General features: G+C 36.1%; 2 protein-coding genes across 3 annotated transcripts; one reads left to right on the forward strand and one right to left on the reverse strand.

Moving 5' to 3' along the window:
* Positions 1-22,674: 22,674 nt before the first annotated feature.
* On the forward strand, positions 22,675-103,779 carry XRN2 (5'-3' exoribonuclease 2). Of its 2 annotated transcripts, none has more exons than XM_081290443.1 (30): positions 22,675-25,554; positions 42,971-43,098; positions 43,179-43,290; positions 45,320-45,431; positions 46,344-46,402; positions 46,479-46,568; positions 47,405-47,477; positions 47,708-47,758; positions 48,390-48,547; positions 49,574-49,648; positions 49,730-49,863; positions 49,969-50,026; positions 50,111-50,218; positions 55,106-55,150; positions 56,522-56,653; positions 60,502-60,620; positions 62,837-62,972; positions 64,416-64,523; positions 64,619-64,708; positions 65,447-65,519; positions 70,365-70,448; positions 71,357-71,454; positions 72,018-72,097; positions 73,403-73,459; positions 86,314-86,382; positions 86,470-86,601; positions 88,561-88,688; positions 95,818-95,881; positions 100,678-100,816; positions 103,211-103,779. In XM_081290443.1, exons 1-30 carry the CDS (start codon positions 25,480-25,482, stop codon positions 103,274-103,276), a joined length of 2,853 nt encoding a protein of 950 aa, XP_081146569.1. In that variant the 5' UTR covers positions 22,675-25,479; the 3' UTR covers positions 103,277-103,779. The 2 variants fall into 2 exon arrangements, with proteins under 2 accessions (XP_081146569.1, XP_081146570.1); XM_081290444.1 differs by lacking the exon at positions 22,675-25,554 and adding an exon at positions 25,788-25,923.
* Positions 103,780-109,954: 6,175 nt separating this feature from the next.
* On the reverse strand, positions 109,955-111,381 carry NKX2-4 (NK2 homeobox 4; the record flags this gene model as incomplete). Its single annotated transcript, XM_081293247.1, has 2 exons — positions 110,925-111,381; positions 109,955-110,574 (listed from the first exon to the last, which is right to left on the reverse strand). The coding sequence occupies exons 1-2, from the start codon at positions 111,376-111,378 to the stop codon at positions 109,955-109,957; spliced, it is 1,074 nt and encodes a 357-aa protein (XP_081149373.1). The 5' UTR covers positions 111,379-111,381.
* Between the last annotated feature and the right edge of the window lie 32,798 nt (positions 111,382-144,179).

Here is a 144,179-nt window from a genome sequence, read left to right on the forward strand (position 1 = left end):
GAGGGGAAGAGAGGGACAGACAGAGGAGGTGAGGAGTGGGACCACTATACCATTCAGTTAATGACCCATCATTTTAGTGAAGGTCTTGTCTCTCTCTTACATTAAGTCCTGTTTCAAGCCATTGGTTCCTTCACAAATGTTTGCTTGACTCCCCACCCACATTAAACTTTTCTTTACTTCCTTTGAACTCTTATAGTAAATTCAGTTTATTTATAAATGGTTATGGCCTCTGCTGCCTGAACTGCTATTCAAATTAATAAATTTAGATGTGTTTATCTTTTATCAATCAAGACTAAGTTCCTCAAGAAAGTATTGGACCCTGGGTTCCCATAGTTTCCTTTACAGCTAGGCAGTCTTGTAGATAGTCTTGATGCATCTTTTCAGTTCCTGAAGTTGGACTGGGTTATGAATTTTGGGTAAGGATGATGCATTTATAATTCTATTAGGATTCTATTTAGAGACTCGGTAGGGAGATATTGAATCTTATGAACCCCTCAGTAATTCATTCCACTCCTACTTTAATTGACAGACCATAATTTCTATCATAAAGTCAAGACCCACTTTAGGGATTGTCCTCTCTGAGACAAATTGAAATGGAGTTATATATTTAGTTACCTGGTGATTTCATATCTCAATGATTTTTTTTTTCCAATCAGGAATTTTAGCCAGGGCGGTCACATTTGTATTCAAAGCCTGCCAATTCTGACCAGAAATCAGGTCTCCGATTAAGACACACCTTGACAGGTGGATTAGATGTTCTAGTGAAGGCAGATAAATGTCATTCATGTCACTATAAATAAAAGTCTGGGCCTGCTTATCAGCTTGTAAGGTTGAGGTCTTACCTTCAACACTTCTCAGAATGCTTTATACTTTATGATCCTTTAAACAAGGTCTTTTCCATCCAGCTTGTTCCATTTATACTCCCAGAGGGAATTATTACTCTTCAACTCTTTGAAACATATGGCTTCTGTCAAATTTCTGTCTTTTCTTTTAAGAGACAATACAACCTGTGGCCTTAAATGGAACTCTGCCAGAATTTCCTCAAATGTCATAGTAAGTTATGAAACGTAGTGGGATCCTTTCACAGTCCTGAAATAGGATGTCTTGTACCTGTTTTACCAGTGAAAAATATTCTAGAGGCTTTGATTGTTTGAGGTTATGTTTAGAGCATAGGATTTGTGGTCTAAGTCCATGTCATAACAAATATAGATTTAGTTCTGTGTTTTTCATCACATCCTGTTCTCTGAAACTTAGGTACATACATACAGCAGTATGTCAGTAGCAGCATGTAGACATTCTACATGTGCAGCATCATTTCTTAATACATCTGTAGTGCCATTTCTTAAAGTATCTGAGGTATACGAGGCTTACAACTTTGTAAAAAAAAAAGGATTCTCATGGTTAAGAAATTTAGAGATGAGATAACTAAAAAGGATCTAAGATGTCACAGAAATGCAGTCTGCTTAGCTCAATTCAATGCAAAATTCCTAAAGTTACTTGACCACAAAAGCTCATTCTCAAACATTTTGGGGTACACTACTCATGTTTTGGGGGCAAAGAATGTTATGTTTTTGATAGATTTAAGATGTGACCACAGACTGAGAAAGTTTGGAATTAAATAATATTTCTGACATTATCAGTTTACACTTATTAATGCCTTAAAATGCATTTTTAAAGGCTGGGGATGTGTGAGGCTCTGGGTTGGATCCCAGGATCGTATAACAAAGTCTTTTAGTTATCTGCATTTCTGTATCTACATTTTTGAGCTAAATATAAAGCTTCTTTGCTTACCAATGCTATGTTCATTTGTATTTGTGAATTACATTTCCTGATAATTATTGCAGAAGGTTTCAGGTAGTAAGGAGCATTTGCGGTCTCAATGTATCAAATCCTAGAAATTTGAAAATTAGCTCTGGATGGGTTCTAGGAACAAAAACTTATAGATTCTATTTCTAGCTTAATGTTCTAAAATAGGATCTTGAATTTTTTGATCTCAAAATTCCTTTATACTCTTAAAAATTATTGAAGATCACAAGGAGCTGTTATTTAGTGGATTAGAACTATTAATATTTACCATTCTAGAAATCAAACCTGAGAAAATTTAAAAATACTAATTTAAGGGCTGGGAGTATAGCTCAGTGATAAAGCATGTGCTTAGCATGCATGAATGGATTCAACACCCAGTGCTACCACCACAAAACAAATCACAAATAAAAAACTCCACTAATTTGTTGGTCCCTTTAATAATAGCACAGACAAATAACAATAAGAGATTCATAACATATTATTATAAGTGATATTTCTATGCAAATAACTGCACTTTCTGAAACAAAAAAAAAATATTAGCGAAAAGATTGAAGTTGTTTTACATTTTTGGAAAGCTTGTCCATATCTGGCTTGATAGAACACAACTAGATTGTCACATCTGCTTCCAATTCAACTTGTTGCAATATTAAATGTCACAGAGCCTCTGAAAAATTTTAACATACTCTCTCGAAGAATGAGTGAAAAGGGAAAGTAACAACCTAAAAGTATTATGAAAATAGTTTTGACCTCATGGGCCCCCCAAAAGAATGTCTGGAACATACTTTGAATACCACTTCTCTAAGAATTCAATTCAGTAAAAATACTGAGAATACACCAAAAGCCCACGATAAGATAAATAAAAAGATATATCCCTGACTCAAAAGTCTTTACAGTTTCTTTCCACACAAATTTCACAGACTGGCCTCAAACTTGCAATCTTCTTGCTTCATCCTCCTGAGGAGCTGGGATTATAAATATATGCCACTATGCCCACCTTCAACAAGATATTTTCATTGGAGCATTATATATACAATTCTGGGATTCATTATGCCACATTCATGCATACATTCATTCATGCACATAATTTGATCAATCTCATTTCCCAGTTCCTTCCCTTTCCCTGTTCGCCCCACTCCTCAACCCCCTTGCTCTACTCTGTCAATTAAATCTTTGTGTGCCAAAAATTGAACGCAGGGGCACTTACTACTTAGTCACATCCCCAGCCCATTTTATTTTTTATTTTGAGACATGGTCTTGCTAAGTAGCTCAGAGCCTGGCGAAGTTGATGAGGCTGGCTTTGAACTTTTTTTGTCTCTTTTTTTTATTATTAGTTTTTCAAAACATTACAAAGTTCTTGACATATCATATTTCATACATTTGATTCAAGCGGATTATGAACTCCCCTTTTTACCCTATATACATATTGCAGATTCACATCGGTTACACATCCACTTTTTTACCTACTGCCATACTAGTGTATGTTGTATTCTGCTGCCTTTCCTATCCTCTACTATCCCCCCTCCCCTCCCCTCCCTTCCCCTCCCCTCCCATCTTCTCTCCCTACTCCATCTACTGTAATTCATTTCTCTCTTGTTTTTTCCCCCTTTCCCCTCACTTCCTCTTATAGGTAATTTTGTATAACAATGAGGGTCTCCTTCCTTTACTATGCAATTTCCCTTCTCTCTCTCTTTCCCTCCCCCCTCTCATCCCTGTTTAGTGGTGATCTTCTTCTCATGTTCTTCCTGTCTATTCTGTTCTTAGTTGCTCTCCTTATATCAAAGATGACATTTGGCATTTGTTTTTTAGGGATTGGCTAGCTTCACTTAGCATAATCTGCTCTAGTGCCATCCATTTCCCTGCAAATTCCATGATTTTGTCATTTTTTAGTGCAGAGTAATACTCCATTGTGTATAAATGCCACATTTTTTTAATCCATTCATCTATTGAAGGGCATCTAGGTTGGTTCCACAGTCTAGCTATTGTGAATTGTGCTGCTATGAACATTGTTGTAGTAGTGTCCCTATAGCACGCTCTTTTAAGGTCTTTAGGGAATAGTCCAAGAAGGGGAATAGCTGGGTCAAATGGTGGTTCCATTCCCAGCTTTCCAAGGAATCTCCATACTGCTTTCCAAATTGGCCGCACCAACTTCCAGTCCCACCAGCAATGTACAAGAGTACCCTTTTCCCCACATCCTCGCCAGCACTTGTTGTTGTTTGACTTCATAATGGCTGCCAATCTTACTGGAGTGAGATGGTATCTTAGGGTGGTTTTGATTTGCATTTCTCTGGCTGCTAGAGATGGTGAGCATTTTTTCGTGTACTTGTTGATTGATGGTATGTCCTCCTCTGAGAAGTGTCTGTTCGGGTCCTTGGCCCATTTGTTGATTGGGTTATTTGTTATCTTATTGTCTAATTTTTTGAGTTCTTTGTATACTCTGGATATTAGGGCTCTATCTGAAGTGTGAGGAGTGAAAATTTGTTCCCAGGATTTAGGCTCCCTATTTACCTCTCATATTGTTTCTCTTGCTGATAAAAAACATTTTAGTTTGAGTAAGTCCCATTTGTTGATTCTAGTTATTAACTCTTGTGCTATGGGTGTCCTATTAAGAAATTTGGAGCCCGACCCCACAATATGTAGATCGGAGCCAACTTTTTCTTCTATCAGACGCAGAGTCTCTGATTTGATATCAAGCTCCTTGATCCATTTTGAGTTAACTTTTCTGCATGGCGAGAGAAAGGGATTCAGTTTCATTTTGTTGCATATGGATCTCCAGTTTTCCCAGCACCATTTGTTGAAGATGCTATCCTTCCTCCATTGCATGCTTTTAGCCCCTTTATCAAATATAAGATAGTTGTAATTTTGTGGATTAGTCTCTGTGTCCTCTATTCTATACCATTGGTCCACCCGCCTGTTTTGGTACCAGTACCATGCTGTTTTTGTCACTATTGCTCTGTAGTATAGTTTGAAATTTGGTATCGCTATACTGCCTGATTCACACTTCCTGCTTATAGTTGCTTTTGCTATTCTGGGTCTTTTATTTTTCCATATGAATTTCATGATTGCTTTATCTATTTCTACAGGAAATGTCATTGGGATTTTGATTGGCATTGCATTGAACCTATAGAGAACTTTTGGTAATATCGCTATTTTGATGATGTTAGTTCTGCCTATCCATCAACAGGGTATATTTTTCCATCTTCTAAGATTTTCTTCTATTTCTCTCTTTAGGGTTCTGTAGTTTTCATTGTATAAATCTTTCACCTCTTTTCTTAGGTTGATTCCCAAGTATTTTATTTTTTTTTTTGAGGATATTGTGAATGGGGTGTTTTTCCTCATTTCCATTTCAGAAGTTTTGTCACTGATATACAGGAATGCCTTTGATTTATGTGTGTTAATTTTATATCCTGCCACTTTGCTGAATTCATTTATTAGTTCTAGTAGTTTCTTTGTAGACCCTTTTGGGTCTTCTAGTTATAGAATCATGTCTTCCGCAAAGAGTGATAATTTAAGTTCTTCTTTTCCAATTTTTATGCCTTTAATTTCTTTTGTCTGTCTAATTGTTCTGGCCAGTGTTTCGAGGACTATATCGAATAGAAGTGGTGATAGAGGGCATCCCTGTCTTGTTCCAGATTTTAGAGGGAATGCCTTCAATTTTTCTCCATTCAGAATGATGCTAGCCTGAGGCTTAGCATAGATAGCTTTTACACTGTTGAGATAAGTTCCTGTTATCCCTAGTTTTTCTAGTGTTTTGAACATAAAGGGATGCTGTACTTTGTCGAATGCTTTTTCTGCATCTATCAAGATGATCATATGGTTCTTATTTTAAGTCTGTTGATGTGGTGAATAACATCTATTGATTTCCGTATATTGAACCATCCTTGCATCCCAGGGATGAATCCTACTTGATCATGGTGCACAATTTTTTTGATGTGTTTTTGTATCCGATTTGCCAGAATTTTATTGAGGATTTTTGCATCTAGGTTCATTAGAGATATTGGTCTGTAGTTTTATTTCTTTGAGGTGTCTTTGTCTGGTTTCGGAATCAGGGTGATGTTGGCCACATAGAATGAATTTGGAGGGGCTCCCTCTTTTTCTATTTCCTGAAAAAACTTGAAAAGTATTGGTTTTAATTCTTTAAAGGTTTTGTAAAAGTCCGCTGTATACCCATCCGGTCCTGGGCTTTTCTTGGTTGGTAGTCCTTTGATTCCTTCTTCTATTTCATCCATTGATATTGGTCTGTTCAAATTGTGTGTATCCTCCTGACTCATTCTGGGCAAATCATATGACTTAAGAAATTTATTGATGTCTTCACTATCTTCTATTTTATTGGAATATAGGTTTTCAAAATAATTTCTAATTGTCTTCTGTATTTCTGTAGCATCTGTTGTGATATTGCCTTTTTCATCCCGTATGTTAGTAATTTGAGTTCTCTCTCTTCTTCTCTTTATTAGCATGGCTAAGGGTCTGTTGATCTTATTCATTTTTTCAAAGAACCAACTTTTAGTTTTGTCAATTTTTTCAATAGTTTCTTTTGTTTCAATTTCATTGATTTCCACTCTGATTTTAAATATTTCTTGCCTTCTGCTATATTTGCTGTTGTTTTGTTCTTCCTTTTCTAGGACTTTGAGATGAAGTGTGAGCTCATTTATTTGTTGTTTTTTTCTTTTTTTGAGGAATGACCTCCAGGCAATGAATTTCACTCTTAAAACCGCTTTCATTGTGTCCCATAGATTCCGATATGTTGTGTCTGTATTTTCAATTGTCTCTAAGAATTTTTTGATTTCTGCCACAGTCTGGCTGGGCACAATTCAGGAGCCACTTGTCAAAAGAAACTAACTTTATTTTTAGAACTACACACGCCAAACAAAACAGCTCCTCAGGAAAAAACCCTCAGAGCCCAACTGCCACCACCGGCTTCCCACAAGCCTCTCTCCCCAACACCAGCCTCTCCACCTCCCACAATCCTCCTGCTCTTGAGGCCGATTGGCTGGGTCGTGTGGGCGGAGCCAAAGAAGTCCCCCAATGAGCAGCTCCGTGGTCTGAAAGGGCAGGGAAACAGCCCAATGAGCATCACCGCAGAGGAGCCAATCAGCTAGATGTTGCTGGGGCCGCTGTGAGCCAATCATCAGCTGGCAGTCTGAAGGGTGGGGAAACAGCCCAATGAACATCACCGCAGAGGAGCCAATCAGCTAGATGTTGCTGGGGCCGCTGTGAGCCAATCATCAGCCGGCAGCTGGAAGTTTGCTGGCAGCTGGAAGTTTGCTGGGGCCCCTTTGGCTGTGGCTCTCAACATCTCCCCCTCTCTGTTTAAAAAACAAGCATGTGGCTTAGGGACCGTGCCTGCCTTAGGTTGTCCAATACTACATATGGTCCTTACCCGTCACTGGATGAGCTGACCTCAGGGCATCAGCCTCCTGTCTTAGGTTGGTACCATTGCAACTGGATCTTACCCATCACTGACTACCGGTCCAGTATACAGCCATACCTGTGGAGAGGTCTTTGTACCAGTGGGGGGTGAGGTTCTTTGCCTCACTTCTGTTGGCCCCCAAATTTTAGCTAAACGATCATGACAAGCAGAAGGGAGGAAGATGCACCAAGCCAATTGATGGCTCCTTTTGGAAAATTTGTATCACCGATGACATCATCAGCAAAAATACCCCAACACTACCACAAGTTGCTGCACCAACAGATAGTTCACAATGCATACAAGTGAGTTCACAATGCATACAAGTGACACATAGTCTAGGCAAGTTCTGCAAGCAGTTCAGTGATGGCTATTGCAGAAGCTATAGATTGGTTTTATCTTTGTCTTCATCGGCACTGGGATGAAGATAGGAATTCTGGTAATAATGGCTAAAGAAAAAATTATGTAACATTCCAGAAGGCACTAAAAGAAAACAATTTTCTTAACAATTTACATTGTCTTCACTGGCACTGGGATGAAGATAGGAATTCTGGCAATAATGGCTAAAGAAAAAATTATGTAACATTCCAGATGGTACTAAAAGAAAACAATTTTCTTAACAATTTACATTATCTTGAAGAGAATTATTAAATATAATGAAAAGGAAAGGTGAAAGTAAACAAACAGATCTGTTAACCTCCTTTTTTGTTCACATATTAAAACAATCCTCAACAGTTGTTTACCCAATTTAAATTAAACCATTTAAATCATGTGAATAAAAAAAATTTGGATGTATTTTTTCATGAGTGCTCATCATATATGATATATGGACATACGTACATTCAAACATATAACACAAAACACAAGTGTGCACACATAATATAATACATACAACACATAACATAATAGTAAAGGCCTTATAACTTTTTACAGGTGAAATCTCCATTGCAATATTTAAAAACTCTATAGTCAAAAAAATTAGAACTGATCAGCAAAATATTAACCTAGGTCTGTATGAGCTCAAAACAAAATAGAACTTCATGATATGGGAAAGGGTAATAATAAAATAGATATTGAAAAAAGCATCCTGGTTCTGTCGCAGATGTAAGGATAGCCAAATTGGAGTTTTGGATATCAGCTGTTATGGATTTGAGCCAAATCATCTTCTTTTTGGTCTGTAGAAATCGCTTTAGTTAATCTCTCTGGAATCCAAATCGGCTACTGTTCTCCCTGTAGAAACACACAAACAGGCCCCTGACTCAAGACAATCACAGGGTCAGAACTTTAGTTAATCTCTCCGGAATCCAAATCGGTTACTGTTCTTCCTGTGGAAACACACAAACAGACCCCCGACTCCAGACAATTACTGGGTCAGGACCTTTCCATTGTCCTGTTAGAATATCCTTCCAAAGTACCTTGGGCTTATGCACATTTTTTGGACACATATGCCTTTCCGCAGCACTAAGTCCTGATGAATCCAAATTTAAAAAGTTTAGAGTAAAAAGGGTTATTTTAAGTTTATCTTTGGGGAATATATACCCCTTCCCAATTCCGTCTTTTTGCTTTAATAAGTACATTTTAATAGTTTGATGAGCTCTTTCAACTATGCCTTGTCCCTGTGGATTGTATGGGATTCCTGTTATATGAGTAATGGCAAATGATGAGCAAAACTGTTTTAAAAATGTAGAAGTATAACCAGGGGCATTATCTGTTTTTAACTGTTTTGGAACACCCACAGTGGCAAAGTTTTGTAAGCAATGAGCTATAACATCTTTAGTTTTTTCTCCGGCATGAAGGGAGCCCATCAAAAATCCAGAAGAAGTATCAACTGTAACATGCAAATATTTTAATTTTCCAAATTCTGGGAAGTGTGTTACGTCCATCTGCCAAATATGGTTAGGTATCAATCCTCTAGGATTGACTCCAAGATCAACTTGTGGTAAAAAGGTCACACAATTTTGACATTGTTTTATTATTTGTCTAGCTTGTTCCTTAGTTATTTTAAAACGCTTTTGTAAAGTATTAGCATTGACATGGAACCTTTTATGAAAATTTATAGCTTCTTCTAGTGTAGAGAAAATATGTATGTCATGTGTAGTTTTATCTGCTAAATCATTGCCCAAACTAAGGGCTCCAGGCAATCCTGTATGTGCCCTGATATGTCCTATAAAGAATGGATCTTTTCTGTCCCAGACTAGACTTTGTATAGTGGAAAACAAAGAGAAAACAGTAGAAGAAGGGGAAATCCTACCAGCATCTTCAAGGGATACTATAGCATTAACTATATACTGACTATCAGAAAATAAATTAAATACAGAATCTTTAAACATCACAAAAGCTTGTAATACTGCATTAAACTCTACCTTTTGAGCTGATTGTTTGGGTACTAAAAATGTAAAAGTTTGATCAGGTGTAACTATTGGTGCTGTACCATTATTTGACCCATCAGTGAATATATTTGGAGCATTCATGATAGGTGTTTTTCTTGTCATTTTTGGAAAAATTACAGGATGCAATGACCAAAAAGACAATAAAGGATTAGATGGTAAGTGGTTATCAAATGAAACATTAGATTTGCACATGATTATTGCCCAAGTATTTAACTCATTAGCTAACTCATCAATTTGATTCATAGTATATGGAGTAATAATTTTATTGGGAGAAATTCCAAACACTCCCTTTGCTGCTTTTATTCCTTTGAGTATTAATTGTCCTACAGCCTCAGGATACCTAGTAAGAATAGTGTTAGGAGAATAAGATAAATGTATCCATAATAATGGACCTTCTTGCCAAAATACTCCTGTAGGAATATTTTTTGTTGGTAGTACAATAAATAATAAAGGCAAACTTATATCAATTCTATCCAAATGCATATTTTCCCTATATGTTTCAATGACTTTTAATGCCTTTCTTGCTTTAGGCGTTAACATTCGGGGTGAATTTGGATCTGATGGACCTTTTAGGATATCAAATAAAGGTCCCAACTCTCCTGTTGGTATACCTAGATAAGGCCTTATCCAATTTATGTCTCCTAATAACTTTTGAAAGTCGTTAAGTGATTTGAGTTGATCTACTCGTATTTGAATTTTTGGTGGACGGACCATGGTTGAGGATAATAAAACTCCTAAATAATTAATTGGAAAATTTAATTGTACTTTATCTATTGCTATCTCTAGATTATAATTTTTTAATAAGTTTGTAAGTGTGGCATAACATTCTAGCAATGTGTTTTTAGCTTTTTGTGCTAATAATACATCATCCATATAGTGAAATATTTGTAGTTCAGGATTTTGATTTCTAAGTGGCTGGATTACTTTGTTAACATAAATTTGACACATAGTTGGGCTGTTAGCCATCCCTTGAGGGAGTACTTTCCATTCATATCTCTGATCAGAACCTTCATGATTCAGTGCAGGGATAGTAAATGCAAAACGTGGACTATCCTCAGGATGAATTGGAATTGAAAAAAAAATCTTTAATGTCTATAACTAAAACATACCAAGTTTTTGGCAAAGCAGACAATTGAGGAATCCCCGATTGAGCAGGTCCCATAATAACCATCTCATTATTAATAGCTCTTAAATCTTGCAATAATCTCCATTTACCAAATTTCTTTTTGATGACAAAAATGGGAGTATTATGGGGAGATACAGAAGGTTGTATATGTCCTTCCACTAATTGTTGTTTGACCAGATCATGGGCTGCTTGTATCTTTTCTTTAGTCAGGGGCCACTGAGGAACCCATACTGGTCTTTCTGATTTCCATGTAATTTTTATTGTCTCAGTGGCCCTTTGTGAAAATATAACCCATGTCTGTCTGTTCCTTGATCTATTTGTATTGGTGCTGCTATACCTTGTTCTTGTTTTTCTAATCTTTTTCCTTTCCTAAAACCTTGTCTAGCCATAATAGTGGGTGCATTTTGATTGATGTTATTTGTTAATGTTAAACCTAATTGATCTAGGACATCTCGTCCCCATAAATTTATGGGAAGATGATCCAATACATATGGTTGTATAGTTCCTTCACATCCTTCAGGATCCTTCCAATCTACTACCATTGTACTTCTATGGGGATTAGTCACCACTCCTAGGCCTCAAAGCGTTTGAGTGGCTTGTTGTAATGGCCAATGTTTTGGCCATTCTTGACGAGAGATGATGCTAAGATCTGCACCTGTATCCAGTAGCCCATTAAATTCATATCCTTGAATATTTAGTTTTAGCATGGGGCGAGAATCTAAATTTAAAGAAAGCATAGCCCAATCTACACCTGTGGAGCCTAATCCCTTGGAACCTCTTTCTACAGCACGACTGGAAAATTTATCATGTAGGCTTGGTATTATTAGTAACTGTGCTATTCTATCTCCTGGTGAAATTACTGATATACCCTTTGGAGAACTGGCTATAATTTTTATTTCACCTTCATAATCGGGATCAATTACCCCAGGACTTATCATAAGTCCTTTTAGAGTAGAAGAGCTGCGTCCCAATAATAAGCCCACTATTCCTTTGGGAAGAGGTCCTTTCACCCCTGTGGGAATGATTTGAACTCCCATCATTGGAGTTAGTACTGATCTGGCGGAGGCACAGATGTCCAACCCTGCGCTCCCTCTGGTTTGTCTGATGAGGGATCTGATGGACAATGTGCCCTGGGCACTACCCTGATGGGGTTGCTGGGTTCCTCCAGTGCTCCGTATATTTGTGGTTTTGGGCCCCGGAGCATTGGGCCCCCCTGTCCATTTTTTGGCAATGGAGCCCGATGCCTTTCTCCACGATATCGTGGATAAACACTTGGTCCTTGTTCGGTTTTTGATAATGGAGTACCCTCTATGGTGGTTTGAGAACGGCATTCATTAGTCCAATGTAATGGAGTACCCTCTATGGTGGTTTGAGAACGGCATTCATTAGCCCAATGTCTCCCTCTACGGCACCGTGGGCAAATACCCGGTATTCTACTCCTTTGATACCTAGTTTTGTTAAACCCTCCTCCTATGGGGCAATTCCTTTTAAAATGTCCTGTTTGTTCACAATTGTAGCATGTTCTTGGCCTGGCATCTAAAGCCTGTTTTACTGCAGCTGCCACAATTTGCCCTTGTTCATTAATGTCTCTGGCATCTAAAGCCTGTTTTACTGCAGCTGCCATGACTTGCTCTTGTTCATTAATGTCTCTACATAATTTAATATATGTTTTTAAATCTTCATGTTTCCATGGTCTAATGATATCTCTGCACCAAGGATTTGCTTGGTCATAAGCCAGTTGTTTTATTAATGGCATTGCTTGTTCTGTATTCCCCAAAACTCTGGTAGCTGTTTGAATAAGCCTATCTACAAATTCAGCGTAAGGTTCATTAGCTCCTTGTATTACCTTAGATAATTGACCTTGTAAACCTCCATGTCCTTGTAAAGTCTTCCATGCCCTAATCGCCTCTACAGCAATTTGTGAGTATACGCCAGGATCATATGCAATTTGTTGCTGCTGATCCTCATAAGGTCCCTTTCCTAACAACATATCTAGATTTCTCTGAGGATAACCAGCTGCTGCATTTTGCCTAGCTGTCTCCTTGCAAAATTCCTTATTGGCAACCTTCCATAACAGGTATTGACCTCCATTTAGCACAGCTTTACACATATTAGCCCAATCTGCTGGCGTCATGTTCAAGTTGTTAATGGATTCGACCAAGCTTACAGTGAAGGGTGCTTGAGGACCATAGGTTGTTACAGCCTCTTTTAGCTGCTTCACTGTTTTGAAATTTAAACCATGGTAGATTCGCTGCCCTCCTACCTCAAATACAGGGCATGTTAATACTTGAGATCCTGTCTCAGGATCCCAACTATCAACTGCGGGGGTTGGGAGCCTCCTAGCATATGGAGATGGTGCTGTTGATTGGACACTTATGCCCTCTGGTGATAGAATGGTGTTAGTAGCAGTCTCCTGTAGTGTTGGTGCTGTTGGTTGGACACTTACACCCTCTGATAGAAAGGCGTTAGTAGCAGTCTCCTGTTGTAACTTTTCCCCTTATGGCTTTTTCTGCTTTCCACTTTCTTCCTTTGTCTGACTAGTTCGAGAGACCTTCTCTTTTACTTGAATCTTTTCCTCTGTCTGACTAGCTCGAGAGACCTTCTCTTTTACTTGAATCTTTTCCTCTGTCTGACTAGCTCGAGAGACCTTCTCTTTTACTTGAATCTTTTCCTCTGACTAACTTGAGAGACCTTCTCTTTTACTTGAATCTTTTCCTCTGTCTGACTAGCTCGAGAGACCTTCTCTTTTACTTGAATCAACATGTCTTCTCCTTCCTCTACCATTGTCTGAACTGAAGGCTTTGGACTAAGCAAACCAGATACCAACGCCCACAATGTCAATGTGCCAAGTGGCAGAGTTCCTGGGCTTTTCTTTTCTATTCTTTTTAAATCTTCACCATGATGGTCCCACTGTGATATAGTTAACAACTCCTCCTTAAAAAGCCATGGGCTACATTTGTGTATCGTATCAATGTATGCCCTGACTGTTCTTGATTTTACTGAGATGCCTCCTTCCTCTAACTATTTACTTAACAGTCTTTCAGTTTGTTTTCTACTAATTTCTGATCCCGTATTTCTACTATAATACAACCCAACAAGATGACGCCAAACAAAACCGAGACAGAATGAAATAAAAATGGAAACATACAAAATCATTATATCAAGCTTTCTATCCTCCTGAAATGTCCATCTGTCCTTTCTCCCTATCTGTTCCTCAGATGCAAATAGTTTTTCCTCAGATGTGAGCGGTTTTTCTTCCGTCTCACTCATCTCCAGGGACAGGCAACTTAAAACAAAAATGAAGCAAAACAAAAGAGGAATCTTAAAATGGCTACCCATCCTCTCGCCCTGCTCTCAGGGGTGAGCAGTTTACTTACCCTCAGTCGCTACCCGTGCGAGCCACCAAATGCCGCAGTCTGGCTGGGCACAATTCAGGAACCACTTGTCAAAAGAAACTAACTTTATTTTTAGAACTACACATGCCAAACAAAACAGCTCCTCAGGAAAAATCCTTCAGAGCCCAACTGCCACCACTGGCTTCCCACAAGCCTCTCTCACCAACGCTAGCCTCTCCACCTCCCACAATCCTCCTGCTCTTAAGGCCGATTGGCTGGGTTGCGTGGGCGGAGCCAAAGAAGACCCCAATGAGCAGCTCCATGGTCTGAAAGGGCAGGGGAACAGCCCAATGAGCATCATCGCAGAGGAGCCAATCAGCTAGATGTTGCTGGGGCCGCTGTGAGCCAATCATCAGCTGGCAGCTGGAAGTTTGCTGGCAGCTGGAAGTTTGCTGGGGCCCCTTTGGCTGTGGCTCTCAACAGATTTCCTCTTTTATGTCTTCTGTAACCCATTGATCATTCAGTAACATATCGTTCATTTTCCATGAGATGTATGATTTTTCCTTCCTTCCTTTATCATTGATTTCCAGTTTCATTCCATTATGATCAGATAAAATGCATAGTATTATCTCCACCCCTTTATATTTACTGAGGGTTACCCTATGGCATAATATATGGTCTATTTTTGAGAAGGATCCATGTGCTACTGAGAAAAAAGTATATCCACTTGATGATGGTTGATATATATTCTATATATGTCAGTTAAGTCTAGGTTATTGATTTTGATATTGAGTTCTATAGTTTCTTTATTCAACTTTTGTTTGGAGGATCTGTCCAATGGTGAGAGAGGTGTGTTGAAGTCACCCATAATTATTGTGTTGTGGTCTATTTGATTTTTGAACTTGAGGAGAGTTTGTTTTATGAACGTCGCAGCACCATTATTTGGTGCATAAATATTGATAATTGTTATGTCTTGTTGGTGAATGGTTCCTTTTAACAGTATATAATGCCCTTCCTTATCCTTTTGATTAACTTAGTCTTGAAGTCAATTTTATTCGATATGAGGATGGCCACCCCTGCTTGCTTACGAAGACCGTGTGTGTGGTATGTTTTTTCCCAGCCTTTCACCTTCAGCCTGTGTGTGTCTTTTCCAATCAAATGTGTCTCCTGGAGGCAGCATATTGTTGGATTTGTTTTTTTAATCCATGTTACCAGCCTATGTCGCTTTATTGGTGAGTTTAAGCCATTTACGTTTAGAGTTACTATTGATATATGGTTTGTACTTCCAGCCATGTTTGATTATTTATCTTTTTTTAAAATTTGGTTTGTTTCTCCATGATTAGCTTTCCCCCTGCTCTCTGGCTTTACTGAGGTACTTCCCACTGTTGGTTTTGGTTATTGTTTTTCATTTCTTCCTCGTGTAGTGTTTTGCTCAAGATGCTTTGCAATGCTGGTTTTCTGGCTGCAAATTCTTTTAACTTTTGTTTATCGTGAAAGATTTTTATTTCATTGTCGTACCTGAAGCTTAATTTTGCTGGATAAAAAATTCTTGGTTGGCATCCATTGTCTTTCAGAGTTTGAAATACGTTGTTCCAGGATCTTCTCGCTTTCAGCGTCTGTGATGAAAAATCTGTGGTTAACCTTATTGGTTTATCCCTGAAAGTAATCTGCCTCCTTTCTCTTGTAGCTTTTAATATTTTCTCTTTGTTATGCATATTGGATATCTTCATAACAATGTGTCTTGTCGTTGGTCTACTGTGATTGCTCAGTGTCCTGTGTGCATCTACAATTTGTACATCCATTTCCTTTTTTATATCTGGAAAGTTTTCTATAATTATTTCATCCAACAGGTTGTTCATTCCCTTGGTTTGAACCTCTATACCTTCCTCTATCCCGATGACTCTTAAGTTTGTTTTTTTTATGTTATCCCATATCTCTTGGATATTTTTTTCATGATTTTTTACCAGCCTTCCTGAGTTGGCTAGACTCTTTTCAAGATGATATATTTTGTCATTATCTGACGTTCTGGCTTTTACTTGCTCCACTCTGTTAGTGATACTCTCATTTGAGTTTTTAATTTGGTTTATAGTTTCCTTCATTTCTAGAATTATTGCTTGATTTTTTATAATCTCTATCTCCTGATAAATATGCTTATTTGCTTCTTTTATTTGCTTGTGTAATTCATTTTCAATGTGTTCTTTCATTGTTTGAATTTGCTGTCTCATATCCTCTTTAAGATTCCATTCCATCTAAGGTATTCCTTGAGTTCTTTATTTGACCATTTTTCTGATGCCTCTAGGTCCTCCTGTATATTTAGGCTGTCCTGCATTGTTTGTACTCCTTTTCTTCCTTGCTTTTTCATGCTGCTCATGTTACTTCTTGCTCTGTTTGACTGCTGAGCTACTGTTTACTCCTATAAATTTATTTGGTTTTATGTGTCTCTGGGGTCTCTCTTTTGTGATGGGAGACTATGACTAGAGATGATGAGTTTTGTTGCACTTTAGTGCAGATTCATTCATTTCCAAAACTGTGTACAGATTCTGATGGCATATAGCAGTCTGTGGTTTGGTGTTGGAACTTATATTTAGGTCGAATTATGTGATGGTATTGAGGTTGGTATCTCTTGGCAACCTTGGAAGTTTGCTCTACTGATGAGGGATATTAACAAGAGAATGGTCTGGAATATTTGGGGGAAGCTAGGGTCTTGGTAGCACTATATAACATCTCGGAACATTGACCTATACATATTTAGTAAATTACACATAAACAGCGTCATGTTGCTTGGGAGGAAAGGTATTAGAAGGGAAGGGAAGAAGTCACTAAAGAGAATGAGAGTAAACAGATAGAATTCAAGGAAAGGAGAATAAGGAAATGGAAAAGAAATGAAAAGACAAAAGAAAAAAGTAGAAAATAAAAAAGAAAAAAATTTTAAAAATAATCAAAATAAATAAAAAAATAATACAAAAAATATTTTTAAAAATTAAAAAAAATAAAAATTAAAAAAAAATTAAAAATGCAGTCTTAGAGTTTGATTAACTTCTCTTCCAGTAGGTGGAGCTGTGTCCACCAGGCCAAGCTTCTCCTCTCAATGCGCGGGAACCAATCACTGTGTGGCAGCTCCTCCTCCCCGACTGGGCGGGTCTCCAATCCTGAGTGCCTTGGGCTGTTTCTTGTGTCTAGTCGCCTCGCCACTGGCCCCGTTCACAGGTGACGCTCACCACAATACTGGTTATGCGCCAGGTCTGCTGCTCACAGGAGCCCTATTTTCTTGAACAACTGGGCACACTCTCCCTGCCTGCCAATCCCTCAGCCCCTAAGGTTGTGGAGCTTGGGGCTGAGCACCCTCAGCATATTTTGCTTGCCCTCCGGTAGCCACGCCCCCGGGAGCTGGTGCAAGAGACCTCAGTTGTCTGCACTGGCGGGAATGGTAGCCGGGGGTCCCGCGCCACTCCTGAATCCCTCGGTCTGACTATCGAGCTCACGGGAGAGCTGGGAGGGGCCCTTGAGGTTTTCCCGCTGTGTGGAGAGGGAGGGCTAGGGGGTTATACACCTCCCGCGACCAGTTTCAATGAAGTTATCTCCTCTGCTGCATTCTGGTGACGTCAGTTCTCTGCCATGTTGGTATCCCATGCGAATGGCAGCAGTTCATTCCCTTTGCTGGGTGACCAAAGCAACAGGTGGGTCCTGACCGGCCCTTCCAAGCCACGTCTCAATTCTGTGGCCACGGCCTATGAAGGCTCAGTTGGTATTAACCTCCGCAGGATCTGGCGGGACCGGGACCAACAAGCTGTTTCAGCGGGATCATTTAGCACTGAGCCAGAGCGGTTTGTCTGCCAGACACAGGCAAATGGGAGCCTGAATTCGGCCACTCTGGACTCAGTGTGTGTTCTGAGAGGAGCAGGCTATTCGCCCCAGATCCATGTTAGCTTAGCAATGCCTAGTGATCCTGAGCAAACAGCATTTAGATGGTTTAAGACTCCCTATGCCTGCACAGCTGAAGAGGTCAGAGACTTTATACCTCCGTGCCTGCCGCCATGTTCCCCCTGGCTTTGAACTTTTGATCCTACTGCCTCAGCCTCCCAAGCCACTGGGTTTATAGGCATGTGCCAGTGTGCCTGGCCCTCGACTAAATCTTTAAAAAAAAAAAAAAATATATATATATATATATATATATATATATATATATATATATATATGGACACAACATCTTTATTTTATTTTTATGTGGTGCTAAGGATCGAACCCAGTGCCCCACACATGCCAGGCGAGTGCGCTACTGTTTGAGCCACATCCCCAGCCCAACTTATTTTTTTATATGGTGCTGAGGATCAAACCCAGTGCTTCACATCTGCTAGGCAAGTGCTCTAACACTGAGCCATAACTGTAGCCCATCTAAATCTTAATACTATTCTAAGACTTGGTGATCTTTCCTCCTATCATTTTTTATGATCCCTTTGAATGATAAAGTCTCTACTTTTCCTAAATGTCTGTTATTTGTGTGGTTCATTTGAAATTTTAATCAGATACTGTGGTAGAAGACTTTTTTTTTTTTTTTTTTACTGTTGGTCAAACTGATATGTAACTATTGGTATTTCATTCTGTGGTTATGTCTTGTTCTTGCTTCTGATGACGGCAATAATCTATTTTTTCCTTATGGTGCCCAAGATATGCAGCAAAGACTATGGATCTCAAATTGATATTTAGTAATTTGCTTTGCAACTAATTGAATGTGACACAGAGAGTGTAATTCTATTTTCTTTTCCTACTCTTGAGCAGTTAGGAAAAATATATTTCCCCATCTCTTCTGCGGTTGGCCTGGGGCCATGTGACAGGGATTGAGCTGCCACCAAGCCTTCCCCTTGAAAAGAAGCAGTGTAGCTCTCATTCCCTGTTTCCCTTTGGGTAGTGACTGTGATGGTCATGTGTTAAGCTGGAAGAATCAAAGATGAAAGTAACAAGATCCCCGAGTCACCATGTGAAGGACACCTTAGAGCCTGACATCACACAGAAGATTTCAACCATTATTTGTTAGTGCAACAAATTGTACCTTTTCCTAACATATTTTAGGGAAGAGAAGAGAATGTACATAAATGAAATAGAAAATAACATAATACACAATATAATGTGTAGAAGAGTTAAAGTGATATGCAAGATGAAGGTAGGTAGGAACCCATTTGGTTCATATGCTAGAAGGGAAGAGAGAATGAATAGTATTAAAATTGGCAAAAAGGTGGTAGGAATACTAGCAGGGCACATTCAGTAAGGTGGGAATGAGCAGGAAATAGAGGAGAGGATAAAGTCAGGCTTGACATTAGAACATTTCCAGCCACATATGATAGCTGGAAAAATGAGGTTCTGCTAGATTATTAAATTGTTCAGAATCTTTAAAAGTGGAACATACTAATTAAATTATGAAATTTCTTCAAGGCAGATAATGCAGAACAGGTAAGCACGAAAATGGCTAACACTTTGGTCTTAACATGTTTGGGACTATTCCCCAAGCACTGTATCACTGAATTGTCACAGAAATTTTATGGTGTCTCTAATCCTCATTTTACAGTTGAAGAAACTGAGACTTAGAATGGTTAAACATCTTGCCAATGAATTAGGGTTCTGAAGAGAAATAGAACCAACGTCATGTAAGAAAGATTTATTTTAAGAAATTGGCTCACATGGTTGTGTAGGGTTGGTAAGTCCCAAGTCTAATGTCTCCCTTCCCTGGGGACCAAGGGAATAGATGCTGTCAGAGTTCAAGGGCAATCTGCTGTCAGTATTTGTCCACTAAGGTCTGTGACTTGATAAGACCTGCCCACATTATGGAGGGTAATTTATTTAAATGTTAATTTCATTTTAAAAGAAACCACTTTCACAGAAATATATGGAATAATATATAACATCTGGGCACTGCGACCCAGTCAAGTTGACATATAAAATTAAGTATCACATTCAAGAACCCAGGACTAGACCCTGCATTTCTCTAATTCTAAAGCTGAGAGAAACTCCCTAACAGACAAACCTCATTATATATTTAAATCGAGATAATGTTGGCAAATTCCTCAACTTCATAAAAAGGCAATGCCATAGAGAATAGAGTTCTGCTCCCCACTCTAGGACTAAGTGTGAAAAATGTTTTTTTTAAATATATTCATCATGAAGACAAAATACTATCACTAAGAAGTTGAAAGTGAGAAAATGATGTGACTATGGTCACTTCAGCAGTATACCAAAGAGGTATAAACTGGTAAATTGGAAACAGAACTTTTTTCTTTATTAAAACATTTAAATCTGGATTGTTCTAGGAGATGAAAATTTTACTAACACATTGTAAGAGAATGACATTGGGCTTTTCATAGTATGACTCAAAAAGGGCAACTTTTAAAATTGATAGGTCTTTATTCAAAAGAATGAAAAGTCATCAATACATTGTAGAACAAAGAGGTAAGGCCAAATAATCTATAAATATTAGTCAATAATCTCTTTAGAAGTAGGGTGGAGAGATGGAAAAGCTAAGAATGATGCCAGGCATGGGGCAGAGCGTGGTGGTGAAGGTATGGAAAGGCATTATGGGAGGTGGAACCCCTTCCCCTCCTTATTAAAAAAAAATTACTTTTGCCTTTCCAGTGGCACACCCATGGTGGATACTCAACAAACGTCCATCAAGTAATGATTGAGTAGCAGCAGTTTATGTGCTGAGAAAAATTCAAAAGACAACATGTAGATCCTGCCCTGTCTGCCTGAACCTGTGTGGAGAATTGGAATCCACATTTTGTGTGTACTTCAGTTCATTGTGGTATTTTCATTTAGAATTTTGGTTCATTTATCTGTTCTACTGTTAAATAGTAGGGTGATTTTGTTTTAGCTTAGCCAGAACAAAAGTGCTATGAATAGTTTTTTTATGCTTCTTTGGCAGTAAATTGCTGGGTGCCACAGTCTGTCTGGGCACAAAATAACCGAGCCACCAGAAAAGCCTTGTAGATTCAAACAGCAACTCTTTATTCCCGAACTCTCACCAGCACTCTACATGCACGTTCTGGGGAAAATACACCCTCCACCGGGCTCTGCGTACCAAATACTCTCAGAATCCCACAGGAACTCAACGGGAACTCAAGGAGTGGGCGCCTGAGGCAGCAGGATATGCCCTATTCCCAGCAGGATCCACCTTAAACCTGGAACCACCCTATTCCCAGCAGGATCCACCCTAAACCCGGATCCACCCTAATCCCTGAGCAAGGTCACCTTTCTAATCAAAACTCTCAAACATTCATGCAATGTCACTGCAAATGACCTGGGTCCAAGGCAAGCCCATTTCCACAATGGAGAGTCCTCCCTCTAAGCAACACTGGGTAGGCTGACAAGGAAATTGCCATGTGTCATTCTTACTTGGCTATGGCTCTCAGCAGCTGGGCACTAAAGTAAGTTTATCTTTAACTTTAACAGATCACATTTAACTTTTTCAGAGTCCAATTCACATTCCCGCCAGCAGTAAATGAAAATTCCTGTTGCTTCGTATCTTTGCCTTCATTTGGTATAGGTAGACTTTCTAGATTCGCAAATCTACTGGAGTATACATTGTGGCTTTCCTTTGAAATTTTTATTACTTGAGAATTTTTGCACATGTATTGGCCATTTTTATTTCCTTTTTGGTGAAGCTTTTGTTGATATTTTTAGCCTATTCTTCATTTGGGTTTTCTATCAAATTAATTTCTAAGAGTTCTTAAATATTTTGGATATTAGTCCTTTGTCAGTTGAGTGTATTCAAACAGTTTTTATAACTCAGTGGCTGGTCTTTTTATTGTCTTTACCATGCTTTTGTGGAACAGAATTCTTATTACAGTATATCCACTTTACCAGTGTTTCCCTGAATGGTTAGTAGTTTTTATACCTCCCCCATCTAGACAGTCAATATTGTCTTTTAAATGCTTTATAATTTTGCCTTTTATTTAGTACTGTAATCCCATTGGAGGTTGTTTTAAAAAAACTTTTAGAGGGGCTGGGGATGTGGCTCAAGCGGTAGCGCGCTCACCTGGCATGCATGCGGCCTGGGTTCGATCTTCAGCACCACATACAAAACAAAGATGTTGTGTCCGCCGATAACTAAAAAATAAATATTAAAATTCTCTCTCTTGCTCTCCCTCTCTCTTTAAAAAAAAAAAAAACTTTTAGGTAGGACAACCAATTTCATTTTTTTCCATTTAGATAAGAAATTATTAAAAAGTATCCCTTCCCAGTGCTACATCTGTCATTTTTCAAGTGCTCACATACACATGTGGATCTATTTTGGGGCTTGTTTCCCATTGACTCTTTTGTCTATTCCTGCACCAATACTCTGTCTTGATTATTATAACTTAATAAATCTTGTTTCCTAATTTAGATAGCACCTTTGCACAAATAAACTATATTAATTTCTAGGTCCTAAGCTTGTTTAATTTGGATTAAAAATAAAACTTCAAGAGAAAAGGAAAACCTCTTTTTTCAGTTAAAAAAAAAATCTGATCTAGAATGGGAAGAAAGTTAACTGGAGGCTTATCTCACATGAAATAATAAAACATACATGACAACTTTCAAATGAATAAAACTATTTTATCAGAGTTCTGGCAGGGAGAAAGTTACCTAGATATTAATTATAAGGACTCGGCACACATGATATAAAAGACTGGAAAATCCAGTTCTTCATTGTTAGCTAACAAGATTTGAGACTCAGGAAAGCCAATGGATAGATGAAATCTGGGAGCAACTGTTTGGACAAATCTTTTTTGCTTGGGAGCTATTACTTTTGTCTATTCGGATCTTTCACTTATTTCAAGAGCCATCCATATATGGAGATCATCTACTTTACTGATTAAAAATTTTAATCTTATTTTTAAAAATGCCTTTCCAGAAATACCCAGAATATTTGACCCAATATCTGAGCACTCCATGATCAATCAAGTTGACCCATGAAATACATCAGGTTATATGAATTTTGTGAGGATCAGGAGGGAAAAGAGGCATTTGATAATCCAGAGGACAACAATAAGCAAGAAAATTTCAAAAATTCCCTTCTATTATAGTGGCATTACATGTTAATAGTGCTTAAATGTTAATTTATGGATGTTTATGAACATTGTTTTCTATATATGTTATACATTTTTCATATTATTCTTCACATTAATATAAATCTGATGTCAGCTGGGGCCTTCTTCTGCCTCCTTTAAGTCTAGGCAAAAACATTTCAAAACCTCTGAGTTCTTAAGCTGCAGAAGCTCAAGGTCTAGTTCAATATTACTACTAATTCTCAACACACATTCTCTTCTCTTCTGCTTCTTGAATTGTTTGTTGGCTAGCCCTGTGATTCTAGACCACAGTGACCTCAACATTAGACAGTCTCTTCTTCAATTTCTTCCTTTTTGAGTGTAAGAGTAGGATTTATTGAAGAATAAAAACAAGAAAAGAACTCTTACAGTGCAAGAGGGGACCTGATAGCAGGTTTTCTCCCTTCTTTTAATTTCTATAATAAGAAAAAAACCTATACCAAGCCTGAATCTGACAGACTTTTTACAGGAAACACGGGCTGAGGAAGATGTCACAATACTTGGTCCATATACTCCTGCCACCTTTTAGGTTTCTTCTCCTCTCCAACTTTTACCCTCCCTTTTTCTAAGTGCTAAGCATTCCAATTTTTGGACCTATTCAATCTTACCACCTGGTTAAATTGGCTGTGCACACCCCAAATACGATTAATGGTTTGTTAAGACTCTTTCCTTTGCAAGAGATTGGAATTTAGTTCAAACCAGCTTAGAGCAAAAGGAGATTTTTTTTTTTAAATTTTTTGCTCATGGAATTAAAGGAAACTTACCAGTCATACTGCTAAAAGACAGGGATTTAGCAAGTCCTCAAAAACCACTGGCACCTGGGACTTAAACCTACTGGTAACAAGTCCAATTCTTATTTTACAGCTTTTGACCAGCTGGAAGGGGCTGTCTTACATTCTTTATAACTCAAAATTCAAAAATGCTGGGCAAGAATTTCAAATGGCTCGACTTGGTCAGCTGCCTGACCAAGTACCAACTGCCTATGATGTGTGTGTTCTATAAGAACAAAGCAATTCTCAGGGAAACCAAATACTTGAGGAGGGATCTTTTCCAAGTAAAATGAAAAATTTTACCATAGCCATAATACTCTGGAGTAGTTTTCACTACCCTTGAGTAAAACACAAGATAACCACTTCTCCAAGTTCCATACCAGCAGTTTAAACAAAGTGTCAACAGACCACAGAGGAGGGGACAATGATTGCTTGCTAGATAGCACAGAGAAATACTTCCATTGAGGCCTCTTGAGGTGAGCCTTTAGGATTGAGTGTGATTTGTCAAGCCAAGGGAGGATTCAGGGGAGAGAGACTTCCAGGCTTGAGCAAATGGACATAAATACCTCCTCTTCCAGAACCTCTCCTTTCACATGTTGGGGAAAAAAATATACATGAAGTGATCAGAAAACAAGGGATAAAAGTATCATAGGACAAGGACAGGAGATTAAGCGATCATTCACAAACTGTGTGAACAAACAAGTGATTTAACCCCCTACAACTTGACTTTCTAATACATGTTACACAGGATGCTAATGGTATCCTGAGAAGGCTCAAATGATGATTAAATGGGACAATTCCTTAGTCAACGCCTTAGTACGTTCTAAGGGCTCAATAAACACTAGAGAGTGATATTAGCAATTTTTTATATACGTAAGTGTAGCTGGAAGGCTGTATTGGATACTGTATCCTGGCTAGATTCTATACCTATTTAAAGTGAGTTATTTATGAAGACCAGTCATAATTATTGTGAAGTTCTTTAAAATGCTCCTTTCTATAGTCCGGAGATGTACTGTGGGCACAAGCTAAAGAAACCACGAAATGGAAATGAGAGTTTAAATGCTTTGATTCAACTCTAGATTGAGACGAATTAAAAAGGAGGATAAAAATAAGGCACGCTTTTACAAAGAAGACCAAAAGTGCAAGGAAGAGGTCCTCCGGAGGCCTGCAGAGCGGGGGATGCCGTCCCACTGGAACCCAGGTCAGGGGAAGTGAGATCCCCGCGGAGCCATGGCAAAGGCATTACCAAGAAACCCCGCGATTCAGAGGAGCTAGACCTCGCGTTCCCGGGCAGCGAACACCAAGAACAAGCTCGAGAAGCGAAGCTAGCCGCAATCTTCACACTATCGCGTCCGCCACCGAATCCAGCCTTCCAAAACCGCCATTACCAAGAGAGCCCGTCAGCTCCTTCACCTAGCTGAGTCCCCTTCCCGGCTTCCTCGGCGCGGCGCAGTGACGTCACTTCCGGTCCCCGGCGCGCACGTGGGAGGAAGTGTCGGTGCCCGCGGCTGCCGCTCCTGTCTCTCTGGTTACGCTGGTCCGCTGGCCCAGCCGCTGACTCCAGGTGCGCTGCTGCTATGGGAGTCCCAGCGTTCTTCCGCTGGCTCAGCCGCAAGTACCCTTCCATCATTGTCAACTGCGTGGAAGAGAAGGTGAGCAGGCGCCAAGCGGCCCCCGCGGTGGAACCCGAAGACTTGGTTTCTCTAGGCCGCGGCCCGCGGGTCCAGCCGCCTGGCCGGGAGCAGCCCTCCGGAGCTCGTGCCACCCTGCCAGCTCCGCGGGCAGCCGCTGTCTGAAGCGCGGTTGGTCGCGGGCTCAGGGATTCGGGATCCCTGGGAACAGCCCGAGAGGGGCGGGGGCGGAGCTGGGTCAGAACTCGCGGGAGGGCCGCTCCTCCCCCGTCCGCTTTTCCCGGCACCGGAAGGCTCCGCCCACGGCTTTGTTTCCTCCCGGGACCGCGCATTTTGGGTCTCTGTGGAGGCTCTACAGGCTCAAAAGCTGTTGAGCCACGCTTGCCATTGGTAAGGGTTGCGCGGATGCCGATTCTTGCTTTTAACAACCTTTAAAGTGATTCTGTCAGTGATCTTCTTGTTATTTACTATCCGATAGAGGCCATTTGTTTCTGTTGTTAAATCTTAGGCGAAAAGAAGCATGTGAGAAAGGTCTAGGAGGAGACAGAGGTCTTATAAGTGCCGCTTTCTCGGTGTGTGTCTGCTACTGGACAGCTTGCTTGTTGACATTTTCAAGATTCTTAGATGCACTCGAACAACACTTTTTTTGTTGTTGTTGTTAGTTTGTTAATATGTCGGTAGATTCTGGGCCTTTCTTGAGTTCAGTGTTTAGCAATTCTGTGCGAGTTCGATTTTGTACTCTCATTTAGAATTTATGGACTGGGAAGGTTCAGGGTCACGGTTGTCTCCTCCCGTTCCTGTTTTTTGAAGTCAGCACCTGCCTGTTGTTGTGAATTTCTTTTCCTTATATTGCTGAGATCTTGATTTTTACTTTCTTAGCTTCTAACCCGGTAGAAACTAAAAGCCTTGTTTTGGTGACATTCCCAGTATTTCTTGTGTTTGTTTTCCCTCCACCCCCAAAAGAGAAACTGCTAAACTAAATGGTTGTTCCCTTTGTAAAACTTTTATCAGACTTTACATTCCGGTGGGCTAAAACAACAAAAACAAAACAGTTCCTTGTTCTATGTTTCCCATCCTGTCCTCTCCCGAGGCAGACATGTAACTATCTCAGTTTGTTTATACTTAATTTTTCAGTTTTAGCTATTTCTAATTAGTTCTGGCCAAGGGTAGGAGGGGATTTAGTTACTTATTCAGCCCCCCTTCCCATCCTCCTAATGTAGTAAAGCACTATCTTTATTTCTTTTGTTGGCAAACTTTGTAACTTCAGGTAATACATCTTAAAAACAAAAAGTCCATCGTCTGTGTAAAGTATCCCTTGAGTTATTGGTTTCTAAGATTAGTATTTCAAGTTTGTCAGCAGCACTTTTTCATTTTTGACTTTAGCTATAAAAGTTTGTTTCTAAAAACTGAGAGATCTGATTGTATCATTGATTGTTGTCACTGCAGATTCACGTAGTGTACCGTGATTCTGTTTTTATGCTCCTTTTGTCTTTTTCATAGTGCTGCCTTTCTTTTTTTCCACTTTACATCTTTTTCACCCAAAAGTTCTTTTGTTTTTTGCTTTCACTCAAATCCTTTTTTTTTTTTTGGAAAAGAAGTTTGGAGTTTTATTTCTGTTGCTTTCACATTAGTTTTTCTATAGGCTTGCTGGAAAGCTGCTTCCTGAAATTTTCAGTGGAAGGTACTGTTTTCTAGATTATCTCTTTTTGTTGGATTAAATCCTTCCTTGGTTTTTATTCTCAATTGATTCTTAGGAAAAGCTGTTTAGGATGTGGTTTTTCTGTCAATGTAGTGCCCCACTTATCTCCATTCTATCCCATACATGTGAATGATCATAAGCTGGGTATAGAGTTCAAGTTTGGAAACTAGTTTTCCTCAAAACTTTAAAAGCATTATTCTTTTGTCACTCAGTATCGCTGATAACAAATTCAGTGTTAAAGTGATTTTTATTTATTTAACCAACGCTTATGTAGCATTTACCATATACCAGGTACTGTTCTGAGCACTTTCTAGATATTAACTTGTTAGATCCTTGTAACAACTACATGACTACTGCTACTACCTATAACAAGGGTAAGAAAATGGAAATAGAAGGGATGAGTAACATATTTAAGATCACTCAACTAATAGATGTCAGAGCCAGTGTGTGAAAACCAGGAAGGCCATGTTCTTAATTTTTGTGCACTTCAGCTTTCATTCTCTTTTGATCAATTTTTCTTTCTGAATTTTATATGATTTGAGTTTTTTGGCGGGGGGGTGGGGTGGGGGGTGAGGGGGCGGGGGTACTGGGGATTGAAACCAGGGATGCTCTATTATTAAGCTACATCCCCAGCTCTTTTTTTTTTTTTTTTTTTTTTTGAGACAGGGTCCAAGTCACCTAGGATCTTGCTAAATTGCTGAAGTTGGCCTTGAACTTTCGATGTCTTGCCTCAGCTCCCAAATTGCTGGGATTACAGACCTGCTGCACTGCACCCTGCTACTTTATTTATTTATTTATTTTAGTTGGCATCTCTCTGTTGTCCAGGTTGGCCTCGAACTCGAGGGTTCATGTAATTCTCCTGCCTCAGCCTCCCAAGTAGTTGGGACTGTAGGCGTGCACTACCGCACCTGCCATTTTCTGAATTTTAAACTTTCATGATTATGTACCTAGGTACAGATTTCATTTAAAATTTTGATTCATTTTGATCAGTACTTGGAAAAATCTTTGAGTCTGGAGTCTTGTGTTCTTCAGTTTTAGGGAATGTTCTTTGATTATTTCTAGACCTTTAATGTCCCTTACCAAACTCTGGATATTGGTCCTCCTAATCAGATTTTCCTCTTCTGTCTCTCCTTCTATAGCTCTCCCCTTTCCTCCTTTTGCAGCTTTATTGAAGTATAATTGACATAAAATAAATACATATTAAAGTGTACATACAATTTAGTATAATCTATGTATACATGAAATCATAACCACAATCAAGACAGCACATCATCTCTAAAACATTCCTTCTGTTCCTCTGTGATTCCTCTCTACCCTCCTTGTGGCCCATTTTTTGTCAATCATTGATTTGTTTTTTGACCTTACACAGATAAGTTTTTATTTTCTAAAATTTTGTATAAGTGGTATATAGCATATACTCTTTTTTTACCTGGTTTACTTACTTTCATGTAGCATTAAGTATTTTGAGATTTGCTCATGTTGTTACATGTATCAGTAGTTCATTTCTTTTTATTTTTGGGTAGTATTCTAGGCTGTGATTATACCACATTTTGATTATTTATTTTTCGATTGATGAGCATTTATTGTTTCCAGTTTGTCTATTTTTATAGGCAAATATCTATTTGTGAATATCTGCATACAAGTCTTTGTGTAGACATGTGCTTTTGTTTCCTTAGGGGAGGAAAAACTAAGAGTGAAATAATTGAGTTGTATGGTAGATATATGATTATTTAAAAACCTACCAGACTCTTTTTCCAGATTGGTTATGCCATTTTACTTTGACATGAACAGCACATGGAAGTTCCAGTTGCTTTACTTCCTTGCCAACACTGGGTGTAACAGTTGCTGTTTCTAGTTTTAGATATTCCAGTATGGTGTTAGCTTGTTGTGGTTTTATTTTATTTATTTATTTTTATGTGGTGCTGAGGATTGAACCCAGGTCCTCGAATGTGCTAGGTGAGTATTCTGTTAAGCCACAATCCCAGCCCTTATTGTGGTTTTAAACTTGCATTTCCCCAATGACAGGGGATACTGAGCATCATTTCAGGTAATTTTGTCTTCTCTCTTTTTTGTCCCATTTTCAGTTTGACTAGACTGTTTCTCAAGTAACTAGTTTTTGTTTTGTCAATTTTTCTTTATTTATTTTTTCCTGTTTTTTTATTTCTTTGACTTCTGGTGTTATTTTTATTTCCTTGTTATATTCACTTTGGATTTAGTTTGGTTTTCAAGCTGAGGTCATTGATTTCAGACTTTACTTCTCTTTCTGTGGAGTGTTATAAGTTACCTTCTAGGTTGTTTAAATTATGTGCCACAATTATGGGCATGGTTCCATTTCATTGTGTATATATACCTAAGAGTAGATTTCCTGGGTCATGTGGAAAGTCTGTGTTCAATCATCTGAAGAACTTTCAGACTATTTTTCAAAGTGGTTGCACCATTTTACATTCCTTCCTTCCAACAGTATATAAGGGTTCCAATTTTTCCACATTCTTGGTGTGCAGCAGTTATACTATGTAGTGGTTACCAGCTTACTTGAGTCTGGTGAAATAGAACATCCTATATAATAAGTCACATGAAGCAGATTTATTATTTACAGACAGGCATTAAGGTACAAGAGAGGCTTAAATTTTGATGTTGATTCATTGTGGGATGATTCCCCAAGACTCAAGAAAACTGCCTAGGGCAAATGAAATCTCAGCTGCCCTACATTCAATGCAGCTGAGGGACCACCTAAAGGCAGACAACCTGGATTATATACCTCTGGGGTGATGTGACTCACTGTGCAAAAAAAACTTTGGCATCTGGCTTCTGGGGGAAAAGAGGAACAAAGCCCGGACTGTCCCTGTCAGTTCTCACTATCTCAAGATGTTCCATTCCCTGGGAGGGACAGGAAAAGCCTTGGCAGTTTCAGCCAGTTCTTTCCTGTTTTAGGATATTGCATTCCCAGTACATACATTCTGCAGTTACTTTGAGACCTCATAAGCAAGAAAAAGTGGGGGCAGAGCAGGTGGTTTGGGAGTGGAATATTTGGTCTAAGGCCACCAGAGAACTGTCATGCTCTTGCAGACACTTGTTAACTGACATTTTGATTCTAGCCTTCCTAGTGGGTGTGTGAAATAATATGTTGTAGTTTGACTTACAATTCCCTGATGACTAATGATATGGAACATCTTTTTATATGCTTATTCCATTTGTTTCTTTTTCTTTTCTTTCTTTTGAGGAATGGACTGGGTGAGAGAGAATATTTGTTTCCTTCTGTATGTAAAACCCTTTCTGGATATATGATTTGCAGTGTTTTCTCCCCTTCTGTGAGTTGGCTTTCCACCTTTTAAATTTTGGTGATGAAGTCAGTTAATATATTTTTTCTTTTACTGTTTAGGCTTTTGGTGATATATCTAAAAATCCATTACCAAATCTAAGGTAACAAAGTTTTCATCTAAGAGTTTTATAGTAGTATAACTCTTAAATTTAGGTTCATGGGATAAGGGTTCAACTTTATTCTTTTGCATGTGGCTTATTGTCCCACACCATTTCTTGAAAAGACTGTTTTTTCCCCTATTCAATGGTCTTGATACCTTTATAAGAAGTCATTTGACCAAAGGGATATTGGTTTATTTCTGGACCCTAAATTGTACTGCAATGATCTATATGTTTAACCTTGTGCCACACTGTTTTGATTTATGGTCACTTTGTAGTAAGTTTTGAAGTCAGGAGATAGAAATCTTTTTATTTTTTTTTCTTCTTTTTTAGGATTATATTAACTATTCTCTTTCCCTTGCAATTCTATTTGAATTTTAAAAGAGAGAGTTCAGAAGTGTTGAAAGAGTTTGTGAAGAATTGGTATGAATTTATTCCTTTGCATGTTTGTTAAAATTCAGAACCATCTGGGCCTGGATTTTATCTAATTTTTTGATGTATGATTATTTATAATAATTTTTTAAATAATTCTTTTTGCTTCTGGAAGGTTGGCAGTAATGTACTCAGTTCTGTTTCTGATTCTGGTAATGTGAATTTTTGCTTTCTTGGTCAGACTCACTAAAGATTTGTTAGTTTTATTCTTTTTATTAATTTTTTAAAAATTTATTTATTCTAATTTGTTATGCATGGCAGTAGAATGTATTTCAATTCATAGTATACATATAGAGCACAATTTTTCATTTCTCTGGTTATACACAAAGTAGAGTCACACCATTCCGTATCTTCATACATGTACTTAGGGTAATGATGTTCATCTAATTTTACCATCTTTTCTACCCCCATCCCCTCCCTCCCCTTTGCCCTAAAAAGTTCCTCCATTTCTCAAATGCTTCCCCTGCCACCCCATTATGGATCAGCATCCACATATCAGAGAAAACATTAGACCTTTGGGTTTTTTTAGGGATTGGCTTACTTCACTTAGCATTATATGCTCCAACTTAATGATGTCCATCTCATTCCACCATCTTTCCTCCATCCATGTCCCCTCCTGACCCTCCCCTTTGCCCAATCCAAGTTCCTCCAACCCCCCACCCCCATTATGGATCAGCATCCATTTATAAGAGAAACATCTGGCCTTTGGTTTTTGTGGATTGTTTACTTTGCTTAGCATGATATTCTCCAACTCCATCCATTTACCTGCAAATGCCATGTTTTATTCTCTTTTAATGCTGAGTAATATTCCATTGTGTATTTATATCACAGTTTCTTTATCCGTTCATCCGTTGGAGGGCATCTAGGTTAGTTCCACAATTTATCAATTGTGAATTGTGCTACCATAAACATTGATGTGGCTGTGTCACTATAGTATACTGTTTTTAAGTCCTTTGGGTATAAATTGAGGAGTGGGATAGCTGGATCAAATGGTGGTTCCATTCCAAGTTTTCCAAGAAATCTCCATATTGCTTTCCATAGTGGTTGTACCAATTTGCAGTCCCACCAGCAATGTATGAGTGCCTTTTCCCCACATCCTCACCAACACTTATTGTTGTTTGTATTCTTAATAGCTGCCATTCTGACTGGAGTAAGATAAAATCATAGAGTAGTTTTGATTTGCATTTCTCTAATTGCTAGAGATATTTAACATTTTTTCATATATTTGTTGATTGATTATATAACCTTCTGAGAAGTGTCTGTTCCTCTAATTGCTAGAGATATTTAACATTTTTTCATATATTTGTTGATTGATTATATAATCTTCTGAGAAGTGTCTGTTTAGTTCCTTAGCCCATTTATTGATTGGGTTATTTGTTTTTTTGGTGGTAAGTTTTTTGAGCTGGAAGGTTGGTAATTTTGTCAAGGATTTTTGTATTCGTATCCATAGAAGATATGGTCTCTAATATGTAGAATCTATATATTATATCCTAAAGATTAGTGCTCTATCTGATGTGAGTATGGTAAAAATTTGCTCCCATTCTGTATGCTCTCTCTTCACTTCACTGATTGTTTCTTTTTCTGAGAAGAAGCTTTTCAGTTTGAATCCATCCATTTATTGATTCTTGATTTTATTTTTTTCACTTTAGGAGTCTTGTTAAGGAAGTTGAGATCTAATCCGACATGATGAAGATTTGGGCCTACTTTTTCTTCTATTAGGCTCAGGGTCTCTGGTCTTAATTCCTAGGTCCTTGATCCACTTTAAGTTGAGTTTTGTGCATGGTGAGATGGGGGTTTAATTTCATTTTGTTGCATGTGGATTTTCAGTTTTCCCAGCACCATTTGTTGAAGAGGCTATCTTTTCTCCAAAGTATGTTTTTGGTGCCTTTGTCTAATATAAGATAATTGTAATTTTGTGGATTAGTTTGTGTGTCCTCTATTCTGTACTATTGGTCTACCAGTCTGTTTTGGTGCCAATACCATGCTGTTTTTGTTACTATTGCTCTGTAGTATAGTTTAAGGTCTGGTATAGTGATGCTACCTGCTTCACTCTTCTTGCCGAGGATTGCTTTGGGTATTCTGGGTTTCTTTATTTTTCCAGATGAATATCATGGATGCTTTTTCTGTGAGGAATGCCATTGGAATTTTGATTGGAATTGTATTAAATCTGAATATTGCTTTTGATTTTGAGAATATTAGTTCTGCCTATCTAGGAACAAGGGAGATCTTTCCATCTTTTAAGGTCTTTTTAAATTTTTTTCTTTAGCATTCTGTATTTCTCATTGTAGAGGTCTTTAACCTCCTTCATGGATTCCCAAGTATTTTATTTATTTATTTATTTTTGAGGCTATTGTAAATGGGGTAGTTTTCCTAGTTTCTCTTTCAGAGGATTTGTCACTGATATACAGAAATGCCTTTGATTTGTGGATGTTGATTTTATATCCTGCTACTTTGCTGAATTCATTTATTAGTTATAGAAGTTTTCTGGTGGAATTTTTTGGATCCTCTAGAATCATGTCATCTGCAAATAGTGATGGTTTGAGTTCTTTTTTTTCCTATGTGTATCCCTTTAATTTCTTTCATCTGTCTGATTGTTCTGACTAGAGTTTGAAGAACTATGTTAAACAGAGTGGTGAAAGAGGGCATCTCTGTCTTGAAGTTTTATTCTTTTTAAAGAACTAATGTTTGGTTCATTGATATTCTCTTTTTAAAAATTGTTTTATTAATTACTGCTCTAATCTTGATTTTATTTGTTCTGTTTCATTTAGGTTTAGTTTATTCCTTTTATTCCTTATTTGATATCTTAAAATAGAAGGGTTAGGACATTGATTTGAGGGTTTTGTTTTGTTTTGGTGGTACTGAGAATTGAAGCTGGGGGTACTCTATCACTGAGCCTTCAGCCCTTTTTTTACCTCTTTCTTTTTATTTTAAGACAGGGTCTTTCTAATTTACACAGGCTGGACTCAAAGTTCAGATCTTTTTGCCTCAGTTTCCTGAGTTGTTGCAATTACAGGCATACGCCATTGCTCCTGGCTGAGATAGTTCTTAATTTAGGCCTTTGCAGCTATAAATTTCCCTTTGGAATTTAGATTTATCCCATAAGTGTTGGTATATGTTTCTTCATTTTCACTGATCTCAAAGTAATTTTTTATTTCCCTTTTGATTTCTTTTTTGACCTGTTGGCTATTTAGGAGTATGTTATTTAACTTCCACATATTTGTGAATTTATCAGATTTCCTTCTGTTGATTTTCTTAATTTAATTTCATTGTGGTTGGAGAATATAATTTCATATTTTTACGCTTTTAAATTGAGAGACTCTCTTGTGCACTTGAATGTACATTGTTCTGTAGATAGATGTCTGTTAGGTCTAGTTTTTGATGTTGTTCAAGTCATTTGTTTCCATATTGATTTTCTGTATCATTGTGTTACCCATATCCATAGTGGGTTATTGTCTTCAGCTGTTATTTATTGAATTGTCACATTCATTTATTTTTTTATTTCATGTTTTGGTTCACTGTTATCGTTTTCATGATGGGTTGTCTTTTTATCATTATAATATTTCCTTCATGATCTCTAGTAACAGTTTTGTTTTAAAGTTTATTTTATCTGATCTCAGTATAGCCATTTCAGAGTTCTCTTGGTTGCTCTTTGCATAATTAACTTTTCCCATCCATTTACTTCTTTCTTACTTTCTTTGTGTGTGTGTGTGTGTGTGTGTGTGTGTGTGTGTGTGAGTGTGTGGTGCTGGGGATTAAACCCAGGCTATTGTGCATGAAAAGCAAGCACTCTACCAACTGAGCTATATCCCCATCCTCCATTCATTTACTTTTACTTTCAGTTTTTGAATTTCAAGAGTATGGTCTGTAGAAAATATGTAGTTGGGTCATTTTTTAAAATCCATTTTGATTTTATGCCATTTTGTTGGATTATTTAATTCATTCACACAGTGTAATTACTGATGTAGTTGGTTTTACATCTGCCACATTGCTTTTTGTTTTCTCTATCTCAGTCATTTTTCTTTTATTCTTCCTACTTACTTTTGCATTGAGGGAATGAATATTTTCTGATGTAGCTTTCTCATTTCAGTAGTGATTTTCTTCATGATTTTTTGAGTGTTTTTTAGTCATTGCTCTAGAATTACCATATATACTTACAAGAATCAGCTTCAGATTTATATTTGCTTAAATCCAGCAATTTATAGAACTTTTACTGCTTCATAGCTTGATTCCACTCCCTCTTTTGGTATTGTTGTTATATGTTATATATAATAAGATTACAAGCCAGCAAATACATTGTTGAGAGTTTACCCTCTATCCACTTCCTTTTGTACTGTTATTGGTGAACACATTACACATAGATTATGTTTTATTAGTAAACCTAACAATATATTGTATAGTATTTTATATAGTTTCTTTTTAGTTCAGAGAAGTAAAGAGGAAAAAATGTGTAAAATTACTAGAGTTCTTTGAATTTGAATTATAATATGGGTCACTTCCTTTCAGCCTGAAGAATTTCCTTTAAGATTTCTTGGAAGTTGAGTCTGTTTGCAACATATTTTCTCTCTCTTATCTGAAAAGTATTTTTATTTCACTTTCAGTTTTGAATAATAGCTTTCCTAAGTTTCTTTTTTTTTTTAATTTATTTTTTAGTTGCATCTGGACACAATACCTTGATTTTTATTTACTTATTTTTATGTGGTGCTGAGGATCAAACCCAGGGCCTTGCGCATTCTAGGCAAGTGCTCTACCACTGAGCCACAACCCCAGCCCCTAAATTTCTAGATTAACAGTTTTTGTTTCTTTTTTCTTGCTTCATTCGTTCCACTACTTTCTGGCCTCCCCACCCCCACCCCCATCCTTGCTCCAAGCCAGTTATTTATTTATTTATTTATTATTTTGGTGCCAGGGATTGAACCCAGGAGCACTTAACCACTGAGCCACATCCCCAGCCCTTTTTTGTATTTTATTTAGAGATAGGGTCTCCCTGAGTTGTTTAAGGCCTTGCTAAGTTGCTGAGGCTGGCTTTGAACTCACAATCCTCCTGCCTCGGCCTCCTGAGTTGCTGGGAAGCTATTAATCTTTTGGGGATTCTCTTCTAAGTGACTCTTCATTTGCTCCTTTGCTCTCTCAGTACTTTCTCCTTATATTTTAGTTTCAGCATTTTTACTGTTCTGTGTCTGTGGGTCTCATTCTGTTTATCTTACTTGGAGTTCATAGAGCTTCCTGGATTATAGTGAGTTTCTTTTAATAAATTTGGGGGGTTTTTCAGCTGTTATTTCTTGGAGTGTTTTCCCCCTTACTCCTTTCTCTTTCTCCTTTCCTGGTGCACTGAATTGTGTTCTGTATTTCTTTTCGGCTCTGTATTTTTCTTCATTCTTTTTCCTCTGTTTTTTTGGCTTGCATAATTCTTTTGTCGGAGGGTACTAGGGATTGAACTTGGGACGTGGGCACTTAACCATTGAGCTACATCCCCATCCCTATTTTGTATTTCATTTAGAGACAGTTCTCATTTAGTTGATAAGTACCTCACTAATCTGCTGAGGCTGGCTTTGAACTCATCCTCTTGCCTCAGCCTCCCGAGTTCCTGGGATCACAGGGTTGTGCCACCGCACCCAGCTTCAGTTACTTTTTAACTCTTTCCATTTGGTTCTTTTTGTATATAATTTTAAAATCTGTTGACATTCTCTATTAAATATGAATTTTTGTCATACCTTTGTTTGTGTCTTCAGTCATCTTTAGTACTGTTTCTAACTAAATGGCTTACAGGTAATACTGGCCAATTTAAAATATCAATTAAGATCTGCTCATGCTCACAGGCAGCTGCTCTTGCTTTTTTTCCCAGTATACTTTCTTGGTTTTAGCATGCCTGATTATTTTTGGTTGCGAACTGAACATTTCAGTTGGGTATTGGGCTCTCTTCAAATCCTTCTAGGGCTTTTATTTGTTTATTGACTGGCTGGATTATTTTAGTGAACTTGTTTCTCCCTATTATGCCTTTGGTTTTGCTTCTTATGACGGTGTGATTTTTGGTATGCCTACAGTCACCCTTGGATAACAGTGGCACAGGTAGTGCTTCCTTTTGTTCTGGTCATACCCTATTATTGCTCTGATATTTTCAACAGAAATTTCTCTACAAACTAGTGAAGTTGGATTATGGCTTGGGATTAGTTTCTGAGGTCAGTGTTTAGTGTTTTTGCTAAATCCTGGAGGGCTCCTTCCAGTTCTCTTATTCTCCAATTTTCTTCTGTAAACTAGCTGTCCTGTGATCTTGGTTATTTTTCCAGTAGACTCATAGATCTCCTCCCAATTACTTTTTACAGCTTTCACCATTCTTGAGAGTTCCTTTAAGTTTAACTTTGCTGTGCTTTTCTGCAATTGAGATAATTTCCAGTATTTTCATAGGTTCTCTTGATTAGATCACTGTTTTCCCTTAGGAACATTTCCCAAAGTTTTTTTTTTTTAATTTTTTTAATATTTATTTTTTAGTTCTCGGCGGACACAACATCTTTGTTGGTATGTGGTGCTGAGGATCGAACCCGGGCCGCACGCATGCCAGGCGAGCGCGCTACCGCTTGAGCCACATCCCCAGCCCAATTCCCAAAGTTTTGAATGTTTTTGTTTTTAAAATAATTTTCACCAGTTTCACTGGGAGCAGGTAAGTGGACCTGCTCCCTCTCATGTTGCAAGTTGATCCCTCCCATATGTTTCAATATCTGGAGAGAAAGGATCATTTTTACACATTTTACATATTTTGTGTTCTCCATAGTACTGGTATTAGTCCTTGGCACACATAATATTGAATCTAGTGAAATTATGTTAATCAGTTTAGCATAGTGGTCAAGATAACAGATTCTAAGGTCAAACTACTGAATTAAAATCCTTAGTTCCTCAATCCAATAGCAATGTTAACTTAGGAAAAGCCACTTAACTGTAAGCATAAGCATTTGCAAGTGGAATACTTCAGATCTCACAGGATTATTGTGAGCATAAAATAGAATAATCTATGAGTAAAGGCCTTTAGAACAGGGCTTGTCAAATTTTAAGTGCTCTATAAATGTTAGTGATAATTATTAGTCTTTCTTCACTAACACTGTATAATAATGAAGCTCTAACAGAAAACTTGAAAAAATAGTAATCACAGGTATTCAAATGCCCTATTTGGCAATTAAATTAAAATGTATAGTGTAGGACTGAAGATAAAGTTTAGTGGGGAGAGTGCTTGCCTAGCATGTGTGAGGCTATATTCCTAGTTCAGCAAATCAAAATTAAACACACACATGCACACACACACATAAATTCTTAGTCTTGTTTTCTAAGACAAAATAATAAAATTTGAAACTTTCATTAGCTGTTTGTATATTTCTCCCCAAATACAACCCACATCTTATTTCTTTCCTATAGTTTCTAGCTGCTTTAAAGGAAATCTAAAATGAGTCATAGAGTTTGGCATGTGACTCTCATCAGTGGGACACACTCATTACTCTGGAACCTTAAACATGATTCATGATTTTTCTGATGTTGTTAAATCCCATGTAGGCCTAAACAAAAATGCATCTATTCAGCTGTTACTGGCAGTAGTTTCTGTTTATAAAGTTGATTGTAACAATGAGTTTATGAAATTGATTTTAGTGGTTTACTTCAAAAACTGTGAAATGTATTTTTATATAGTAGTCCTCCTTATTTGCAATTTTCCTTTCCAAGATTTCAGTTACCTGCTGTCAGCTCTGGTTCTAAAATGTTAATGAAAATTTCTGGAAATAAACTTCATAATTTGTATATTGTGTGGTATTCTTAGTAGTGTGATGAAATCTTGCACAGTCCTGCACCATCCAGTCTGGAATGTGAGTCATCCTTTGTCTAGTGTGTTTACTCTGTACATGCTACCTGCCTGTTGGTTACTCAGTAGTTATATCAGTTATCTCATTGATATGTTACTGCAGCATTATTGCAGTTTTTTTTTAAATTGCTTGTTTCTTGAATTGTCTATTAAACATTTTGGAACCAAAATTGACCACAGGTAACTGAAACTTAGAAAAGTGAAACTGAATGGTGGGGGGCTGCTGTGTAAGAATACATCCCACATTGCACTGCCACTGTTCAGGTAACCCTTAGTTTACTTAATAATGGCCCCAGAGTACAAGAATGGTGATGCAAGCAATTTTGACATGCCAGAGAATAACTAACTATAAAATGCTGTTTTTAACCCAAGGTGAAAGTTCTCAATAAGGAAAGAAAAAAAATGTGTTCTGAAGTTATTTGGATCTATAATAATGAAACACAGTATAGTGTTCAGTACTATCCACACTTTCAGGCATCCATTGGAGAGCTTAGAACATAACTCCCTGTGCATAAGGGGGGAAATTACTGTACAGACACCATTATTTATGTATATGTATTGTCTTTCTGTAAATACCTTCTTTATTTTAATTTCTTGGAATGTTTGTGCATAGATACATTGATATTTGAACTTTTGGTTTAGGACACATGTGTCTTTTCCTTTTTCCATGAAGTAGAGGAGGAGTCAGCTTCTTCCTAAGGCAGAGCTAGCTACCTTGACTCCCAGCCATTCTGGATAGGGTTGCTCCCTGTTTCTTCATGGAATTGTTTGTCAGTCAGGCATTGCCCTTCCTTCTGACCCAAGTTCCATATCCTCTGGGAATGCATGTCTCAAGTTGTCTTAGACAGTGGGACATGATGGGAAGGAGAGGAGAGGGCAGGGGTTGACCCTCCCAACTGGTTCTATTCTGATGGGTCTTCCAGAAGCTGTCCCTTGAGCTCCCTCTCTGGGTGTGGATCCCTCTTGTTTTCTCCCACCATCAGCAGCATCTCTCCTCTACCATGTTGTAGGTATTGTACTCTGTCTTCAGTCAGGCTGCTAATTTCCCATATTTCAGGCATCTCTTGTGCTTTCTTGTCCACAGAAGGTTCTGCCTCAGGTTTTCCACCATAGGTATGCAATTACTTTGTTCAACTTTTCATATGGTCTTGGGTAAAATGCAGTGTGTTCTCGGTGTGTCATCTGAAGGCCCCAAAAGATAATGAAAAGTTATTATATGAAATTAATTGGTTTTAAGATTCAGAGTGACTCTTATTTTAGATGCCCTTTGATTAAGGATCTCTTTTTAACCCAACAGGAAACATGCTGATACTGTATTTGACAAAGTTTTTGAGGAGTCTGTTCCTTTGTTGACATCAAAATCTCTTGAAAAAAGGAGTTCCAAATTTATGTAGTATGTGTTGAATGTGTTTGCAGTTCTCTTGAGGGGAAAATATATTCAGTTTTCTTATTGGACTTCTTTTCTCAAGATTGGCATCCTTACATGCCACTTTCCCAATACTGTGGTTTTTTCCTGGGTAGTGGAGATAGAAATTCTTGTGCAGCTACATTCAGTATTCATTGAAGAGCTATAATACCTAGTGCTGTGTAAGCTCTAGGGTAGGAATTAGCCTGCCAGTGACCTGTTTTGTGACTAAAGTTTTATTGGAACACAGCCACACATTCATATATATCTTGTTTTGGCTACTTTCACAATACAAAATTAGAGATTAGAGTTTGCATCTGAGATCATATGGCCCAGAATAAAATGCTTACTTTGTGAGGCTCAAAAGATGAGTATTGGTTTTCCTGAGTGTGGTAGCTGCTTGTTACAGGAGAAAGGAAGATGTGAACTCGGAAGTGTAGGGGTTAGATAGAAAGGTAGATAGCCTCTTGACTGAACCAGAACTTGGTTGTTTGGTGTTTTATTTGTTTATTTATTTATTTTTGCATAGACTGCCAAGAATTGTCTTCCTGCTTTCCTTGCCACTTACTACCTCCCATGTGCGTGTGTACACACACACAGTTTCTCGTCAAGCCCTTTATGTACCAAATGCTAACAGCTTCTTCTCTGATCTGTCCTTAAATTCCTGTCCATATCCTTTCTTCTGATTATAACACAAATTGAGGTTCCATCTCATGTCCTTCTTCCTTCTCAAAGAGATATCACTCTCCTGAAATTCATTTTTTAAACTTCATTTGCTTTTCTCTGTATTCATCCCTGAATAGTATCTAATATTATTTCATAACTTTGTGTAAATGGTATACAGTATGTAGTCTCTTGTGACTTGCTTTTTTGGCTAAACAGTATATTTATGACCATTCACACTTTTTTTAGAATATCACTTTTGTCTGGCAATCCAGTATATGAACATATTAGCTTATTATTTTTGATGTCTTTATTTATTTGTTTATGTTTGATATCAAGGATTGAACCCAGGGGTGCATAACTACTTCTTTATTTTTTATTTTGAGACAGGGTCTTGCTAAATTCCTAAGGGCCTTAATAAATTGCTGAGGCTGGCTTTTAAGTTATGCTCTTCCTGCCTCAGCCTCCTGAATTGCTGGAATTAGGCGTGCACCACCATACCCAGCCCTATTATTCTCTTTTGATAGGCTTTTCCTCCCCTAATTAAGCTGACTTTTGTTTTTTTATTCTTCTAAAAATAGCTTTATTAAGATTTAATTTATGTATCATGAAATGCACTTGATAGAGTAGTACAGTTATCTAATTATAAACACTTTGATCACAACTAAAGCAGTGTTGTGTTTGTTAGAAGTAACTTCCCATCTCCCTCACGTTTCTTTCACCCTAACCTTGAAACAGCATGAATCTACATTCTGTCTATAGATTTGTCTATACTGTCATATAATTGGGATCAATACAATATGTAGTCTTTTGTGATTGGTTTCTTTGATTTCACATAATGTTTTGAGGTTTATCTATAATGTAACATGTACATGAAGGGCTTTTAAATTGTCTACAGTATATTTTTGCTAGATTGCTTTGTATGTGTTTAAAGAACTGTTATTTTTTGAACGACTTTCTATTAATAACAGTAAAAACTGGATCTCATGTTGTTAATCTTTTGTTGGAACTCTGGTAGGAAAATACAAAGATAATACCATTTATAAAAATACAGTTGAACAGTGGGTAGGCCTTACCTTTTGAAGAAATCACAGTGTAGTTAGGTTAGAATAAAAGGTTAATTGTACAACTATTGTGCTTACAGAGAGTAAGCACAATTCTAAGGAAATCTTGGAGAAGAAATGAAGTTAATTTCTTCACAGATAGTGTACAGGTGTTATAAAGTAAGTGACATTTGATCTGAGTCTAGACCTTGGAAAATTAATAAGATTTCAGGAAGTGAGTGCTGGTAGAGAGGAAGAAGCCTTTCAGAAAGGAGATGTATTAGGAAAGGGCATTGAGAGATGGAAGAGCATTTCCTAGGAACTTTTTGAGAGATCAAGTGTACCTCAACATTTTGGCAGTAGGACAGGAGACTAGATCAGGCTCATTGGTTAGCTCCTGCTTTGGGAATCACTGGAAAATTAGACAAGATTAAGACAGGCAAATTTATGTTTTAAAAGGAGGACTCTGATAGTATAGCAGGTGGGCTGGAAATGAGAGTCTCCTGGGGAGGCAATCCATAGGAAGGTTGTTGTGACCTTTTAGGTAGGATATGATAATCTAATGTTCCTGGTAGTAGGAATAAAAGAAGATGAAATGGAAAGGCATTTTTTAGGTAAAATTGACAGGACTTATTTATGTGGGTGAAATTAATTCTAAGATGAATCCCTTGATCTCTCACTTAGAACAATTTGAGTGATTTGAGAATTTTGATTAAAATCTCCCACATTTGTCAAAATTAACTTGTGTTATAAGCCCTGTACTTTGAATGGACGAGTTTTCTGCTTCAGTTTGTCTTAAGGAATAAAATAAGACAATATCTTATAATTTATTACTTGAAGTGTTTTATTTCCAGTTCAGAAATGAAACAGGTTCATATTGAGCCTAGGATCTGTCATTTTTAGACCTGAAAAAACTACTATTAATTATCACTTCCTCATAGCCAAAAGAATGCAATGGTGTCAAGATTCCAGTTGATGCCAGTAAACCTAATCCAAATGATGTGGAGTTTGATAATCTGTATTTGGATATGAATGGAATCATCCATCCCTGTACTCATCCTGAAGACAAGTACGTAATTCATTTTTGTCACTGGTATCACAAGTCACAAAGGAAGTACATTATATTACATTGTTTGCTTATCATTATAGACCAGCACCAAAAAATGAAGATGAGATGATGGTTGCAATTTTTGAGTACATTGACAGACTTTTCAATATTGTAAGACCAAGACGACTTCTCTACATGGCAATAGATGGAGTGGTGAGTGCTAAAATAATTAGTTTAGAAGCCTCCTTTTATTTTTGTTGTGTTTCCAGTGCGTAAAATGAAAGTCAGCTAAACAGTGAAACATGTTGATAGAGCCTGTTGCTTTAGTCATTCATTCAGGCATTTTTTAGTACTTATTTTGTGCCAGGTACTGTGGGGGATATTGGTGAATGCCCTTCTTTTTGAAGGACTTTCCATTAAAAGGAAGGAGACATAGATCCATGAGTGAGTTTAGTTACAGGTACTCAATAATACATGTAAGGTGTTGAGGAAGCCAGGGCTGCTATAGAAATTAGGAGATAAAGAAGACGACTTTTATCCCATTTCTTTAAGGATGAAGAATATTGGAGATTGGTAGCCATTGTGTTGAGGAATGAGTGGGAGTTGTGGAAAGGAGGGATGACCTTCCAGATTCTTAAATGTGCTGCTGGGTTAACACACTTTCCATGCCTTTGACTACACTGATACATTTGGATAACTACAAGTAATTTGGATTGAAAAGGGAAGTAGAGCAATAATTAAAGACAGCCTCACATGCCACTCTCAGAAGTTTGGACAGTGAGCAGTAATCTCAGTAATTTAAGAGCAGAGTATCTTACTGACTTATGGTAATTATACCAAGTAGGTTAGGTTATAAATGACCACTAAATTATACATTAAGATATAAGAAAATTAGGGTAAATCATAACCCTAAATTTATTAGCTATAGGCAACTAAATTTTCTTTTAGATTTAGTACATCCTGGTGATTAATAGAATGATTTTGAAAATCCAGAGAACTTGACTCCAAGAAAATTAACATTACTATGGATCTTTTTACTCAGTGAAAACTCTTAGCTTCTTCTTTTTTTTTTTTTTTTTAAGAGAGAGTGAGAGAGGAGAGAGTTAGAGAGAGAGAATTTTTTTTAATATTTATTTTGTAGTTCTCGGGGGACACAACATCTTTGTATGTGGTGCTGAGGATCGAACCCGGGCCGCACGCATGCCAGGCGAGCGCGCTACCACCCGAGCCACATCCCCAGCCCCTCTTAGCTTCTTTTTATCTTGCAGTTACAATGGAGTAAGGAGAAAAAAGAACAGGAATACATCTTGTTAAGAGCATATTCCAATTCACATTCAGCTAGACTTCTTGAAGAAAGTCTTTAATTTTACTCCAGTATGCTCTTGCTAAGTCAAGTATAAAATATGTGCATATTTATGTGTATGTATATATGTGCATGTATACATGCATTTTTTTGTAGAAGTGTACATTTAGGTCATAGAATTTATTATATGAGAGGACTATATTAGGTAGTCTCATTTTACAGAAAGAACTTTTTAAAGGAATATTATAAAACTTAGATGTTGTCAAAATATTGCAGAGTTCTTCCAACTTCAAAACTCATCTCAGTAACTGCAGAAAACTTAACAGTCCATTTCACTTCACTTAGGCTTTTTCTGTGATTTAAGTTACATTTGGTTAGAATGATTTAAAAGTACTTTGGGTTAAAACATTGCTCCCTTTCTAATTGTCTTGCTGTATTGAAAAGGAATTATGAACCTTAATGTGGGAAATACAAAATAGAAGTACATTGAGGTCCTGCAGGTCAGAAAAAAGTTCTCTATTGCTTCATGGGACATTGTGAATCTGATTTGGAGATTGCCTTTCCTTTTAAGTCTTGGACATAGGAAAGGTCTCCCTGACCCTGTAGTAAGTACTCTCTTAATTCTGGCTAGGTCTTGTCTACCTTGAAGCACCCTAACCCAGGAGAATTAGCATTAGGCTGTGACCCTTTGTAATATGAACTATGTGGTTTTATAGAATGTTTGTTCATTTGTCGATCACTCATCTGATAAAGCTCTGCTTTGAGATTCTTGGTCCAAATTTAAGTTTTCAGGATCTGCTCTCTTATCATGAAAAGATTATTAGACTTGGTACTTACCTTCCATTTTAGTGTGCTCTTTTTATAAGAATGATTGATTGCAAATAATATACAGATCTACTTGTGAACAGTATTATGTGAATATGAAATGAATGTTTTCAGGCACCACGTGCTAAAATGAACCAGCAGCGTTCAAGGAGGTTCAGAGCATCAAAAGAAGGAATGGAAGCAGCAGTTGAGAAGCAGCGAGTCAGGGAAGAAATATTGGCCAAAGGTAGAAAATTTATATTTTGATGTTGGACTTTTTATTGGTGTTCCACAAAGCCTTGAAATTCCTGGTGGGTACAGAGATAGATGCTGACTAAGTGTCAATGAGGAAGACGGTCAGAAGCAGTTGATGCTAATTGGGTCTCTCCTAACCTGCCGGCCTGTGGGTGAGGTGAGGAATGGTTAGTGATTTTAGCAGGGTGATTTGTTTGGTGTCTGCTATATAAGACAATGATAACAGATCAGGAAAGCCACAATTTATTTACTCAAGACAATTATACTTTACAGTTGGAAAAATGATGTCATAGGCCTGCAGTTATAATACATTTTACGTTAATTTGTTGGAAGTGTGCAAATATAGTTACCTTAACCACAGCTTGTAATTAAGACTTAAAAACCTGTTTATATTCATGATAGAATGTTTTTCATTTTAAAGATGTTTTCTTTCTTGAAGATGCTATAGGATATATTATTTCTTAAGAAGCAGCTAATCAGAGATACAGAGGAAAAAATTGGATTTTCATATCCTGTTAGCTCATAATTTTATTTCTTACATAAAGCTCTGATAAACTCAAAGTTTTAGTTTTATTTTTCTATATCATCTTAAGAACTGTTATCAAAATTAAAACCCTAATCAGGGGTGTGTGTGTGTGTGTATAAGAGCTTCATAATTTTTATGTTTTAAGTAACAATATAGTATATCTTGTATAGCATATGTTGTTCTACAGTTTGTTGAAAAGCTTAATTTAAATTTCAGAGGAGGAATCTTATTTTCTTCCCCCTAAGAGGAAAATTTTCCTTAGATAACAATGGTTCTTTTTCTTTTGTATTTGAACTTTTTCTTGTTGTTCTGCCTTAATATTGATTAATTTATTTCACTTTTTTATGGGGAAAACAAAACATTGCCTCTTTTCTCTAGGTGGCTTTCTTCCTCCAGAAGAAGTAAAAGAAAGATTTGACAGCAACTGTATTACACCAGTAAGTAGTATTATATTTTGCTAGCTATTGCTAACTCTTAAATGATAGGTTAATTCATTTCCTTCTATCATTTTAGGGAACTGAGTTCATGGACAATCTTGCTAAATGCCTTCGCTATTACATAGCTGATCGTTTAAATAATGACCCAGGGTGGAAAAATTTGACAGTAAGTTTCACATTTTGGTACTTCAAAAAGATGAGAGTGATCATTGAGATTGCACTTTGATATGACTGATATTATTTATACTTTTTCCCTCCATAAAATGCCCATTGACTATCAGGGAAAAGAAGCATCCAAGGTTATTGGAAATGGGGTGCCTTGCATGGTCAGGTTTTAGATAGCTGAATTTTCTCTCAGTGCCAATTTTGTTCCCTTACTATCACTGTGGAGCCATAAAAAGGGTTTCATAATTTTTTTTAAAAAAAGTATGTGTGTGTGTGTGTGTGTGTGTGTGTGTGTGTATAACATGTATGTGTATAAAAATATAGTTTTTAAGTAGAAAATTCAGTAGTTAGATACTAAAATATAGCCAAAATAAGTTGTGGAGTTGCCTTTTAAAAATGACTGTTCTCATAAGTAAAATGTAAATGAACTTTTTTGCTCTGTAAATGAACTTTTATGTAATTTTAGGTTCATAAATGTGTTTTCCTTGAATTAGAAATGGTGAGCTGTATTTAATTGGTATCTTTTATTGATCGTTCTTGGGGTTTGTAAGATTTGGTGCTTTATCCTCTAATAGTAGTGAAAATAATAAAAACTTGTAAACTTATCAGTTTTCCTAAGGCTGTGTTTTAGCTAGACATTTCAGTCTTTTCCATTCCATGTAGTAAGTTAATTAAGTAATATATGCACATGATATATGGTGTTTAATATATGCACCTTATTCAGAAAATTTTCCAACTAGAATTACTGTCTTAATGTAATCATCTCAGTTTTTCTTAGTTCTGATTTTGTTGTTGGTAGAAAACAGAATGACCTATTAAAAACTTCCTTTTTTATAGGTTATTTTATCTGATGCTAGTGCTCCTGGTGAAGGAGAACATAAAATCATGGATTACATTAGACGACAAAGAGGTAAAACTCACTTATAAATATTTGTATATTCTATGAAGAAAAGATGGGCCAGGCTGCGGTGGGAGAGCATTTGCATATTGGGTGCAAGATGCTGGGTTCAATCCCTAACATAGCCAAAAAAAAGGAACAGAAAAAGAAAAAAAGCTATTGACTATAAAATATTTGGCAAGATGTTAATATTTTGTGGTTTGTAATATGTTTATATAAATATGTGTTTCTCTTCTCTTTAGCCCAGCCTAACCATGACCCAAACACACATCATTGTTTATGTGGAGCTGATGGTAAGTTTCTTCTTTAGGGTTTGCTTTTCTTGGATTAAGTCATAGCAATTGATAAGTTGGTGTGTAGTAATGGCTTATTTAAGATTGTCGAAAATGCTTGCTTGTTTTAAAATTCAGAAGAACAATTGAGTTGCTGTTTAGTCTGTGATCAGCGATCACCTGCCATTCTTTTCCTTTGGTACTAGTGATTAAACCCAGTGTTTCACAAATGCTAGGCAAACTCTGTGCCACAGAGTTATATCCTCAGTCATTTCTAAAATTTTATTTTAGGACAGGGTCTCACTAAGTTGCCCAGTTAAACTTGCCATCATTCTGTCCATCCTCCTGAGTAGCTAGGATTATAGGTGTATACCAACATGTGCAGCTTCAACCTTTTGGTATTGTTAGCTACACATACCTCTATAATGAAAAATTCTCCAAGAATTTAATTCATAGTGGTAGTCTGTGTTGTAAGTCCACATGTCTGGAGGCCCTGTTGACTGGTAACTGCTAGAAAGTTGTAGACTTTTGGCTTTGTTGACTGTCTGTACTGATTAGAGATTTTCCTTATGTTGGTGTCTTGTAATATTTCAATTATAAGAATGTTCTCAGTGTTCACTGTTCAATACTTTTTTTTCTCATTAATTGAAAGCTGATCTCATTATGCTTGGCCTTGCTACACATGAACCCAACTTTACCATCATTAGAGAAGAATTCAAACCAAACAAACCCAAACCATGTGGTCTTTGTAATCAGTTTGGACATGAGGTCAAGGATTGTGAAGGTTTGCCAAGAGAAAAGAAGGGAAAGGTAAGAACTTTAATATGGTAGTTTCCTCATTTAAATTTTTTTTTTTTTTTTTTTGGTAAAAATACATAATACAGAATAGACCATTTTAAGCCTATTTAAGTGTAATATTAAATAGCATTAAATGCATGCAAGCTGCCTCATTTTTAAAATGCTATTCCTCGCTGAAATGTATCTTTTAAAGCCTTTTATTTTATTTATTTTTGGTACTAGGGATTGAACCCAGGGGTGCTTAACTACTGAGCCAAATCCCCAGGTTCCTTTTTATTTCTTATTTTAAGAAGGGTCTTGCTAAATTGCTGAGGCTGACCTTGAACTTGAAATCCTCCTGCCTTAGCCTTTTGAACCACAAGTTTCTTGTTTCAAATGATTTCACCTTTTAAAAGTAGCTATAAATTAAATATATTAAACTTATTGATATTTCTAAATTATTCACAGTTTCTGTGTATTTTAGGTGCACTTGCTTATAGCCAGTTCTCTTTAATTGGATTTCTGTTTTAAGAGTATGGTATGGGGGAAAAAGTGAATAGAGGCAGATAAGAAATATATACAGTATGATTTCAGAGATGCAGTAGAATAAAGGTGGCATATGTGTATCTAGGCACACATTTCACAGAGAAAAGAGTAGAGGTGTTTATATCAGAGTATTAATATTGTTTGGATGTAGATTAGGGATTGGTAAACTACAGTTATCCAGATTTGGTCCAGGAGCTAAGAATGGTTTTTACAGTTTTAAAGGGTTGTAAAACTATAATAAAACATGAAAGAGTACATAGCAGAGATTGTACAAGTCCCTCACCCCCAAGCTAGAATATTTACGCTCTGGTTCTTTACAGAAAATAGTTGCTGACCTCTGGTGTAGGTGAGATTGTTTATGGGTAATTTTTATTTTTAAATAATTGGTGAAAAAAATTTGTACCTGTCATATTAAAATGATCTTGCTTTCAAAAAGCCTTAAAATTTCCTTGGCTGGGAAAAAAATGCAGAATTTGGATTAAACTTTTTTACTCTCTACTCCCATTCTTATAGCACGATGAGCTTGCAGATAGTCTCCCATGTGCTGAAGGAGAGTTCATCTTCCTGCGGCTGAATGTTCTTCGGGAGGTTTGTATCAGTAGTCATTGAAACTGGAGTTCCTAAAACCTTTTGATAGCTTTAATGGCAGCCGTTGCTTTTTGGTTATAGTATTTGGAAAGGGAACTTACCATGGCCAGCCTACCATTCACATTTGATGTGGAGAGGAGCATTGATGATTGGGTCTTTATGTGCTTCTTTGTGGGAAACGACTTCCTTCCTCATTTGCCATCCTTAGAGATTAGGTAAGTGTTTTTTGTGTGTTTTTAAATCCCAAACCACTGTTTTAGTCCTCTTAACTTTACATAGCCTGCTGGTCCTAATGCATAATGTTTGTCTCCTGGTGGCAGGGAAGGTGCAATTGACCGTTTGGTTAACATATACAAAAACGTGGTACACAAAACTGGGGTAAGTTTCACTCTTGAATAATTTCAAATAGAAGTATTTGCTTTTTTAAGAAGATCATTTTTACATGTATTTTATCACTTACAGGGTTACCTTACAGAAAGTGGTTATGTCAATCTGCAGAGAGTACAGATGATCATGTTAGCAGTTGGTGAAGTTGAGGATAGCATTTTTAAAAAGAGAAAGGATGATGAGGTAAAGTGTTTCTATTGTGGTAGCTAAAATTGCTCCTGTATCTAATAGGCTGTGATAATCCTGTTATTGTACTTTTAACATTTTTTAGCACGTTGTTATATTATTATAGTGCAACAACCCTAATGTAATCATAAGCTATCAGTGCTTTGATTATGTAATAAAGGCTGTAATGCTTGCTATGTGGAACTATGTATCACACATCATTTGAGTAAAATATTGATTTTCTCTCCTCATAATCTTAATTAGGATATGAATCCAAATGCCTCTCTAAACAGTAAAACATGGAATTAGGAGTCCAAGCCTTAAATAATGCTGGTGTTGAGCTAGTGACTGCCATGTTTTATAGGGTAGGGAATACTTATGCTCTCTAAGACACGTCAAGACCTAATAACTTGTATTCTAGGAATAGAATGTAGGGATCTGTCTGGGTTAGATTGTATCAGCTAGGGCAGAGGGCTAGAAGAATTTTAGAATCTGTGGAGGGATACAGCTCTTAAGTAAAAAATTTAAACATAAAGGAAGGAAATAAAATAACAAAGCAGTTGAAATTGTATATAGGATGGGTAAATGCTTAGAGAGTTAGGGGTTTGCTTGTGCCACTCATTGAGATAGTGAGCACTAGGGGTCCAGGGACAAAGCGGGGATTGAATTTCATTTTTGAGATATTTGCTTTTGAGGGGCTACAGATTTCTGAGAGGAAAAATGTATTGAAAAGAGATTTGAGAACTCTTAGTTCATGGGAGGAACTTGAGTCTTTAGTAGGAAATTTCTTGGGAACTTAAAGTGCCTCCAACAAAAGTCTCAAGAAGCATGGACATTTAAGGAGAAAGGAATCAGTTCTTGAGAGATGGTAGGAAATCCAGAGGAGAAGCCATTGGTGTTGCCTAAGGGTCAGAGTGAAATGGTCAGGCAACAAGCCCATGGCCAGGGATTGGGAGGCCCTGGAGAGCTGGTAAAGTAGAAGGACATCATCTTGGAGGCAGAGTGAGTCAGAGTGTTACTGGGATAATAAAGAAAGTCAATAGTGGGCAAAATGAGCACAGTGAAGGAAATTTTTTCACTGACCGATTTTATAAGAAGTCATATGGCTATTTTTAGCAAATAACAACATAATAATGTTCCATTGCTTCATGATCTAACAGATTAAAACATGTCATTAGCTCTGACAAGATTTTTTGTTTTCTTCAACTTTGCATATTATAGTTTAGTGGCCTCTTATTTTTAGAACTTTGAACGTCATTCTATGTAACACTGTGTTGACTGTAAGCATTCTTGTCAAAAGCTGTGAATACTTTGGGAATATTTTTTCTGTGATGGCAAGAATTTTCACATATAAAATTCAAAGTATAGAAGTAGCTTTAGGAGTATCAAATATCACTGAAGCCACTGTTTAAAATTAAGTTTCAAAAAATTACAGTGTTTTCATTTGACCTGTTGCCATTTATGCTTATCAGAAACTATACATACTGTGTTCTACTTGTATAAAAACTGCATGTTAGAGGAGCAGTGGCTCACACAGCTGGCTTTATGTGGCTTTAGCAGTCTCTGTACCATTAAATATTGATGATAGCTTGGCATTAGAAAGGGAAGTATGGGATTTCAGTACTGTTTCAGATTTAGTTAGTATGGTTTCCAACTGACTTAGAGGACAGGAAGTTTTAAAACTTCTTTTTTGGTGTCCCTTAAGTCATATGATGTTCCTCAGCATGGTTCTAACACCCTCAGAAATTCAGTATGAGAGCTTGTGAGTGTGTGCGCTTTTCTGGGAAGTGGTCTGTGGCTTTTGACTTGGTTTCTGAAGGAGCTCTTTTTTTTTTTTTTTTTTTTTTTTTTTTTTTTTTTTTTTTAAAGAGAGTGAGAGAGGGGGAGAGAGAGAGAGAATTTTTAATATTTATTTTTTAGTTCTCGGCGGACACAACATCTTTGTTGGTATGTGGTGCTGAGGATCGAACCTGGGCCGCAGGCATGCCAGGCGAGCGCGCTACCGCTTGAGCCACATCCCCAGCCCTGAAGGAGCTCTTAATACAAAAAAAACCAATTAAAGATCAATAAGGTCCACACTGGTAGTCTGCTGTTCTGTTTGTGTGTAACTGACACTCTTAGAAATAAATATTTAACAAACCAGCAGAACAGATGGTAGAAAAGGAATGTGTCAATATTTGTTACTAAAACTGAGCAGTTAGGCCAAGCCTGGTGGCACACTCCCATAATCCCAGCTGTTTGAGAGACTGAGGCAGATGGATCACAAGTTCGAGGCCAGTCTGGACAATTTAGCAAAACCCTGTCTTAATTTAAAATAAAGGTGCTGAAGATATAGCTCAGTAGTATAGCATTTCTTTGGCATGCATAAGTACTGTCCCCAGTCCCAACAAAAAAGACCAGTTAGGTCAGAGATATAGTGCTTTTTATATTATGAGTTTTTTAAAAAATATTTATTTATTTTTAGTGTAGATGGACACAACACAATGCCTTTATTTTTATGTGGTGCTGAGAATCAAACCTGGGTCCTGCCTGTGCTAGGCGAGCACTCTACCGCTGAGCCACAATCCCAGCCCCGATATTATGAGTTTTAATGGTTGCCTTTTATCTTAAAAATGTTGGTTATTTATTTATTCAGAAACATTTGTTAAGTGTTAGCCATCTGCTAGTGTTCTGAGTGGTGATGATATAGCAACAAACAAACAAAAATTCCTGCCCTTGTGAAGCTTACATTATTCTTTGGCAAATGGACAGTTAACACAGGAACCAAATAAACCTTGTAATATGTTAGTGATAAATGCTTTGAAGGTAAAGCAGGTGAGGAAGAATCTGGGAAGGTGGCAATGGGGAGATTGCAATTCTAGAAAAGCTGCCCAGGGAAAGCCTCACTGGCAGATGACTTTGAATAAAAACCTGGAGGATATTCAAGAGGGAGTATGACACACAGATGTTTGAAGGAATGGCACTTCAAACAGAATAGCTAGTGCCAAGGCTCTGCAGTAAGTGCACACCCAGAACATTAACAGAATAGCAAGAAGCAGAGGAAGCAAATGGAGGGTAATACCGATGAGATTAGAAAGATGATGGAGGGCCAGATCTGGTAGGACCTTAGAGGTCATTATAAGGATTTGAAATTTTATTGTATATTACTGGATAGTTTTGAGTAGCAAAGTGAGAAGATCTGACACATTATAAAAGGATCACTCCTAACTGTGTGGAGACAAAGGTAGAAAGAGTGCAGCATTGGCTTTTCCCCCCACATCCAGTTATCCAGGAGAACCCAGATGATGATAGTAGAGATAAAGGGTTGTTGGATTCTGAACATTTTTTGAAAATAGAACCAGAGGGGTTTGCTAATGGACTAAATGCAGGATGTGAGAGAAGTTGTGGTATTAAGAATGACTCTAGGGCACTTTGCCCAAGCAGCTAAAAAATGTACTGAGCAATCCTCATGAGAAAGTCTGTGGGAGGTGCAGAGGTGGGACTAGGGATTCTGTGTTCAGATATCCCGATGAGATGTTGCATGGGGAGAGGTCCTTTGATTGGAGAATTATCAGGAGATAGATGGTATTTAAAGCCAGGAGACAGGTGATTACCCTCTTGGGAGGAGAGCCATGGAGACGTCCAAGTACTGGGCTCAGAGCAACACCAGCATCAATAGGTTGGGGCATTGAGTACAGGCAGAAAGCAAGAGAGGAGAAGGAAAACCAAGTGAGTATAGTGTGCAGGAAGCCAAGGGAAGAGTATGATTCAAAGAGGAAAGAGTCATGGTAAGTTAAGGACTGAAAACTTACTCATGGGTTTCCCAATCTGCAAATGAATCCTTGGTTACCTAGATAAGAGTTAAGTTTCATTGAAGATGGGGGCAGAAGCTTGATTAAAGATATTGGTGGTTTCCACATCATAGGAGGTTTTAAGGTAGTCAGTCACCTACCTAGGCTCCATTTCAGAGAAGCAGACTTTTTAAAGTCCACTGTTTACTCCTATCCTGACAGCACCGATTTCACATCTCATTGAAGTATTATATTGCAGTTGACAGGACTGACTTGGAAGTTTCAACAAGTTAGGGTAGCCATTAGTACAGTACCTGCAGGTCCCTGTTTTAGGCCACAACAGCAGCCATGCCCACTTTAGCTGTAATTTCAGTCCTTTGGTACTCAGGGAACCTTTAGTATCGGCATGTATGACCTTTCTACTGGCTTTCCCAGAGTTAGTGGGAAGCAAGATTAACCCCAAATCTTGTCCAGTTGAAATCATGGCTGCACTTTAAAAATGAGTGGAGGGAAAGAATCATTGTGAACTGGACCTCTCTGTGGATTCAATTGCCCCAGAGTAAAAGTGTATACATCTGAATTTCCCTCTTTCTTACATTGTATTGATTTTTTGGAAGCTAGGTGTTAGTGTTTGCATTGAGTCCCATTTCTCTCTTTTCTGTATTGTGCCATTCATGCTACGGATTTAGAAACTGCCAAGCCTTTAATAATGTAACTGTCTCTTTATTGTCTTGTAGGGTTTTTTTTTTTTTTTAAAACAATTATTTATTAACTACACTCAGCTAAAACTTAAGAATTTTTGTTTTCTTGCTATATGGGTTTCCTCCTTATTGACAACCTGTTACATCTAAGGTAAAACCAAGGGTCTTTGTCATGGCTTTTACAGTTTCCTGAAATGTCAAAAGTATTTAAAGAAAACTAAGAAAAACAATTACCTAAATTCAGTCTTTCTGCTCATCTAAAGTTCTGATAAACAACACTTTGAACATATAGTCCATTGCCTAGTTTAATCTTATACCTAGATTGTTGGGTCTTCCTTTAAAATTTAAATGGTCTACCGAATCATTCCTGGTAATGTTTAACTCTGACATTTTGTGTAATTATTTGACAGAATATGTGGATTTTATACTTTTAGGACAGTTTTAGAAGACGACAGAAGGAAAAAAGAAAGAGAATGAAGGTGAGTTTTAATTTTATGAGGTTGGCAATAGCATAAGTTTATACTCTGTGAGAAAAATGTTCATTACAGTAACTTTTTTCCATATCTACTAGGAATTGGTCAGAAACATAAATGTCCAACCAGCTGCCTTTTTACCTGGAAAAAGAATACCCATGTCAATTTTTCTAAGTTCTGGAGTCAGAGGATACAATAAGTCAGGGGATATATGTGACAGGCAGGAGGGAGGCAAGTGATATTTGGCTATTGGAATTGTTTACAATAATCAGATATTGTTTTTGTAATAAAAACAGTCAATTCTCTGTATATCCTTTTGAAAGTCACTACACACTCTTTTTATTCCTACCTCTTTGTCAGGCAAATTTTCCAAGAACATGCTGCTCTAAGCTTTGTTGTTTCCCTATTTGGAAATCACCACTGACTCCCAATCCCTAAGAATCAGCTCTTAGTTGGGCATTCAGAGAACACTATAATCTGATCCAGTTGTAGGCATTCCATTTACTTCCTATTGTCTTCTAAATACACCATGCATCTGCTGACTAAAGAGTGTTATCATCATTTGGTACCTCCAAATGGATCCCTTTAACCACATCTTATGTTTTCCTCAAGGCCTTACTTGTTAGTTTTGCTCCTAGTACTACAGTCCTTTCTTTTATCTGTGCTGCTTTCTCCCGGTGATACTTGTTTTCTTACTTAATTGCATAATGTTTTTTAGTCATTTAACTTCTTTAGTTCTTCTTTTTCTTGTCTTTTCAACTGGATTTTCAAAATTGTAGTGTTTCAGAACTGCCTTTTATTATTATGTTGTATTAAAATTGAACAATTTCAGGAAACTCGAAGGGAGAAAAGTTGAGTTGTTTATTATTATATTTAGTTTCAAAATCATTAATATTGGGAGGGACATTTGATTTCTACTTGATGTTATTTTCTTTCAGTATTTTTTATCATTACAGCTGTAATAGCTCTAATTAGTTGAAAATAGAGTTAAGTTATAGCAAGGTGAATTAATATTTCTTAAGTATAACTCAAACTTTACTTTTTGAACTTTGTTGTTATATTATTTTCTTTGCCTGAAATCATGTCTTGAATGTTTTCTAACATTGTAAACAAAACAGTAGATTGGCGTAATGAGACTAGTCAATTCTGTGTGTCAGAACAGTGACAGATGTGTTAAGTATTACAAATTGTTGTTTAAAGTATAAGTAACCCATCTAGTCAAAGTATAGGCAATGTATGTTAATGGAAATCTATTTAGTCTTTTAGTGCATTTTAATTGTTAAATGGTTACCATGAGAATTGCTTCTGTTGTCCTTTTCTTCCTGTCACCTGTGATTTTGTAATTTCATTTCTACATTTATTTCCGTTTATGTTAAGAGAGATCAACCAGCTTTCACTCCTAGTGGAATTCTAACCCCTCATGCCTTGGGTTCAAGAAATTCACCAGGTTCTCAAGTAGCCAGTAATCCAAGACAAGCAGCTTATGAAATGAGGATGCAGAATAATTCTGTAAGTGGCTTACTTTTATGTGGCATTAAAGTGATGAACATGAGATTCCTCTTACAGCTAGTTGTGTGTGTGTGAATTCTATTACATGGCCTAGAATTGTTTTGTTTTATAGTTTTATTTTTCCTCCCAATTTCTTTTGCCTTGAGGAAGTTTTAACTATTAAATTCATTTTTATCAATATGAGAATATCTAAATGATATGAAAGAGAAGTATGTGGGATAGTCAATACATGTGAATTTAGATAGCTAAGTGTCCACAGTTGCTTTTCTCTACCCAAGAACTGTGGAGTGGGTGGTGCTAGAAGCATGACTGTGACATCCAGATGCCTCACACATGGATCAAGAAAGGAGGGCAAGTTTTGCTCCAATATTTCCTTTCCTATTTTCTCCTAGGGATCAATTATGGGCATTTGGCAATGTAGTATTTCTTAGGCTATTAAAAACAGATACTTCAACTGCCTAAACCTTTGCTCTCTAATTCAGGGATGGAATTGTTCTGAATAAATACTTTAAGGTAGCACTCACTATCCAAACTCCGGTTACTCCTTGTATGTAAACTTTAAGAACTGCATGAATTTGCCTCGTGGCATCCCTCCTTGCTTCAACTTTGTAATCCAAACAACAGAAATAAATCAACATACCCCCAAAAGCTGTTTTCTCCTGTCAGCTTCCTATTGTAGTGCCAGTAACCAAAGCTTAGAGCACTGCGTGTGGCAGCAGTAGGGATAGGGAACAGACTGAACTAAGAACCAACAATAGGGGAAGAAAGAATATGGAAGGTTCCGTATTGTATGCATGATTTTGTTATGGTACAAGTGCTGATTCTCAGGTATCTTTACAGGGCAACTTTTATGTGGAATTTTTTTTAAAAATTTTATTTTGTTATATAAGACAGCAGAATGCATTACAATTCATATTGCACAAATAGAGCACAATTTTTCATGTCTCTGGTTGTACACAAAGTAGAGTCACTTTATGTGGAACTTTGCTATATCGGGGACTTATTCAAATTGTATTCATGTGAATTCAGACTTAGAAGAGCTTAGATTTGGAATTTGAGAAGTAAGATTTTTGCCTGTTCTGAGAGAAGCAGCCTGAGTTTCTGTTGTACTTGTTGTTCTATTTGATTTTTATTCTTTTGTTCCATTAACAGTGGGATGTGGAGGGTCAGGAAGAGTGGTTATGAAGAGATAGCTCAGTTGAACATAAAAAAGCTAATGTCTGTCATTCAATATAAGATTACAGTCCCCACAGAGTAAAACTGAGAGTGACTGGTATTCTCACATGCCTATTAGAAAGGATGCTTTTTTCTTAATATTTCTTAAGGGAGGCAGGTAACTTTAGATTTTGCCAGCTGATTGCTTTGAGAAAGATTCCTTCCTATATTCGGGCTCCATAGGACTAATTACCGTTTTCCCTGGAATCCTGTCTTAACCCCCCTTGACATAGTTATTCCTATATAGAGGAGATATGGAATTTTTGGAGTCTTTTCATAACCTTAGGTTATGGTCTTAACTTAAGGAAATCATGAGCCAAATTATCAGTTCATTTAAAAGGAGCCTTTAAGTTTTGGAGTTTTTGCTGCTTTATTTATCCTTAGCTGTAGGAGTTGGTCTGTTGGTGGTAAATATTTGGTCTGTTGATGGTCAACATTGTTAATTTATTAAATAGCTTCTGTTTTCTCATATTTGTGGTTTTAAATTTTGCATTCTGAATTCTGGTTTTATTATATCTGAGGCTATCTTAATAGAATTTGTCTGATTGCAAAAACTATTTTAAAAAGAAAGTTTTTAGAATGAATTTGTATTTGGTATGTTTAGAAAAGAATACATTTATTGGTAGAGGGACAGCAACAGAGATTCAGCATTAAATAGTAGACAACTTTTTATTTTCTTTTCTTGAAAATATGCTATTTTTTGTTATATAAAGATGGAGTTTATATCCAGTTAAGTATCAGTTTGAACTAGGATCGTGGATTTCAAGTTCTGCTGTCAGTAGAAATAGTACCTGGGGTCCATTGTACCATAGCTGCAGAGTCATGTGAATGTTCAGCTGAACATGGTGAAAGGAATTCTGGAGCAACACCTTCCAAGGTGGCCCTGGGCAAGCAGCATGTCCTTGCACTGTCTTCTCAAAGCAAAGTCTTTTAAATGAACTTTTACTTTTACACGCTTGAGCCTAAGATGAATGAGTTCTGGCCAATTCTTAACATGAACTCAACATATCTTTCCTGTTGTCACTGTACAAAGTATTTGGCTTCTTTTTAGTGGTGCTCATCTCTTCAGCAACCATATCTTCCTTGGCTCCAACTTTCATGAGCTTTTCTGTAATTGTAAGTTTTCAAATCTTTTTGCTAAGCTTTTGTTCATAATTATTGCAATAAAACTGGCTAAAAGCACCCCCCCCCAAAAAAAAAAAGAATCCTTTTGGGGAAGTTTGCTTCTTGTTCAACCTTGTATTTAGACAGTTAATAGCAATGTCATTCTTATGATTTAATCCAAATGTATTAGTGTAGGGTTTAAAAAATAATAATGTAGTAATGATTTGCCAAATGGTTAAAGACATGTACCAGGCAAGCAGCATGCTAGTTAATAATCTTCCACATATATTGTTTTATTTAATCCTTGCAATAACCTGTAATGAGAGCATTATCATCCCCTTTTAAAATGAGGTTTACAAATGTTAAATTGCCTAAGGCCATGCATTCAATAAAGGGTGAACTTGGTATTTCAGACTCAAATCTGTCTGACTCAATACACATCTCATTTTCCAAGTACAACAGTGCCTTCCTGGATTAACTTTAATTGTGTGTGCCTTTTATCTTTTGACAATATTGTCTATACATTTTCATGAATAAAACTGACATTATACATTTTTACAAGAAAAGTTTTTTTTTAAGCTCTGTGTGAAATATAACTGCTTTTTTTTTTTTTTTTTTAACCTTTGCCTATGGTGTGAACTGCCTTCATGTTTATGTTTTAGTTCTGGTATCTTTAAAATATCCTAATGGACTCTTAATTTTAAGATATTTGAGTTTACTAAAGATATCTAATATGCTGTGAATAATAGAAAGAAAGCTTTATTGTGAAAATGTTTTCTGCTACTTAGGTTTTTGGTCATTTAATCATTTAACTTAAATAAGTTATGGGTTTTTTCCTAATTTTTAAATTAAATATCAAAATGTTTTAGGGCCCTGTTGTCTTAATTTTATTTAGTACAAAGGGGAGCTGATATTAAATTTAAAGTGGCTTTCAGTTCATTGCAATACTAATGTGCATTTTTTTTCTAAGATGATTAATAGATTTTTATTATCACTGAATTCAAAAACAGTACATAGGAAACAATCTAATCATTATTGGAACAGAGTCTCATTAAACTGTTGCCTTACATTTAACTACACTCTTGCCAGCATTGACTACTTTATATGGTGTTATATTCTATTGTTAAATATTGTTATATATGTTATAGATGTAACATACTTTTTTTCCCCTCAAACTTCTGTTATTCAATAAGTTGAAAGTGACTGAATTTATAACATGAGGAAACCACCAAAGGAAAACAAAATTCAAGTCCTATTTTTTAAAAAAATCTATAAAATTGTTTTTCTTTTTTCTTCTGAAACAATTTTTATTCTAATGTTAATTCTTTTGAGTTTAAGCATAGGAAGCTTAGTGTACTCTATTATTATTTTTTTTGAGGAGGAGTGGAATGGGTCAGATAAGTCTCTGTACTTTCTGAATATATTTTCCCGATCTATTTAATCACTTAAAGGTAGTGGTAGTTAGATGTACCTTCTTATGTAAAATGAATAATGAAATCCTTGTTCTGTAATGTCACAATTGTCTGCAGAGTCCTTCAGTATCTCCTAATACAAGTTTCACATCTGATGGCTCCCCATCTCCGATAGGAGGAATTAAGCGAAAAGCAGAAGACAGTGACAGTGAACCTGAGCCAGAGGATAACGTCAGGTGAAGCCATCTTTTGGTAGCACTTTGTTAGCAAATTGCGGAAATAAATGTGGTCTAATTAACTTTATTTAGCTTAGAGCAGTAGTGCCTTCAGATGCTTGTCTGTGATCTTTTTATCCACCAGTAATTAATGTGGAGAGTTAGAATAGTCAGTAAATTCCAGTGAGATGTGTAAGCTATAGCTGTTAAACCCAAGTATCTAGATTAGTATGCGTGCAGGTTTTCATCTTCCAAGCCACTTTCCCCTCTGAGACCAGGCACTAGATCTGCTAGACATGAGGTGTTTAGCTCTGATGGTGTGATCTGAATGTTACTATTTGTAGATTAAATTTTCAAGCTGCTTAACCTAGAAAGTTTAGTTACATTTGGGCAGCAGTATAATTTGTATTAATCTTTCAGTTGAAGAGGTTCTTTCTTAAAGTGAAATGTGCAAAATCTGTTCTAAGACATAAATATTTTTAAAAAAAAACAACAAACTTGGTCATGTCAGGAGTTTTTGTGTTAGTTGTATACTTAAAATTTATCGTAGAAAAATGATTCTTTAATTGATCCAAAAGTTTGGGACTAATATGTAATAATATTAACAGCCTTTAATATAATTAAGTCCAATTTGGTCCCTGGGCCCTAGTGCAAAAGGCCAATATTTTAGGCCCTGATGATGTAGCTTAATGGCAGAGTACTTCATAAACCCTGATTTTGGTCCCCAGAACCACAAAAAACAATAACAAAAGGCCAACAATCTAAAAAATTGTAGCTCATTTAGAATTTAGGAGAATATTTTTCAAAAGTAAATAGGACAGTAGTGGCCCACAAATCTTGCTTTTATGGGATGTGAAAGTTTATGGTTCATGTTAATGTTTATATCTTAACAAGGATCATGTATAATTCTGCATTTTTCTCATATCCTTTGATGTCAGATCCATGGAGGCAGGTAATCTAACATTTACCTGCTCTTTATTGCTTTTCTCTTCTTTAACTCTGCATTTCCCTCTTAGAGCATTTTTGTGTTTGTTTTGCTCTTTTAAATTTACTTGTAGCCATCATGATCAATGCTAGTTTAATAGGTATCTTGATTTGCTTAACATTTTATTGTTTAATCCTAGTTCTAAGGATAATCAGGGTAAAGATGTTTCTACCAAGAAGTGCTTTGAGCTCTTAGAATTTATTTCATGAACATTTTCTTATAAAACAGTGATAAATCTACATTATGGATAGAGGCTATTACTCATAACTATTTTCTATGACTCCTTTGTGTGGAAGGGGGATTAAAATTATTATGGTATTCTGAAACATGACTGCGATTAACATGTGCAATCTGGCACATGTGGAAAACAGTCCTTAATAGAGAATCATCTTGTTGTTCTTGATCTGTCCTGGCTTTTTAAAGTGTTCTTTTGCTTCTTCATGTTCCTTAAATAAAATGTTAAAATCTTTTAGAGAATGAAAAATGGGTACTTAAAAATGTGTTTTGGGTGAAAATGTGGTTCTTCACATTGTCTTTTCAGTGAAAAATGATAATTAATGGATAAATAAACCTGCTTCTAGGTTTTACCAGATCATACATTGTGTGTGTATAGATAATATGGAGATGTAGAATATGTATCTCTCTATATATATCTATCTCCTTCCTTTAAGCCATCAACAACTCTTAGCTGAAAGAGGGATGAGTCTCAAGCAAGGATAGAGAGAACAGGTATACACATAATTTCTGCCTGGTACCTAGGATATTTCATAAACTATTATTTACATTAAAGAATACTTTCTTAAAAGTAGTTTTACTTGCATAGCTTAAATATGTTTTAACAAACTGAAGAACTTGAACTACATGAAATATATTTAAGTATTTGAATCTTAAGATGTAGTTTTAGAGTTTTTCCACAAAAAAACATGTAAAGCATTATTAAAATTGAGCAAACAGATGTTCTGAGTGTACTTAACACATGGTTTCACTCTCTCTCTCTTTTTTTAAATGTAGTGTTATAATGGTTTTTACCAAATTAGTGTTTTGGATTTTATTGTTTGACTGTCTTTAAGTTGATAAATTCTGTGCAAATGGACTTTCTTAGAAATTGAATCTGTATTCACATTACTGTTTAACTCATCCACGTTTTCCCTGGGTATGAAATATAAGTTGATTTGGGATATAAATCAGTAGACACAATCTATTATCAAAAAGTGTATTAATTCAATATAAACAGGCTTTCCTTGGTTTTTAGGTTATGGGAAGCTGGTTGGAAGCAGCGGTACTACAAGAACAAGTTTGATGTTGATGCAGCTGATGAGAAATTCCGTCGTAAAGTTGTACAGTCTTACGTTGAGGGACTTTGCTGGGTTCTTCGATATTATTACCAGGTACCAAAAGAAAATTTTTTTCGTATGTATGTCTAGTTAATCATTTTAGAAAGGTAGTGATTTCTATAATAATGTATAATACTGAATATCCTGAAATAATACCCAGACTAATTTTTCTAAGCTTTCTATTCAGAAATTTATTACCATAAATAATATTTGTTTGTAAAGACTTCAAAACTACTTGGGTTTATATAAACAATTAGGTTTTGTTGTGGTAAAAGATATTTATCATCAAGTAATGTGGTTAACATACTTTGTCTTTAAGGTGATTAAATAGAGTTTTTAACTGACAATTTAAAAGTAACTGAGTTATTAGTTGACAGTTACTAAATGACTGAACAAAGGATAAAGCCTGGAAAATACCCGTTAGAGTTTGAAAGGAATTTGAATGGTACTATTTCTTCCATAATATGATAATGATATTATATGAAGTGAATTCTAATTGAACTGATCTGTATCTTACTTAAACCTTTAATAATTGAGATATCAGATTGGTAAGAGAGTAGATTGACATACTGATGTACACTGGTAATTATCTGGTTTCACGCTCAGAGAGTCAATCAAGTAAAGTTTGGTGTGACCTGGGAATAGATGAAGTTGGTTTTGTTTTGTTTTGTTTTAAAGAGAGAGAGAAGAGAAAGAATTTTTTTTAATATTTATTTTTCAGTTTTTGGTGGACACAACATCTTTATTTTATGTGGTGCTGAGGATCGAACCCAGTGCCCTGCGCATGCCAGGCGAGCGCGTTACCGCTTGAGCCACATCCCCAGCCCTAAATGAAGTTTGTTTATAAGTAGAAAGTAACAAGAGTGGACCAAGCATCACATGTAAAATATTCTCTTTGAATGTTTGTTACTCTAAGGATGAGTCAAAAGACATGTCAAAAGGCATCTCTTTCCTATGTATATAACTTGCTTTTGTTTTCCTTTTGGTGTGTTTACTGATTTTTGTAGTTACAAGAAAATTATCACATTACAACATAATAGTGAGTTGTAAAATGAAATTTGGCTGTTTTACTCTGAACTAGTGTTCCAATGATTTCCTTAGCTACCTACAACTCAGTAAATGTCAGCTACAACTGCTCTTGCTTTTAGTTTGTGTTGACAGCTCTAAAATTGGAAAGAAATGTCACCAAATATATATTCAGGATGAAAATCTTCACCAAATTGTATTTGTGAATATAAAGTTTGGTGTTAGGTGCTGATAACTGGAGATGCTTTGCAGTATTTTTTAAGTCGGAGAGCCACTGGTATGAAGCAGAAAGTTCAGATTTAATCAAAACAAATTTTGGGATTAATGAGAAAAAATTAATATGTGGAATGTATACCCCAGAAGTCAAGTGTTTTATAAATAGAATATTATAGGTGAAGAGTCTTAATTTTTTTTAACTATATCTATCATTAACATGGGTTTTTAATTTTTATTTGTTTTTAATGATTATAGGGCTGTGCTTCCTGGAAGTGGTATTATCCATTCCATTATGCCCCATTTGCTTCAGACTTTGAAGGTATTGCAGACATGCCTTCTGATTTTGAGAAGGGCACTAAACCGGTAAGCCTGACTAATTAGAATCAATAAAATAAATTTTGGATTAGGTAATAATTTGAGGTTTCAACTTTTTCCCCCTTATTTTCTCTCTCTCACAGTTTAAACCCTTGGAACAACTTATGGGAGTTTTTCCTGCTGCAAGTGGTAATTTTCTACCTCCATCTTGGCGGAAACTCATGAGTGATCCTGTGAGTCTTGGTATTTTCAGTGTGTTGGTTTTTTCCTTCCCCTGCTCCCCCACACCCACAATACTGGGAATTGAACCCACGGTCTCATTCATACTAGGTAGATGCTTTACCACTGAGCGCATTTCCATCCCTATAACTGGGTTTTTATCATGTATTTAATTAACATTAGTTGTAGTTACTTTTGCATCTTGTAGTTAAAAAAAACTTTGCAGAAACTCAAGTATTGAGTTTTTCTGTGTATTTTTCACTACATATATTTCCCCCCAACATATTATTTCCCTGTTTTCCTTATAAATAAGTATCCTATCTAGTAAATAAGATTGGGTGATCCTCAGCCTACCTGTAAGATTTTTATTGTTGTTGTTTCAGCCCTGTATGATGGCTTCTGGAAGCTTAAAATCTGGCTTACCTGAAATCACCTCTGAACTTGTTTTGTGTATTAGCTAGAAAAAGTGAGAACCAGCTAGGAAGTAGGAATTGTTAAAGTAAATAAACCCTTCACTGCCTGCCTGCCTGCCTGTCAGTTCTAAAATTCCTTTCTCTTCATCTTTTTAGTAAAATTGTTAATTTTGTTTTACTGCACTTGGGATTGATGACCTCATATTTTTACATTTTTAAAAGGGGGTGTATCTCATTTCCTTATCAGGCCTGAAAAATTGAACAAAAGTCATATCAAATTCTTTGTAATAGAGGTGTGAGGCTTTTGTTTTGATTCTTTATTTTTTCTCCCTGATGTAGGATTCTAGTATAATTGACTTCTATCCTGAAGATTTTGCTATTGATTTGAATGGGAAGAAATATGCATGGCAAGGTAACATTTAGATGTTATTTCTTTTTGTTAAAGCTTTTTGGTAAAACAGAGCAATCATGACTTATGGGATGAAAGAATTCTTGAAAAGATGTTTTCAGAATTACATATGAAAAAAATGATATTTGTCCATCATTTATAATTAGCAAATGATTAATAGTACTTTATTTTTGGTATTGGGGTTTGAAACCAGGGGTGCTTTACCATTGATATATATATATATACATTTACCATATATATACACACACACACACACACACCCATCCCTTTTTATTTTTATTTTTGAGACAGGGTCTCACTAATTTGCTGAGGCTTCCTTTGAACTTGGCAATCCTCCTTCCTCAGCCTGTTGAGTCGCTGGGGTTACAATGCCCAGGTGTTAATAGTAATTTTAATAATAAATTCCAATAAACAAATTGAATTGGAATAGGTTAGTAGTTACATCTGTTGTCTCCTTTATAATTAATCAATAACATTTGTTACATTTTATGAGTAGTTCATTATTATCTTTTGAGATTAACAGAGAAAGAAACATGGTAGTGTCCTTTCAGAGTTTCCTTACACTACATGGAAATTTTTTAAAAATATACTAGAAATTTTTATTTAATTTAAATACTTGACATTAGTTATTACTTTACCTATTTTTTTTTTTTTTGTTGTTGTTCTTTTTATTAACAGATTTTGTAGGAATGGCCAGTTTCACTAACTTGGTGAGACCCTGTCTCAAAAGGGGCTTGGGGTGGAGCTTAGTGGTAAAGCATCTCTGGGTTCAATCCCCAGTACTGAAAAATACCAAAATAAATAAATAAGATAAAATATATCTTTGTACTTTTTCAAATTTTAGACTGTGTATACTTATCAGTGTTGTAATTTAATAGCAATATTGTTATATGTAAAGTTTATTTAGTTTGATATAGGTGTTTTGATTGTTATATATTTGATTGCTAGATATAGGAACAGAAAAGAAAACTTAAGTAATTTGATCAGAGGGTATGACTCTTAGATCTCACTTTTGAAGTGACTGTGTTTATCTGAGCATACCTACTATCTGGGCTGTCTCTGGGTGATTGGGAGGATTAGGTGAGGTAATGCTTGTAACATAGAACTCAGAGAACAGTAGCTGCTGTTCTCATTTTACTCTCAGCATGCTCTCAAGCACTGTTGATATCACACCTGGAAGTAAGATATTCCTTTCTACCTGGCCATTAGGGTTGATGTGTTGCTTTTAAACTTTATTGCTTGAAATGGCCCTATAGGTTGCTTTCTGAATAGCTTCTGAAGTAAATACTGTAAGGAAGCCTTGTTGTAGTAAAATCCTGCAGGTAATTTTTTGTTTTTTAAGATTCTAAGTCCAATGGATAGAAAATAAAAGTTCTGTAATGTTGTTTCTCATTCATGCATTTATCTTAAGTGTTACCAAATAAAGCTTGAACAATTCCTTAACGGTTTTTCTGTAGCAGTAATTGAAGTAGCCTTACTCAGATTATTATTACTGTTACTGTTATTGTTGTTATTGCAGTGTTAGAGATTGAACCCAGGGCCTCATGCATGCTAGGCAAGCTTTTTATCACTGAGACACATCCCCAGCCCTCTGATATTAATATTTTTTTAATTATTTTTTTTTAGTTGTAGATAAACACAATATCTTTATTTTATTTACTTATTTATTTTTGTGTGGTGTTGAGAATTGAATCCAGGGCCTCACACATGCCAGATGAGTGTACTACCAATGTTTTCTTTGAAAATATGGTAGCTAATGGGCTAGGATGTAGCTCAGTGGTAGAGCACTTGTGAGGCCCTGGGTTCAAATCTTTCATACTGCCCCCCAAAACTAACCACCATGTATGTGTGTGTGTGTGTGTGTGTGTGTGTGTGTGTGTATGTGTATATATGTATGTACATATGTGTATATGTATGTATATAAGGAGAGTAACTTAATAATGACAATTTACGGAAACATTTTTCTTCATAATTTTCAAATGCAGCAGTTTTTTTTTTATTGGTTGTTCAAAACATTACATAGTTCTTGATATATCATATTTCACACTTTGATTCAAGTGGGTTATGAACTCCCATTTTTACCCTGTATACAGATTGCAGAGTTACATCAGTTACACTTCCACTAATTTACATATTGACATACTCATGTCTGTTGTATTTTGCTGCCTTTCCTATCCTCTACTATCCCCCCCTCCCCTCCCCTCCCCTCCCCTCTCCTCTTCTCTCTCTACCCCCTCTACTGTAATTCATTTCTCCCCCTTGTATTATTTTTCCCTTTCCCCTCACTTCCTCTTGTATGTAATTTTGTATAACCCTAAGGGTCTCCTTCCATTTCCAAGCAATTTCCCTTCTCTCTCCCTGTCCCTCCCACCTCTCATCCCTGTTTAATGTTAGTCATCTTCTCATGCTCTTCTTCCCTACTCTGTTCTTAGTTATTCTCCTTATATCAAAGAAGACATTTGGCATTTGTTTTTTAGGGATTGGCTAGCTTCACTTAGCATAATCTGCTCTAATGCCATCCATTTCCCTCCAAATTCTATAATTTTGTCATTTTTTAATGCAGCGTAATACTCCATTGTGTATAAATGCCACTTTTTTTTTATTCATTCGTCTATTGAAGGGCATCTAGGTTGCTTCCACAGTCTTGCTATTGTGACTTGTACTGCTATGAACATCGATGTAGTAGTGTCCCTGTAGCATGCTGTTTTTAGGTCTTTAGGGAATAGACCCAGAAGGGGAATAGCTGGATCAAATGGTGGTTCCATTCCCAGCTTTCCAAGAAATCTCCATACTGCTTTCCAAATTGGTTGCACCAATTTGCAGTCCCACCAACAATGTACAAGTGTACCCTTTTCCCCACATCCTCGCCAGCACTTGTTGTTTGACTTCATAATGGCTGCCAGTCTTACTGGAGTGAGATGATATCTTAGGGTGGTTTTGATTTGCATTTCTCTGACTGCTAGCGATGGTGAGCATTTTTTCATGTACTTATTGATTGATTGTATGTCCTCCTCTGAGAAGTGTCTGTTTAGGTCCTTGGCCCATTTGTTGATTGGGTTATTTGTTATCTTATTGTCTAATTTTTTTAGTTCTTTATATACTCTGGATATTAGGGCTCTATCTGAAGTGTGAGGAGTAAAGATTTGTTCCCATGATGTAGGCTCCCTATTTACCTCTCTTATTGTTTCTTTTGCTGAGAAAAAACTTTTTAGTTTGAGCAAGTCCCATTTGTTGATTCTAGTTATTAACTCTTGTGCTATGGGTGTCCTATTGAGGAATTTGGAGCCCGACCCCACAGTGTGTAGGTCGTAACCAACTTTTTCTTCTATCAGATGCCTTGTCTCTGGTTTGATATCAAGCTCCTTGATCCATTTTGAGTTAACTTTTGTGCATGGCGAGAGAAAGGGATTCAGTTTCATTTTGTTGCATATGGATTTCCAGTTTTCCCAGCACCATTTGTTGAAGATGCTATCCTTCCTCCGTTGCATGCTTTTAGCCCCTTTATCAAATATAAGAAAGTTGTAGTTTTGTGGGTTGGTTTCTGTGTCCTCTATTCTGTACCATTGGTCCACCCGCCTGTTTTGGTACCAATACCGTGCTGTTTTTGTTACTATTGCTCTGTAGTATAGTTTGAAGTCTGGTATCGCTATACCACCTGATTCACACTTCCTGCTTAGCATTGTTTTTGCTATTCTGGGTCTTTTATTTTTCCATATGAATTTCATGATTGCTTTCTCTATTTCTACAAGAAATGCCATTGGGATTTTGATTGGCAAAATGCAGCAGTTTTGAATGGCAATAGTTTCAAAATTGTTTGGTTCTGTTTAATATTTGTTTTGCTCTTTACCTTAAACTTTTATTTTTATTTTTTAAACTTTTATTTTTATTTAGCCAAAATACTATTTTTTGATCCATAATAGGAGAACATACATATGTTTCAATGACTTTTTAAAATTTTACTGGTAATAGATAATTTATTAGTGGTATGTTTTTCTGAAAATTATGCATATAGATTCAAATAAAGCATTGCCCTTAATTCTGTCATACTCTAGGGAACTATTTTCAGCCCCTAACTGAACAGCCTCTGTTCTGTTTGGATGTGTCTAAAGAATTTTTGTACATGAATTAATTAATAGGCTTTAAAAAGCATAAACTTAATACTATAGAAGCTTGGACTGGAAGATACCTTTCTTATGGTGTAGTTGAATAGAACTTTTGAATATTTTAGTTGAATGATCTCATTTTATAGACCGAGGGTGTAGTAAAGATTAAAAAAAATAAATAAAAACTCAAGCCCTACAATGATTAGGTGGATTGTCTGAGGGCATCTTAGAGAGCAAGGCAAGAGTTTAGTGTCTAGGTGACCATTTCTTCATGAAAAATTCCTTAAGGTTTTTTCTGTGGGTATCATATGCCAGTAAATCCAGGGGTGGCTGATGCCAAAGGATTGCAAGTTTGAGGTCAGCCTGACCAACTGTCTCAAAAAAAAAAAAAAAACAGGTTTGGGGTGTAGCTTGGTGGTAGAGTGCCCCAGCGTTCAATCCTCAGTCCCTACCCCCAAATAAATAAATAAAAAATAAAAATCATATCACCACAAATATTCAAAAACCATAATTTTCTATATGAGCCATTTTAAGTATGAGAAATATGGAAAATGTTTTTTTCTTCTGCTACATATAAAATTGTTGCATCTGAGTTTGGCAAAATGACAAAATAGAGTTCAGTTCCAGAATGTCTTTATATCAAGAAGGTATACCACTGGTATGTACTAGATAAAATCATTTATTTGGATCAATAAGTTGGAATTAGGTTATCCTAATAGCTAGGATGGTTTGTTCATTTCCTCAGGTGTTGCTCTGTTGCCATTCGTGGATGAGCGAAGGCTGCGAGCTGCCCTAGAAGAGGTATACCCAGACCTCACTCCGGAAGAAAGTAAGATTTTTACTGCCATTTGGTCAACTTTGAGCCTGTGAAATAGACTTCACATTTTCTTATAACATTAAACCCCCCATTTGTCATATTTCTTATAAGTGAGCATAAATCACTGATTTTACTTTATATAACAGATATTTACTTTCTTAATCTATCATCTCTAAATGAAGTAGTACTTAAGTAGTATTTATTAACTTGGAAGTCTTTGTTAAATTTATTAAAAAGTGATACTTCAAGAATATCCTTTGACATTTTGGTTGTTATATGACATGCACTCAAAATAATACTTTTGTCTGGTGGGAATGTATTACTCATTTCCTCCGTCTTCTCCATCCATGGCCTCCGAAATAATAACCTTGCTTGAAAGATTAGGGGGAAACAGGCATTTGCCCTTAGAGTGCTAACTTGAAATATTATTTTGCATAAAAGTGGCATTTTTTTTGTAATTAATACAGTAGAAAGTATTTAAATGGAGAAATTGTAAAGCTGAGCTCTATTGAAAAATGTATGTTTAATACCAGTACAATAAAAGTCTGTTAGAAACAATTTCTCCATCAGGTATCTTTAGAATAATCTTTATCCTCAGATGATACAGTTTGTATTTCCTTATATTAAGAAATTGAGTTCTTTATGAATAAGAAAACCTTACCAATTATCTTACAATGTATTCAGTTACCTTTCAGTGATATCGTTTTGTTACTGATCTTTGAAAACATTGTCAAACTATTTTTTTCTTCCATAGAGACACATCACGCATTTAAGTTTGTCACTTTAAAATTATTTGTCATAAACTTCATACTAGAATTGTTTTTCAAATTTAGATGCTACTGTTGTGTGCTCACAAAAATGGGTCTAGTAAATATAATTGCTTAATACGTCATCTTACTCTTTTCTAACTTTCCCCTTAGATAAAAGGAACAGCCTTGGAGGTGATGTTTTGTTTGTGGGGAAACATCACCCACTCCATGACTTCATTTCAGAGCTGTATCAGACAGGTTCCACTGAGGTATGGTATACCACTGGTATGTACTAAAATGTACATACCTTGAAATTTACCATTTTAACCATATTTTAGTTTAAAATTATGTGACATTAACTATATTTTATGGTATTGTGTCATCAACATCACTTCATCTCCAGAAACTCACACACCCATACGGCAGTTCTGCAGGAATTAAACTCTGTCTCCTTTCCCCCATCTCCTATAACTTCTTTCTGTCCCTCAATTTGCCTATTCTTGGTATCTCATATAAGTGGAATTATACAATATTTGTCCTTTGTGTCTGGCTTATTTCACCGAGTATATTTTTAAGGTTCATCCATGTTGTAGTACATTGCAAAATTCCATTCTTTTGTATAGCTGAGTTATTTTCCATTTCCATTTATATGTATATGCCCGTTTGTCTGTTGATGGATCCTTGGGTTATTTCTACCTTTTTTGACTCTTATAAATAATACTCCAGTGAGCTTTTATGAATAATAGTCCTAAGAACTTAAACATACAAGTATCTGCTTATTTCCTAATTTTTTATTCATCTGGGTATATAATTAGGAATGCTTTTTCCACAGCCAGTGGATGTGCCACCTGAACTTTGTCATGGGATTCAAGGAAAATTTTCTTTGGATGAAGAAGCCATTCTTCCAGATCAGTAAGCATTCATTTGTATATAACTAAGGTGAATGGAAGGAGGTTTAGTTAGCATTTTTCTTGTGTCCTAACATTTTATTCTCTTGTAATAGTGAGAAAATAATACTTAACACAAAGTAAAACCTGCTGGATTAGAAAAGGCTTGGATTCAAAGCCCAGCTCTTTAACATATGGTAGACTGCACATTGTTCGGGGAATTCTGGGGTACCTGAAACCTATTAGGGCACTACAAGATTATAATTATTTTCATAGTGACACTAAGATTGTATGGTATTACTTGTTTTTCTCACTTATTTTCTTCTTTGAGTGCACAATGGAGTTTTTCAGAAAATAAATGTAGTGTGATATTTTAAGAGGTAGAACCAAAAGCAAAGAGAGTCGTGACTTACAGGTACTAAGCCAGATACTGAGATTTTCAAAACTGTAAAACAATGATACTCTTCTCATTTATTTTTATTCTGCTCTGTAAAAGGTAGCTGTTTTTCATTAAAATGTTATTTATGTTAACGTGTAATAGATTTTTTCATTGTCTTTAAAATGTCTTAATTTTTAAAAACTAGTTTTAATTTTTTAATTAATAGTTTTAATTTTCAGTAGGTAAATATTGATAATATAGTGAACATAAGCAAAAGCTCTTGGAGATTCTCAGTAATTTTTAAAATTTTAAACAACAATAATAAAAACTGAGATCAGAGTTTGAGAATAGGAATATATAGGTTTGTATTCAGGAATGGAATTGCTGAGCACAGAATATGTGTGTCTTCATCTTTATTGGATAACTATGTAGTGTTTTTCAGAGTGGTTATATCATATTATAATCCCAGTGGCCATTTGTGAGAAATCGGATTGCTCTGCAGATCCTGGCAAATTCTTGGGACATTGTAACATTTTAATTTTTGTTAGTCTGGTGGGTGCTTATTGACAGTGATTTATAATCACATTTCTCTGATTACTAATGAGTTTAAATATCAAATGGCTAATCATTTGATTTTTCTCATTTATGAGGTACGTGTTTCTTTTTTTTTTTTAAAGTTAATCTGTTCTCTTTACTGATTTGTAGGGTTTTTTGTTTTGTTTTTGTTTTAGAAACTGATAAACTTTTGCTCATAATCATTTTTTGTTTAGGAGATGATAAACAAGGAAGTCAGGGTCATTTTCTAAAGATACAAATAGTCATAGTGTTTTTGTTTGTTCATTTTAATTAATTTGCTCTTCTATAGCCTAATAAACATATTAACATTTTACTTCCTATTATCTAAAAGGTTATAGTTTACAAATGGGTGGTTCTCTTCTTGTTATTTTTTAGAGTAGTATGTTCTCCTGTTCCCATGTTACGAGATCTGACACAGAACTCTGCAATCAGGTAAGTTTTCCTAAATTCATAGCATTCACCCTGAACACATCTCTGAACTTGCAAATGAATAAAATTTTAAAAGAACTCTGATTTCACAAGGAATTGGCAACTGTTAATCCACCAATGCTTTGAGATTGGTAGAGAGTCCCTGTGTTGCAGACCTCAGAGCAGGACCTCTTGACTTTAAATTATGTATATTGTTAAGGTTACTGATTTAACAAGCATGCTTATCTGTTTTCTGGTTTCCCCTGACAACCTCTAATTCTTCCTGGATTAGGAAAGTGGGAGGTGGAGAGTAGGAGTTTTTAGTAGTTTGCCATATAGAAGCAAACAGGCTTCTACATCCCAGCAGCTCACACAACTTTACTATATTAATTATTTTTATAGTTGTGGTCCTGTACAGTTTAAAAACAAAAACGTTATATGATATGTTTTAGTTAAGATGAGACAGAATGTGTTTGTGAAAATTTTTATTACACTGGTGGGCTTGGGGTATAGCTCAGCCATATAACTATTGTCTAGTATACATGAGTCCCTGGATTCAATCCCGAACACTGCAAAATAAATAAGTAAGTAAGGTTATCACAAACTTGAGAGCTGATTTTTCCTCTCTGGAAAACTTATTTATCCCTCAGTTCTTCAGCAGTGATAGTACTTTCTACTGAGTAAAAAATAATGTAAAATATGATTGTTTAGAATAAAAATTAATACTTACTACTCATTTGTGTAATGTAATTAGTAATCTTGACTGACAGCAGAGTTTATTTTCATTTTCTCCATTATTTAGGCAAAACTAAAACAAATACATCTCAGATATTTAAGAATTTAGTAAAGGCCTCTAATCTTGATTCTTCCTTTCTTACCCATTTTTTAATCTCTCTCAGAAAATATTTTAGATTATGTGCAGATTTTTCAAGTATATGCATGTTTATTTCCTATCTTTAATGGATTTAGGTAGTAAATGTCATTCTAGAAAGCCTTTTCTTTATAGAAAGTTAGGAAAAATCTTCCTGAATTGGTTGATTTTGTTTTGTTTTGTTTTGTTTATTTTTACACATAATTTGTCCTGCTCTTTGTCTTTGTACTCCTTTGTTAAGGGTGAAGTACAGACTTTAAAGCCATGCTCCTAAGCCCATCACAAACAATCTGGCTCTGATAGATTCATGTAGACTCTGTGTATTCACCCTTGGGGTCTCTGACTTGCATTGTCACTTCAGGCTGGTTAATTCCACCAGTTCTCTCTTTGGATTGTCACGTTTTTGCTTGTGCTCCTCAGTTTTTCTGCATCTTTTCAAGGGGCTTCCTGCCCAGCCCTGTAGAAATAGTTAATTCTACTTAACTTTCTAATAAGGATAGAGAGGCTTGTCCAAAGGAGAGTTAAAGAATTAATGGATAGACCCTGGAGTTTTTTTTTTTTTTTTGGTTGATGATGATGTTAGTTGGTTGTTTCCATGCTTGAAGGTGATTTTGGTATTTGGTACTCACTATATTTTCACTGTTAATTAAATTTATAAAACAAATCCCAGGTCTGTGTGCATATTCAGATGTATGCTTAGAATAATTTCAAAGTACAACTGATTTTGAGTTAATTTCATAAAGATTTGTGAAAGAGTAAAGTTAATTTTTACCTTATGAGGTAATTTCATTGTTTTCTCTGAGGGATAATCTTGAGGCCAAGAAGCATTTTATTGCAGTTTTTTTATTTTTTGGGGTGTGTGTGTGTGTGTGTGTGTCCATCTGTGTGTGTCCCCAGGCTTGTTGTGCATCCTGGCATTATATTTGCTTTATAAATGAAAATCTAAAAATGCAGCTTCCATTGTTACTTGTTTTGACTCCTGCCATTCCCCTGCCCCTTTCTCTGTCTGAATGCATCCATTCTGTATTTTGAGAATTTGTTTCCTTATGCTGGGTTGGTTATTCCCATCATATTTAGTCTAATTTGTAGTATATTATACAAGTTATTAAGCTTTTGTGTCTGTGTGTGGGTGGGGCTGCTGGGGACTGAATCCAGGGCCTTGTGCATGCCAGGCCAAGTACTCTATCATTGAGCTACATTCCCAGCCCCTTTGAACCATTCCATCTGTCTTAAGTTCATAGAAGAACCCTTAGGGAATACAATCAGCTATGACCTAAGAGATCTTTTTCAATTCTGATCTTATGTCATTCACCATATTAATAGTATAACTTGGAATAGAACTAAGCTATCTCCTTTAATTTTCCTCATCCTGGTCTTCTTAGACATAATATTTTTTGACTAGTTCTTTGTTAGCTTTAAATATATAAATCCTTCTGTGTATGACTTTAAAGTTACAGAAAAGTTGTCTTTCGAGTAAAGCAGCACAGTTTTTGTTCCTTTGGAGGGGTAGGTGTATACATGTATTGACATGTATGTACCCTTTTATGTTTTTAAGACCTGTCATAATTTGGCAGAGCCATAGCTCTGTGCCTGCATCTAGTTCTTCAAAGACACCTCCTTTCCACCCAGACTGGTCCCTTCAGCATTTCTTTGGCCTCCGTGTCTTCCTCCCTTTATTTAAAATAATCTTCCCTTTTTTCTCTGCCTGTCCCTTTGTTGCTCCCCACTCACAAAACACAGTATATAATTTACATAATTTTGTACATGTTATTTTTAGCATTATTAGGTTTTTCTTTTTTCTAAACCCTTACAAAGGTTCAATTGTTTATAGTGTTGGAAGCAGTGTTTGCCAGATTCTTCCAAGAGTTACAACCTTTTTTCCTCTAGATGAGTGTTTCTCAAACTTTGTTTTCATCTTTGGGTAAATCAGGGAAGGAACAGAACATTCTTTCTTTAAGGAAATTCTTTTTGAAAACTGTGAATATGTGCGGAGATGGAGTTTTAATGTAACCATTACTGCAGCATTTGTAAGGTTCATTATTGGCAAGCAGCTAATATGAAATAAGAAATGCCTGACAGAAGTGGAATACATGAAATCAGCAATAAACTTCATGGTGGAAAACACTTTGGAGGGTTTAACCTCCACTGCCTGTAATACTTTGTAGGACACTGAACTGGTTAACCTCTTCTGATAGAATGTCACAATTCTATAAACTCTTTAAGTGTTTTAAAATGTCAAGTATATGAATTATGAAATTTTCCCTGCTAGAACAGTTTGCATTGGTATGCTGATTTAGCATTAATTACAGAATGTATGAGGGAAAGATAGAGTGAAAATGAAGCCTGGTATTTGGAATTTTCTGCTTTCTTTGTAAAGTGGTGCCACTATTCTTAAATGTTACTAGAACTTGATGTAGCATTCCTAAGGATAATACTTAGAGTGAATTAAATCAGGAAAAGATATTGTACATTCCCTTACTTTTCTATTGAGACTTTGCTGTGTTTTCTTTTTATGGTAGTACAGATAAAAGCATAGTTCAGTTTCCTTATTTTCGACCATGTTTAGGTTTTAAATTTCTGTTTTGTACTTGGTGAAGTACAACCAGGTAAATGAAAATGTAAGAGAGTATACTTACTAAGGAAGAGATTCATTATATTGCTCTTGGGGCTAACCTGGTGGGTAGACGCTAATGCTGGGTAAATCAGCAATGTTGTTCCCATATTTAGAAAAAGTAAAGTGAAAATACTTCTGCAGAATTAGGTAAAATAATATAAATTCAAACACAATTTAGCTGGTCAGCCTGTTGAGTCCTTTAGCTGTTCCAGGGCTTTTTAGTTTTTGTTTTTGTTTGGGGTGGGTGGGATTTGTTTGTTTGTTTGGCTCTGCTGCAGGCCAGGATCAATCTTGGGACCTCATGCTTTAGGCAAGTGCTTTATCACTGAGCTACATCTCGAGACCCCAAAGACAGTTGTGTTAACTATTTGTTTCTTTCCTTGACTTCTGTGAGACTTTGGGTGCTCCTGGGTGTCTCAGGGTTACTTAATGTTTTCCCTCCACAGGAAAACTCTCCACAATTGATGCTTTAGTCCCCGATGGTGAAAATTGTCAAAGGGTAATCTCTGCTTTTTTTCCCCATCAATGCTCTACTTTTAAGAATTTAAATTATAAACCAGAAAAATATGAAGTAATTTTGAGAGTTTGAATTCATATAAAAAGTTACCCTTTGGCTCTTCCTTTGTCTGTTTCATTTTTAGGAATTTTGTTTGAGCTATCACATTGGAAAAGTGCATTCCTAAAAACATAATAGATCCTAGTATACATTCTTAGGAACCAAATAAAATACTAAAAATCTCTTTACCAGGAGAAGTTTAACTAATTTTAGGAGAGGATGATTTCAAATTGTTCTCAAAGACCCAAGGAACAAAAATGCTTTAATCTTCGAGAGCATAAATAGTGTCTTTATTCCTTCAGTGGAGACTTCCAAACTAGGTACCCCATTTGTCTCTTAGTGGTTTGTACTATGTTAAGTATATAGACTGCTTTGTTGCATGTGGTTCTCTGGGGGGACAATGTGGGAACTCTTGGAAATTATTTTCTCTTTTCTTTTTTGGACCCTTGAACTTAGGACCATTCGACCCCTGAGCTACATCTCCAGCCCTATTTTGTATTTTATTTAGAGACAGTGTCTCACTGAGTTGCTTAGTGCCTTGCCATTGCTGAGGCAGGCTTTGAACTCTGGATCCTCCTGACTCATTCTCCCAAACCACTGGGATTACAGGAGTGTGCCACTATGCCTAGAAAAATTATTTTCTTAATGGCTTGGAAATTTTTTACCTTTTAGAGCATGAACATAAAAAATGGGATTTTAAAAAAATTTTTATTAAATAGTACATACAGTGAATTGCACATATTAAGTGACTAGATGATTTATTTTCCTGTTGTTAATAACTCCTGTCTTTTGGAAGAGATTATTCTCCCAATCCTGGAATTATCTATCTTCTCTCCAAGAGCATGTTACCTTGGCTATTTCCTTCATTTTCTTAGTGTCAAGTCTTTCTGTGTATGACTAGCAGATAAAATCTTTATCTTGAACCTTCATCTGAATCTGATCTTCATTCTAGTTCCAATCCTGCCATTCTGTGTGGTTTCCCAATATCCCTTTTTCAAATGTATATTGAAGGCTCTTACCTAGATCACATCTATGACTCCTTTATGGGTGTCTTGTTCCGCCCTCTTTCAAAGTGCTGCTTGCTTGTTCTTTCTGAAATATATCTTTGATCACTTTTATTTCCTTACTGATGACTTGAAATGGCATTAAGTTGTAGTCAAACCCTTTATGACCATAATCCATAGCCTTTCTTCCTGCCTGTTTCTGTTTCTGCACTTTGCACTCCAGTCTAGCCCATTGCATTTGGGGTTCCACATGAGAATTAAGCCTCAGAGATTAAAGCTTCTGTTGTATGTAACAAGTAAGTTGTGTGTTCTGTGCCTCTAGAATGGTACTTGCTATTTATATTCCTTGGGAGAATTGAGAATATAGTCGCTTGAATCGTTTTTATGTTGGGCTTCTCTCTCAGATCTCCACTGAGAAGGACTTCTCTAATTGTGCTTTTCCTTGGTCCTGCAAACAGGACCGTATCTTTATTCCTCCCTCTCCCTTCTTCCATTGTCAGGAATCAAAGCCAGAGTCTCACCTATACTAGGCAAGCACTTTACCTCTGACTTACACACACAACCTCAAATTTAATATTTTTCAGTTGACATGAAATGTTTTTACTTATGGAATATGGTGTTGTAATTCAATAAATGTAAACAATAAGTAATGATCAAGTGAGCATAATTAGCATTTTTATCTACTTAGATATTATCATTTCTCTGTGTTGAGAATATTCAAACTCTTCTAGTTATTTTGAAATATATAAATGTTGTAAGCTGTAGTTGCCTAATTGTGCTGTATAACATCCAAACTGCTTCCCACTATCTGTGTTTTGATTCCCATTGTCTACCCTCTTGGTATCCATCCTCCTTTCCTCCTCTCCTAGTGCTATTTATCTCTTTGAGGGATTGTTCTCTAATGCTCTCCATGTTGTCACAAATGACAGGATTTTGTCCCTTTTAATGACTGAATAATATTTCATTGTGTATATATACCACAATTTTCTAATTCACCTGTCAATGAACATCTGTGTTCATTTTGTATCTTGGCTATTATGAATAGTGCTACAGTAAACATGGCATACAGTTATCATTTATCACTTTGATGTAATGATTTTGTTTCCTCTGGCCACATATCCAGTACTAGGGCTGGGGTGTAGCTGAGTGTTAGAATGCATGCTGAGGTCCTGGGTTCAATTCCCTACACCACAAAAAATGAACAAACAAAAAATGGATCTATACCCAGTAAGCAGTAAGATTGCTGGATTATACAGTAATTCTATTTTCAGGTTTTTTTTTTAAAGAGAGAGAGAGAGAGGAGAGAGAGTGAGAGAGAGAGAGAGAGAATTTTTTAATAGTTATTTTTTAGTTCTCAGCAGACACAACATCTTTGTTTGTATGTGGTGCTGAGGATTGAACCCGGGCCACACGCATGCGAGGCGAGCGCGCTACCGCTTGAGCCACATCCCCAGCCCCTCTATTTTCAGTTTTTTTAGGAACTTCCTGTTTTTCATAATGACTGTATAATTCTTATAAAACAATAGTGTATAAGTTTCCTTTCATGCATCCTTTCCAGCATTTTTATTATTATTATTATTATTATTATTATTATTATTATTATTATATGCTGGGATTGAACCCAGGGGCACTTAACCACTGAGCCATATCCCTATCCCTTTTTTATTTTTCATCTTGAGATAGGGTCTCACTAAGTTGCTGAGAGTTTTGATAAATTACTGAGACTGCCTTGAACTCACAATCCTCTCTCTCAGCCTTCCAAGTCTGGGATTGCAGGCATGTGCCTCCATTCCTGGCTTGTCTTTTTAATTATAGCCATTCTAATGAAGGTTTTGATTTGAATATGTTGAAGACTTTTTACATATTTGTGTGTCTGTTAAGAAATGTCTGTTCAGATAATATGCCCATTTTTTACTTGGATTATTTGTGGTGTGTGTTTTTTGCTGTTGAGTTGTTTGAGTTATAATATATTCAGGATATGAATCCCTTATCTGATGAATAATTTACAGAAATTTTCTCCCATTCTGTAGGTCACCTCTTGAGTCTGTTGTTTCCTTTGCTGTGCAGAAACTTCTTACTTTGATATAATCTTATTTGTCTAGCTTTGCTTTTGTTATCTGTGGGTATGGATCTTATATATATAAAAAAAAAAAAAAACCTTTGCCTATTCTAATATCTTGAAGTGTTTTCCCCTAGTAGTTTCATAGTTTGGGGTCTTAAATTTAGGTTCTTAGTCCATTTGAGTTGTTTTTTGTAGAAGTAGGGGTCTAGTTTTATTTTTGTGCATATATCTGTTCAGTTTTTTCAGTATCATTTGTTGAAGGGACTGTCCTTCTCTAGTGTGTGTTTTTGGCCCCTTTATCAAAAGTCAGTTGGCTGTAAACACATGGATTAATTTCTTTTATTCTGTTCTGTGAGTCTCTGCCTTTAAAAAAAAAATGTCAGTGTTATGGTGTTTTGATTATCATAGTTTTGTAAATGTTTTGAATCAAGCATTGTGATGCCTCCTTTTTTTTTTTTTTTTTTTTGGTGTGTGTTTTGGTTTGGGTTTTTTTGTTATTGTTTTGTTTTTTTCTAATTCTGTGCTGAATGCCATTGGTATTTTGATGGGGAATCCATTTAATCTGTAGATCACTTTGAGTAATATGGTCTTTTAACAATATTAATAATTCCCAGTCCATTAGCATGAAATGTCTTTCCATTTTTTTGTGACCTCTGATTTCTTTCATGAATGTTTTATAAGAGATTTTTTGCTTCCTTGGTTAAATTTACTGCTGGGTATTTTATTGTTTAAAAACATTGGATATTGTGAATGGGACTACTTTTTAAAATTTCTTTTTCAGACAGTTTGTTTTTGGTGTATAAAATGCTATCTTATTTTGATTTTTTTGTTGTTAATTTTGTGTCTTGCAACTTGACTAAATTTGTTTATCATTTCTACCAGTTTATGTTGCTTGATTGCTCTGGCTAAGTTTTCTAGTACTGTGTTGAATAAGAGTGATGAAAATGGATATCTTTGCCTTGTTCTAGATCTTTAGAGGAAACACTTTCAGATTTTCCCCATTTAGTGTGACATTGATTGTGGGTTTTTCATATGTAACCTTTATTGTGTTGAGGTATATTCCTTCTGTATCTATTTATTGAACCATTTTTGCATCTCTGGGTTAAATTACAGTTGGTCATGGTTTATGATCTTTTCAATGTGCTGCTGGGTTTGGTTGATTCATATTTGTTGGTTTGTATTTTGTTGAGAAATTTTGCTTATGTGCTCATTAAGGTTCATCAGGGATATCAGTCTTTTTTTTTTTTTTCTTTTTTTCTTTCTTTTAATTTTGGTTTTGGTATCAGGGTAATGCTGGCCTTATAGAAAGAGTTTGGCAGATTTCTCCCCTTTTCTTTTTTTTTTTTTTAGAATAATTTTTTTTTTTTATTGGTTGTTCACAACATTACAAAGCTCTTGACATATCATATTTCATACATTAGACTGAAGTGGGTTATGAACTCCCAATTTTACCCCAAATGCAGATTGCAGAATCACGTCGGTTATGCATCCACAATTTTACATATTGACATATTAGTAATTGTTGTATTCTGCTACCTTTCCTATCCCCCTCCCTTTCCCTCACATCTTCTCTCTCTACCCCATCTACTGTAATTCATTTCTCTCCTTGTTTATTTTCCCATTCCCCTCACAACCTCTTATATGTAATTTTGTATAGCAATGAGGGTCTCCCTTCATTTCCATGCAATTTCCCTTTTCTCTCCCTTTCCCTCCCATCTCATGTCTCTGTTTAAAGTTAATCTTTTCTTCCTGCTCTTCCTCCCTACTCTGTTCATAGTTGCTCTCATTATATCAAAGAAGACATTTGGTATTTGTTTCTTAGGGATTGGCTAGCTCCACTAGGCATAATCTGCTCTAGTGCCATCCATTTCCCTGCAAATTCTATGATTTTGACATTTTTTATTGCTGCATAGTACTCCATTGTGTATAGATGCCACGTTTTTTTTATCCATTCATCTATTGCAGGGCATCTGGGTTGGTTCCACAGTCTACCTATTGTGAATTGTGCTGCTATGAACATCGATGTGGCAGTATCCCTGTAGCATGCTCTTTTAAGGTCTTCAGGGAATAGTCCGAGAAGGGCAGTAGCAGGGTCAAATGGTGGTTCCATTCCCAGCTTTCCCAGGAATCTCCAAACTGCTTTCCAAATTGGCCGCACCAATTTGCAGTCCCACCAGCAATGTACAAGTGTACCCTTTCCTCCACATCCTCGCCAGCACTTGTTGTTGCTTGACTTCATAGTGGCTGCCAATCTTACTGGAGTGAGATGGTATCTTAGGGTGGTTTTGATTTGCATTTCTCTGACTGCTAGAGATGGTGAGCATTCTATACCTAGAAGACCCAAAAGGGTCTACAAAGAAACTACTAGAACTAATAAATGAATTCAGCAAAGTGGCAGGATATAAAATCAACACGCATAAATCAAAGGCATTTCTGTATATCAGCGACAAAACTTCTGAAACGAAAATGAGGAAAAACACTCCATTCACAATATCCTCAAAAAAAATAAAATACTTGGGAATCAACCTAACAAAAGAGGTGAAAGATTTATACAATGAAAACTAAAGAACCCTAAAGAGAGAAGTAGAAGAAGATCTTAGAAGATGGAAAAATATACCTTGTTCATGGATAGGCAGAACTAACATTATCAAAATGGCGATATTACCAAAAGTTCTCTATAGGTTTAATGCAATGCCAATCAAAATCCCAATGGCATTTCTTGTAGAAATAGATAAAGCAATCATGAAATTCATATGGAAAAATAAAAGACCCAGAATAGCAAAAGCAATTCTAAGCAGGAAGTGTGAATCAGGCGGTATAGCGATACCAGATTTCAAACTATATTATAGAGCAATAGTGACAAAAACAGCATGGTACTGGTACCAAAACAGGCAGGTGGACCAATGGTATAGAATAGAGGACACAGAGACTAATCCACAAAGCTACAACTATCTTATATTTGATAAAGGGGCTAAAAGCATGCAATGGAGGAAGGATAGCATCTTCAACAAATGGTGTTGGGAAAACTGGAAATCCATATGCAACAAAATGAAACTGAATCCCTTTCTCTCGCCATGCACAAAAGTTAACTCAAAATGGATCAAGGAGCTTGATATCAAATCAGAGACTCTGCGTCTGAAAGAAGAAAAAGTTGGCTCCAATCTACATATTGTGGGGTCGGGCTCCAAATTCCTTAATAGGACACCCACAGCACAAGAGTTAATAACAAGAATCAACAAATGGGACTTACTTAAACTAAAAAGTTTTTTTTCTCAGCAAGAGAATAAGAGAGGTAAATAGGGAGCCTACATCCTGGGAACAAATTTTTACTCCTCACACTTCAGATAGAGCCCTAATATCCAGAGTATACAAAGAACTCAAAAAATTAGACAATAAGATAACAAATAACCCAATCAACAAATGGGCCAAGGACCTGAACAGACACTTCTCAGAGGAGGATATACAATCAAATCAACAAGTACATGAAAAAATGCTCACCATCTCTAGCAGTCAGAGAAATGCAAATCAAAACCACTCTAAGATACCATCTCACTCCAGTAAGATTGGCAGCCACTATGAAGTCAAACAACAAGTGCTGGCGAGGATGTGGAGGAAAGGGTACACTTGTACATTGTTGGTGGGACTGCAAATTGGTGTGGCCAATTTGGAAAGCAGTTTGGAGATTCCTGGGAAAGCTGGGAATGGAACCACCATTTGACCCTGCTACTGCCCTTCTCGGACTATTCCCTGAAGACCTTAAAAGAGCATGCTACAGGGATACTGCCACATCGATGTTCATAGCAGCACAATTCACAATAGGTAGACTGTGGAACCAACCCAGATGCCCTGCAATAGATGAATGGATAAAAAAAATGTGGCATCTATACACCATGGAATATTACGCAGCACTAAAAAATGACAAAATCATGGAATTTGCAGGGAAATGGATGGCACTAGAGCAGATTATGCCTAGTGAAGCTAGCCAATCCCTAAAAAACAAATACCAAATGTCTTCTTTGATATAATGAGAGCAACTATGAACAGAGTAGGGAGGAAGAGCAGGAAGAAAAGATTAACTTTAAACAGAGACATGAGATGGGAGGGAAAGGGAGAGAAAAGGGAAATTGCATGGAAATGAAGGGAGACCCTCATTGCTATACAAAATTACATATAAGAGGTTGTGAGGGGAATGGGAAAATAAACAAGGAGAGAAATGAATTACAGTAGATGGGGTAGAGAGAGAAGATGTGAGGGAAAGGGAGGGGGGATAGGAAAGGTAGCAGAATACAACAATTACTAATATGTCAATATGTAAAATTGTGGATGTATAACCGACGTGATTCTGCAATCTGCATTTGGGGTAAAATTGGGAGTTCATAACCCATTTCAATCTAATGTATGAAATATGATATGTCAAGAGCTTTGTAATGTTGTGAACAACCAATAAAAAAAAAGGAAAAAAAAATTGGTATTAGTTCTTTTACGTGTTTTGTAAAATTCAACTGTATCTTTGTTTCATTTATTTTCTGTACCACACTGTAACTACTCTGGTCTCACCTTAAACCACAGCCTTTTTGATGATGGTTTCTTTGGTTGCCAAGTGAAAAAATTCCTTCTGAGATATTTTTTAGTTGCAAGTCCTGTTGTATTATCAGTTTTCTCTTTTTTATATTTGCAAAACCCTACATGAGCCCAAATCATAGCTACTGTTTTCTCTTTCACGCTCTGAAACCTTTGACAATCACTGCCCTATTTTGCCTTCCCTATGCAACCTTGCTCAGTAGGGAACATTTGAGGTGAAAACAGTTACCAGTAAAGGATGAGTTGTTAGAAGAAATGGTTGAGTGAGTAAAGCTGTGTTGTTTTTGAACTTATGTTATTTTTATTATAAAAGTGAAGTTAATGTAGTGCACTTAAAATATACAGTTAAATTCTACTACAAGGAAATTTTCAATGTAACAGAAAAGTTGTTGAAGTGGCATTGTTCAAAAAGGAAAAAAATCAGCTATGTAAATATGTCCAAAAGTTCAGTAAAATCATATAGATTGGCTATAACTAAAATCTGTAATCATTGGAGAAATTTTGGAAAGTGTACAAAATAATTAAAGAAGATGATGATTGTATAAAGTCATTGATAATCTCTCAATGAATATATGTTTAGTACGTTGTGTGTGTTTTTCTTATATTGTTAAGTATTCTGTTAACTAAATTTTTAAACTACCGCCCTAGGATTCCATTTTTAGAAAGAGCCCTGGTTATCTTTAATAGTCTACTATTATTCATACACTTGGGTTTGCAGACTTTTTAACATTATGAATAAAAATATTATTGGTAACTTTAAGTATAAATCCAATGCATAGCTAACTGAGTCACTAGGTCACAAGGAAGACCTTGTATGTGCATGTGTCTGCCAACATTAGGAAAGAAGGGTACAGGATTCCAACCAGGAATTTATTTATTTTGTGAACCTCTTCAGCATATCTCTAGTATCATACTGAAATACCTCAGGAGTAATGTCCTTATTTCTCTGTGATCATCCACAGTTGGTTTCAACATGGCTTTCCCACAAAGAAAGTTATAAGAAGGTGTGTGTTAGGAATCAGAGGCATTATGATGAGGAAGATATTTAGCCATTTGGCAAAATCATTGGCTAAGAAAATTTTTAGAGACTTTAAAATTTTTATTCTGTTGAAACAAAAAGAATGTCAGTTTCCATGATAATTAAGCCAAGAATTAATTAAATCATTAAACTGTTTATTGTTCTCTTTCAGCATTAATTTTAAAGATCCACAATTTGCTGAAGATTACATTTTTAAAGCTGTAATGCTTCCAGGAGCAAGGTAACAGCAGTAAACTATCTAGGTTTATTTTTTACGGGTGGGGGGTATTCATCCTTGTAACTAAATACTGTATTTTCAAATGGTCAGAAAGCCAGCAGCTGTGCTAAAACCGAGTGACTGGGAAAAATCCAGCAATGGACGGCAGTGGAAGCCCCAGCTTGGCTTTAACCGGGACCGGCGGCCTGTCCACCTGGATCAGGCAGCCTTCAGGACTTTGGGGTGAGTGGTAGGTTTCTGTCCCTTGTATAGTTTGCTTTTTTTGAATCATCTGACAAAGCAAGTCAGTATTTTTGATACAGGTATCTAAGATACACTGATTTTGTAGATGTTAATGACTTTGATGCTTTTCTGCTTTTCTTCACTTTTAGAAATCCACATCTCTGTGTCTTTGATTTATATATTGCATGAAAATTGTATTGTGTTCTCTTAAGATATCTCAGTCCTCGTTCCCGTGTCCTCCCCACCTCCCCACCCCACCCTTGTTGTTTCCCCCCACAGTGCTGGGGATTGAACCCAGGGCCTCAAGCATGCTAGGAAAGTGCTGTACCACTGAGCTACATCTCCAGTCCACTGACACTTATTTTAAAGGAATAAAACATTCTCTTTACCCTCAAAAGTTTCAGCTGAATTAGTGGATGACAGAGAATTCGTATAAAGGGTTAATCAGTACAGTAGTACGTAAATGCAACTCGTCTCTCAAATTTTTGTGTATCCAGTGCTTGAACAGTGGTGTTCATTATTGCTTGAATTGCATTTTTGTTCTACTCAGATTATCTTTTAATATGTATAATTGGCCTTTTTTTTAAATTGGCCATTTATATTTCCTCTTTGTAAATTTCTGATTTTTGTCTTTTGCTCTTATTAGCCACTGAATCATCTTTTTCCCAGCTGTAGAAATGACAATAAATAGAGCATGTAATTTATTCCCCAAATAATAGGAAAAACGGTGTGGCATAGTGGTTAAGAGAGTGGGCTTTGAACCCTAAATATTTGGATTCAGTTTCCTTTTTTACCACTTAATATAATTTTAAAAGTTACTGGACCACTCTATGCCTCAGTTTAATTATATGTAAAATGGAGACAATAATTACATCTACCTCATGACATTGTAAGAATTAAGTGAACTAATGTGTGTCGAGCATTTAGAATAGTCCCTAAACACTGTGTAAATAAACATTAGCTGCAACTGTGGTTGTTTTAGAAAGCCTTCATTCTTAGTATTAAAAGAAACAAATTTAGAATGGTCTTAGAATACCTTGTGGTTGTGTGAAGCACACCTGTAATTCCAGCAAGCTGGGAATCTAAAGCAGGAGGATCATGAGTACAAGGCATAGTCAGCAATTTAGCAAGACCCTGTCTCAAAATAAAAAGGGTTAGAGTTATAGCTCAGTGACAGAATACTTCGAGTTCAGATCCAGGACTGGGGGGCAGGGGGGTCATTTCCCATTATTCCAGCTATTCTGGAAAGCCACATAAAAATGCTTTTATTTTAAGCCAGGGTCTTGCTAAGTTGCCAAGGCTGGCTTTGAACTTGGTATCCTTTTGCCTCAGTCTTCTGAGTTGCTTAAATTACACATATATACCACCATGCCCAGCTCTAAAGATACTCTTAATTTTTCATCCATGTTCTTTTTTTTTAATTTATCCTGAGAAAATAATTTTAGAGAAAAACAATTATATGTGTAAGTATTTGGGTACATTATATCTATAATACTAGCACTAAATAAGAAGAAAGGCTTAAAAATATGAACTCTCATTATAGTGAAGTATTTAATGGTTCTGTAGTATATATATTATAATTGTGAAAATTAAAAATAGAGGGAAATGTTTGATATAGTAAATTGAAAATAGCAAGATGTAGAGGAGTAATGTGTATAGTGATAGCAACAGCAAGGTCCTAAAGGAAAAAAATGGAAATGTGGAGTAGGGGAATGTAAGACATTATTGTTTTGCATATATAATGTTATATTTAAATGACTACTATTTAATCTTGGTGTAACCACCATTACCATTGTATGCAGTTTTAAACTTTAATTGTAAATTAAACTTCTTAATTTTCATCTTATTCGGGTCTAGTAGTAAAGAGACGGCTCCTAGCATTTAATTAATTGTGTCAAATTAGTGTGATGGATATATATATATTTTTTTCCTTATGTGTTGTGGGGGATTCTTTTACAGCCACGTTATGCCACGGGGCTCAGGAACTGGTATTTACAGCAATGCTGCACCACCACCTCCCACTTACCAGGGAAACTTATACAGGCCACTGTTGAGAGGACAAGCCCAAATTCCAAAACTAATGTCAAGTAAGTTTTTACTAATTTGTTATTTTACATTCTAAACTAAATATCAGAGCAGAGGTTGATTTCTAATCCCCATTGCTAAAAAAATCATGTATCGGTGCAAAGGTAAGGACTTTAAAAACATAATTTATAAGAATTTTAAGAGAATACTTTAGGCAAAATCTTTTAAATCCGTTTTATCCTCACTGTATAATTAATTAAATAAAATGAACGGGATTTCTTCCTTCACTTCACTTATAAATATGGTTTTTAGTTAGCATGCAGAAAGGCATGTGGAGTTGATTGGCATTCATTCCATTAATGCAAATATTTGGGCAGTTAAATCAGGCAATAGATTGTCAAAAAAACAAAAGTATCTTTTTTGTTGTTGTTGTGTTGTAGTGTTGGGGATCAAACCCAGGGCCTTATGTATGTTAGGCAAGCATTCTACCACTGAGCCACAGAAAGTATCCCTTTTATAAATAAAGCTAGGCATTGCTTTAGGTAGGGATGTTCCTTTAAACTTGTGGTTCTATGAAGACCTTGACTTTATTTAATCCCTCATAACTTGTGGACAGTTCTGAAATATTTTTTAATATTTATTTTTTAGTTGTATTTGGATACAGTACCTTTACTTATTTATTTTTATGTGGTGCTGAGGATCAAACCCCAGGACCTCGCACGTGCTAGGCGAGTGCTCTACCACTGAGCCATAACCCCAGCCCCCAGTTGTGAAATTTTAACTACAGAAATAATTAACATGGTATTTTGATTGCTTTGGGAAAGGTAGAAAGTAATGTAATGTTAAACTTTATAGATTTTGCACTAACTATTTAATGTTATTTTTTAACTCTATGGCTGCACCCATTTATCAAGGAAGTGTAAGTGATGTGCCAAATTCTCAAAACCACTGTCGTCATGAGGATTTTATTTCTCTGTTTCCTGTTATCTGATTGGTACCCAACCAGACAGACGCAGCATGGTGGGAGAAGAAACAGGGTAGCAAGATGCTAACATTTGTTAAGTGTGAATGTCATGTCATTTGAAAATTTGTTTTCTAAATGTTTGAAAGAGTCTACTGTAATACAGATTACCTTCAGAGCTCTTTATACCAGATTCATAGTAATTGAATTGCTAGGTTAAATTAATAATTGTTAGAAAATATTTATGCTCTATGCCTACCACTGTTATAATGCTGAGTAAATTACAAACTACTTTTTAACCTAAAACTCAGATTTTTCTGGGGATGGTACCCAAAGGAAAAAAAAATGGGTTCTGAAGGTCTTGTCTCAGGGTCCTCTGTTTCCAGGGTATGCTTTCTCTAGTGGTCTGACTTGGAGTAGTCTATGCTTTAATGTCAGTGATTGGAGAATTATGAGAGACTATCTTGAAAACTATGGACTTTAGCAGTTTTATTTAGTGAAGTGTAGAAAGAGTGAAGAGTTTAATGAGCCTGTGGGGATCTGTGTGATACAGAGGTTAAATAGCTGCTTCCCTCATAAGATTTAGCAAATAAGATTTCTGACTACTTCCATATATTCATTATCAAGTCATACTTTATATAATAGGAGAATCTCATCACTTTGAAAGAACTGTTTATGCCTTGAGATTTTTCCTGTAAATGGTAAAAGCATGTCCAACTTAGTTTTAAAGATGGCTGTTAATTGACACAGTTCTTAATCAGTTCCCCTTTTCTTACAGCTCTTTGGCATTTGCTTTCATCTGTATGCTAGCACAGCTTCCAAATAGGAAAAAGAATCGAGATGCAGAAATTCTGGAGCTGGCATGTCTCAGCTTGTTTAGTTTTATGTATGTCATCTCAAGATGATAATTATGAGGAATTTCTGAGGTTATTGCATTATTGAGTAACCTTAAAAGATTTGAGTAGCAAAGGTGAAAACATGAGTTTCCCATTAATCATCTTCCCTCCATTCCACACGTGTTAGTTGATTTTGTATTACTATAATGAAATACATGAGACAGGCTAACCTATAAAGAAAAGAAGTATATTTTGATTCAGAGTTCTGGAGGTGTGAGGTTGAGGGGCCCCATGTGGTGATTGCCTTCTTGCTGGCAGAGTCCTGAAGCAGTGCAGAGCATCACATGAGGAGACAAGGAGTATGAGAGAGAGAGAGAGAGACAGAGAGAGTGAGTGAGTGTGTGTGTGTGTGTGTGTGTGTGTGTGTAATCTCCATTTTATAAAGCTACCAGGATTTAATTATGAGGACTCTACCCATATGACCTTATCTAATCCTAATCATCTCTCAAAGGCCCCATGTTGGACCTTGTAGTCAAATAAAGTTTTGACTCTCTTAATACCTCACTGTGGGAATTAAATTTGAATATGTGAAGCCATGAGGGACATTCAAACTATATCCAAATTGTAGTACTATATTTCCTTAGGTATAGTAATCACAGGCCCACTATCACCATGGTCTATCTAAATATTACCTAGTTACTTGCTCATTTATCTTTGCTTAATTTTTTTTAACTCACATTGATTTATTTTCTGCTCTGATATTATTGGTTTGATATGCTTTTTTCCCCCCAAATACGTATCAAAAAGAGATGTGGCTCACTGGTAGAGTGCATGTTTAGCAAGTGTGAGGAAATGGGTTCACTCCCCAATACCCATCTTCTCCCCCCCAAAAAAAGAAGGAAAACAGGTCAAATACACATTGAAATGAATATATAACCATGTACATAAAAAAATTGTTCACACACTTGTTCCCCCAAATCATCTTGCATATTATTCTTTGAGAAATGTTAGAAATGTTACTCTAGGTTACTGATCCTTAACTTTTGAGGAATCATAGGCCCATAATCTAACATTCATGGACCTAATCTCCAGAAAGTTACTCAGTATGAAGGTATTGTCTTTCAATTTCAGACCACTGGATCTTGCTTGCTCTAAGATGAAAACAAGGGTCTGGGAATGTAGCTCAGTGGTAGAATGCTTGCTAGCATGTGTGAGGCTGGGATCCATCCCTGGCACCACAAAAATAAATAAATAAGCCCGAAGTTTATTTTGTTCATCAGTGTCTTCACACCAAAGGTAGGGAATTTTATTCCCTTTAAGGGGCCTGCAGTCCTATAGTTCTTGGTCTGCTTTTCATGGAAATAGGCAACACTTACTTGCACCTATGCATTTTATTTCAAGTAGTGGATACTTCAGGTAAATAAATCCTCCTTTGCCATTGTTGTAACTGTTATTAGATATAATTTACACATACAAAATATTTATTAGGTACATGTTATTTTTATTTTTCCTTTTAGTCCTTTATCTTCTTTGCAGTACTTGAGATCAATCCCAGAGCCTTGTACGTTCTAGGCAAGCTCTTTATCACTGAGCTATTCTGCCAACCCTTTGCTTCCTGTCCTAATTAGCTGTGTGTAATAATGTCAGTTCCAAACTTTCAAAGTATTGAAAATAGTTTTCAAATTCCTAATCCTGCCTTCTTGAAACCCTAAGCTTCTGAGCCTTCTGATTGAGAAGCACAGAACTTGAGGTTAGTTCTTATTTGAGGTTAGTCCTTCCGTAAAATAAAAATCACACAAAGCATCACCAACAGCATAAGTGTCTGTGAAACTTGGAGGTTGTATACTGTGGTAGAAAGTGACTAAGAACATAACCCATGGCATTACTCTGCCCTGTAATAATCCTTTGACCTCAGCAGATTTTGGTCAGTGCCCCAAGTTTCTTATCTCGAAGATGTTACAGAGAATATGAATGTCTGTGTCACAGAATATTTATTTAGACTAAGTCAGTTTAGGTTGTTAAATACTTAAAACAGTACCTTACACATATGTACTATGAAACTATTAAAGGATGAAAGATCAACTTTCCTTTTTATAGAATTTTGAACTTTAAAATTTGGTTAGAGATTGTTTTTGCACAATGTAAACCTAAACCATTTAATCTTATTTTACAATGTTTTTAGTTTCCTATTTTCTTCATATAGTGTAAAATTAATATTCAAGAAGGGCCATTTGGTCAAACTGCCAACTCTTTATCAAGTGTCTGCTGCAGGTGTTTCTTATTGTTGGTCTTTGATTTGTCTTTGATGTGTCAGTTTTTGGCTGATGAGTAATTGTCTAGGTATTGATAACTTGTTGGAGTCAAGTGCAGTCCTGAGTACTCAGTATGAATAAGGGATTCAGTTTCTGCAGCCCTTATGAGAACCTGATATGTGACTTCTCTTCATTTCACTCAGTAAACTTGCCAATTAGCTGCATTTGAATAAGTGATTTTTGATTAGTGCAATCAGTAAACATGGAATCTTTTCTGTGATTGCCATGCTGATTAGGTAAATTGTCACTTGAGAAGCTATTGGTGAAGGCTTGGTTTATGTGGCCTTAGGGCTCTAGAAAAGGAATAAGTTTTTAAAGACCAAAGGAAAAAAATTAACCATCATTTTCCTCTCTCGCCTGTACCTTCTGAAGTGCAATTCACTATCTCAGAATTTTTTTCCTCCCTCTCAAATGGATTTTCTGTTAGAGCCATACAAATGAATGATAATAAGTTTGTTTTACCATCTACTTCATTACCTATCAGCCAGGAAATGTTTCTGCTTAACACTTAAGAGTTATATATATTACTCAGTGCCACATAAGAAATTTGTTTAAAGGTGCTTTGAAGTTTTTGTTTGATCTTTTCCATTTTTCTTTGGGGATTGAAAGCAAGGGATGTTTTATATGACAGAATTAAAGATTTTAGAAAATTTGCTTAGTTTTTTTTTTTTTTTAATTTTTTTCCCCTTTTTTGCACATGTTTTTCACTATGGGGAAAAAGATGTCCTGGAGGTGAGAAATAGTAAATGTGAAATAGAGAAAACCTGTATGCTAGCTAGAAGTTATGGAATAGGAACTTTTGCTAGCTTTCTAGAACTTTGTATTCAGGTAAACTGTTGAAGAGTTCTCTTCCTGCCCCTGCTAAACATTTATGTTTAGTGAACCTTAATTTCAGTTCTGCTTGGATATATAGCTTTAATATGTAGCATGTTTAAATCTAATGCATTTGTATAACTGATGGTGATGGCTTTCCCTCTGTTCATTCTATTTCTAGGAAAAAAATGTGAAAGTTTTGTTTTTCATAAGAGATTAGGATAAGTATTTTGAAAGATTTTTCTTAAAATAGATTTTTTATTGTCTTCATTTGATCTTAAATTTATTAAGAATCTAGTATGGAAGCTTTTTTTAAAGTACCACAGAGAATGTATTCCATGATTATGTCATGGAATACATAAAGAGATACCCTGGAACCGGAATCACAGAATTGTTTTAATGAAAAGTGTGTTACCGGGTGATCACAGCAATTCTGTGCATGTGAAGCACAATTTAGATAGAGGTCCAAATGCAATTCACTATATTTCTTTTTACTTCTTTTATATTAGCTAAGTTTGTTTATGTAAAGGCACTAAAATAATATTAGGAACATTTGAACTGATTCTAATTTTCATAATCCACATGAATAGACCAGTGGGTTTCAAGTTTAACAAAATAATATTCAGAAAAAGTGGCACAAATGTTGATTTACTTTCTGCAGGTTGCTTTCTCATAAATGATAACTCATTGAAAGTTTTACAATATGCTGAGTAAACCAATCTTAAAATTTCCCATAGAAAGAAAGTACATAATTGAAATGATTGCTGTTTTTTTTTTTTTTTTAAGAATGTCTGGATTTTCTGGTGGCTTTGAGTCTATAGTAGTAATTCTTTCTGGGCCTTCTTAAGAGTAAGGAACTGTCTTCTCCCATTTTCTGTGGATTTCGTGGTGATTAGCTTCCCGAACTTCCATTCTAATTTTGAATAAGCACTACCTTTCTGATGACCACCATAAAATCTCCTCAGTTTTGTTACTCAGTTTAACTTGTAGTCTTTGGCTTTTAAGAGGTTATTTAAAAAAAAAAAAAAGATTTTAATTCATATCAACTAGACATACCACCTTTTTTCCTATTCAAAAATGGGATTCCTGAAGCAACGATTGGTTTTCCCCTTCTTTTCTGAAAGAGTTGCTTCTAGTTTTCCTGCTGGAAACCTCTGCTGGTCATGGACCAAGAGGGCAGTGGGCTGCAGATAGCCAGTCCCTTTCAGGTAGCATGTCTACATTTAGAAAACCCTCCCAGTCTAGCCATCTCAGTCATGTCAAGAGGGGAAGAAAGTCCAGAGCAGAGGTAGCCAGTTATGTTATGATTATGAATAATAAATAATTTACTTATTTCCATATTCTTCTTTGTGGTGTTTTTTAAAACACAGTTCCACTTTTCTCCCCCTCATCCCTTTTTGTTTTCCACCAAAAATCAGATTGCATTTTTGGGTCTTAACTAGAGATAAGCTTTCATATCTTCCCTCCTTTAAGACAGTAATTTTGAAAAGCATGTTTCTAGTTTGTGTTTCCATTAAAATGTGAGCCTGAATACATTATAGTAAGCCTTGTTGTCCTTGGTCTCGGGACTCTGGGGTAGGTTACTGTCCTCACACAGTGAACTCATTAGACAACTTCTGGAACCAGCTGTTTTAATTAGGTCACAGCAAACCCTGCTAAAGGCTGGAGCCAGGAGCTGTGGTTGGTTGATAGCCGGCCCCCTGAACTGCTGAATGCTCTGACTGACCGGGTGTTGGTGGGCTTTTCCTCCCATATAATGTTCAGTTTATATAGAAGAGCAGCAGCCATCTATTTGTATCTTATAGTTAGATGTTGCTAGTTCAGTTTTTTTGGAGGGGAGAGGTTTGACTATCAAAAACGAGAGAAAAGTGGGTGGTCCTTCATTGTCATGTCTTCCTGGTTTGTGTTGGAGAGATTGTGCTCTGTGCTTTTTATGTCATAGCCGTTGACATTTTTAGGAGGAAAATTTCAGTGTTTGTTTTAAAATTACTGTTTGTTCAGTCTGCACTTATGAAAAAGACTATAAGACTTTTCCTTTTGTACGCATTTAAAATATAAGTGTTAAAAATATTGTTTATACATGCAGAGGACAAATGATAAAGCAAATATATCAGTTGATCCGTTGGTTACTTTTTATACTTGTGTGTATAATTATGACACTAATTTACTTGGTTTATGTTCTCAGATTTTTTAATTATAAAATATGTGGGTAACTGAAAAATGATTACTTAAAAAATTTTTTGTTTTACTCTTCCTTGCTATTTTCCAGATATGAGGCCCCAGGATTCCTGGCGAGGTCCTCCTCCTCTTTTCCAACAGCAAAGATTTGACAGGTAATATTAAAGCAAACATGACTTTTAAGTATTTTTCCACATCAACATTTGGAGTTTATTGGCTTTTTAGAATCTAAAATTTCCATAGTTCAAATATACTTTTTCCTACCAAAAATAATTTTTCTTGTACCTATCCTTTGGGAAAATATATAGTTAACACTTGGAATTAAACTACTCAACTTTATATACTTGGGTTCTTGGCCTTTATTTTATTGAAGTTTTTTGAGATGCCCTGAAAAATGCAACACAGCTTAAAACTGTATTAAGTTTTGGTCAGGCTAAACAAATTTCTTTTTAGAAGGGTTGTGCAACTTAATGAGGCATAACTAATGGTGTTCCACTTTTATCATTTCTGTGTGGGCAACACAGCGTTAGTACAGACCAACCATTGATCCTTGCTACAAACCTCTTGAAGTCCTAATCAGCTTCTTTGGTAAAACTTTTTCAGGGCTGACAAGCCTATTGTAGGGCAGTGTCACTGTAGGTCAGTAGTTATTAGTTGCCACTGAAAACAGTTTCTTTAACTACTTAAGACTGAACTGAATTAAACGCAGAAGGGACTCAGAAGAGGATTATGGGATCTGCAGTCTAATAAGTGCCATGGACTAGGAAGAATGTGACATGGTTTAATAACAAGGGATGTTTGACATGTGTTCCCTCATTGATAAGTTGTGTGCTCCTAAGTAAGGTGGACTCTAAACAACAAGACATCTAGGCACGTTATGAATAATTATATTAACATGTAGAATGATTTTTTAAAGGCAGCTTTAAAATGTATGGTTCATGCTAGTTTTGCCAACAGTAAATGCAAAAACAGATGGAGCCCCATCATAGTAAGGCTTCCTTTTTTGCATTTTCAATTCCAATCTGTTTTATTCCCCTCTCCTTTGGTGTTTTAGCAATCTCTAATCTGTTCATCTGAAGTGAGTAGTGTTTTTATAAATGCTGCTTTTAAGAAAACTATAATTAGACTTCAAATTTTCATTTTATTGTTTTCTTCAAGAAGATAAAAGGTGTGTTATCCATTTGATTATTAGTAATACCAACTACTTAGTGCAAGTCACAACTTAAATTTAATACAACTGGAAGTATGTATACTTATGTTTTATTTTTAGTATAAGTGCTCAAACACAACATTATATGATACTATTTCCTTATCAAAAAGTAACAACATTTTTATACAAATATGGGGTAAATTTTTCTAAATTATATACTTAGTTTTCCCATTTTATTGCTCACTTCTTCCCCATGTTAATAATAATTGCTGGGGCCGGGGATGTGGCTCAAGCGGTAGCGCGCTCGCCTGGTGTGCGTGTGGCCCGGGTTCGATCCTCAGCACCACATACCAACAAAGATGTTGTGTCCGCCGAGAACTAAAAAGAAATAAATATTTTAAAAAAAATTCTCTCTCTCCTCTCTCTCTCTCTCCTCTCTCACTCTCTCTTTAAAAGAAAATAATAATAATAATTGCTAATATTTATTATCTGCTCATGAACTGTCAGCACCATTTTAGCATCCTGTGAAAAACATGATCTTATATATTCCTACCACTAATCTTTTTGCTATTATTTTTACTAATGAAGAAACTGAGGCACATAGTTTAGTAGCTTACCTTAGGTCACTTTTCCATTATCATTCTTTACTAGGAAACATTCACTAAAACAAAACTCCCAAGAATATTTACTCTGAGCATAATATAAAGGCCACAGTGACTTCAAAGGAAGTGAAGAATCTACTTCTCCTGGGGCATTCTTCAGTCTTAGCAGCTTTCCTTCCTCTTTACAAATGACAAGTTTTCCTAAGATCATCATCATCGTCCTTTTCCTTGCCCTGATGTTTTTACTCTACCCTAACCAAGTACTGGTATTATCCTGACTGACTTTGTGAAATCAGCAAATTAAGGGCAAGTTTTAATGGGTGTTTTGTGCTTCCATTTTAGATAGATACAAGCAAAAGTTAAATGTGAGTTAACTTAAAAGTTAAAAAGAATTCTATTTTATAAGTCTTAAATCCGGTCATTTAAGAAATAGGCCATTTTATTTATAAAGAAAACTAAAAGTTTGAATTCTGATTTGCTAGGTTTTCCATTAGCTGATTAGTAGGTGTATTACATCATTTCATAGTACTTGTAAGTCCAACCATTCAGACCTTATAAGACTTAGAGAGGAGAAACTGTTTTGATTTTGCCAGTTTATAACAACTGGAGTTATAAGATCCAGGTTTTACATAAGGTCCTTAATTTGGTACATTTCCACTGTACTATTTTGAGGGTTTGTTGAGAATCCTTAGAAAAGGGAGTTTTGGTTTTTTTTTTTTTTTTTTTCCTGAACTACACTGTGTTGTCTTTGAATTATTTCCTAGTTAGATATTGTCATTTATAATACATATATTCATTTGATTCAGAAATACAATAGGAACATCCCCGTCCCCCACCCCTTCTCCCCACACAAAGACAAGCTAGTGTTCATATTAAGCAAAAATGTCTGGCATTTGAGTTCCCTTTGCCACTTGAGTTCTGCCACATTGTCTGGGTTCTTATTGCTAGAGGAGGCTTGTCTTTTCTCGTCCTATGCAAAGCAGGCATTTAGTTTATAACCTACGGGTATTAAGCTCAGATAGTCATGGGAAATCTTTAAAAACTCTAATTTGCTGTATGTCTAAATTAAAATTACTCAAATTGGTAGACTTCATATGCCAGTTACTTTTCAAAGCAGTAATTTGGAAACTTAAGAATAGTGTTTCTGCTGTGATGCCAAAAATGTCTCAGATAAGCTAGTTTTATACCAGCTAATTTTGAAAAGTTAAGATGTACCAATTTCAGTGCTCCTATCTCAGATCTTAAAGATATATTTTCCTAGGCCAATTTTAATTTGTATATGCAAATTTATATGATCAATATAGAAATATGATTGTCTTGTGAAAAACAAAGGCCTCTCTTGCAATAAACAGCAAAAGAAGGTAGTGGATGTCACTGTTACTTTATTCTTTTTACTTTTAATTAATGATTTTTATCATAAATATCTGTCAAATACTGTTAGTAATAATTTCAAATGAAAAGGAGAATTGTGTGTTTTTAATCTGGCTTTGTTCCTAACCTACTTTTCAAACAAAATATTTTTAAATTGCATTTATGATATATATTATCCATGCCAGCTGATTTTCCTGACATAGTTTCATGTGAATTTTATCGTTGTAAAACTAAAAAGAAAAACTGGTCACAGTAAAAATGATATGTGATTTGCATTTTTGGCTTGTGGGTTTTGCACAAATGGCCAAGATTGATGACCCGCCTTGGTCACAGTGCAGTTCTGAGCCCCTCACCTCTGGGAAGACCAGAAGAGACCATTCCTATCTCTGCATATGGAGCTGTTCTTGCTGAAACAGATTAAATATCTTGCTAGGATTTATTTTTTCTAATAATAGACCTAAAAATAATTATAAGCTCCAAACATATGCATTTCTTTCTGAGTTATAGGCTTTTAATTTTATTTTGAATCACAGCAAGTTATCTTAATGGAGCTCTAGTTTCTAACACTGTAAAGAATAGATTTGGCCTTCTTTAGAGAGCTGTTATTCTGTTTAAGTGATCACATAAAAATAATTATCTTTGGGTTTGTTTGTTTGTTTGTTTGTTTTAAAGAAGGTAAGCTCTAAGTGAAGGGAGAAAGGTAGAATGTAGAGAGGTTGGAGTCAGGCTTGAATGGCTATGAGAATACATTACCTGGTGAGCTCAACTTTGGGCTTTATATCCCTAGGAGCATTTTCCCCCCTAAAAAGGGAAATTTATATGCCAGTATGGTAACAATTAATACCAACTAGTCAGTATTTAAGTGAATGTAAAAGTTAATTCTTCCTTAATATCCTTAATGCCCCAAAGCTTCTAATTTAAATATACTAGAGAATTTTCCTTTTGTTTATTCTTTGTGTAGTGACTTATAAGAAGTTGAAAGTTATTCAAGGAGAAAGTTTTATATCTTAAATGGCAATTGCCTTTAGAAGGTATATGTATGCTACATCATTTATGGGACAGCTTTTAATGAAGTTATGATTTAATACCTTATACCTGTTGTTTTGTATCTGCAAAGTTAAAATAGGCACTTGAAGACAATTAAAACATTTCTTTCGACTAGTAATCTGGGACAGCAAACTGGGTTATAATAGCTGTTGAATCTGTGTTCCCATGTAAACTGTACACCAAATGCCAGTCAGCCCATGCCAATTAGTGCTCATGTTGCTAGGTCACCGTGGTCAATTGAAAGCTGCATCAATAGAACTTGAAAAGGTTTCCTCCCGATCAGACCTTCTGACATATTGAGCAGAATAATGGATGGGAAAAAACAGCCAAGTCCCCTACCCTGGATTCAAAATACTCAGCAGTAAGAATTCATTTGCAACCTGCAATTAACTAGAAAGAATGGATTCCAAGAACAAGTCTGGACATTTAAAAAAAATAAAGCCTCATTCTCCTGTCTTGTACATGTCTACTCTTTGGATAGCTTCATAAATGTAACCAACTTGGTGAACTTGGATCTATATCTTCAAATGACTAGAAGGAAATTTTACAATTGGAAATGAACAAATTACTTTTTTAAAGTTAGACCTGACTGAATTTAAAGATTTTGTTAAATAGCTGCTGAAATATATTAGACTGTACTGGATATAAATAAGGGCCATTCTTACACTCTGTATTGCATGTGACAAATCCAGACAGATTGGATTGTCCTACATGATATCTTTTAGGCTTTGTATAGTGTAAGAGGCTTGACTTCTAATGCAGACATGGTACCTTTCCACAGAGGTGCTGGAGCTGAACCTTTACTGCCGTGGAACCGGATGCTCCAAACCCAAAATGCAGCCTTCCAGCCAAACCAGTACCAGATGTTAGCCGGGCCTGGTGGGTATCCACCTAGACGAGATGATCGTGGAGGAAGACAGGTAATACTTCCTGTGGACTGGGTGGAAAGTTTACTGCTCACTTTTTATTTAATCATGCCTTTGAGGACTCTGTACTTTTCAGTATTTCTGGAAACAATATTAGCAGAGTAGGTTTGCCAAACTTGTGTCCTTCATTAAAAATGTACCTAAGGTAGGGGCTGGAGATATAGCTCAGTTGGTAGAGAGCTTGCCTTGCATGAACAAGGCCCTAGGTTCGATCTCCAGCACCACAATAAATGAATGAATAATTTACCCATCTTCTTTAAAAAAAAAAAAAAAAAAAAAAAAAAAAAAAAAAGTACCTAAGGTAAATAGCTGCCTCACTAACTTGGTAATACCTTGAAAGGTACTTAAGAATTACCAGCCCGGAAGCCCTTTTAATAATAGTTGATAAAGCACAAATACACTCAGTCACCAAAACATTGTTTTTCCTTTAAGATACTGTTTTTTAATAGAAACTCAAATTTTCTTAACAAATGAGAATTTTTTGGAAGTTGAAAGTAAGAATCTGTCTATTCAGTGTTGACTTTATTCTTCTTGGAAATCTCCTTTCTTGATTCATCATTGATATCCTTCTATGTGGAAAAAAAATCTTGAAGATTTTCCACATTCATAAACAAGTTTAGTAGATGTAAGCTTCATTTTCTTCTCTTGATAGCATCTAGTTTTAGTATCATTTAAGATAGAGTTTTGTTTAACATAATTTCTCCCAGCAATTTGATATCCTGGCCAGTATATGTTCTTTAATAAAATTCTTGTTAGAGAACAGGATTGGAATGCTGTGGTGTTCGTGGAGTTTGGCACCTGCAGTGATATGAAGTGGTTTTTAAATTGCTTACCTGGTGTTGCCTGCAGGACTTTTGCAGTGCTTCACATATTAATTTTCTAACTCAGGTTTTTGCTATGTGTCTCTTTTCATATAAGATCTCGTTTCTGATAGCTAAGGAAAATCTTTTTTTATATTTTTTTGTGTATTCTTACAAGTCTCCATCTTTTGAGAAAATAATCACCTTAATTGCAAATTTTTAATGCATTTGGAGAATTTGTTATGGTTCAGTAAAATCAGTTCATTTGACTTTGAATTCTTTCAACTCAAAACCTTTAAATAGAGATTGTGCTACTAGAGTCTAAATGTCATTATGCAATTAAAATAATAAGCATTTTAAGATGAGGATATAACTGGAAGAAGCCTTAGAGAATGTTTAGTCCAGTCACCTCATTTTCCAAGTCAGGAACTGAAATCCTGGAACCCCATACAGTATGGCAGCAGAACTGCCGTGGCTTGCTGACTCCAGTTCATCATCTTCCTACTTCCTATAGAGGAGATCTCGTCCCTTTTAGGGTACTCTCTGCTGTTAGAGGAGGTTATTCTTATTTATTTAGAAGATATAAACCAATTGGTAAATTTGTGTTTCATTTTTTTTCTCAGTCTTGTTTCCACTGAGATAGTTTTTTTATTAAATCACAATTGTCAAAGTGCTATTAAGTTGCAGAAATCCCTATTACATAGTCATGTCTTTATTATCTTTTTAGTGAAGTTTATGACTGAAAAGGCCTTACACTATGGCCGTCAGGGTCTGCATATACTATAGTTTAAATTTACTAAAGTGCTCTGAGTGGCAAAATGGAGGGTGTTCAGTTTTATAACCCTGGAAGCCTAGAAAGGGAATTCTCCCTCCCCCCGCCCCCACACCCGGCCAGTGCTGGGGATCAAACACAGGACTTTACCCATGCTAGACAAGCATTCCTCTACTGAGCAACACTTCCAGCCCTTAGAAAAGGAATTATGATGGAAGGGTTGTCAAATTTATCTTTTATTATACAGAAATGTTACTTGCAAGCATACTAGATTATATTATGTTACCACTAATTGATTATGTAATAACTTTAATTTATTACTTAATGCTCTACTATTTATAACCAAACAAAAAAATCCCTAAAATTAATTGCTTATTAGGCCTTAAGCTGACTCAGCAGGCTCTTTTCCTTGGTTATATAAAATGACTTTCTTAGTGTAATATGTCTAAAAATGATGGGGGCTCCTTACCACAAAGTGACTTGAATTACTACTCGAGATGGTGGGAAAATGAGAACTATTTACCCTAACATTTTACTGTAATTCATTGTATATACTTTGAGGAATTTCTTAAGTGTGGTTGTTGAGGCTTATTTGGTTAGTTTTCAGTGATATCCTTTGTGCTCCAGTCTCCAAGTTTGCAACAAACTTGTGTTAAAGCTCTGGATTCAAAGTACCTGTTTATGGGGACTTTCCATGTGCTGTACCTTAAGACACACTTAGCTTTTTTATGTTGTGTTTTTCCACACAGGCGTAAAATTGATTTCTTTGCAAGGGAATTAATCCAGAAAATAAATTCTCTCTTTGTTTATTTTCAGGGATATCCCAGAGAAGGAAGGAAATACCCTTTGCCACCACCCTCAGGAAGATATAGCTGGAATTAAGCTTTTGTAAAGCTTTCCCAAATCCTTTCATCATTCTACAGTTTTATGCTATTTGTGGAAAGGAGATTTCTTTTCTCAAGTAGTAGTTTTTAATAAAACTACAGTACTTTGTGTATTTCTTTTAACTGTGTATATTTTTACTGATCTGATCTCACTGTTTTATGTTGCTTTCCAAAGATGTGTTGTTGCATAATACAGTGGATCTGAATTTATTATTGCTTGTAAAACACATTTGATGGAATTAGGAGTACTGGTTTTTCATTATGGTTAAAAATCAAACCAGCTGTGGATTTCAAAACACAGTGTATTCTTATTCTAGATCATCTAAGATCCATGCTGATTTTTAATGCACAAGAATTAGGTGTGAACTCTTGAGCTGGAACCCTCAGCAAACTAGAGTGTATATTGTTCAGTATTTCTTTGGAAACATTTCATTAACGTACTTGTCTTACAGAAATTTCTGGACTTTAGTAAAAAAATAAAATAAAGTTAAACTTTAAAAACTCTGGCCTCCTGTTTTTTTTATAGGATTTCAGCTTTGAAAATCTTGACAAAGCATGTTTTTCATAAGTCAACTTTTGCACAAAACAGTTCATTTCTACAATTAGATGTCAGAAACAAGTCAGTGATGAAGCAGATATTAAGAGGATATGGTTAACACAATCCAACAAAAGTTTTTATTTTATAGTATGTCCATTACTGGTAGTCTTTGTAAAAATAAATTATTTACGTTTTTATAAGTTTCACCTAGACTTGTGTTCCAGTTTTAAGGACTTGTTCTGAATCTTTGAGAATAAAAGTTGAAAATTTTAATTCATAGCTAAATAGTCTGTAGTAAAGTAACTAACTGTATGTTACTTTACAGATTTCAATTTGTATCATTTATTTTCCTTACTACTAAGCACAGATTTCAATTTGTATCCTTTATTTTTCTTACTACTAAGCACATTAATTCTTAAATGTATGTTTGGAGCTCACCCACGGTATTTTTCCATGCATTGTTATTTGATTAACAAAACAAACTTACACATGACTCATGTAGACTCTGGTTGCTTTGCCTCAATTTTTTCCATCCTAGCCAAAGCTTATAAGATTTCATTTTGAAATGCCATCTATTAAACATCTTCCAAACATTCAAAATGTGTAGCCATCTAAATGAAGTATTGCATAATGCAAAGGTGCCACCTAAGTTTCTTAGGAAGTTTTTGCTTTAATACTCAACCAAAGCACCCTTTTTAATCTTAGTTTAATGTGAAAAAATTGTTTTCATCTTAACCTTGAATAGGAAGTTATTTTGAAACAATTGAGTTCATTGCTAGTGATGGGTGAATAAAGCAGGATCCTTTTATTAAGTGCATTAAGAATTGCCAACATAAACATTATGATTTACCCTCATTCTACTTTAAAGTGATAATGCTATTAAATATCTTCCAAATATTGAAAATGTGTAGCCATCTAAATGAAGTATTGCATATTGCACAGTTGCCACCTAAGTGTCTTGATCCTTCATGAGACTGTCTTATATAATTCAGCTTTTGACTGAATGTTTAAGCCCAAGCAAGAGGCTTGATGGACCAGTGATGATGCTAAGGTTCCCTCTGCAGAAATGGGTGTGCTGGGTCTGCTAGTGGAACCTTCCATTGTTTCACCCTGGCTTTCTTCTCTCCCTTTTTCTTATCTCTTCTGTCTTGTCCCCACCTTGGACTTTTAACAGTTATTTCAAATAAAATGCTTTGTACAGTTTTTAAGTGGAATAGTTACAGCTATAAATGTCTCCTCAAAATTCTAATGTCTAAGTCAAAGGGCAAATTTTAAGTAGTTATACTCCATTATATTTTAAAATAGGGCACCCCCCCACCCCATTAACAAGTTTTAAAATCTTAGAACCTGCAAACAGCTTAACTATTGTGGCACTAAGGGCCCCTAATGAGCAGCTGTCTTCCTTTTAAAGATCAAATGGGGTAATATATGTTAAAGTGCACAGCCATCTACAAACTGATATTAGATTGCCATTTAGCGTTACAGAGGCAAATTGGGTATAATAACCCATAGGCTAATTTTCACAGGTGACGCAGGACGTCAGGAACTAGCCGAGATGGGTGTGGGGTTCTCGCCCTAGTGTTTCCCTAGGCGCCTTGGATGGAGGTCCGGTGCACCTGGACTGAGCTTAAGGGTACGAAGACGCTGCAATTTCGCAGCCAGAGATGGGGTGGTCCTTAGAGTCCTTGTTCTGGGTAGCTGGCCCAGTTCCACTCCCGCCTATGTCGGAAAGCGCCGAGGCACCGTTGCACGTGGGGCGCGTGCCCGCATTCCTTGCCGGGCTTGCGAGTCCCGGCGACCTAGTCTCTTGCCCCGCCGCCTTGCAGCGCTGCAAGGTCGTTGCGTGGAACAGGTTGGGTGCGGAAAAGCTCAGACCTCCGACCCTCAGGGTAGCATTATAGCATTTTCCCTTTGCTCCCGGAATGCGGCCCCGGGCTCCTCAACCTGCCCAGCTTCATTATCTCCCGTCCCTGTATAAATGCAATCGCTGAACCTGTAAGAGAATATCAGAAATGTTCCTGCCCCCGCCCCTCCGCGAGGCTACCATTTTAAATTCGAAGTCTAAAGGTAATCAAACTTAACTTGCTTAGAAATCTGAAATACAGACATCTTTGAAATAAATTCCCCATTTCCAGCCTGCAGAGTGCTGTCTGGCTCCGTCCCAAACCTCCTGCCCACCCTAAAAGGATCAGGGAACTGAGATCCCATCAGACTCTTCCTAGTGATCATCTGCTTTATTTCTAACCTGGGAAAAAAAGGTTAGCCAACGAATGAAATAACAAAAGGCCCATTGTGGATGTACTTGCCGGTGTATGTTGCCTCCATTCACAGTTAAATGGAACACTCTGACTTGTTTCACTATTCTGTATTTATAGAAGGAGGATCAAGAGAGAACACGATTTAATATGTGTGGGTGAAATAGAACTAGAGATGTTCACTGCTGCAATTTAGTTTTTACAACTTAAAATTAGGCAAACATCGTGGTTAAAAATTTATTAGACATCACCTAGACAATTACTGAAATTAAAGGTTAACAGATTTTCTTTCTTTTTTTTTTTTAAGGGCATTTCATTCGATTTCAGGTAAAATGTTCTAAAACAAAAAGAAAACAAAAAGCCTCTTCCACAAACTTGTTATCGCTAAACTTAAAAATTATATAAATGATCTTGAAATCATAGAGCAATTTCAATACTTGCTGGAGAACGAATTCCTAACGAAATGTGTGGGAGCAGTTCCCAGTCTGGGCATCTTTGAAATATCCCCAGATGATAATTCTCACTAGCAGAAAAAGGTTACTTATTTATGTTTTATAGAATGTATCCTGGTTCTCTGTCTCCCTAGACTTGGGGGTAGATAAAAACAGCATTTCAAAAAACTGGACTCAAATGATTAACATACTTTAGTGGAACATACTTTAGTGGTGTTCAACAGCTGGGTAATATCATCCATCCTCTGAACTGCATTTGAAATTTATATTACTACCACATAATTCATTCTTTCCTACTATGCACAAATTCATATCTAAAATTTGTTTTGTACTTCTTTATATAATTATGGTTCTTGAATTTATTTTAAAAGTCTTCCTAAATCATCACTATTCCATGTAGTTAAAGTGAGTCTATGGAAGGTGTTTGCATTTAGTGAACAGGATTGAATCTCTGATTTGCTTTAAGTTAAAAGTAAACAGTCACTAGCAGAATGGAGTTTGAACACATCTATGTTGATAGAAGTCTGATTGACTACTTGTTCTGACCTTTAGGTTGTGGTTCTAAGCAAAGCCTTAAATAGAAGACAACTGGGTTACACTCTCTCCCTTCCATATACAAAACACCCTTCTTATGTCCTTCAAAATTGCACACACTCTCATACACAACACTTCAATTTACATCCCAATGCAGATTACAGAAAAGTACCTGCAATCCCTGCCATTCCTCCTCGCAACTTTGATTCTGGGTTTTGATTTCTGTGCCTCTACTGGAAAAGATATGTTAGACCCGCAAAACTGTAGGAAAATGTCAGATTTTCAGAGTTAGCGTTTCTGAAACTGAGGTTTGCTGTGGCCTCTGTTAAACTTCAAGGGGGCTTTGTTCCACTCAGACCCTGTGCCAGTTCTCTCTCTTGGTTGTGAAGACACTTATCCTCCTCTTCAGTTAATGAGTTTCACCTAGTCTGGCCGTTTGTGTTTTTATAAAAGATCTGCAGAGCACTAACTGCAAAAGAAAAAAGCTCTTGCTTTGCATTAATCAAAAGGTGGAATTCTATAGCAAAAACATTTTCTTTTACTGTTTCAAGAAGCAAACCTTTTCCTAATTTCAGGATGTGCACACATAAACTCAATAAATTTCTGGGTGCAGAATGTTAAGCCTTTTGCAGCAATTCTTGTTTGGGTTTTTAACTACTTAAAGGAATGCTGAAAAAAAAAGATATGACTACATTAAATATACTTTTAGAAAATATTGAATAAAAAGTGTTTCTTCTTAATGATGACTTTTAAAAAACAGAGTTCACTTTATCAGCCCAAGGGATTCTTTGTTCTAGAAATAAATTGCCAAGGAAAAAACTGTCCGGGAAGATTCTTTTTTTCTTAAAAATGTTATCAAGTGCTCTTAGGCCATAAGCAATTATTGCTTTTGTAGTTACTGCGCTGTTAAAAAATTATATATGTGGATATATATATATATATATATATATATATATATATGCATATGTGTAAATGTATATAGATATACACACATATACACATACTGCAAACCATGTGGACTTTAAAAACATGTATTCTAGAACAATATGTATCAAATAGATATAAACAAGCATTTTGAACTTTGACACATCAGTGATAATTTTGCTGGCTCAGTTAACATTTACTTTATTGTCCATCCATTAATATGTTAAAAAACAGCCGGAAGATTTTTCTGTAGGTTTATTGTACTTTGTCAATACTAATTTGTCTGCTGAAATTATTTCTTCTCATGTAGAAAGTTTCTAAAATTATATCTCATTTTTCAAAATATATTCACAGTTCCTTGAAAAAGGAATGATGATCATTTTGCTTCTTCCAACGCCCCAGTGTGACAGAAACTGAGGTTATTAAAAAACAAAAAAGCATATAATATGTAAAATATAGTTTAGAGAAAGTGCAAATTTAACTTCTATAACACCTGCCTATGGATTCACTTTGCACATTCAGAAAAATGTTCAAACAATGAAATGAAATATTTCAGGTTCAAACTCTTATTCTGAAACCTTAAAACACAAAAGAGATTTGGGGTCTCTGATTACTATTTGTTCGATCATTTGTAAATCATGCTTTATCCATGTTCTTTAACTTTCATTAATTTATCAGCTCACATTATTCAGCTATTTCTAAGTATTTTTCCAATACCAGGTATTTAAATCATGAATAAACTGAGTTGTGTTGTCACATCATTCCAACTAGTGTCTTAAAAACAAACAAAAAAAACCCTGTACGCTTAATGAAAAAGAAATGACCATTTGACTTTTACGAAAAAAGTACTTAAGGTTCTTTTAAGTTATATTTAAATATCCATTTGAAACATAGGAAATATAAATCAGTATATTAAAGAGTAAATACATTATTATACAATAAAACACCAACAAAATCGGTGCAACTCCTATTAAGTCCTAAATATGATGAAAAATTAAATATTTTAGTTATTTTTCTTTGTATCTTGATTACAATTCAATAAGACACCTTAATCTTTCTTCCTGACATACTTTGAAATAGACTGATGCTAATTTTAGCAATTTACTTTTGTTCTAGTACTTTGTCAAAATTTTCAAATTCAGACAAAAAATGCCCTAAAAAGAGTAAATACCATGCCTATAGAAGATAGGGTGTATTTTATCAGTTGATTTGGAGAAACCAGATTCCATATAAAAAGTAGTTTTATAACCTTTCTTATGGTGAGCTGCATCTGGGGATGGGGAGGGGTGAGAATTCTCTTCTAGGGTAATATACAAACACTGGGGTGCCAGATGGTGATCAGAACATTTTGAAATCAGCATTAAATTTAAAAAAGCTATATAGATTCATATAATCAGTACTTTGTTTTTGTTTTTTTTTTTTTTTTACCCATTGCTCTATTTTACCTAAATGGCAATAATTCCTTTTAAATAATGTTGCTATGGGTACGATCCACCTTGAGCTACAATTCAATTTACTTTCAAACATTAACGCAATTGCACTTGCGGGGGGGGGGGATGGGTGGGGCTTAAAAAATTCGTCTCCCAAGATAAACAAATGTCGCTTCGAAATGGACTCATTGTTAAAGCTGGTTTGACTTTTAGAGCTACAAACACCAACAAAGTTTCCAACTAACTCTTAGGAGCTTTAGTTAGGAACATGGTGAATGAAGACTCAGCCAGCTTTTCGTCTAGTTTAGAAGGAGGAAATCACCACCCTTAAACATGGTGTTACATTATTCTGTCCTGGGGCTGTTGCTGTCTCCCACCCTCCTCAAAGAAGTTCAGAGCTGCCCCTTTCCGTGATTCGTTCGTTTTGTTTTTTGTTTTTGTTTTTGATCGCGGTGCACACAAGAGTCAGCTTCCACACGTTTCCCCCAGCGGTTCTTGTAGACGATTGCCGCAGGCAAGACCCCTTTCGGGGCGCCCGCACGGTCACCACGTCCTGCCATAGAGCAGGTTGGCGCCCAGCACGCCTCCGCCGTAGTCCCCGGCGGCCGCGTCCAGGGCTGCCAGGCCACCCCCGGGGCCGTGAAGCGCGGGCGGGCTGGGCGACAGCTCCTCGAGCTCGGGCGCGGGCGTCGGGGCCTGTGGCTGCGAGCCGGCCTGGGCGGGCGTTGGCGTGCCAGCGCCGTTCTGGCACGGCTTGCCGTCCTTGACCAGCACGGGCACGGCCACGCGGCGCGGTGACGGCGGCGGTGGCGGTGGCGGGCCCAGGCCGCCCTCCTGCTGCAGCTGCTGCGCCGCCTTGTCCTTGGCTTGCCTCTTCATCTTATAGCGGTGGTTCTGGAACCAGATCTTGACCTGTGTGGGGGTCAGGTGGATCATGCTGGCCAGGTGCTCGCGCTCAGGAGCCGACAGGTACTTTTGCTGCTTGAAGCGCCGCTCCAGCTCATAGACCTGCGCTTGCGAGAAGAGCACGCGACGCTTCCTTCGCGGCGCCGCCGCTGCGGCCGCGTGCAGGGGCGCCAAGGACTTTGCTGCGTCTGCGATGCCAGTCAGCGACCCCATGCCGGCCACGTTCACGCCCGCCGACGGTCCCATGAACCTGGAGACTGGGGAGGGGGCCGAAGGAGATGACCGATGAGCTCCAGGCCCGCGGGAACCTTTCCCGCCGCCGCTCGCGCTTACTTCACCTCGCAGCAGCCACGACGGCGCGGGGCCTCGGGACAGGTCCCAAGACCCCCTGCGCGCCCCGGCCCCGGCCCGGGCCCCCTCCGCGAGGCCAGGGGCCCCGCACCCCTCGCGCATCCCAGGACCCCCCGCGCGCGCGGGCCCGGAGCTCAGGGACCTCAACCCCCGTGCGCCGCGGACCCGAGCTTCGGTACCCCAGCGCCCCGGGCTGTGGCGGGAAACGCCCGCGCCGCCCGCCTGCCCTCAGTCCCGCGCTCCTGGCCCCGCTCACTTGACGAATAGCGCGGGTCCGGGTTGGCGCCGTACCAGCCGGTGGCCGCGGCAGCCGCGCCGCCCCTCATGCCGTCCGTGTAGGAGGGCAGCTCGCTCATGTTGCCCAGGCCACCGTTGCAGTAGCCGCCCATGGCGCTGTGCGGGAACTGCGAGACGCCGGGCGGCATGTGGTAGGTGGCAGCCGCGGCGGCGGCCGCCGCTGCCGCCGCCGCTGCCGCCGCGGCATTGTGGCCTGCCATGGCGTGAGGCGGCTGCATGCCCGCCACGGCCGCCGCCTGCGAGGAGGGGCCCGGCGGCGGCGCGCGGTACGCAGCGGCCGCGGCCCCCAGGGGCGCCCCCAGCCCGGGCGGCGCGCCGTCCATGGCACCGCCGAACTTCTTGTAGGTCTCCTCGATGGGGCTCAGGATGTCGGACACGGAGAAGGGCGTCGTGTGCTTGGGGCTCAACGACATGGCTCGGCGGACGGCCAGGTAGGGGGGCCCGGGGGCGGGCGCGGGCGGGACGCGGCGGCCGCTCGTCGCCGCCACCTCGGCAGCGGCGGCAGCGCCTGTGCAGAGTAGTCAGCGGCGCGGCGAGCCCCCGGAGCTGCGGGATCTGGGGTTTATTTTAGTCCGGCGCCAGGTTTACGACAGACTCGGGGGGCGGAGCAACATCCCAAACGAGCAAACAATGGTCATTGACATCTTTTTCTCTCGTCCCCCCCTCCCCATAACGCAGGCAAAAAAAAGGTAAGGGGGCAGTTGGGTGTTTCTTGAAAAGATCACCCCCCTTTGCTTTCTCCATTCTTGGCGCCTCTGTCCGCGCCAGTTACCCCAGCACCAGAAATAGAAGCCGGTGTTGAAGCTAGACGTGAAGGACTCCACACTTGTCCTCATCCACACGCAAGTTTTCCTGAAGTGACTTAGTAGTGAAGTCCAGTATAACTGGGGAGGGGGCAACGTGCTGCGAAGTTTGGGAGGGGACGGTTTGCAGGGCTTTTCTTTTCCTTTCTAGCTACCAGCCCCTCACTAGCTCCATCATCTAAAGTGTTAAAAAAAAAAAAGGCTCTTGGGTCCCACCACGAGAGCATAAAGAGAAGAGATACAATGACCATCCTCGGCCATTGTAGGGCTCCCTAATTTATGCATCTTTAGATCCTTAAGCATCATTTTGCGGGCAACCGAACGGACACTTTCCAAATTAGCTCAAAGTATCCAAGTCCAAAGAAGAGAGAAAACAGACACTGACAAATACAAAGATGCTAACTTGTAAGTATTGTGTTTTTACTCTGTGGGGATGTAGGTTGAACAAGGGAAAAGAGGGCACTTTTTTTTTTTAATATTTCATGGTTAGTTTGCATCTGTAAAAAGTTTTTTTTTTTACTGTTTTTTCCCCTTTGTTTCCTCCCTCGCTTACCCCCCACCCATAGGATTTATTCCATCACTACACTAATAAAAAAAAAAAAGTCTCAAGTATTTCTAGTTGTTTAAGGAATATGAAAGTGTAGAGATCAGGTGAAAATAGTTTTTCTTGAAAAAATAGAAAACCACAGATAAGCTGATTAGAAAATTTTGTTTTGTCATCTTTTGGTTTGCAAATTTACCTGCATGGCAAAGAAGAACTTAGACATTATGAATTTTCCACTAAATACTGATCAATACAAAGAATAAAACAAAGAAGTGTGCAAAACATATTGACTGAGTTTTGAAAACAGTCTTACAATTTCAAAAAACATACTGATAACAGGGAAATGAAGATGTAATTTTAAGTTTTCCTGAAGATTGGGTTGGGAAAAAGAAAAGCAAGGAGAATGCTTTTGGAAGTAATATTTTGTTGTGTTTTTTAAAAAAGAAAGGAAGGATATGTGAAAACTATCAAAGGTTAATCTGAAGGCAAGAACAATGTTACATCTTCCTTTTTATGGATGCTTTTGGCCCTGAAGTTGCAGTCTCCTTCTTGTTTTGTCTTATTGTTTTAATCATTGTTCTGCTCATTTCAGTGTAGTTTGGCAAATAATCTGTCCTATTTCTAGGGGAGAAAAAGCCACATGGTCACCTATGGGAAGAAAGTACAACTAGATGAGTGTTTAGAGTAATATTTATAAGTGCATACTGAAGAACAAAATTCAGTGTTATATGAGTTATTTACAGACATCACTTATTGACTTAGGAAGATTAATATTGTTAAAGTTTTTAATATGATGCTACTTTTACAGGTCTTCCCTGAACTTGAAACACCTGGGCTAGGTCTTCATCTTCACCTGTACAGGAATTACCTACTTAACTTTTCCTTAATTAATAATACACAAAGAAACCTTTATGTCTGTATTTAAGCAATTACTGGGCTCCTTCTGAAAACTCCAACTTGGCTTTTACGTTTTTGTTTTAAATTTATATTGCTTGTATTTATTACCTTAAATAAAAAAATAATAGAAAGTTATTTTAAACTTTCATCAAAGACAAGGTAAGTAAAAATATTTGTCTTATAACATCTGTGAATGTAAAAGTCACTTGTGAGATATCATATTTTACTTTTCAAATTTAAACATATTTCATAAATGAAATTGTTATTATAAATTCCATGTTGATTAGTTGTCCAAATTAAAGAGGTATTTACAAATTTTCCAGATGAATATTGTTTAGTCTATTTTCAGGCAATACATTTCTTCTCATTTTATTTATAGGACATCAATATAGCAATTTATAAGTGGTGACACTACAAGTTGTTACTTATTTTACTTTTTAACTGTATTGAGTCATATTGCATTAACATCTGGTAGGCTCTCATCTTTAAATAAAAAAGCTCTTTATCATATCTGAAGAATCTCTGCAGAGAGTCACTTTCTGACTGCTTAGGAATACAGTGAACCCAATAGTACTTCTTCATTGGAGGTGAGCAGTTCTAGGGGAACAAAATCTATAATTTTCAATGTTTCTTTCTGTATCTATGGAAGTATCTGTATCTATTCTTTTTGTACCTATGGAAGTTACATATGTTCATCTGGAAACCCTATTTGGATGTGTGCAGATGATATTAAATAGATGTAGTTTAGAGAATATATATGTATATTTAAATACAAAACAATTTGATATTCCATTGAAGCTTTTCACCAGATTTACTTCATCAGATTATTGTCTGCTGAAATTCTGAATGGGAATTTATACTTAGTTTTAAAATTACAATTGACTAAACTGCATTTTACAGGGAATATATTTCTCAGGAATGTTTTCCTGGTGTCTCACTCCTTCCCCTTTAAAAACAATGCTGGCACTCAGAAAGGAAAAAAAAAAAAAAAGCCAATATTCTCAAAGGGAATACAGTGAAAAGAGAAGGCTCCTCTCCCCTCTCCCCTCCCAGTTCCCTTCTCACACTAAAATGTTACCTGTTTCTTCTGGGATTGTCTACATATCTTGAAGCATGCCATCACTTTTATACGAGGCATAACATGCTCTATATGGTTTGGTACCTTTCTTTTTTAATAGTTAGATTTTTGTGGTTTCACACTTCATACTTAACACTGAAAACTTGGTAAGACAGCCTGTGGCAGATAAAAAGATTCAGTGGTCTTTCTTGGCCTTTTGACTAAATGTGGTATTTATTGAAAACTTCTGATGTATTAATTAACCTTAGGAACAAAAACATTAGGCAAAGAAATTCTGAAAAAAGCTCTCTTCCCAGAGTTTAGATTTGCTATTGACATCTCAGCAAGAGGGGCCTGGGAGGAGCTCAGAAACCTTCTGCTAGATCCTCTTTGAATTGAAGGTCCAGACCAGTACTGAGAGGGGAAATTAGTCTTTCTAGAGTAGCAGATAGATTGTCCTGAATTTCCTCATCAAGATGAACTGTGTTTGACAATATAACTCTGCTTGATACTCAAGAGTGCCTTTTAGAATCGAGACACTTACTGTATTTGGGGTTAGTTTAAAAAGTATTTGTGAAATAATTTGATTAGTGAAATTTTCACATTGTAGTTTTAAAATATCATCTTTGCAGTTAAGGAAAAAATATTCATGTCAAAGATACTTGTATTTTATAGTAAAACTGGAGGTTAGAAAGAGAAAACAAAACTGCTAGGGAGCTGAAATATAAAGTTTATTTTAAAATTTTTGCTAATTTTATCAGTTTCTGAAATCAGGTCCCTCCCCCTTTTTTAGTCCACCTAAGTGCTTTTTTGTTTTCAGTGTTTATTTCAATTATTTCAAATTTATTTTGACAATTTTATGCTTGTGTTAATATGACTTCATTATTTCTCTCTGTATACAGTGATTTTTCACATTTTCTTTACAAAATGCAAAATCCTTGCAATTTAACTACTCTTGAAAATATTTTGACTCATTCTTTCCTAAGATTCAGATGTTTTATATTAAAAGTAGTTTTCTGTATTTTGATAAATGAATGTATTCTAAATCAGTACAATTATTAGTACAACCTAAGGATGAATAGTAGGGTTAAAGACATTACCCTTGTTCAAATCATTGTAGTAATTCAGTCCAATTAAATGATTCCTAAAAACAACAACAAAAAACCCAACCCAAACCAAACAAGAAATCACCTCTTTTACAGGAAAGCTATAATATTAGTTTTTATATTCATAGCAGAAAATAACATTAGGTTATAACAGGGAGCAAAAATATGAAAAATTGTTCAGTATATCACAATTCTCTCACCCTAGAATTGTGAGCTTGAATTTTGAATATTTTTTTGTATTTTAGAAGTTATTTTAGAGTGATACATGATATGGAAAAAAACAATGACACCTTTGAAATATAATTTTTATTTCTAAATAAAAAGTTTATGTATCTTGCTTACATAGAGTTTAATTTTTTTTTAAATTAAGGTATTTCCATTGAACAATATCTTTGACATCTTTTACATATTTTAGAATGTCACTAAATACTTTTTTATAAGAAAAAAGAATCCTTTGACTTTTAAGCAAAATCATGTTTTTATGTACTATTTTGTGTGAGGAGCTTATTATTTAAATATTCACCCTATTACCACACACTGATTAGAATTACTATGTAGAACTTTTTAAAAATATACTTTTATAATGTTTTTCTTATATGCTATCAATTTTTGATGAGAGGTTCAATGATTTTAGATTTTCAATCTAAGAGGTTCAATGATTTTAATGTAAAGTCTTTTTCTCTATTATGTCTTATTAAAGATATATTACTTTACATTTATGAATTAAATTATAGTTGTCAAGGAAGGTATCAACTTTTATATGTGAATTTTTTATGAAGTAATCGAATTATTTGTTGCCATCACTTTCTTGAAGGAGAACTCCAATTTTTGATACCTTGGCAAATTTATTAGTAGGTTATTGCATTTGTTAATGAAGTTTCAACATGTACATTTTAGAAGACATAGAACAATATTATTAGAGAATAATTTGTCCAATTTTGTCCTTTTTATGTACTGCTAATGTTGAGGTGATATTTAACATGTATAGACAGATATATATATATATATATATATATATATATATATATATATATATATATATATAACTGTGTATACACACACACATATGTAAATATAGATATCAGGCTGAATTCTGAATTCTAGGTTGAGAAAATTGTGCTTAAAAGAAAGCAATAAGCTAGTGTTTACCTCATAAATCAGTAGCAGTTTTAATAGATTTTAAGCAGTTTAATTACTGGTTCAATAATTTGCATTACAAAGCTTAACATGAAACAATTTAATTGTTTATTCAGTCTATGAGTGTTACAAGAAGAATCTGATTTATAAAAGTTGCTTCGTTAGAGTTCCTAAAAAATAATATATATACATATATGTGTGTGTGTGTGTGTGTGTGTGTGTGTGTGAGTGAAAGAGAGAGAGAGAGAGAGAGAGAGAGAGAGAGAGAGAGAGAGAATGAATATGAATGTGTATGTGTGAAGGGGAGTGGTACTGTGGATGGAACCCTGGGCTTTGGGTATGCTAGGCAAATGCCCTACCTCTGAGTTTTACGAGCACAAAATAAGAATCTTAACACCATATCTGTCAGGTGGACTTGAAAATTTTTGCCCTAAAATATCCACTTTGTGAAGTAATTTAGTAATGGGTCCTGACTTTTAAGCAAATCTAGTGTTTATTGTAAAGTTTTTTGCAGATGAAATGCTAGATATGAAAGACAATTTGATCTTGTCACAGTATAGAGAATTATATGTAGTAATACTGAAAATCTGATTTGAACTGGTTTTTCCTTTTAGGGGTGACATTGGAAATTTCACATAAGTGCCATAAAGCACAAGCCATTGGAATGTTCAGCCCCAAAATACCATGCCAGAGAAATGACAATTGCTGGGGAAAAAAACTATATCAGCTAAAATAAAAGCAGTTTATTGTTAGTTTGAAATATATCTTTAAAAATGTATAATTATTTAATAGAAAAAAATAAAACATTTGGAATAGATTGCCTCTTCCAAAATACGTTTACAAAAACAAAACAAAGTCATAAAATGGCAAAACTTGATGAAAATAATTTTAAAATTATATAATAAAAATAAAATAGAAGTTATAATCTTATAAAGTTAACTTTAATGATATAAAAATGTTAAACTGTAAAGTGTATATTAAGGTTGAATGTTATAAGTAAGTTTTTCTAAGATTTAGATAATGTAATAATTTACAAGGCAATTGTTTTCATACATTCTTTATATGCTTTCCATTATTCTGAGAGATTTTAAAGGAAAATATTTCACAGGAAGTTTTACTTTTCTGTAAATAGTCTGCTATGTATGTACTCTAGAGTTGATTCTCATAAATGCAGTATTTCTTTAGGATAATCAGTGGTAGTTCATATATGATTGAGCTACTATTGGCAGATTGCCTTGACAGCTTTTACTAACAATTTGCAGAGATTAAAAGGGTAGTGGAAATGGTGGTTTAGAAATTGCTTTCTAAAGACACTGGAGGATCAAAGAGAAACCTGGGGTTTCTAATGCTCTCTGAAATCATCTTTATATAAAACCCAGTTTAGTAGGTGCAAGTGCCATTTAAGTGCTCTGCTCATGAACAAAAATTTCATGTGGCATAAAGAAATTATTTGGTCATGGATCCTAAATGAACAAATTGGGTGTCTATTCTATACACATGTCATAAAGAGAAATACAGAATGTTTTATATCTTCAGTATATCCTGTGTGATTGTACTTAACTCCATAGGTAACCAATGAATATAGGTAAACACTTATAAAAATCAAACCCTTTTCATGCTACTTAAGCTACTTGAAACTTCCAATTTTTTTGCTGTCCTTATAAAGAAATTATATATGAAACATATCCAATTGAACAGCAAGTTTGTAAACTTTGTCCAGATAGCAATCAAAATCATCTAGCAATGAAAGAATATTCTCACTAACAGCAATTACTTAATGATAGCATAAATCTTGATCAGTTGAACTTGTAGAGAGGCAGGAAAGTAGCCATACAAAATTCTCTTTGAGATCTCCTGCTCCTACCTTTTCAGAATACATGTTTATTTGAAATCAATGCTTTAGGTAACATACATGCAGATCTTTGTATATCACAGGATAAATTTCTAGAAGTAAAATTTGATCTGAATGTAAGTTCATTGCACATTTGCCAATTGTCTTCCAAAAAACACTGTATCCATTTATCTGTGGCAGTGTATGACTTTTCTCCCCAAATCTTTCACTAACACTCAATAATCACTATAAATTTTAGACAGTCTGTTTCAGTGTTACATAATAAGTATTTTAACATCTCTTTAGTATTTTCCTGTTTACAAAAATACTATTACTCATATAAAACAGCAAAAAGAAAAAAATCATAAGATATATTAAGTGTGTGTGTTTGTGTGTGTGTGTGTGTGGGGGGGAAATACCCTGAAATAATCTCTGGAAATAACTCTATTAAGTATTTGAACTAAAAATTTTAGCCTAGAATGCTACTACATTTTCATTTTCATCCTTGTAGCTTAAAGAATAGTATAGTGAAAAGCAATTATGCTTTAGAATTAAATGGATGGATTCAATTGAATCCTACTTTGTTTACCACACTATAAAATTTTGTGGCATATGTAACTTAAGAATTCCGAGTTTTGTTTTTCTCAAATGTGAAAATGGGACAATTTGATGAAATATGTTTGAGTAATAGATGAAATCATCTATCATAGCAGTTCCATAAAATGAGTACTTTATTTCTTCCTTTTACTCTTTTCTTTTATGAGAATAACAAAAAGACATATTTCCTAAAACACCATGTTTTATTGCAGAAGTTGGTGACCAATATGTCAAAGGAGATGGCTAAGAAGTAATGTTAGTACATAAGTGGATCTGCATCTGCACCTGTAGAAAAAGTTATTCCTTGGAGTGCTGAGACATCTTCTCATCATCCCATGACACCTCTCTTTCACTTGTCCTCCTCTTGTTACATGGAATTCTACAGCCAAAATGTTGAATAATATCTTCCCTACTGGGAAAACATGAATCTTCAGGTACAAAGGAAGTACCTTCTCTTTTTGGAAGAAAATCAACTGGATAATTCTAAAATCAAACAGAACAATTCTGTTCTATATTTTCCTTCTCCCTTTCTCTTTTTCCTTTTTTTTTTTTTTTTTTTTTTTGGTTGTTGTTGAACTGATAATTTGAGCCCAGTGGATTCTATCACTGAGATACACCCCAATTCTTTATTTTTTTTTCTTGAGACAGGGTCAGGCTAAGTTGCCCAGGCTGATTTCAAACTTGTGATCCTCCTACCTCAATCTCCCATGTACCTCCATGCCTGGAAGAAATGTTTCTTAAGCACATACTTTGTGGGAAATTCTATGCTAAAGTAATAATACCTTGAGAGTTTTGTCTTAGAAAACCCTAAATGGAGACTTTATGAATTTCATAGATCGGGTAGTTAGGAGGTGGAAATGATATTCTAGACAGAAGAGCATTAAAAGAGCATGCACAGAAGTAAGAATTTAAGTCAATTAAAATTAATGAATGTCTTAGTCTATAGGTATGGTTTGAGTTTTACCCCAAGGGTTCGTGCTCTGGAAGTTTGGTCCCAATGTATTGATATTGAAAGGTAGTAGAACCTTTAAAAGCTGGGGACAGGAACTGGGGATATAGCTCAGTTATAGAGCACTTCCCTGACATGCACAAGGTCCTAAGTTCAGTGACCAGCTCTGGAAAAATAAAAAAGTAGGACCAAGTAGGATGTAGTTAGGCCATTTGAAGCCCTGCCCTTGGAAGGGATCAATGTAGTTCTCTTAGGACCTTAATTCTCTTTGGAGTGGGTTGTTAAAAAGCAAGGTCACCCAAATTCTTGGCCTCATCTGCATATGGCAATTTCCTTACCATGTTGTAATACAACCAAGGGAGCCCTCCCAGAGGCCAAACAGATCAAATGCTTGATCTTGGACTTCCAGTCTCCAAAACTAAGCTAACTAAACCTCTCTTCTTTATAAGGACTCAACTTCAGGTGTTTTGTTATAGCAACAAAAAATGGACTAAGACATTTATCATGTATGGAAGCTTGGACTTGAGAACAGCAAATTGTTATGCATGGCTGCAGCAAAAGATACATATTGAGACTCAATAGAAGATGGGATTGGAAAGTTTGGCAGGAGCCATATTATGAAGAATCTTATAAAACATGTTAAATAATTTAGACTTTATCCATAGAGAGCAACATAGAAATATTCATGTTTTGGAAAATCATACTGGCATCAGTGTAGAGAATGAATTAGGAATACTAATGCTGGGGGCAGAACATCCATTTAGGGGTTTATTATAAAAATCCATGCAAGAAATGAGTGACAATCATGAAAATGAAGAAGGAATATGAGAGATACCCAAGAGATGGGATATATAGGTCTAAAAGCTTAGGGAATTGCCATACAGTAATCTCTTTCCCTTATCACCATTTAATAGTTTTAATTCTCTATAACCCCATGTAGAAATTTAGGCCACGAGTTTGCTTTTAAACCCATGTTATAGCATTCACAGCTGGCTTTGGTTCCAGATTGCAAGAAATTAACTTGAAATGATTCACATGAAAATAGGTATCCATTTAAATGCTACTGGGACTGGTCTCATAGACCAGAGAATTGTAAGCATGCAACTGGGTGTCAGGGACAAATGGAATTAGAAACCCAAATCCCACTAAGACACTTGTCTTCTGTTATCTCTCTGGATGTTTAGTGTCATTTCTTCACTTTAAATGGCTTTTCTCCATATGGCAAGAAGCAGGGCTAGCAATCTATTCTGTGTCCCCCTCTTAGAGTGGCTTCTACTATAATGGACTCTTTGTCTCAGCTTGGAACAAGGGCTCAACCCTGTGAGCACAGTTCTGTGATAGTCAAACATCACTATTACTATTGGGTTGAAGATATGTGCGTATTTGGGAGAGGGATAGAGAACAGCTCCCCAAAAAAGGCAGGAGCAGAAGAGACAAAATGAAACAAAACTGCCACACCTCTGTTGTCAGAGGATTTCATTCAGTATACTTCCCTTGACTTGTCTGCTTTCACTGCTCCTTACTATCTTGCTTTCTGAAAAACTTTATGGTCTTCTATTACTATTTCTCCTTCTACTTCATGTCCATGGTATGATTTCTTTATTGACTCAGTTTCTTTTCTTGCCCTCTCAGTGAATGATGTTCAAAACTCTGATATTCTTTTTTTTTTAATATTTTTTATTTTTTAGTTATCGGCGGACACAACATCATTGTTTGTATGTGGTGCTGAGGATCGAACCCGGGCCGCACGCATGCCGGGCGAGCGTGCTACCTCTTGAGCCACATCCCCAGCCCAAAACTCTGATATTCTGATCAGCAGTAGATCTCAAACTTTGCTGGTGGGGGTGCCAGGAGTTGAACTTTGAGCCTCTTGCATGCTAAGCATGCTGTCACTGAAGTACATACCCAGCTTTGAGATCTCAAACTTGTAGTTGGCTGCAACTATCATGTCCCACAGCTTTTGGATGCTCTTTTGTTTTTCATTCTTTTTTCCTCTTTTCATTTCCACTGGAGAAGTTTCTACTGTCATCTCTTCACACCCCTGAGTGGTTTTGATTTATAGCATTTCATTTTGATTGTCTTAATTTCTATCTCTGCTTCCATGTGTTCTGGCATGTTTTCTATTTTTTCCATTAGAGTCCTTAACATAGAATTATTTAAAATTCCCTGCTAGATATTTCCAAAATTTGCACCATATCAAAGTCTGGTTCTGGTATTTTCTTTGTCTCTCAAATGGGCCTCTTTCTTGCCTTTTTTAGTGGGGCAGGGATATACTGGGGGTTGAACCCAGGGATGCTTTACCATTGAGCTATGCTTCCAACCCTTTTATTTTTCATTTTGAGACAGTGTCCCATCAGGTTGCCAAGGCTGGCCTTGAACTTGTGATCCTCCTGCCTCAGCCCCCTGAGTAGCTGATATTGTTAGCATGTGCTGCTATAGCCTCTTCATTTCCCTTTTAATCATTTGTTTGAAAGCCAAACATTATTGGTCAGGTAGTAGAAACTGCGGTAGATTATTAGAGTAAAATTTGTTAATCTACCTAGGAGTTGGACTATTTTTAATATTTTCTATAGTTGCAGGTGCTAGAGGCTTCAGACTTCTCTAGTGTCCTACTCTTGTCTCTCCTGTTATTTCTGGGCTTCTTAAAGAACTCTTTTTTACATGAAGTATGGGCAGGCATGGTGGTGCACACCTGTAATCCCAGCAGCTCAGGAGGCTGACACAGGACGATCGAAAGTTCAAAGCCAACCTCAGCAATTTAATGAGGCCCTAAGCAACTCAGCAAAACCCTAAATAAATAAAATATAAAAAAGGGCTGGGAATGTGGCTTAGTATCAGGGTGCTTGCCTGGCATATGTGAGGCACTGGGTTTGATCCTTAACACCACATAAAAAATACATAAAATAATTTTTAAAATGATCATATTTATGATTATAAAACTCTTAATCCAGTCAGTTACTTTCAATCTTCCAGTGGGTCTGTCCCTGTATATGATCTTCACAAGTAAGTCTTGCCTCTCCCATTCTTTGAGTCAGAAAGGTTCACAAATGCTGGGGTTGAAGTGTCCTTCCCACAGGTCAGTTACATCTTCCCTAAAATGCTTTTTCCCAAAGAGTGGGCATTTGTAGGGGAATGCTCTGAATGTATTTCACAATGGTTGCTTGACCCTACCCATGGCAGAGCCTTAAAAGACTTTTTACTGCAACAGACTTCTGGGGTTCCTAAAAGTAAAGCCCATGAAAGGAACCCCAATAACCAGGAGTTGCAGGCAGGAAGCTGTCGCAACCAGGAATTTCCCATTCTTATACTAGTCCACCCTTGGTCCACGTTCTCCATTTAATTGCTACTCCCAGTTTATGGCTATAGCTCTTCTACTCCAGGTTTGCAGATCTTGGCTATGAGTCTCTCAATTTGCTTATCTCTCCAGATTGCAAGGTGACAGATTTGTGTCTTAGTTCTCTAATGGTGTTATGGTTTGGATCTGTAATGTCCCCTGAAAAACACAGAAGTGTTCAGAGATGAAATGATTAGATTATGTAACCTCAACAGTGTATTGATCCATTTGATTAATCCATCTGATGTATTTTTATTTATTTATTTATTTATTTTTAGTCATACATGACAGCAGAATGAATTTTGACATGTAATACATACATGGAATGTACATGCATCAATCATATTGTCAGTTCCATTCTGGTGCCCTTTCAATACTCCTTACTCCCCATTTGATGTATTAATAACTTGAATGGAATGCTGTAATTGTGAGCAGGTGGGGTATGGCAGGAGGAAGTAGATCACTGGGGGCATAGCTCCTTCTTTTCTCTGCTTCCTGGCTGCCATAGCTGAGCAACTTTCCTCTGCTATATACTTCCACCATAATGTTCAGCCTCACTCAGGCCCAGAACAATGGAGATGGCTGACCATGAACTGAACATCTGAAATGGTAAGCCCCCAATACACGTCTTCCTCTAAGATCTTGTCAGGTGTTTTGGTCACAGAGATAAAAAGCTGACTCACATAAATGGGTTCAAAAAACATCATTAACTTCAGTTTTTTCTTCTTCTTTCTCTTATTTTCTCTCTCTCTCTCTCTCTCTCTCTCTCTCTCTCTCTCTCTCTCTCTCTCTTTCTCTCCATATTGTAAATAGGGTATTAATAACTTCCCAGGTTTTTTTGTGTGTGTTGGAGCTGAAATGTGCTGAACATTTAGTAGCCACTAAAGAACTGTTTACTAGACACCATAATTTTGTGTCTTTGTTTAAGGACTTATTTTTTGTTGTTGTTCTGGGAATTCCCACACTTAAAGGGACATGTGTGTGTGTATTTTAAAATATATATATATATATATATATATATATATATATATATATATATACCATATATTTTATATATATGTAATATATATATATATTTAAAGTTAAAAATTAAAGATTTTTCAAGCATTTTGAGAGTTAAAATATGAAAGCATGATTGGATTTGTTTTATGTAAAAGATCTATTAGTGAAAATCATAAGTAGATCTTAAGATTTTAATCCAATATAAGAACCTTCTAGTAAAATTATTCAACAGTGTTAGACTTGTGGGTGGTACTTTGAAAATTTTTTTTAAATTATGGATTGATTTGGGAATTCCACTAACATTTTCATGAACATATGCTGCTTCTTGTTTCCCTGGGTTGAGTATGTGAAAACAGAAGCTAAATGATAACTTCATGTATTTATGGTAAAGATAGACTTTCTTCAATAAGAAGTGGGACTGTAAAACTTCTGATGTAGAGATTTAAAAAAAATTTTTTTAGTTGTAGGTGGACACAATATTTTTATTTATTTAGTTTTATGTGGTGCTGGGGATCAAACCTGGGGTCTTACACCTGTGAGGCAAGTGCTCTACCACTGAGCTACAGCCCCAGCCCTGATGTAGAGACTTTTTAAAAAATTTTATTTTATTTTTTTATTTTTATGTGGTGCTGAGGATCAAACCCAGGGCCTCACATGTGCTAGGCAAGCACTCTACTACTGAGCCACACCCCAACCCCTAGATACTTTAATTATCAGAAACATTGTGTTTTTTAAATCTTCCAAAGGAGAAAGAAATCACCTCTGTTTCAAATTTTTGTCTCATTAGAGTTTAAATCCACTTGCCTAAATTAGTGGTGATAGCCTTTGAGAAAGCTTATGTAGTCTCCAGAACTGCATTTTAGGTTTACAGCCAGGCTTAGTCATGGAGATCCTACATAGCAGGAGATTATGTCATGCACATAAAGGGGACTTTGGCAGCAAACTGCATTTCACTGTAATGCTGGGCAGTAGGGACATTGTTCACAGTATGCCTATGAGGCAAGCAGAAAGAAAGTGCCTTGTGCACAAGATTCTGTGAAGATGGTTTTCCCCCTGCAGGAATTTTTGTGTGGTGAACAGATAGCCCCAAGAGTTGATCTTCATTCCTGAGAAAATGCCCTGTGCAGCAAAGTTGCTAAGAATGAAGAGCTTAAGGGTGATAAGGCTAGTTAGTATTGCTTTTTCACTAGAAATTTTATTAATGGTGAAAGAGGGAAGGCCTTGATTAGCTGTTTTACTTTTTATTGTTTTATTCTGAAGAAATATTCATGTTCCCAAATGGTAAAAGCTTTTAAAAGTTGTTTTCAAGGGCTATGAAATATCATTTTGAAATAATAATGGTTCTGAATTTTACATAATTCATAGTTTCTTAACTTTATATAATTTGTTTTTTTCTTTATTCTAATTCATTTGTGATACATTTATGAATATATTTTCATGTTCCAGAGATCACTTATATTGACTTCAATATATTGATGGATAGTGGCAGAATTAACAGGTTTTATGAAAAGTGGTCTTTCCTTATCATTCATAATTTTGAAAAAACTAAATTAAGGTATAATTATATATGTTACAATTCATACTTTTTAATGTTCTTTTCCATGAATTTTGATAAATGTACAGTCATGTAACCACTGCCACAATCAAGGTACAAGCTGGGTGTGGTGTCTCACCTGTAATTTCAGCAACAGGAGACTGAGGAAGGAGGATTACAAATTCAAGGCCAGTTTCAGCAATTTAGCTGAGCCTTGAGCAACTTAGATTCTATTTTGAAATAATTAGAAAGTCTTGGGGATGTAATTCTGCACTAAAATACTCCTAAGTTCAATCCCCAGTACCAAAACAATTAAGTTTTAAAAAGACAGTATACTTCAATGAACCCCCAGATTTCACTTGTGTCCTTTTTTCTAGATTTTGCTTTTACCTTTGTGATACATTCTGAATCAATTTTTGTAGGGTGTGAGAAAGTATGGATCTATTTTCTTTTTTTTTCCTCTGCCTCCTGCCATCCCTGTTTCCCTCTCTCATTTTGCAAATGTATGTCCAATTCATTGACCACCATTTGTTGAATTGACTTTTTGTCTTTGTTGAAAATCAATTAACCAGATGTGTATAAATCAAAAATTTCTGAGCTCTCTCTTTTATTTCATTGATCTACTTGTCTATAAACCTCACAAATTTTAAATTCATTAGTGTGGATGAGACCTAACACTTACTGTCATCAGTATTTCACTGTTTACTTAATCTATAACATGTCAAAAAAGTACAAAGCAAAGCTCTCTCCATAACATATTTTTGACTTCTGAAAATGCATTAGGTAGCTGTAACTCATTGACATTTATATCTCAGAGCTAAAATACAGTGATTACATTTGGATCAACACTTTCATTACTTACAGCCTGAAACTAATTATGTTGCCAGTATAATGAAATGAAAATGTTAACATGTTTAAATTTGTCATGTGAAAATATGTCAGATATCACAGTGAAACCATTTATTGTCATCCTTGTCACAGTTGCCTCTGGTCCCATAATTACTTTCTAGTTTCTAAAAAATACGTTTCAATATTTAAAATATTCAAGACTAAAATATTGAGAAAGCACAGATGTTTCTTTGCCTGAACTCCTAGTAAAAATTCCTTTTTTTAATTTTAATTTTTTTTGCCATCATACATGTACTTTTTTGCATTACAATTTTTAATATAATATATGCCACAATTTTTCCTATCTCTTTTTGTATATCAGATATGTTGACACCCAATTCAAGTCTTCATACATGTACTTTGTATAATGATGACCATCACATTCCACCATCCTTTCTAATCCCCTTCCCCCTCCCTTTCCCTCATTTTGTCTGTCCTGAGTTTGAGTTGCATGGTATACTTTAAGATTGGGAGGACCTCAGCTTCTCCCTTGCTTACATCCAAAGAGGATTTCTTTGTGTATGTATATGCTTTTTTTTTTGTTTTGTTTTTCTCCTCTCTCTCTCTCTCTCTCTCTCTCTCTCTCTCTCTCTCTCTCTCTCTCTCTCTTTTGGACAAGAGCTATATTCTAAGGTATGTGGTTTCTAAAGTATTCCATCTCCCAGCCTAGTTATAGTTAAGTAACTATAGATACATTTTGTCTCTGTGGCAGGGAGCTTGGGTGGGAGCACTCACCACTAAACACTGTGCTTCTCTCTATACCTCCAGGGCTTGGGGTTTTAGATTAGTCACTCCTGGGCATTATCAGGGCCATGGAGAAGGAGAGGAATGAGAGAGGAAGTTTTTACCTTAATCAGGGGCACCCTGATCTTGTCCATTGTGTACTCCAGCGACTCTTATTCTCAAATTACCATTGGGTTACTTTCTGTAGTGTTAGCAACTTTCACTTCTGCCTTGACACTGGATGAATGTGATCATTCATAAACTCTAGCTTCCTCCTACTTTTTATACCATGCATGTGATCACGCACCTGATTCCAGAAATGTTTGCTGTGTCCAATAACATTGTACACATCAATAGGGATGTTCAATGTACCTGCTGAAGTTTACATGAATTTGCCTCCATTATACTGTGGTGTTTCCTGCTTAGCAAATCTCTGTCCCCCTGTCCTCCAGTAGACAGCTTGTGAGATGTGCCTCTGAAAGGGCTTTATCTCAACACTCTTTGATGACTCCCAGGAGGCAAGTCATTACAATTTTCTTGATGTTATTTCCCTCCTCCCCAACAAATGAGTAATCTTTCTAATCATCCCCTCTACCTGGGTTAGAGCATAAGTTGTTACACCAAACTTAAGGGTTTACAGAGTTTGTCAGCACTTTGTAACACCCTGCTTTCCCATCCCACCCCAATGTTAAAACAGATCTTTTCATCCCTCTTTTCTTGAGGGCACAGCAGCCAGGAATAATAAGTAAGCAAGTGGTGCTGAATGAAATGTATCTAACAATCCTGATTCAGCCACTCATTCTCATGTGCTTGAGGTACCTTATTTATAGAAATTCCTGTAATTGGAGGATATCTCCTGTCCCTTTAAGATTCCAACCCTTGCAGGAGAAGACAGTAGGGCCAGAGGCTGCTCATCCCATCACTCAGTCTTGCTTTCCACCTGTCATTATCCTAGGGGACACCAGGGCAAACAATTCCAGGGCATTTAGCCATGCCTCCTCTCATCCTCTTTCCTAAGACATGACTTTCAGAGTCAGCCATTTAAAGAATAAGGTCCATAATCTTCTAGATTCTTCCATGAATTTCTCTATTTTAAAAAATACATGGAGTGATATTATACAGACTACAGGTTTCTTTTTTTATGTACTCCTATGTTGTTGGCATTTTCCATGTTTTCTGCTACGTGAGTCCAATGTATAACCATAGCATGGTTCACTTTGCCAGACCCTTATTGACTAATGTTCTTGTTAATGCAGTATTCAGATATTGTGAGCAACAGTCCCATGGATGTCACTTATATGTATTTCTTTGTACACCTGAACAATGATTTCCTTAGAAGTGAAATTGATGGTTTCTATTTTAATATACACTATCCTTATAAAAAGTAGTACTATTTTTTTCCCACCAGCAGTATTTAAGGATCGCCTATTCCTTATGTTTTTGCCAGCATTGGCCTTTAATCTTCTTTTTCATCCATCTCAGACCATATACATACCAGTAGAAACATGGCATTTTATTGTTTCAGTTTGCATCTCTTTGATTATTCATGTGATTATTCATCATTTACATATACTTAATAATCATTTGTATTTTTATGTGAATTTCCTGTTCTTGTCTTTTTACTACTCTAGTGTTCATATTTAGTGTATTGCTTTGTAACCATCTTTATATAACTACTAACTCTTTGTCTTGCATAGATAATGTAGATATTTCACTCAGATTATTTTTTGCCTTTAAGTTTTGATTCTAATATCTCTTGCCAAATGAACTTTAAAATTTTTATGTAGTCATTTTTATTTGTAGCTTCTGGATTTGTATTTTTACCTCACTCAAAACTTATAAAAATATTTAAATGTATTTATTGCTTCAATGATTTTTTAAAACCTTCTAACCACAGAGGCTCTTTCTTGTTATGAGGTTGAACATGGTAGGAAAACTTTCAATGCAGAATGGTATAATGGAGAAGGGTAATATGAAGTCACTTCTTTCTTTCCCCTTCATCCCATCCTCCTTGAAGTCACTTCTTGACAGGTCTGATGACATAGAATTTATGGACACCAAAGAAATTGCTTAGAACCAAGAGCCCAATTTCAAGACATTGATGTTGTCTCCACAGTTGTCTAAACAACTGCCCCAGTGTTTCATAAGTGAGGGGTAGTTTTTTTGTTATTGAGTCGAATAAATATTTTGTTGACAGTTTTAACCAAATCTGCACTATAATCTGTTATAATTTGTAAACCACTAACCAGTTGGCCTAGATGTTTCTGTATCTGGAGGAAAGAAGCCTGGCTAAGCAATGTCATGAATTATTTTTGTAGCCACTCTGAGGAACAGAGTGGACATCCCCTCAAAATTGGTTTTGGATGTTGATATTGATGACACCACACACATCAAGATGGTATGAAAAGCTTTATTACACATTACATACATGACTAAGGTCTCTATGGAAAGTAGGACAGGTGTCCCAAGTAAGTCTGAAATGGCTCCAGAGAGCCAGGAAAGAAGACTGTTAAGGGATTTAGTGCTGGATCTGGGAGAGGTTTCCATGTGTAGGTAAGGGCTTACAAGGTTGGAATCTTCCTCCAGTATCAAAGGAGGGAGCCTCCAGGCCTCTTGTCAGCTAGCCCAAATGTGGAACACTGGAACAGAGGGAGTGAGAAGCTCAAAAACAGGTAGCAATCAAACATCAAAAAACAAAACAAAACAAAAAAACAATAAAATCAATAAAACTAAAAAAAAAAAAACAGAGTTAGACTACTTAGCATATTACCAATCACTGAGCAGTGATGTTCACATATCCTTAGACTTATGCTGAAAGGTGGGAATACTGGTATATTGAAGAGCCCCCCTCTCCCACTAATAGAGACAACCAAACACCTTTTAAAAGTAAAAATATTTGTGTCAGGAACTCTAAATAATCATGATGTAAGTGAGCATTCACCATGCCTAAACCAAGGCACCTGGATAGTTCAAATATTTATGTTGAGAAAGATTTTAAATGACTCAGCCATGAATGTAAAATGACCTTACACTCCTCTAATGATAATGTCTTGGTCTTCTGAGGTTTTCCATTACTTGGTGATTTAGTTACTAATGTTCTATGAATCAGATGTCAGCAATGCATTTATTTCTAGAATACTGAGTATAAAAGCTTGGGTAAACTGCGGCTATTTTCCTTTGTGAAAATTCTATTCGTTGATATGTGATTTTCTCATTTCCTCCTGAAATCACTCCATCATTGTCAGTAATTTCATTCTCTCTCTTTAGGCAGCAGTTACTGCCCTTGACTGCTTGCTTTTTAGATTTTCTGTCTTTCTTGGTAACCATTTTCAACAGTACAAACTGACATAGTAGAGAATAGTCTGCTTTTGTTGAGAGTATAAGTGGCCATTTGATTTCAGTGGGTTCTTTGATTTAAAAAAATACATACATATATATATATATATATATATATATGTGTGTGTGTGTGTGTGTGTGTGTATATATCTTTGTGAACATATTCAGTTTTGAGATAAATTGGTCTTCATGTTCAATACTAATTTTCAAAGCCTGAATGATTGGTTGAAAAAAAAAAACCAAAGAATCGAATGTTTCTCATATTTCACCATTAAGTGTTATGCTGTGTGATTAATTTTTGCATTCTCTTGTCATATGCCAGGCTCTTAGTTATAAATTCCATTTTTAGTTATTTGTTTTTGAAGAGCTAATAGTCTGTACTTTTGTTTTAATACAGCTACTTTTTATTGTGTATTATTTATTTTGAGATGGGGGCCTCACTATATTGCCCAGGCTGGTCTTGAATTGGTGGACTTAAGTGATCCCCCACCTCAGCCTTATGAATAGCTGGGACTACAAGTGGGCACCACTGCACCAAACTCTACTACTCCATCTTTTAAAATACTTTGATCTGTGCTTCCTACGCTGGTTTTTATTATATGTACAAATAACTTGTTTTCTTTTTCAAGGTATCACTCAAGCATCTTTTGCCACAGAGATTCTTTTTATTACATTTATTTGCTTGTCAGAATTCCAAATAAGAAATTTTTGAAAAGTAATGGTAGTTTCACACTTAGGTCAAGTTCATGGAGTTGAGGAATTTCTTTAATAGGCACATTGTTAAGAAAACGCAACATACAAACCTGAAACTTAAAAAGAAATCAATAAATAACATTCCTGGAAACATTGGACAAATTTTCACTTTAAATATGGGTAATAATCCTCTAATCATAAGAGTGACATTGGCTCACTGTACTTAAAAGTAGAATTCAGTAGAATGCAAAGAAATTGTACTAATACATCCACATAAGTTAGATTTGCTTATTAAATCAAATAGAATTAAATCGGTAATCCCTGAACTAAAAAAATTTCCAACAGATACTGTAAAACCTCACAAAACTTGTACTATAACTGACTGATGTCATCATTACAATCTGTATTACATTCAACATACCTGCACATTGATTATTGAAAGAGAACTATGTCTTGTTCTCTATGAAAATAAACATAATACTAATATGATGAAATAATGCTCTGAGACTGTAATCGTGATGTTATCAGACATAGGGTCCAAGAATAGGTATCAAAAATGTTAAACCTTAGTCATCCATTTGTCATAGTGGGCAGTGCATCAGTATTATAAAATGTTAAACCTTAATGTAATATGATGATGTTCCAACATTGCTATTTAATGTTTATGCCTAAATTCATAAAGTAGTATGGCAACACCAAATATTATTGCTTCATTTACTGTTAGAATGTTCTTATTATCCAGTAAGAGGTCCCAGTAAATCATGGTGACATTTCATGTAGCTGCTATATTAATTTAGTACATATTTCTTTTGATCAGTGAATCAGCTTTCAGCATGTAATTGCATGGTACTTTAAGGTATTTGGAAAGACTGGAATGAATAGTAGAATGATTTTTCTACTTGTAGAATTTGTACTAAAGATTCTAACACTCCATGGTGATTAATTTTGTGTGTAAACATGGTTAGACAATGGTGCCGAATTAGTCAAACACCAATAGAGGTGTTGCTGCATAGATTTTGTTTAGATGTGATAAACACTGAAATCAGTATACATTGAGTTAAGCATGTTACCCTTCATAATGTGAGTGGGTATCATTCAATCAGTTGAAAGCCTTGAGGGTAAAGAGTTAAGTCTCCAGGGGAAGGAATTCTGCCTCCAGCTGCTCTGCAGATTTCAAACTTTCCAGCTCCCACAGTCATGTGAGCTCACCCCCATATATACGTCAGCCCTTCAGATCCATGGTTCCACATCTACAGGGTTAACCAATCATGGATTGAAAATATTAAAAATTCTTGGGGCTGGGGATGTGGCTCAAGTTGTAGCGTGCTTGCCTGGCATGCGCGGGGCGCTGGGTTCGATCCTCAGCACCACATAAAAGTAAAATAAAGATGATGTGTCCACCAAAAACTAAAAAATAAATATTAAAAAATTCTCTCTCTCTCTTAAAAAAGAGAAAATATTAAAAGTTCATCTATATAGAACAAATACAAACTTTTTATCATAATTCCTTAAACAATAGTATAACAACTATTTACATAAGTACCTACATTGTATTAGGATAAAAGTGGTCTTGAGATGATTTAAAATGTATAGAAAGGGGGCTATGAGTGTAACTTGGGGGTAGAGTCCTTGCCTGTCATGTGCAAGGCCCTGCCCCAGCACTGCAAACAAACAACTGGAAACAACACAAAAAAGTAAAGTATATGGGAGGATGCACTTGGGCTATAGGCAAATGCTGTGTCATTTTATACAAGGGACTTGAGCTAAGAGAGGCAGATTTTAGTACCACAGAACTAATCCACTGTAGATACCAAGGGATGACTGTATACATGCATCTCTTTTTGTTTCTCTGGAGAACCCTGACTAATACAACTGTCATTTTAAAATAATCAAGTCCCCCCAAACTGTTGAGAACCAAAGGTCAATTGTTTTCTCCTATATGTGGATATTAACACACAACAAATGGGGCAGGGGAAGAATAGAAGTTCAGTGTATTAGATAAGGGGAATGAAGGGAAGGGAAAGGGGATAGGAAAAGGAAAGGCAGTGGAACAAATCAGACATAACTTTCCTGCATTTATATATGAATGTACCATAGTGAATCTCCACATCATGTACCTCCATAAGAATGGGATTCTAATTAGAATAAGATATGCTCCATGTATATATAATATGCCAAATATACTCTATTGTCAATATATCTAAAAAGAACAAATAAAAAATAAAATGAACTTTAAAACAAGAAAGTAAAAATGAATATTCTAAATCATAGACTCCAAAACTGATAGTGGCATTACCGTCACAATGGTTTTCAACTAAAATCTACTCAGCTTTTCATTTTAGTCTACAGAATATTTTAAAAATTGGTTACTTTTACTTCTGTTTCTTCCTGAACAGTTGTTTGTGTTTGGGGACCTACTGGATGTCATGTTCTCACTGAAGTTGAATGATGATTATTTTGTGTGTGTGTGTGTGTGTGTGTGTGTGTGTGTGGTGACAAACCATAAAAGAATTATGGTACTAATATCTTGTCTGAAAAGATAGATATGACTCCATTTTGAACCTTCTCCGTCCTTTGAACACCTAGTTTCATATGTCCCTTGAATGTTCCTGTTATACTCGGGCTGAGATACAGGGCACATTTTACTCCTTATGGCTTCTTTCTTTGCTCTTCCCCCCCAACTATTAATTTTCAAGATAAAATCCCAGTTAATTTATAAAAAGGAAGAAGTCATAGAAGGGTTACACGGTCTGAAGTTCAAGTATGGACACGAGAAAACGTAATTGTGTATTTATGGTAGTAACGCAGGTCTAATAGGCTCAAAACATCAGCCAACTCATGCAGTATCCTACAGTCATTCCCATTTGTCACCACCTAATTACCAATCGGTGGAACAGTAGAGGAACCCTTAAAACTGGTGACTTCAGGTGATCTTTCCTTATGGTTTTAGCCATTCAGTTGAAGATGAAATTAACATTTATCAAGTACCTGGTATGTGCCAGGGCTTGTGTTAGCAACTGGTGTTGTTCAATATAAGTGAAATACAGTTTTTATTCCCAGAGAGATTATGTTCTAGTTCATAGTACAGCATGTTAAATACTAGAATCCAAATTTGAAAATATGTACCATGGAAATGTCATCCTTTCTCTACTTTTTGTATTGCCTCCATTGTCACAAATGAAATGTATTAAATGGGTTTGGACTTCTTTCTGGATTCTCTTCCCATCTATTAATCTATCTGTTTTTCCATGCACCAATACCACATTGTCTTGTTTCCTGTCACTTTCTAGTATTTTTAATACCTGATTAAGTCTTCCTACTTTGTTCATTTCCAAGAATGTCTTGACTATTCTTGGCCCTATATATTTTTTCATATAAATTTTAAAATCACTTTGTTGGTTTCCAAAAAATTGTTTTTGGGATTTTGTTTGAAACTAAATTTGGCTCCATAGATCAATTTGGAAGAATTGACTTATTTATGATGCTGAGTTTTCCAATCCATAAATATGGCATGTCTCTTTATTTGTTTAGGCTCTTTAAGAATATTGTCTAGTTTATTGTATAAAAATCTTATTCCTAGGAATATGATTTTTTAATGCTATTGAAAAATGTATATTTTAATTTCTAATCATTGCTGGCATATACAAATATAGCTATATGGAAATACTTTAAATGCAGTAAATTTGTTCAATTAACTAGTAATTTATTTGTAGATTCTTTTGAATTATCTATTCCTACAATCATATTGTCCTTGAAAATTGACAGTTTTAATTTTTCCTTTTCGATTCTTATGAGTCCTTATAATACATCAAATCACTCCCCAGTAGGCTAGTTCAGTGCAAAAGTCAATCAATGTCAGGTGGGCTTGTAGCTCAGTAGTAGAATACTTGCCTATCATGTGCAAGGCCTGGGTTTGATACCCAGCACCACATAAAAATTTCAATGTAATTAACTGACTATATCAATAAATCAAAGAAGAAGAACCATATCATCACTTCCAATAAATGTAGAAAGAGGATTTGACAAAATTTAGCATCCATTATGATAAAACTTCCTGAAAACTAGGATTAGAAGGGAACTTCCTCAGTCTGATAAAGGATATCTACAAAAGACCAGCAGCTTACATCAAACTTGACAAAAGACTGCATGATTTCCCCCTAATATTGGAAATAAGGCAAGGAAGTTCATTCACTCTAGTTATTAATTATTGTGCTGGGCATCCTAATTAGTGCAATAAGGTAAGAAAAAGAAATTTAAAAACTTATGGCTTGGAAAGGAAGAAATACAATCATGTCTCTTTGCACATAGCATAGTTGTCTATGTAGAAAATCTCAAGGAATCCTCAAAAACCCCATTACAACTCTTAGGACTATTGGATACAAAGTCAATATACAAAAGCAATTACATTTCTGTACACTAGCAATGAATGATTGAAAATCAGAAATTAAAAGTACCATTTACAATAGCATCCAAGATTAAGTGTTTAAGTATAAATCTAATAAAATATGTGCAGGATCTGTATGCTTAAAACTATACAACACTGATGAAAAAAAATCAAAGACCTTAATAGGCAGAGAGCTGTATCATATTCACTGGAAGACACTATTGCTAAGACATCATTTCTCTCCAACTTGATTCAACACAATTTCAATCAGAATCCCAGCAGGGTTTTCTGTATAAATTGACAAGTGGACTCTGAGAGGCAAATGATTCAGAATAGGCAAAGTGATTTGGAAAAAAAAAATATCAAATTTGAAAGTCACACTAACTGATTTTAACACTATGAAGCTACAGTAATCAAGACAATGTGACATCACTTAAAACAACCTTTTAAATTGTATTTACTCACATAGATTTCAACACTCTGAATTGGACTGGAAAAAAAGCATGTCAGAATATTCTAGGGGATTTGCATCCACTTCACCACTATTCATACATTCCCATTCTGATCCAATGATCCTCACTGATTCTGGGCCCTCCTCCCCTTGTTGAGAACAGTCCTGTCATAGTCCTGGTTACTGTTGTGACTATTGGCTCAGAGTCCAATCACTCCCCAGAAATTGTCTTCAGTGGAAGGGTTAAGCTTTCATGGAAGTTGTCTGCATCCAATGACTGAATGGTTGATAGATACAAGAATACAAAAATTGACCCTCTTTGCCTCAGTGGAGACTTTTGTTTTGAAGGGCCATGCTCTGAGGCCTTTGACTGCAGGATGATTTAAGTTCTTTTTGTGCCAATTGGCAGCGTTCCCTCACAGAAGTTATTCCCAAAAGTATTCCCAATAAATCTCTTGTGGGTAACATTTGTCTCAGAATCTGTCTTCAGGAAACCTCACCCATGATAGTTACCTTTTATCTGATCTGGCAGAGATAGAGGAAGAGTCACTAAAAGATTCTTTTCCTGTTTCCCTTCTATCTCCTATTGCACCTGCTCATAGGGAAATTTGGTTAATTTATTCTTGCAAATGCTAGATACAAATATATAACTTTTATATATGTTTTGGTGCAATTCTATTCAGAAAGTACAGGTTCATGAGACTAATTCATTTTGAATTGTATTCTTATCTGCTCTGATGCTCTGCCCATTTAAAATGTGTCTGAAATTCTAATCTGTTTGCTATTACTTTTGTAATCTGCTTTTGTATTATTTGAATCTGGCAGATAGACACTCAGCTGGCCTTTTTGATATGACATTGTTGTTAATTAAGCAAGGAATTGTCTTTTAATGTATTTTAATCTTTATTACAATTATAATTGGCATGCCTTGTCTTGTTCCAGTCATCTTTTCCCCCCTCCTTTTTATTTTTTTGGACTTTCGTAAATAGTTCTGTGCATGCATACCATGTGTGTTTTGCATTCATCTACAGTGATCAAAAAAGCATATATTCTGTTTTATTTCATTTTTCTGGTACTGGGAATGGAACCCAGGACTGCTCTACCACTGACCTATATCCCTAGACCTTTTTATTTTGAGGCAGTGTCTTGTTAAGTTGCCAAGACTGGCCTTGAACTTGGGATCCTCCTGCTTCAGGCTCCTGAATGGCTGGAGTTACAGGTGTGTGTCACCACACCATGTTAATAATTACCTTTAAGCTTTGTAGAAACAACATTTAACCCCTATTTCCATAATCTTCAGAGACAAAGGGAAAAATTAGATATTGAAGTCTTTTCTATAAATCAAGAAATTTGGTACAATTTTATTCCTCTTTCTTGCCTCATTCCTGTTTTTGTTTTTATATGTTACTGAGTTTTAGATACAAATAATTGATATGTTTTATATTACATTTTATAATAATTTTTGGAAAGGAGGTGTTATAATTTTATTTATATTTATAGTTAAAGAATTTTTATTTTTTAACTTGTTCTTTTAGATGTACATGACAGTAGAGTATATTTTGGCATATTTATACAAACATGAAGTTTGTCTTATTCTAATTAGGATCCCAGCCTTATGGAGGTACATGATGTGGAGATTCACTATGATGTATTCATATATGTACATAGGAAAGTCATGTTAGATTCATTCCACTGTCTTTGCTATTTCTGTCTTCTCCTCCTTTCCTTCCATTCTCTTTTGTGTAATCCACTGAACTTTTGTTTTACCCCTCCCCCATTGTTATGTGTTAGTATCAACATATTAAAGAGAACATTTGATCTTTGGTTTTTTGGGATTGGCTTATTTCACTTAGCATGATAGTCTCCAGACTTTATGACATTTACTAGCAAATGTCATAAAGTCATTAATTTTTATGGCTGAGTAATATTTCATTGTACACATATACCACATTTTCTTTATCCATTCATTTGTTGAAGGGCATGTAAGTTGGTTCCATAGCTTAGCTATCGTGAATTGAGCTGCTATAAGCATTGATGTGGCTGTATCAATGTAGTATGCTGATTTTAAATCCTTTGGATATGTACCAAGGAGTGGGATAACCAGGTCAAATGGTAATTCCATTCCTAGTTTTTTTTTTAATATTTATTTTTAGTTGTAGTTGGACACAATACCTTTATTTTTTTACTTATTTTTATGTGGTGCTGAGGATTGAACCTAGGGCCTCACACATGCAAGGCGAGTGCTCTGCTGCTGAGACACAGCCCCAGCCCCCCATTCCTAGTTTTTTGAGGAATCTCCATAGTGCTTTCACTATTTTGCAGTCCTACCAGCAATGTATAAGTGTACCTTTTCCCCAATATCCTTGCCAACATTTATTGTTGCTTATATTCTTGATAATTGCCATCCTGTCTGGAGTGAGATGAAATCTCAGTGCAGTTTTGTTTTTTTTTTTTTTTTTTTTTTTTTTGTGGTTCTGGGGATTGAACTCAGGGCCTTGTGCATGTGAGGCAGTTGCTCTACCAACTGAGCTATATCCCGAACCCCCTAAGTGCAATGTTCATTTGCATTTTCCTAATTGTTAGAGAGGTTGAATATTTTTTAATATATTTGTTGACCATTCATATTTCTTCTTCTATGAAGTTGTTTGTTCAGTTCCTTTGCCAGGTTATTTTTTTTGTTTTTTTTTTTGCTTTTGTTGTTAATTTTTTTTAGTTCTTTGTATATCCTGTAAATTAATGCTTTATCTAAAGTGCAGATGGAAAAGATTTCTACCATTCTGTGGGCTCTCTCTTCATGCCCTTGTTTCCTTTGCTGTGAAGAAACTTTTTAGTTTGATACTATCCCATTTACCTAATCTTGATTTTACTTCTTGTACTTTAGTAGCCTTGTTGAGGAAGTTGGTTCCTGAGCCAATATGTTGGAGTGTTGGGCTTACATTTTCTTGTATTAGATGCAGGGTTTCTGCTCTAATGCCTATGTCTTTGATCCACTTTGAGTTTTGTGCAGGGTAAGAGGGGTTAAATTTCATCCTACTACATATGAATTTCCAGTTTTCCCAGTGCCGTTTGTTGAAGAGGCTATCTTTTCTCCAGTGTGTGTTCTTGGCACCTTTGTACCTTTGTCTAGTATGAGATAACTGTATTTATATGGATTTGTGTTATGGTTTGGATCTGAGGTATCCCCCAAAGCTCATATGTGATACAATGCAAGAAGGTTTAAAGAAAAAATGACTGGGTTCTGCAAGACTTAAATCGATCAGTGAATTAATCCCCTGATGGGATTAACTGGGTGATGACTGAAGATGGGTAGAGTGTGCCTGGAGGAGGTGGGTCATTGGGAGCTTGCCTTTGGGGTATATATTTTGTATCTGGTGAGTTTAATCTCTCTCTCTGCTCTGATCATTATGTGAGCCGCTTCTCTCCACACACTCTTCTGCCATGATGTTCTGCCTCACCTCCAGTCCCAAGGAATGGAACTGTTTATGCACTGAGACCTCTGAAACTGTGAGCCCCCAAATAAACTTTCCTCCTCTACAATTGTTCTTGTCAGATCTTTTAGTCACATCAGGTAACTAAAATAGTTTGTGTCTTCTATTCTGTTCCATTTGTCTTCACATCTGGTTTGGTACCAATAACATACTATTTTTGTTACTATTGCTCTGTAGTATAATTTAAGGTCTGGTATTGTGATGCCTCCTGCTTCACTTTTCTTACTAAGGATTGCTTTGGCTATTCTGGGCCTCTAACTTTTCCAAATGAATTTCATAACTACTTTTTCTATTTCTATGAAAAATGTCATTGGGATTTTCATAGAAATTGTATTAAATCTGTATAGTGCTTTTGGTAGTATGGCTATTTTGGTAGTATGGCTATTTCTGCTTATTTAAGAGAATAGAGATCTTTCCATCTTCCAAGGTCTTCTTCAATTTTTTTTTTGGGGGGGGGTGGGGAGCGGGTACCAGGGATTGAACTCAGAGGCACTTGACCACAGAGCCACATCCCCAGCCCTATTTTGTATTTTATTTAGAGACAAGGTCTCACTGAATTGCTTAGTGCCTCCCTTTTGTTGAGGCTGGCTTTGAACTTGCAACCCTCCTGCCTCAGGCTCCTGAGCCCCTGAGATTGCAGGCGGGTGTCACCCCACCTGGCAGGTCTTTTATCTTTAGTGTTTTGTAGTTTTCATTGTAGAGGTCTTTCACCTCTTTTGTTAGATTGATTCCCAAATAATTTTTTGAGACTATTATGAATGGGATAGTTTCTCTTTCTACTGATTCATCATTGGTGTATAGGAATGCAATTGATTTGTGGGTGTTAATTTTATATCCTGCTACTTTGTTGAATTTGTTTATAAGTTCTAGAAGCTTTCTGGTGAAGTTTTTTTGGTCTTCTAAATATGTTGTTGGCATATAGGTATAGTTTGAGCTCTTCCTATTTGGATCCCCTTAATTTCTTTCTTTTGTCTAATTTCTCTGGCTAGAGTTTCAAGGACTGTGTTGAACAGAAATGGTGAAAGAGAGTATCCCTGTCTTGTTCCAGTTTTTAGAGGGAATGCTTTCAGTCTTTCTCCATTTAGAATGATGTTGGCCTTGGGTTTAATGTATATAGCTTTTGCAATGTTGAGGAACGGTCTTACTACTCCTAATTTTTCTAGTGTTTTGGACATGAATTGATGAAAAATTTTAAGTAAAATTTTTAATTTCTTTTTATTGTGGTAAAGTGTATGTAACATAATGATTTTTAATATTTAATTTTGATTCTGTAACCAAACATTCTGAATTCTATTTCATTTTTTAGTGCACATCACCATTTCTTTATACCATCACTTCTCTCTCTTTTCCTTTCTTTAATAAAAGGTAAATCTATTTTCTGTCTGGTTACAGTAAGAAACATCATTCAGTCATGAGCTCTGGTCTCTGAGCAAAAAAAAATGTGATTAATTATATGACAAAAGTACATCAAATAATGTAATACTCTGATTTGAGATGCCTGATTGACAGATTAAAAATATAAATTTTTCCTTCAGTGAATAGTCATTCACTTGTTTCAAACATTATTGATGCTAGGAAACTGGTTTCAAAGAGATCTAGAATGGATTGTGTAAAATTCCAAGTAGCCTTGAGTCATTCAGTTGATGTATTCAGTTTCAACAAAACAGTCTACTGGGATTTTGGTTGGAATTGTGTTGAACCTGTAGATCAATTTATGGAGAACTGGCATCATGATAATATTGAATTTTATAACTTATAAACCTTAATTAGATCTTTAAGTTTCTACTGGTAATGTTTTAGGTTTGTTAGTATATACATATTGCATATATTTAAATTTGTCTACATAACTTATAATTTTGTTGGTATTATAAGTGGTATATTTTTAATTTAATTCTTGGATTGTTTGTTATTAATATTTAAAAATTTATTTGACTTGTACATATTTATCTTGTATCCTATGTGCCCTCAGTGAATTCACTTTTTAGTTCTAGTAATTTTTTTGTAAATGTCTTTGGAATCTTTTACATATATGATCTCATCTACAAATACAGTGTTATTCCTTTCTCTGCCAATCTCTATGCCCTTGATTTTGTTCTCTCACCTTATAGCAAAGAGAAGGACCACTAGTGCAATATTGAATGAAAGTGATGAAAGAAGATATTCCTGCTTTTTTTCCAGTCTTGGGGGAAAACATTCAGTCTTTCACTGGTATGTATTATATTTAACTTTTTGTTGTTGTTGCTGGTGTTCTTTATCAGTTTGAGGAAATTTTCTTCTATATCAAGATTTCTGGTAGTTACTATCTTGATTTTTGTCAAATGCCTTTTCTGCACTCTATTCTGTTTGTGTTGCAAATTAACTTATTTCTTTTTTGGGTACCGGGGATTGAACTCAGGGGCACTTGACCATTTAGCCACAACCCCAGCCCTATTTTTTGGGTATTTTATGTAGAGACAGGGTCTCACTGAGTTGCTTAGTGCCTCACCATTGCTGAGGCTGTCTTTGAACTTGGGATCCTCCTGTCTCAACCTCCTGAGCTGCTGGTATTACAGGCATGTACCTCCACGCCTGGGTACATTGTTTCTTTTTAATATTAAGCCAACCTCACTTAGTTATGATGCATTATCCTTTTTATAAAATGATGGATTTCACAAAGTTTTAAAGATTTTTCCATCTGTGTTCCACTTCTCTGTTTTGGCATTCTGATTCTGCCCCCCCCCATTGTTCATCTCCTGCTGAGTTATATCTTTAATATTTCATTTTTTAAAAATATTTTTTTAGTTGCAGATGGACACAATATATTTATTTATTTATTTTTAAATGGTGCTGAGGATTGAAACAAATGCCTCACACGTGCTAGGCAAGTGCTCTACCACAGAGCCACAATCCTGGCCCTTTAATACTTCATTTTAAAGATTTTTTAAAAAAAATCTTCATCTGGGTGCAGTGGTGCATATCTGTAATACCAGCAGCACGGGAGGCTGAGACAGGAGGATCATGAGTTCAAAGGCAGCCTTAGATACTGCAAGGTGCTAAACAACTCAGTGAGACCCTGTCTCTAAATAAAATATAAAAAATAGGGCCGGGGATGTGGCTCAATTGCTGAGTGCCCCTGAGTTCAATTCCTAGCAGCCCCCCCAAAAAAATCTTTATACTCTTATCAGATATAGAAGCAAACAATAATCACATTATAAAATATTCAGTTAGTGTTCATATATAAATGTATGATATATATATATATGTATGTATGTATATATATATATAAATGAGAGTACAGTACATATTATCTCTATATAAATGGAAGTTATACTATACAAATTCATTTTAATTTGCTTTTTCACATACCAGTATATCCTGGAGATCACTCTGCAGAAATACAGATATATTTCCCATTATTTTAAAATAGCTGCATGGTATTCCATTGTATGTATATATACTATAATTTATTCAGGTAGTCGTCTACGGATAGAAATTTGAGTTGTTTCTAGTCTTTTATTATTACAAATGATGCTGCAGTGAATTACATGTATTACTTCATATGGTTTTTTTTCAATATGTATTTGGGTTAGAGACTTAGAATGGCATTGCTGACTCAAAGGATAAACCACATATGTAATTTTGCTATGTATGCCCAAGTTCCTTTCCAGAGGGGATCTTCTTTTTGCATTTCCATCATCAATGTCTAACAATACTTGTTTGCTGACAGACTGGTCCAGAGTGGCTTTTGTAATTTTTTGCTAATCTGATAAATGGTATTTCAATGTTGTTTTAAATTGTATTTCCCTTACTGTGAGTGAGATTGAACATCCTTTCACATAGTAAGAACCATTTAAATTTCTTTCTTTCCTTCTCCTTCTCTTCTTTTTTTTTATTGGGGGGTGGGTAGAGATCTAGGGATGGAACCCAGTGTCTCATGCATGTTAAGCATGTTTTCTACTACTGAGCTACACCTCCAGCCCCATTTGATCTTGAATTCCCACTTCTGGAATTTTCTGTTCAAAAATCTTGTTCATTTTTATCTAAGGGTATTGGCTTTCCTTCTCTATGTTTGGGAAGCTCTTTCTATATTGGAATATCAACTCTGAGCTTGATGTAAATAGCAAAAGTTTTTTTTTTTGTCACTTGTCTTTTTTTTTTTTTTGCTAGTAGCATTTTTGACATGCAAACCTTTTTATTTTTAGGTAATTGATATTTTTCCTGTATTCTTTCCAGATTTTTAAGTCATAGATCTCAGTCCCAGGTTATAGAGATACACTTCGTTTTTTCTATTATTTGTATTTTTCACTAAAATATTTTTTTTATTTTTTTATTTTTTTTATTACTTGTTTACAACATTACAAAGCTCTTGACATATCATATTTCATACATTAGATTGAAGTGGGTTATGAACTCCCAATTTTACCTCAAATGCAGATTGCAGAATCACGTCGGTTACACATCCACAATTTTACATAATGCCC

This window comes from Spermophilus citellus, assembly GCF_964194105.1.
Source record: "Spermophilus citellus genome assembly, chromosome: 4".
NCBI lineage: Eukaryota > Metazoa > Chordata > Mammalia > Rodentia > Sciuridae > Spermophilus > Spermophilus citellus.

Coding starts and splice junctions, on each gene's coding strand:
- XRN2 (XM_081290443.1), top strand. CDS start 25,480: ATGGGAGTCCCAGCGTTCTTCCGCTGGCTCAGCCGCAAGTACCCTTCC. Junction 56,654..60,501: donor TGAGGATGCAGAATAATTCT/GTAAGTGGCTTA, acceptor AATTGTCTGCAG/AGTCCTTCAGTATCTCCTAA. Junction 64,524..64,618: donor TTGAGAAGGGCACTAAACCG/GTAAGCCTGACT, acceptor TCTCTCTCACAG/TTTAAACCCTTGGAACAACT.